The 144,179-nt window shown below is 42.3% G+C and overlaps 4 protein-coding genes across 5 annotated transcripts in view; 3 read left to right on the forward strand and 1 right to left on the reverse strand.

Annotated features, from left to right (window-relative positions):
* The first annotated feature begins 4,224 nt into the window (after positions 1 to 4,224).
* LOC123998901 (AP-1 complex subunit beta-1-like) lies at positions 4,225 to 72,709 on the forward strand. Its single transcript, XM_046304124.1, is given in 23 exon segments — positions 4,225 to 4,377; positions 4,944 to 4,995; positions 5,280 to 5,385; positions 5,888 to 6,023; positions 6,303 to 6,548; positions 8,310 to 8,384; positions 8,386 to 8,501; positions 18,066 to 18,287; positions 21,480 to 21,600; positions 22,727 to 22,822; positions 23,020 to 23,135; positions 23,312 to 23,477; positions 24,373 to 24,471; positions 24,625 to 24,884; positions 25,538 to 25,733; positions 43,443 to 43,484; positions 44,041 to 44,187; positions 44,954 to 45,099; positions 50,698 to 50,827; positions 57,036 to 57,120; positions 57,301 to 57,387; positions 66,321 to 66,475; positions 70,663 to 72,709. Coding segments are annotated over 22 exon segments (2,859 nt in total). The 5' UTR covers positions 4,225 to 4,377; positions 4,944 to 4,958; the 3' UTR covers positions 70,738 to 72,709.
* Positions 72,710 to 81,010: 8,301 nt separating this feature from the next.
* LOC123998638 (ras-like protein family member 10B) lies at positions 81,011 to 98,160 on the forward strand. The gene is made up of 4 exons (XM_046303694.1): positions 81,011 to 81,287; positions 82,650 to 83,044; positions 92,787 to 92,911; positions 97,710 to 98,160. The coding sequence occupies exons 2-4, from the start codon at positions 82,823 to 82,825 to the stop codon at positions 97,978 to 97,980; spliced, it is 618 nt and encodes a 205-aa protein (XP_046159650.1). The 5' UTR covers positions 81,011 to 81,287; positions 82,650 to 82,822; the 3' UTR covers positions 97,981 to 98,160.
* A 13,661-nt stretch (positions 98,161 to 111,821) lies between these two features.
* Positions 111,822 to 118,920, reverse strand: LOC124000515 (malate dehydrogenase, mitochondrial-like). Its single transcript, XM_046306925.1, has 9 exons — positions 118,760 to 118,920; positions 117,100 to 117,268; positions 116,896 to 116,979; positions 116,678 to 116,787; positions 116,192 to 116,317; positions 115,858 to 115,935; positions 113,734 to 113,833; positions 112,762 to 112,913; positions 111,822 to 112,242 (listed from the first exon to the last, which is right to left on the reverse strand). Exons 1-9 carry the CDS (start codon positions 118,823 to 118,825, stop codon positions 112,111 to 112,113), a joined length of 1,017 nt encoding a protein of 338 aa, XP_046162881.1. The 5' UTR covers positions 118,826 to 118,920; the 3' UTR covers positions 111,822 to 112,110.
* Positions 118,921 to 129,792: 10,872 nt separating this feature from the next.
* The window catches only part of LOC123999878 (spindle and kinetochore-associated protein 2), a 24,843-nt gene continuing 10,456 nt past the window's right edge, over positions 129,793 to 144,179 (forward strand). The window contains exon 1 of one of the 2 annotated variants that reach the window (XM_046305885.1): positions 129,793 to 129,876. In XM_046305885.1, coding sequence (XP_046161841.1) covers positions 129,844 to 129,876 — 33 coding nt within the window. In that variant the 5' untranslated portion in view covers positions 129,793 to 129,843. Of the gene's footprint in view, positions 129,877 to 131,719; positions 132,985 to 144,179 lie in introns of those variants that run through there. The other variant, XM_046305886.1, reaches the window with a different exon arrangement.

The following is a 144,179-nucleotide window of genomic DNA, read 5'->3' on the forward strand; positions in this document are numbered from 1 at the left end:
AAAAATAAAAACTGTTTTTGCTTTGCCATTATGGGGTATTGTGTGTAGATTGCTGATAATTAATGTTAATTTAATCAATTTTAGAATAAGGCTGTAAAGTAACAAAATGTGGAAAAAGTAAAGGGATATGAATACTTTCAAAAGGCACTGTATATTCCACTATTTTATCAAAAATAAAAACCTCAAAATATATTGTAACTCTTCTGCAGTAAAATCTCATACACAGAGGTACTTCTCTGCAGCTGCCTTCTACACTCGTTAAAGCACACTGCCCCACACAACACACCCTTTAACTCCTCTGAAGTCAAATTTCGTATACCCAAATACTTCTCTGCAGCTGCCACCACATTTATTTTCTGTGATTTACGTTCCATTTCTGCGGTACACTTTAACCATTGCTATGGACGCTAAGAAGCCAACCTTACTGAATATATCACTTGTGGCCTATCCCTCTGTGCTGGCACAAGTCTAAGGCTCATTGGGATCTTCTCAGGATCCCTCACCCTTGACCAATCCTCCTCTACTTTCTTCACTGCCTCAGCATACGACACCTGCGCCACGCTGGCCACTTCAACCTGCCTCTCTCGTTAATCACCCAACTTCTTGCAAATTATTTAAATAATAGTCCTGTACAAGGTATTTCCATAGCTGGTAAAGAAATTATTCTAAGCCAGCTGACTGATGATACTACACATTTCTGAAAGACGCTCACCAAATTCCCATATTGATCAATGTGATACAATCCTTTTCCAAAGCGTCTGGTCTATATCTTAACATTAATAAATGTGAACTCATAGCTGTCAAAGATTGTGTGACACCTTTCATATTATGGTATTCCAGTAAAAGAAGAACTTATATATTTATTTATATATTTTGGCATAACCATTACAAAGGATCAAAAGTCTAGAGGCTTAATAAATCTCAACCCTCTTATTAAAAACACCCAGAAGAAACTAAATCAATGGCTACAGAGGGACTTATCTTTAAAAGGTAGAGTCCTAATAACCAAGGCTGAAGGTATTTCTGGACTAACATATGGTGCTCTATCTTTATATCTAGACAGTAAAATACGCAAGGAGATAGACCAGATGCTTTTCAACTTTCTTTGGAGAAACCATACCCATTACATTAGGAAAACTGTTGTAATGAACACTTTTCTGGACTTTACTACTTTAAATAATACTTTTAAGATCAATTGGATAAAACAATTCCTAAGAAGACCCACTTCTATCTGGAATTTTATTCCTCATCATGTCTTCTCTACTTTTGGTGGCCTTAATTTCATGTTGTTTTGCAATTATAATATTGACAAAATTCCAGTGAAACTTTCTGCTTTTAATCGGCAGGTTTTCTTGTCATTTATAAACACAATTATTCTCCACACAGATATTATATATGGAATAATCAGATATGTTGTATAAAAATACGTCTTTGTTTTTAGAATATTGGTTCCAAAATAATATCCTATTGGTTAGCCAACTGGTAAATGCACAGGGTCTTTTACTCAGGTATAAGGAATTCTTATCACTTTACAAGGTCCCTGTAACACCTAAAGATTTTTGCAATTGTTTTAGATGCCATTCCCTCAGGTGTTGCTCTGTTATTCAGGAATTGACCCTGTTGACTCATCAGTAGGAAAGATTTGTTTCTCTTTTGGTCCATTCAACAACAGAGCGATACAAACCTTGTTTCAGCAGATACCTTATGTCATGCCTTATTGGAATGGATTTATTGATAATATCTGTTGGAAAAAAAGTTTGGATGTTGCCACACACATACCTACTTGTTAACAAAATTAAGTTTCCTTTAAAATGATTCATAAATATTATCCTGCCAACCACTATATGAAGAAGTTTAAGGAAAACTTCAACTCAAATTGCTCCTTTTGTAATGACCACCCAGAAACAGTGTTGCATCTTTTTGGCATTGTATTCATGTAGGAAAACTGTGGCAAGACATCAGTAGATTTATAATTGAACACATTTATGAAGATTTTACACTATTGTGGAGAGATGTACTGCTTGGATTCTTTACATACGATAGAAATAAGCTGAAACATTTTTATGTAATTAATTTCATTATTCTTTTGGCCAAATTTCATATACACAAATGTAAATTAACAAAAATAAACACATTTTCTTAGCCTACAAAAAGAAATTGAACTGTATTTTAAGACAGTTAAATACTCTAACAAAAAAGCTGTTACACTTACAATTCTATGTACAGTGCCTTGCGAAAGTATTCGGCCCCCTTGAACTTTGCGACCTTTTGCCACATTTCAGGCTTCAAGCATAAAGATATAAAACTGTATTTTTTTGTGAAGAATCAACAACCAGTGGGACACAATCATGAAGTGGAACGACATTTATTGGATATTTCAAACTTTTTTAACAAATCAAAAACTGATATTGGGCGTGCAAAATTATTCAGCCCCCTCAAGTTAATACTTTGTAGCGCCACCTTTTGCTGCGATTACAGCTGTAAGTCGCTTGGGATATGTCTCTATCAGTTTTGCACATCGAGAGACTGAATTTTTTTCCCCATTCCTCCTTGCAAAACAGCTCGAGCTCAGTGAGGTTGGATGGAGAGCATTTGTGAACAGCAGTTTTCAGTTCTTTCCACAGATTCTCGATTGGATTCAGGTCTGGACTTTGACTTGGCCATTCTAACACCTGGATATGTTTATTTTTGAACCATTCCATTGTAGATTTTGCTTTATGTTTTGGATCATTGTCTTGTTGGAAGACAAATCTCAGGTCTTTTGCAGACTCCATCAGGTTTTCTTCCAGAATGGTCCTGTATTTGGCTCCATCCATCTTCCCATCAATTTTAACCATCTTCCCTGTCCCTGCTGAAGAAAAGCAGGCCCAAACCATGATGCTGCCACCACCATGTTTGACAGTGGGGATGGTGTGTTCAGGGTGATGAGCTGTGTTGCTTTTACGCCAAACATAACGTTTTGCATTGTTGCCAAAAAGTTCCATTTTGGTTTCATCTGACCAGAGCACCTTCTTCCACATGTTTGGTGTGTCTCCCAGGTGGCTTGTGGCAAACTTTAAACGACACTTTTTATGCATATCTTTAAGAAATGTCTTTCTTCTTGACACGCTTCCATAAAGGCTAGATTTGTGCAATATATGACTGATTGTTGTCCTATGGACAGAGTCTCCCACCTCAGCTGTAGATCTCTGCAGTTCATCCAGGGTGATCATGGGCCTCTTGGCTGCATCTCTGATCAGTTTTCTCCTTGTATGAGCTGAAAGTTTAGAGGGATGGCCAGGTCTTGGTAGATTTGCAGTGGTCTGATACTCCTTCCATTTCAATATTATCGCTTGCACAGTGCTCCTTGGGATGTTTAAAGCTTGGGAAATATTTTTGTATCCAAATCCGGCTTTAAACTTCTTCACAACAGTATTTCGGACCTGCCTGGTGTGTTCCTTGTTCTTCATGATGCTCTCTGTGCTTTTAACGGACCTCTGAGACTATCACAGTGCAGGTGCATTTATACGGAGACTTGATGACACACAGGTGGATTGTATTTATCATCATTAGTCATTTAGGTCAACATTGGATCATTCAGAGATCCTCACTGAACTTCTGGAGAGAGTTTGCTGCACTGAAAGTAAAGGGGCTGAATAATTTTGCACGCCCAATTTTTCAGTTTTTGATTTGTTAAAGTTTGAAATATCCAATAAATGTCATTCCACTTCATGATTGTGTCCCACTTGTTGTTGATTCTTCACACAAAAAATATAGTTTTATATCTTTATGTTTGAAGCCTGAAATGTGGCAAAGTTCAAGGGGGCCGAATACTTTCGCAAGGCGCTGTATGTCCCTTAAGGTCCTTGTGTAATTGTAATGTGATATTGTACCCCCTAGCTCGATTGTCCATTGTATATAATCTAATATATACTTTTGTTCCCTCATGTACTTTCTGTATTGATTTGTTGTTAATAAAATAACATAATAAAAAATATTTAAACATTAAAAAAAACTTTAAAAACTGCCTCTTTCGCACTGGACAGTTCCGGTCCCCAGCAACGTGGGCATCCCTACAGTTGACACAACTTTATCCACCGAAACTACACAGGCATAGCTAGCTATCGCCAAGTATTTAATTAAACCGTCTTTGTGAACTACTCGTGTCCCTCTGTAAACATAGTCCGGCTATTTCCGGTCGAAATGAACTGTTTTCCGGTGTTACGCCTTTCTGGCTCCGATACCCTTCACTCATTTTGTTTTTCCGGGAGTGCTCCATCTTTCTACGGCTAGCTATCTCTCTGCGGCAATCAAGGAGCAAAAACATCTTTCCATATCTGGAATAGCTTCACTCACCCTAGCGACGCAGTTTCTTATTGAAATTACCTCTCAAAACAAGTTTGTACCTTTCAATTTGTAATGATGATTTGTTGTGGTTTTAACGTTAATGTTATCTAGCTAGCGCTAGAATGCTGGAAGTACAGAGGCCTTACAATCATCCCTAGCCAGCTAACGTTAGCTAGCTTAGTAGGACATATATTTTCCACTACTCCACGGGCCTGGTGTCACACCCAAGACAATAATTGCCCTGTGATTGGAAACATTTGACTCTGTTGTGAGCTTTTAGTAAGCTAACTACATTTATAATAATAACTAGTCTGTTTACAAACATGTTTTCCATATGTAATGTTATTATAAAGGGAAGTAAACTGCATTACAGACTAGCAAACTAGCTAACGTTAACTACCGACATTAGCCAGTGAAAGTGCTGCTGTTGTGACGTACAACTGATGTCTCGTAGTGGCATGGGATGCTGTTATAGTTCTGCTTTGCTTGTTCCCTTGCATTCAACTATATAAAGCATATTTAGAAGCCAAGAGTAAAGATATAGCTATAATTTTTTGTATCATAGGCCAATGATGTGTCCTTTCTATCCTCTAATGCTGGATGTTTCCCTGTAACAGATTTGAAGACCAACAATGACTGACTCAAAATATTTTACAACAAATAAAAAAGGTGAGTCTTAAAACGATTATTGGTATTGTCTTCTTCAATGACACATTGTCCCCTTGATCATGAGTACATGCCTACCATTAGGAAAGTGCAACATAACTCTTAATGGAAATAGATTGGCTCGTACTCTCCTCACAGAAACAGGATGCATGAAATTACCACTAAAGGCTGAACTGTTCATGCCAAAGCTGACAACTGAGCTGACTGTTCAACCACTGTTGCTGAATGAGAGCATCATTCTGTTGTCACACGACTCTTGCTAATGCTGCATCTGTATCCTGTTACAGGGGAGATATTTGAGCTGAAGGCAGAGCTTAACAATGAGAAGAAAGAGAAGAGGAAGGAGGCGGTGAAGAAGGTCATTGCGGCTATGACTGTGGGCAAGGATGTCAGGTACAGTACAGCTGATTGCTTCCTGTGACACTTCTGTGTGTTGACCATTCATCCCTCTGACATTATCTAATGACCTTGGAATTGTTAGATTACTTGTTAGATATTGCTGCACTGTTGGAACTAGAAGCACAAACATTCCGCTTCACTTGCAATAACATCTGCTAACCATCTGTATGTGACCAATACGATTTGATTTGACCTGCATGCAGCTTCTGCTCTCCACACTTCTCAGCAATAATTTTTACTTTAATGTAAAAGGGATTGCCTACTTGTCTATTATTAGCAAGTTATGTATAATCTCTATTATTAACGGTATACTCCCTGATATGGCCTTTAATGCACAACGTAAACAGCATTGTGAGTCAATTTCTGCAATAATTGAAGCATTGAAGCACGAAGCTAAACTTCTCCTCTGTTTTGGTCCCGTTGCTACCACATTGTAACAGCGTGAAGTGAACCTGTGCACATGCGCAGGTATGACCTAAAATTGTCTGTCCTTTAGCTCCCTCTTCCCAGACGTGGTGAACTGCATGCAGACAGACAACCTGGAGCTGAAAAAGCTGGTCTACCTGTACCTGATGAACTATGCTAAGAGCCAGCCTGACATGGCCATCATGGCTGTCAACAGCTTTGTCAAGGCAAGGCCTTTTCTTTTTTAAAATATGTTTTTAAAGGTATGAGAGAGAGAGATATCAAAGGGCAGTAGGTTGGACTCAAACCTACGCCGGCACTAGACATGTGTGCCAGAGGCTGCAGCATTACCTACATACCAGCCGGGAGGCATGGCCTTTTATTTGACATAAAAATACACATTTACATGGTTTTCCACTTACTTTGGCTGTTAACATATTACACAGGCTAGCCATCGCAATACTGCACTTCCCCATCCATAGATATCTCACCTCTCTCTCCCTCAGGACTGTGAGGACCCTAACCCCCTGATCCGGGCCCTGGCCGTGCGCACCATGGGCTGCATCCGTGTGGACAAGATCACAGAGTACCTGTGTGAGCCGCTGAGGAAGTGTCTAAAGGACGAGGACCCATACGTGAGGAAGACTGCAGCGGTGTGTGTGGCAAAGCTCCATGACATCAATGCCCAGATGGTGGAGGACCAGGGTTTCCTGGATTCCCTCAGGGACCTCATCGCTGACTCCAACCCCATGGTAGGATAGGCTGGCAGTAGGCCCCCAGGCACAGCCCAGACTATGTACACTACTGATCAAAAGTTTGAGAACACCTACTCATTCAAGGGTTTTTCTTTATTTTGACTATTTTCTTCTTTGTAGAATAATAGTGAAGATGTCAAAACTATGAAATCACACATGGAATCATGTAGTAACCAAAAAAGTGTTAAACAAATCAAAATATATTTTATATTTGAGATTCTTCAAATAGTCACCCTTTGCCTTGATGACAGCTTTGCACACTCTTGGCATTCTCTCAACCAGCTTCACCTAGAATGCTTTTCCAACAGTCTTGAAGTAGTTCCAACATATGCTGAGCACTTAGCTGCTTTTCCTTCACTCTGCAGTCGGACTCATCCCAAACTATCTCAATTTGGTTGAGGTCGGGGGATTGTGGAGGCCAGGTCATCTTATGCAGAACTCCATCACTCTCATTCTTGGTAAAATAGCCCTTACACAGCCTGGCGGGGGGTGTTTGGTCATTGTCCTGTTGAAAATCAAATGATAGTCCCACTAAGCCCAAACCAGATGGGATTGCGTATTGCTGCAGAAGGCTGTGGATGCTCTAAGTGTGCCTTGAATTCTAAATATCACACACAGTGTCACCAGCAAATACACCCCCACACCATGACACCACCACCTCCATGCTTTACGGTGGGAAATACAATTGCGGAGATCATCCGTTCACCCACACCGCATCTCACAAAGGGACGGCGGTTGGAACCAAACATCTCCGATTTGGATTTCAGACCAAAGGACAAATTTCCTCCGACCGGTCGGATGTCCATTGCTTGTGTTTCTTGGCCCAAGCAAGTCTTTTCTTATTAGTGTCTTTTTTAGTAGTGGTTTCTTTGCCGCAACTTGACCATGAAGGTCTGATTCACACAGTCTCTTCTCAACATCAACTGTTCAGCTGAATCTGTTACTTTAACTCTGAAGCATTTATTTGGGCTGCTATTTCTGAGGCTGGTAACTCCAATGATCTTAACTCTCTGCAGCAGAGGTAACTCTGGGTCTTCCATTCCTGTGGTGGTCCTCATGAGAGCCAGTTTCATCATAGCGCTTGATAGTTTTTGTGGCTGCACTTGAAGAAACGTTCAAAGTTCTTGAAATGTTCCGTATTGACCGACCATCATGTCTTAAAGTAATGACGGATTGTCGGTTCTCTTTGCTTATTTGAGCTGTTCTTGTCATAATATGGACTTGTCATAACTGGTCTTTTACCAAATAGGGCTATCTTCTGTATACTCCCCCTACCTTGTCACAGCACAACTGATTGGATGAAACACATTAAGAAAAAAAACATTTCCACAAATTAACTTTTGAAGGCACGCCTGTTAATTAAAATGCATTCCAGGTGACTACCTCACAAAGCTGGCTGAGAGAATGCCAAGAGTGTGCAAAGCTGTTTTCAAGGCAAATGGTGGCTATTTGAAGGATCTCAAATATAAAATATATATTGATTTGTTTAACACTTTGGAAAATAGTAAAACATAAGAAAAACCCTTGAATGAGTAGGTGTTCTATAACTTTTTACCGGTAGTGTAGATGTCAGGCGTCATTCTCAGACTTCGTTTACTTTTCTTGTCTACTTCGGGAGCCTGGGGTAATTTAAAAACAGCCTGTAAGGGTGTTGTTCCAGGACCTGTTTTAACAGTTTCTCTTGATTGACCCTATTTCACTGATGAAAGTCACTTGGCAGACAAGACAGACCACTGATCACTGTATCTGAACCTCCAGGTGGTGGCCAACGCCGTGGCAGCTCTGTCTGAGATCAGTGAGTCCCACCCCAACAGCAACCTGCTGGACCTCAACCCCCCAGAACATCAACAAGCTTCTGACGGCCCTCAATGAGTGCACTGAGTGGGGCCAGATCTTCATCTTGGACTGCCTGTCCAACTACAACCCCAAAGACGAGCGCGAGGCCCAGAGGTACGCACACATCTTTAGTTGTCACCTCAAAAAAAGTAGATTCATTGAGTTCTGTTATCATTCTGAACCCCCCCCCCCCCCCCCCCCAGGTTTATATAAAAACTGAACTAAAACCTGATTTAGTTGTCAGAGTAACATATAATAATTATTATTTTTATATATTTTTTAAATTATTTTTAAAAAGTTTTACCTTTATTTTACTAGGCAAGTCGGTTAAGAACAAATTCTTATTTTCAATGACGGCCTGGGTTAACTGCCTTGTTCAAGGGCAGAATACTCATCCAAGTTTTTTCTTGTGGGCCAGCTTTTGTATGTTAGTTTGCAAACTTCTAAATCCTGCTGTATGGTACTATGCTGCCCAAAAAGCTGTCTTGTGAAATTTATATTTTCTTCTACTTTATGCTTGCCAGCCAAGAAATGTCCCGTCTTGGACACACGAGTGACACATGCATACAAGGGAAACAAACAGACATTGCTCCACTGTTTGTTTACCCTCGCAGTGTATTTACATGTGGTTACATCAATCATTCCAAATAGGTAATAGAAATGCACCAAATTTCATATATTCATCCCGATATGTTTATATGCATACATACACTATATGACCAAATGTACAGTGGCTTGCGAAAGTATTCACCTCCTTGGCATTTTTCCTATTTTGTTGCCTTACAACCTGGGATTAAAATACATTTTTGGGGGGTTTGTATCGTTTGATTTACACAACATGCCTACCATTTTGAAGATGCTAAATATTTTTTATTGTGAAACAAACAAGAAATGAGACAAAAAAACAGAACTTGAGCGTGCATAACTATTCACCCCAACAATGTCAATATGTTGTAGAGACCCTTTTTGCACCAATTACAGCTGCACGTCTCTTGGGGTATGTCTCTATAAGCTTGGCACTTCTGGACATTTTTGCCCATTCTTCAAGGCAAAACTGCTCCAGCGCCTTCAAGTTGGATGGGTTCTGCTGGTGTACAGCAATCTTCAAGTCATACCACAGATTCTCAATTGGATTGAGGTCTGGGCATTGACAAGGCCATTCAAAGACATTTAAATGTTTCACCTTAAACCACTCAAGTGTTGCTTTAGCAGTATGCTTAGGGTCATTGTCCTGCTGGAAGGTGAACCTCCTTCCCAGTCTCAAATCTCTGGAAGACAAACAGGTTTCCCTCAAGAATGTCCCAGTATTTAGCGCCATCCATCATTCCTTATGTTCTGACCAGTTTCAAAGTCCCTGCCGATGGAAAAAATATCCCCACAGCATGATGGGGATGTGTTCTCGGGGTGATGAGAGGTGTTGGGTTTGCGCCAGACATAGCGTTTTCCTTGATGGCTTATTTTTTTCTTTAAGCAATGGATTTTTTCTGGCCACTCTTCTGTAAAGCCCAGCTCTGTGGAGTGAACGGCTTAAAGTGGTCCTATAGACAATGGAACTCACTTTGCGCACAGGTGTATTGTCATGCTGAAACAGGAAAGGGCCTTCCCCAAACTGTTGCCACAAATTTGAAAGCACAGAATCTTCTAGAATGTCACTGTATGCTGTAGCATTAAGATTTCCCTTCATTGGAACTAAGGGTCCTAACCTGAAACATGAAAAACAGACCCAGACCATTATTCCTCCTCCACCAAACTTTACAGTTGGCACTGCGCTCGGGCAGTTAGCGTTTTCTTGGCATCCGCCAAACCCAGATTTGTCCGTCGGACTGCCAGATGGTGAAGAGTGATTCATCACTCCAGAGAACGCATTTCCACTGCTCTAGAGTCCAATGCCATCGAGCTTGACACCACTCCAGCCGACACTTGGCATTGTGCACAGTGATCTTAGGCTTGTGTGGGGCTGCTCGGCCATGGAAACCCATTTCATGAACCTCCCGACAAACAATTATTGTGCTGACATTGCTTCCAGAGGCAGTTTGGAACTCGGTAGTAAGTGTTGCAACCACGGACAGATTTTTTTTTTTTTTACACGCTTCAGCACTTGACTGTCCCGTTCTGTGAGTTTATCAAATCAAATTTTATTGGTCACATACACATGGTTAGCAGATGTTAATGCGAGTGCAGCGAAATGCTTGTGCTTCTAGTTCCGATCATGCAGTAATATCTAACAAATAATCTCACAACAAATACCTTATACACACAAGTGTGAAGGAATGAATATCTACATATAAATATATGGATGAGCGATGGCCGAACGGCATAGGCAAGATGCAGAAGATGGTATAGTGTACAGTATATACATATTAGATGAGTAATGTAGGGTATGGAAACATTATATAAAGTGACATTGTTTTAAAGTGACTAGTGTTACATTTATTACATCCAATTTTCAATTATAAAAGTGGCTAGAGATTTGAGTCAATATGTTGCCAGCAGCCACTCAATGTTAATGATGGCTGTCTAACAGTCTGATGACCTTGAGATAGAAGCTGTTTTTCAGTCTCTCGTTCCCATCTTTGATGCACCTGTACTGACCTCGCCTTCTGTATGATAGTGGGGTGAACAGACAGTGGCTCGGGTGGTTGTTGTTCTTGATGATCTTTTTGGCCCTCCTGTGACATTGGGTGCTGTAGGTGTCCTGGAGGGAAGGTAGTTTGCCTCTCTGGAGAGCCTTACGGTTGTGGGCGGAGCAGTTGCTGTACCAGGTGGTGATACAGCCCGACAGGATGCTCTTGATTGCGCATCTGTAAAAGTTTGAGTGTTTTTGGTGACAAGCCAACTTTCTTCATCCTCCTGAGGTTGAAGAGGCGCTGTTGCGCCTTCTTCACCACGCTGTCTGTGTGAGTGGACCATTTGATTTTGTCTGTGATGTGTACGCCATGAAACTTAACTTCCCACCTTCTCCACTATTGTCCCGTCGATGTGGTTCGGGGGGTGCTCCCTGTGCTGTTTCCTGAAGTCCACTATCATCTCCTTTGTTTTGTTGACGTTGAGTGTGAGGTTATTTTCTGACATAACACTCCGAGGGCCCTCACCCCCCCCCTGTAGGCTGTCTCACAGTTGTTGGTAATCAAGCGTACCACTGTAGTGTCATCTGCAAACTTGATGATTGAGTTGGAGGCGTGCATGGCCACACAGACATGGGTGAACAGGGAGTACAGGAGAAGGCTGAGAACACACCCTTGAGGATCAGCAGGTGGAGATGTTTCCTACCCTCACCACCTGGGGTCATCCCATCAGAAAGTCCAGGACCCAGTTGCACAGGGCGGGGTCGAGACCCAGGGTCTCGAGCTTAATGACGAGTTTGGAGGGTACTATGGTGTTAAATGCTGAGCTGTAGTTGATTAACAGCATTCTTTTGTGGCCTACCACTTCGCAGCTGAGCTGTTGTTGCTACTAGACATTTCCACTTCATAATAACAGCACTTACAGTTGACCGGGGTAGCTCTAACAGGGCAGAAATTTGATGAACTGACTTGTTGGAAAGGTAATATCCTATGATGGGGCCGCATTAAAAGTCACTGAGCTGTTCAGTAAGGCCATTCTACTGCTAATGTTTGTCCATGGAGATTGCATGGCTGTGTGCTCGATTTTAATACACCTGTCAGCAACGGATGTGGCTGAAATAGTCAAATCCACTAATTTGAATGGGTGTCCACATACTTTTGTGTATATATAATGTACTACTACTGCAACAACACAATCCAAAACATATAACACAAACAAAAATCAAAGCTATGGTGTCGCAGATCTGGAGGACTTGAGAACAGAATTAGCAGAGGTCCTGCTTTTGTGAACAGTGTGGTCTTGAGTTGTGCCTTAAAGGAGGACAGAGACTTTGCAGCCCTAACAGTGTCTGGAAATGCATTCTGGAGCCGCGCAACTGAAAGCCCTGTCACGATAGATTTTAGTCTGAACCTGGAGGAGCGAAGGGTGCGTGTGGGGCAGGAGAGTAAAATGAGGTCAGACAGGTACTTGGATGGCTTGGTAGGATTGAACCAGGATTTTGTAGTCGATACGTGGGCATATTCAGAGCCAGTGGAGGTTGAACAGCACTGGAGTGAGGTGCTTGTCGGAGGTGGTGTGGGTGAGGACACGTGCATCACAGTTCTGGAAATATTGTCGCCTGATTAGGCACTTTGCATATGCACCAACAAAAAGGGCATTACAATAGTCCAGACGGGATGAAATAAAAGTGCTCCAGTTTGTGATGCCATACGTCACAACCTGCCAATGTTCTGTTGATGGAAAAATTTGACTTTGATCATACTGTTGATGTGGGCCTCAAACAAGAGGTGACTGTTAAATATCACACCCAGGTTGTAAACCTCACCGGAGGGGGTGACCTTGACACCAACAATATTGAGGCTGCTAACGTTGTTTTTATTGTGCCAGTGCCAATCAGGACGTCCTCTGTGTTTTTGCAGTTTAACTGAGGGAAACTTCACTGCATCCACGCTTTGTTGTCCTGCAGGCAGCTGACCAGGAGTGCAGTGGCATTGTCAGTGTTGAGACGTACAGCTGAGTGGCACCAGCATAAAAGTGAAACCCCATTCCGTGTTTCCTCAAGATGTTTCCCAGTGGCAGCATGTAGATACAAATCAGCAGTGGTCCCAGGACCGAGTCTTGAGGGGCCCCCTGTCTGACCTACTAGGACAGATGGCAAAATAAATTGTGGCGATCAATGAGAGTACCGGACAGTGTCTGACAGGCCCAGGAGCTTCTCCATGCGGTCCAGTAGGATGGCATGGCTGACTGTGTAATGCTGCACAGAGGTCCAGCAGAATGAGGATGCTGGCAGCCCCAGAGTCGTTATTGTTGACTCTTATCAGGGCAGTCTTGGCACTGTGTCTAGCTCTGAAACCCGGCTGGAAGTGCTCAAGTAGGTTGTGAGTGGCCGGATGGTTTTGGAGTTAGAAACAGTACGTTCGAGGACCTTGGAAATAGGCCTGTATTTCTTGAGGTTGTCAGGGTCAGATCCAGGCTTTTTAGGTACTGGTCTGACTGTGGCCAGTTTGAGCTGAGTAGGGACACATCCAGTGATGGGGTACTTGTTGATCATTTCGGTGAAGAAAGGCTACAGAGCATGCAAGCATGTCATAGGGAGGTGGGCCTCATTGTCCTAATTTGCTTGGTTACATCAGCTGCAGTGACTGTGGTGAAGGTGGAGAACCTTGACTCAGGGAGCATAGGACTGGGTAGCTCAACTACCGGAGCTGGAGAGGACGGGATGGTGTTATTGATGTTTTCAATTTTGCTTTGGAAGAAGCACAGGTATTGATTGCACCTTCGGGAGGCTGAGGTAACATAATTGATTATAGATTGGAGGAGCTTGTCCACCGTAGAGAACAGGGAGTTACCACTGCCGTTGCTGATCAGTTAGGACCAGTAGGATGTCCGAGGTGCATTTAAGGCTTGTTTGTATTCTTGCTGATGTTGCTCATACATCTGCGTATATACAGTTAGTCCAATTTTTCTTATAATGTTGTTCTAGACGACGGCCAGTTGCTTTCAGAGAGCGTTGCTCTGCTCCTCTGTGTACCAGGGAGAAGATTTGGAGAAAGACACCATTCGGGTTTCCGAAGGAGCAACTTTATCCAGTATGGAGGCAAATGCAGTGTTGTGTTGAGCCACGAGTCAGTAACTTGCAGGTAGGAGATGGATTCAGTAAGCTGGCCAGTGTTTGTTTTTAGACTCCTAAACTGAATGGAGTGTTTGTTTGGCCGAGTGGGTAGAGGAATAGCTAGGGTGAAGGTGATGAGTTTATGGTCGGACATCCCTGACACGTTTCCTTCCAATTTGGAGAATTCCACATCTGTAGTACAGACCAGGTCTAGTGTATGGCCTTTGTTGTGGCTGGCAAAGTCCACGTGCTGTTGGAGTCCAAAGATGTCCAGGATATCAGCCAGGCCGGTAGAGAGACTGCAGTCGACATGTATGTTGAAATAACCAAGCTCTGGCATAGCAGGGCACAAAGGGCTCAGGAGTGTTAGTAGCTCAGATAGTTGCGCAAGAAAGTCAGAGTTGAGCTTTCGGAGGTCGATAAATCAGCACAGGCAGTACTGATACAGAGCCAGTGCTCTTGAAAGCCATGCATTCAAAATATGAGATTGCTGGTACTGGAGTAGACTTCACAGTGCCGTCAGTCCTGCAGATTACATCCAATCCACCACCATGTCCAGATGTGTGAGAACAGTCCAGGTAGGTGTAACCAGATTGAGTGCATTGTTTGAGGGATATGTACTCGTTGGGCTGATGCCAAGTCTTACTGAGGCAGAGAAAGTCTAGACCTCTATCAGTGTTATTAAGTAGTAACCCTTTGTTGTTAATGGATCCTGCATTTAAAAGGCCCAGTTGAATAACTTTGGAAGTTGCCAAAGCGGCAGCCTGCAGAACAGGCCAGCACACAATAGACATGTGTTTTTTCTGCATTTTTTTCCTGAGGATTATCGTGGAATATTTCTGAGAGACTTTTGGATTTCTTCAAAACTCAAACTTTATCAAACTTTATGATTAATTATTGCAATAACGGAGTGGTCAACGACCACCCTTAAGTGATTCCTGAGAGCCCAACGAAAAATATTTGGGTTACAGATCTTTATAGCAAAGTACATCCTCCTGAATGTTCATGACAAACAACAGATGTGTTGAATTATACAAAGGTACATTGTGATATCAAGCAGCAGACAGCAAGATTTACATGGTGCCAAATGTCTGTCTCTAGATCTTTTACTACTTGTTTATACAGAAATACTAATGCAACATAGGACACTAGGTCCTTCCCTCAAATTATGAAGTCCAGTGTTAATCTGCAATGTGGGAGAAATAAACTGGAAGGAGGGTTTGCCTGGCATTGGCAGACAGGCCAGCATTTCACGGACACTAATCATGGAATGGAATGCAGTCTTTAGGTTTTATCACTAAGGCATTGTAAATCAACTGTCAGCGTTAAGCCTCAGAGGCTCCTCTCAGAAGAACAGACAAAGTGTGAAAGTACTAATACAAGAATACATTCTAATATAAAGTCATGTGAATAACATAATGTTATAATTTCCACCACAGGATTCTGTATTGCATAAGGCTGTTTTTCATCTCCCTGCACTTCTGAGGAATCTTTGGGTGTAGTGAGTGATAGTTGCTGCCATTTCTGTATCTTTTGGTCCAGCCTTTGATCCAATAAATGGGAGATAAGAGATGAGGATCGGAGCTGGTATTTGAATCCAAACAATTAGCTATTTGGTTGGAGAAGTAGTCAAATATGTTAACTAATTTAATGTTGTTGAGGGGGAAAAATACAATACTTGATTAGCTACAGTGTCTTGCGAAAGTATTCGGCCCCCTTGAACTTTGCGACCTTTTGCCACATTTCAGGCTTCAAACATAAAGATATAAAACTTTATTTTTTTTGTGAAGAATCAACAACTAGTGGGACACAATCATGAAGTGGAATGACATTTATTGGATATTTCAAACTTTTTTAACAAATCAAAAACTGAAAAATTGGGCGTGCAAAATTATTCAGCCCCTTTACTTTCAGTGCAGAAAACTCTCCAGAAGTTCAGTGAGGATCTCTGAATGATCCAATGTTGACCTAAATGACTAATGATGATAAATACAATCCACCTGTGTGTAATCAAGTCTCCGTATAAATGCACCTGCACTGTGATAGTCTCAGAGGTCCGTTAAAAGTGCAGAGAGCATCATGAAGAACAAGGAACACACCAGGCAGGTCCGAGATACTGTTGTGAAGAAGTTTAAAGCCGGATGTGGATACAAAAAGATTTCCCAAGCTTTAAACATCCCAAGGAGCACTGTGCAAGCGATAATATTGAAATGGAAGGAGTATCAGACCACTGCAAATCTACCAAGACCTGGCCGTCCCTCTAAACTTTCAGCTCATACAAGGAGAAGACTGATCAGAGATGCAGCCAAGAGGCCCATGATCACTCTGGATGAACTGCAGAGATCTACAGCTGAGGTGGGAGACTCTGTCCATAGGATAACAATCAGTCGTATATTGCACAAATCTGGCCTTTATGGAAGAGTGGCAAGAAGAAAGCCATTTCTTAAAGATATCCATAAAAAGTGTTGTTTAAAGTTTGCCACAAGCCACCTGGGAGACACACCAAACATGTGGAAGAAGGTGCTCTGGTCAGATGAAACTAAAATGGAACTTTTTTGGCAACAATGCAAAACGTTATGTTTGGCGTAAAAGCAACACAGCTCATCACCCTGAACACACCATCCCAACTGTCAAACATGGTGGTGGCAGCATCATGGTTTGGGCCTGCTTTTCTTCAGCAGGGACAGGGAAGTTGGTTAAAATTGATGGGAAGATGGATGGAGCCAAATACAGGACCATTCTGGAAGAACCTGATGGAGTCTGCAAAAGACCTGAGACTGGGACGGAGATTTGTCTTCCAACAAGACAATGATCCAAAACATAAAGCAAAATCTACAATGGAATGGTTCAAAAATAAACATATCCAGGTGTTAGAATGGCCAAGTCAAAGTCCAGACCTGAATCCAATCGAGAATCTGTGGAAAGAACTGAAAACTGCTGTTCACAAATGCTCTCCATCCAACCTCACTGAGCTCGAGCTGTTTTGCAAGGAGGAATGGGAAAAAAATTCAGTCTCTCGATGTACAAAACTGATAGAGACATATCCCAAGTGACTTACAGCTGTAATCGCAGCAAATGGTGGCGCTACAAAGTATTAACTTAAGGGGGCTGAATAATTTTGCACGCCCAATTTTTCAGTTTTTGATTTGTTAAAAAAGTTTGAAATATCCAATAAATGTCCTTCCACTTCATGATTGTGTCCCACTTGTTGTTCATTCTTCACAAAAAAATACAGTTTTATATCTTTATGTTTGAAGCCTGAAATGTGGCAAAAGGTCGCAAAGTTCAAGGGGGCCGAATACTTTCGCAAGGCACTGTATATAAAAAATAAGTTGAGAAAAACAATGCACATAAACACCTAAAACAAATAATTAAGGATACGTTTGCAGGAGTGAACTACCAAGGCAACCATGGAATTCAGTATAGCATTGAGATTGATACAGGTAACTGCCAAAATAAAGGAAACACCAACATAAAGTGTCTTTATAGGACATTGGGCCACCACAGCATCAATGTGCCTTGGCATAGATTCTACAAGTGCCTGGAACTCTATTGAAGGGTTGCGACACCATTCTTCCATGTGAAATTCCATAATTTGGTGTTTTGTTGATGGTGGTAGAAAACACTATCTCAGGCTCCGCTCCAGAATCTCCCATAAATGTTCAATTGGGTTGAGATCTGGTGACACGCACACGCGTTAAACCCCCCATTCTCCTTTGAGACCCCTCTTTCAAAGTCACTGAGATCTCTTCTAGCCATGCTAGCCAAAATAAAAAATATCTGAGCTACTTGTTATGTACCAATTAGTTATGTCCTGTAAAGGGAGTTGTGATTAATCTCCACAATAAGTCCTGTGTACTAAATCTCCACCAGACGGTTATTGCATCTAAAGTAACTGCTGAGTTTGTGCACTAAAATCACTTATGGTGTTGTCAACTTTTAAATCCTTTGTAATATAGATTGCACTAATAAACCCACCTGTCCTCTTTATTTTCCAGCATCTGCGAGCGTGTCACTCCCCGTCTCTCCCATGCCAACTCGGCGGTTGTGCTGTCAGCCGTTAAGGTGCTGATGAAGTTCCTGGAGCTTCTGCCCAAGGAGTCGGACTACTACAACACCCTGCTGAAGAAGCTGTCCCCACCGCTGGTCACCCTGCTCTCTGGGGAGCCAGAGGTCCAGTATGTGGCCCTCAGGAACATCAACCTCATCGTCCAGAAAAGGTCAGTGGGAAATTTACACTCAACATTAATGCTAAGTTATTGCTAGCCTCCAAGGGATCAGGGCTGGAACAGAGCAATCCATCAAAATGTGTTTAGTTTATTACTTTCTAAATGAATCCTCAGTGATGTGGAATGTTTGGTGTTGGATAAGGCCCAGTGAAGTAAAAAATTTGATTTTTCTGTGTTATATATACAGTGCAAGTATTCAGACCGCATGGACTTTTCCCACATTTTGTTAGGTTGCAGCCTTATTGTAAAATGAATTTACATTTTTTTTTCTCTCAATCTAATTTTTATTCCAACTTCATAGTGTGGAAATATTTGGATTTATTTATTTAACCTTTATTTAAGTAGGCAAGTCAGTTAAGAACAAATTGGCCCAGTGTTATCCGGGTTAGGTTTTGGCTGGGGTAGGCCGTCATTGTAAATAAGAATTTGTTCTTAACTGATTTGCATAGTTAAATAAAGGTTAAATAAATAATTACAAATATTTCCACACTATGAGGTTGGAATAATACTGTGAAAATGAAAAGACTGCCTGAAAGGTCATCCTGTTTTGTTTGCATGGCGTTTTGGCCTGCCTGGTGACATCACTAGGCGGTAAATCAGTTAATCAAATCAAGCTTTATTTATACAGGCCATTTCAGACATGCAATGCAATGTGCTTCACAGGAAAAAATGAAAATAAAAAAACAGTGAATTTATATTTCTGTTTTTATTTTCACTGTTTTTTTATTTTCATTTTTTGTATGTGTACATATATATATATACACACACACACACCAAACATGAGGGGAAGAAAATAAGCACAATAAAAATTGAAAGATTAAAAAGCACCCTAAAGAAAAGCAAAGCTTAAAAGGTGTGTTTAAGATCTCTTTTAAATACAGTACCAGTCAAATGTTTGTTTTGGTTACTACATGATTCCATATATGTTATTTCATAGTTTTCATGTCTTCACTATTATTCTACAATGTAGATAATAGTCAAAATTAAAGAAAACCCCAGGAATGAGTAGATGTGTCTAAACTTTTGACTGGTACTGTTTGTCCACAGTTTCTGGCCCCCCTCCGGTTCTCTGGTAGGCTGTTCCAGACGCTGGGGGCATAATAACTAAATGCTGCCTCTCCATGCTTCTTGGTCCTAGACATTGGGAAAGTTAAAAGGCCAGTGCCAGAGGACCTGAGAGACCTACTGGGTGCATAACTTAAAAGCACGTCTGACATGTATCGGGGTGCACAATCGTAGATTGATTTAAAAACCAATAAAATACTTTTTAAAATTAACTATAAAAGTCACAGGCAGCCAGTGCAGAGACCTTTAAAAACCGGTGTAAATGTATGCTTTCCGTCTGGTCTTGGACAGTACCCGTGCTGCAGCATTCTGTATGTTTTGCAGTTGACCAATGGCTTTTCTTGGGTAGACCAGCCAGGAGAGTATTACAGTATCAGCCTGTGATCAGAAATTGCTTTGGCAATGTTCCTCAGCTGTTAAAAAGCTATTTTGGTCACATTCCTAATGTATGATCCGAAGTTGAATTCAGATTCTAAAATGACACCCAGGTTTTTTACCTGGTGTTTTATCTTTATTGCCAGTGAATTAAAATGTGCGACCAGATCCTCTCTGTGCTTTGGCTCCAACAGTAAGTACCTTGGTCTTGTATTGATTCATCTGGAGAAAGTTGTGAGCCATCCAAGTATTTAAGTTAAGAATACAGTCTAATAATTTATCAGTGGAGTTAAAATCCTCTGGTGACACAGAAATGTAAAGTTCTGTATCGTCTGCCTAGCAGTGAAAATCAATACTGTGCTTTCTGAAAAATGCTGCTAAGGGGTAACATGCTGTATATAAACTGAACAGTTCCGGACCTAAAATCTAACCTTGTGGAACGCCACGTGATATGTATTTTCTCTTGAGTTAATTTTACCACGGGTGACAAACTCTCCACCAGTTAAATAGGTGTTAAACCAATTTTGAACTGGACCGGAGAGGCTAACCCACCTCTCCAGTCTGTCCAGAAGGACATCATGGTCACCAGTGTCAAATGCTGCACTTAAATCCAAGAGTACAAGGACAGAGAGTTGTTTGGCATCTGTGTTTGCACAAAGATTTTTTATTTTATTTACCACTTTAACTGAAGCGTTCTCTGTGCTGTGGTGGGCACGAAAACCAGATTGGAATTTTCCCAAAATACAGTTTGCACTTAAATAATAATTTAGCTGTTTGAAAACATATTTCTGCAGAATTTTGCTTAAGAATGGAAGGTTGGAGATTGGTTGAGCATTTCTAAGAGCTGAAGAAACTAGATTTATTTTCTTCACAAGGGGTTTCACCATAGCAGTTTTCAGTGCAGTGTGGAAAGTGCCTGTGAACAGGGAGTGATTAACAATAGCTTGCCCTTCTTCAGATATGCAATTAAAAACCGTTTTGAAGAAGGTGGTGGAGATGGGATCTAGAAGGCTTGTGTTATCACGTTCCTGAGGATGTCGGTGTTAACCATGGAAAATAAATCCATAGTGCCTTTGCGTGGTAGGCTAAGGCACATATCATCAAACTTCTCATCAGGTCGTGCTTGACTGATACCCAGCCTAGTGTTTGTTATCTTGTCTCTGAAATATACCGCAAACTCATCACGTTTGAAAAGTTCACAGGTTTGCGGGGGTAAGATTTAATCAGGCCATCAATGGTCGAGAAGAGCACTTTTGAATTAATCTGATTTATTAGTGATCAATTTAGAAAAATGAGCCTGTCTGGCATTTCTAATTAACTAGTTATATATGCTAAGTTGCTCTCTCAGAACATAATAATGGACCTGCAACTTTGACTTAATAGACCAATAACCAAGTTAGTTCCAAACCTCTCTGCCAATAACTGCTAGTTTTTGGTTTTCCCCTCTCACTCAGACCACTCCCAGACAGTTCTAGCAACATTTTATTTAAGTCAGTCACAGTAAGTTTATTTTTACAGAGAAATTATTTGATGTTGAGATTAAAACGGCTGCATTGGACCATTTTATGTCTTGGCACCATGTTTTCGTTTTGTGTCCTCCTCACTTCCTAGCCACTAGATGACAGCATTTCTCTCCCTATGTATCTTTCCCATCTCTCAGCTCTGTGGGTTCAGATCAGGACCACATAGATAGACACATAGAGTTTTTCTGTTCCCATTATAAATGTAATCTCTACTATTTAGGCCAGAGATTCTGAAGCAGGAGATCAAGGTGTTCTTTGTCAAGTACAACGACCCCATCTACGTCAAATTGGAGAAGCTGGATATCATGATTCGCCTGGCCTCCCAGGCCAACATAGCCCAGGTACTGCTCATGGAACCCCATACCTCACTGAATGAAAGTCTATATTAGGGTGTTCATTTCTCATGATTTGCTGTACATCATTTTATACTTAGTCACTCTATTGGGGATGATAGCTCCATACGGTATATGTTTTGTTTGTTTTTCATACGGTATCTGTTTGACTTAGAATAATGTTATTGGCCCACAAAAATATACACTTTTATTAACATAAGAACATGGCCCTTAAAAAACAACAGGAGCTAGCCCAGATTTGCATTAATCTGTTCAGCTACACCAAAACACTGAGTATACCAAACATTAGGTACACCTTCCTAATATTGAGTTCCCCCCCTGTTGGGGCATGGACTCTACAAGGTGTCGAAAGCACTCCATTGGGATGCTGGACCATGTTAACTACAATGCTTCCCACAGTTGTGTCAAGTTGGCTGGATGTCCTTTGGGTGGTGGACAATTCTTGATACACCCAGGAAACCGTTAAGCGTGTAAAACCCAGCAGAGCGGCAGTTGTTGACACAAACCGCTGCGCCTGGCACCTGCTACCATACCCGGTTTAAAGGCACTTACATTTTTTTGTCTTGCCCATTCACCCTCTGAATGGCACACAAATACAGTCCATGTCTCACTTGTCTCAAGGCTTAAAAATCCTTCTTTAACCTGTCTCCTCCATTTACACTGAAGTGGATTTAACAAGTGACATCAATAAGGGATCATAGCTTTCACCTCGATTCACCTGGTCAGTCTATGTCATGGATAGAGCAGGTGTTCTTAATGTTTTGTATACTTAGTTTATATTGAAGACTTATTTCGACAGACATGTTCACCTCCCAATGCGTCACTCCTAATCTGTTTCTAGCTGGTACCCTGACAGGCATGCTGTCAGATGATGCCTTAATGAACACATGTTTTGGCCAGTGGATGTGCTTGCTTCCTTTGCTGTTAAAAGACAAGCCGTGGCTTGGGTAGTTTAGCCTTGGATGCATACATAATTCACCAACCTTAACCATGTCTCCTCAAATCATTCTCTTACAATGTCAATACGCTTGCTTGTCCTCCCTACTACGACTGTGTGTGTAAATGCGTGTGTGTGTGTCATGTTTTTGACTCATATGCCCTGCTCTCTCCCCAGGTGTTGGCTGAGCTGAAGGAGTACGCCACCGAGGTGGATGTTGACTTTGTGCGTAAGGCAGTGAGAGCCATCGGACGCTGTGCCATCAAAGTAGAGGTAGGAATCTGAGACCCCATCATAGATGGACGCAGAGAGGGTCTCTGATCAGATTTTATAGCTCTTCCATAAAAGTGCCATCCAATCCTATGAAGTTGTTTGAAGGAGTTTAAATTAGGTACTTTGGCCACTGATTACCTTTTTAAAATAGTTTTAATCTGTCAGTGTTGACTTTGTTCCTATTGTCTCTCTGTTAGCAATCTGCTGAGCGCTGTGTGAGCACCCTGCTGGACCTCATCCAGACCAAAGTCAACTATGTGGTGCAGGAGGCCATCGTGGTCATCAGGGACATCTTCCGCAAATACCCCAACAAGTAGGTGTCCTTTTCCCTCCATCCCCGATAATTATCAATGAAGATGGAGATTTATTTTCCTCAGTAGGACCTATACCGCCCCTGTCTGTGTATATATAATACCTGTGTATATTCCAAGGCCCAGACAGACACTAGTATATACCCTGACCCTTTGTTCTCTCTCTCTATCTCTTCAGGTATGAGAGCATCATCGCCACGCTGTGTGAGAACCTGGACTCTCTGGACGAGCCGGATGCTCGCGCCGCCATGATCTGGATCGTGGGCGAGTACGCTGAGAGGATCGACAACGCTGACGAGTTGCTGGAGAGCTTCCTGGAGGGCTTCCACGACGAGAGCACCCAGGTCAGTTGTCCCAGAGCAGAGCGCCCAGGTCAGTTGTCCCAGAGCAGAGCGCCCAGGTCAGTTGTCCCAGAGCAGAGCGCCCAGGTCAGTTGTCCCAGAGCAGAGCGCCCAGGTCAGTTGTCCCAGAGCAGAGCGCCCAGGTCAGTTGTCCCAGAGCAGAGCGCCCAGGTCAGTTGTCCCAGAGCAGAGCGCCCAGGTCAGTTGTCCCAGAGCAGAGCGCCCAGGTCAGTTGTCCCAGAGCAGAGCGCCCAGGTCAGTTGTCCCAGAGCAGAGCGCCCAGGTCAGTTGTCCCAGAGCAGAGCGCCCAGGCAGAGCGCCCAGGTCAGTTGTCCCAGAGCAGAGCGCCCAGGTCAGTTGTCCCAGAGCAGAGCGCCCAGGTCAGTTGTCCCAGAGCAGAGCGCCCAGGTCAGTTGTCCCAGAGCAGAGCGCCCAGGTCAGTTGTCCCAGAGCAGAGCAGACAGGTCAGTTGGCCCAGAGCAGAGCAGACAGGTCAGTTGGCCCAGAGCAGAGCAGCCAGGTCATTTGAGGTCTGCAATTTATAATCTTAATTCTACCCCGCAAGACCATTAATATACATTTGAAAAGATTGGATCAATGTTTCACCTTGTTGGTTTCATTTTACTATCTTAATGCCAGATGGCCTCGTTGTTGCCTTTGGGACTATTATGCCCTGCTTGGAAATTAATTTAGGGCAAAGACTGGATTGAATATGGTAAGAGCACCACCTTGCCCTTGTCTTTAATTTCTGCTATATTGCTTTCATTAAAGCCATCCTTTCAGATCTACACGTACCTTGTGGATAGGAGTTGATTTGCCCCCGCCCTAACAATAATTACCTGTATTATCTGGGTTGTGGGGTCAGACCATTCAGTCTTGGGGGTGTGTTGTGTTTCAGGTCCAGCTCACTCTTCTGACGGCCATCGTCAAACTATTCCTCAAGAAACCCTCTGAGACTCAGGAGCTGGTGCAGCAGGTCCTTAGTCTGGCCACACAGGTAACATACACACACACACAAACACACAGAGAGAGAGAGACACACACAGAGACACACACCAATATATCTCCCTCTTTTGCTTCAAACTGTTTCAAACTTCAACTCAACACTGTCTATTCACCACTGTGATTCCTTCCCCTTGTGTCATCCTAGGACTCCGACAACCCTGACCTACGTGACAGGGGTTACATCTACTGGCGCCTGCTGTCCACCGACCCGGTGACTGCCAAGGAGGTGGTCTTGTCCGAGAAGCCCCTAATCTCGGAGGAGACGGACCTGATTGAGCCCACCCTGCTGGATGAACTCATCTGCCACATTGGCTCCCTGGCCTCCGTCTACCACAAGCCCCCAAACGCCTTTGTGGAGGGTAGCCATGGCATCCACCGCAAGCACCTGCCCATCCAGCATGGCAGGTAAGACACAGTTATGAGAAAGTTACTCAGTTACCTAAGTCCCAGGAAGACAGACACTCACGTAACCCCCCAAATAAAGTTTCCCTCCCCCTCTAGCACAACACAAAGGCTATCATTGCTTACACACAAATACCAACATCTGTTCTCCCATAGTGGGCGTGGCAATAGCGCTGTAAATTTAGAGGCCCTCTTCTTGGATGCAGATACAAAATGTTGCTGTTTTAAGCCAATTTCCTACAATTCTACACATTTTGCCATGGGACAGAGAAAATATTAGTTGTAAAGCTAGTTTCCTGCAGTTCTACACATTTCGATGTAGGGCTGAGAGAATGCCGTCTTATGCTATCTGAGTGACTCAAACATTATAACAAAATCAATGGGGGCCCCATGCCATGCCATTTTTTACATTTTAGATTCTCCCTAAAGGTCTGGTTTTTATTTTGGTGATTGTTAGTTTAAAAAAATCGTATTAAAGCATGTATATCTCCAGTATATTTTCTCCTATACTTTATGTCTGGTTTGAGTCGTTCCCCGGGTGGGGGGGTTTATCATATTTCTGGGAGTGGTGGCAACTATTTAGAAGTGTTGCTAAATGAATATAGGGGAAACACTGACATATTGGCATCTCTGTGTCCTCTCTTTCCACCTCTCAGCATTGATACAGGCGAGAGCCCGGTGAGCGCAGGGCCAGCGGCCCCCATTGAACAGGCCCAGTCAGTCATCCCCTCCCAGGGTGACCTGCTGGGAGACCTGCTCAACCTGGACCTGGGTCCCCCCGTCAACGTGCCCCAGCAGTCCTCCATGCAGATGGGTGCTGTCGACCTGCTCGGCGGAGGCCTCGACAGCCTGGTGAGTGACGGACACTCACACACAATTGCAAACAACTGAGTTTATTTATTTGGGTTGGAATGGTGGGGATTGTCAATGTAGTCCATGAGGGATCAGTAGGACCGCACTCTCCAGAGTGTTTCATTGTGCCATGAACAATAAAACGTAGTATGATGTCATGTGGAGATTGTGGTCTCATTGATGGTTTCCTAAGCAGGGTAGGCTTTTCTCGGTCTTTTCACCTGAGATGTTGTAGGGACGCAGAGGAATTCTAGAGGGCATTTTAATTGCATCTGCGTATTACTAGGATAACTGCAGCTTTTGGAATGCATCAGTGACAGTGGTACATGGTGTTCCTGTCAAATATTATGAAGTTGTAGGCCTAAGCTTTACTGTGGAGTGAAAATGCATAGTTTTTTTGCTGTGGCGGGGCAGTGTTGTCAGATGTCAATGCTCTAGTCAGGCTGTTGGATGTTTCCTTGGTGACATCAAACTCATCGATGTATAGTGCTGTGAAAAAGTGTTTCTCCAATTTTTGATTTTGATCTATTTTGCATATTTTTGATACTGAATGTTATCAGATCTTCAACCAAAACCTAAAATTAGATTAAGGGAACCTGAGTTGACTAATAACGAAAACATTTATACATATTTTATTTAATTAACAATATTATGCAACACATAATTCACCTGTGTGAAAAAGTATTTGCCCCCTTACGCTCAATAACTGGTTGTGCCACCTTTTAGCTGCAATGACTGCAACCAACACATCATCCTGTAGTTGTTGATCAGTCTCTCACATCACCGTGGAGTAATTTTGGCCCACTTTTGTATGCAGAACTGCTTCAACTCAGCGACATTTGTGGGTTTTCAAGCAGGAACTGCTCTTTTCACATCCTGCCACAACATCTCAATTTGGATTAGGTCTGGACTTTGACTAGGCCATTCCAAAACTTCAAATGTATATGTAAACTAGAGGTCGACCGATTATGATTTTTTCAACACCAATACCAATTATTGAAGGACCAAAAAAAGGCAATACCGATTAATCGGACGGTTTACATTTTTTTTTGTAATAATGACAATTACAACAATACTGAATGAACACTTATTTTAACTTAATATAATACATCAATAAAATCAATTTAGCATCAAATAAATAATGAAACGTTCAATTTGGTTTAAATAATGCAAAAACAAAGTGTTGGAGAAGAAAGTAAAAGTGTAATATGTGCCATGTAAGAAAGCTAACGTTTAAGTTCCTTGCTCAGAATAATAATAATAATAATATATGCCATTTAGCAGACGCTTTTATCCAAAGCGACTTACAGTCATGTGTGCATACATTCTACGTATGGGTGGTCCCGGGGATCGAACCCACTACACTGGCGTTACAAGCGCCATGCTCTATCAACTGAGCTACAGAAGGACATGAAAACATATGAAATCTGGTGGTTCCTTTTGACATGAGTCTTCAATATTCCCAGGTAAGAAGTTTTCGGTTGTAGTTATTATAGGAATTATAGGACTATTTCTCTCTATACGATTTGTATTTCATATACCTTTGAGTATTGGTTGTTCTTATAGGCACTTTAGTATTGCCAGTGTAACAGTATAGCTTCCGTCTCTCTCCTCGCTCCTACCTGGGATCGAACCAGGAACCCATTGACAACAGCCACCCTCGAAGCAGCGTTTGCTTGAAGCATTGCGAAGAGCTGCTGGCAAAATGCACGAAAGTGCTGTTTGAATGAATGCTTACGAGCCTGCTGGTGCCTACCATCGCTCAGTCAGATTGCTCTATCAAATCATAGACTTAATTATAACATAACACACAGAAATACGAGCCTTAGGTCATTAATATGGTCGAATCCGGAAACTATAATCTCGAAAACAAAACATTTATTCTTTCAGTGAAATATGGAACCGTTCCGTATTTTATCAAACGGGTGGCATTTTTAAGTTTAAATATTTCTGTTATATTGCACAACCTTAAATGTTATGTTATAATTATGTAAAATTCTAGCAAATTAGTTCGCAACGAGCCAGGCGGCCCAAACTGTTGCATATACCCTGACTCTGCGTGCAATGAACGCAAGAGAAGTGACACAATTTCACCTGGTTAATATTGCCTGCTAACCTAAATTAATTTTAGCTAAATATACAGGTTTAAAAATATCTACTTCTGTGTATTGATTTTAAGAAAGGCATTGATGTTTATGGTTAGGTACAGTCGTGCAACTATTGTGCTTTTTACGCAAATGCGCTTTTGTTTAATCATCCCCCGTTTGGCGAAGTTGGCTGTCTTTTTTAGGAAGAAATAGTCTTCACACAGTTCGCAACGAGGCAGGCGGCCCAAACGGCTGCATATACCCTGACTCTGTTGCAAGAGAAGTGACACATTTTCCCTAGTTAAAAGAAATTCATTTTAGCAGGTAATATTAACTAAATATGCAGGTTTAAAATATATACATGTGTATTGATTTTAAGAAAGGCATTGATGTTTAGGGTTAGGTACACGTTGGAGCAACAACATTCCTTTTTCGCGAATGCGCACCGCATCGATTATATGCAACGAAGGACACGCTAGATAAACTAGTAATATCATCAACCATGTGTAGTTATAATTAGTGATTATGATTGATTGTTTTTTATAAGATAAGTTTAATGCTAGCTAGCAACTTACCGTGGCTTCTTACTGCATTCGCGTAACAGGCGGGCTCCTCGTGGAGTGCAATGAGAAGCAGGTGGTTAGAACGTTGGACTAGTTAACCGTAAGGTTGCAAGATTTAATCCCCGAGCTGACAAGGTAAAAATCTGTTGTTCTGCCCCTTAACCCACCGTTCCTAGGCTGTCATTGAAAATAAGAATGTGTTCTTAACTGACTTGCCTAGTTAAATAAAGGTGTAAAACAATAAATAAATATAATCTGCCAAATCGTTGTCCAATAATACCGATTTCCGATTGTTATGAAAACTTGAAATCGGCCCTAATCAATCGGCCAATCCGATTATTCGGTCGACCTCTAATATAAACTTGATTGTGTGTTTTGGATCATTGTCTTGCTGCATGACCCAGCTGCGCTTCAGCTCACAGACGGATGGCCTGACATTCTCCTGTAGAATTCTACAGAAGTTTAAGGGGGTGGACCTTTACACACAGGGGCATTGGGTGTTGCATAACTTTGATTATGAAATAACTATGTAGTTGTTGTGTTACAGTTGAAGTCGGAAGTTTACATACACCTTAGCCAAATACATTCAAACTCAGTTTTTCAAAAATTCCCTGTCAGTTAGGATCACCACAGAATAATAGTGGAGAGAATGATTTATTTCAGCTTTTATTTATTTCATCACATTCCCAGTGGGTCAGAAGTTTACATACACTCAATTAATATTTGTTAGCATAGCCTTTAAATTGTTTAACTTGGGTCAAATGTTTCAGGTAGCCTTCCACAACCTTCCCACAATTAGTTGGGTGAATTTTGGCCCATTCCTCCTGACAGAGCTGGTGTAACTGTCGGGTTTTTAGGCCTCCTTTCTCGCACAAGCTTTTTCAGTTCTGCCCACACATTTTCCATAGGATTGAGGTCAGGGCTTTGTAATGACCACTTCAATACCTTAACTTTATTGTCCTTAAGCCATTTTGTTTGGGGTCATGTTCCATTTGCGACCAAGCTGTAACTTCCTGACTGATGTCTTGATGTTGCTTCAATATATCCACATAATTTTCCTTCTTCATGATGCAATCTCTTTTGTGAAGTTCACCAGTCCCGCCTACAGCAAAGCACCCCCACAACATGATGTTGCCACCCCCGTGCTTCATGGTTGGGATGATGTTCTTCAGCTTGCAAGCCTCCCCCTTTTCCCTCCAAACATATTGATGGTCATTATGGCCAAACGGTTCTATTTTTGTTTCTTCAGACCAGAGGACATTTTTCCAAAAAGTACGATCTTTGTCCCCATGTGCAGTTGCAAACCGTAGTCTGGCTTTTTTTTGGTGATTTTGGAGCAGTGTCTTCTTCCTTGTTGAGCGGCCTTTCAGGTTATATCGATATAGGACTCGTATTAATGTGGATTTAGATACTTTTGTACCTGTTTCCTCCAGAGTCTTCACAAGGTCCTTTGCTGTTGTTCTTGGATTGATTTGCACTTTTCGCGCCAAAGTATGTTCATCTCTAGGAGACAGAATGCGTCTCATTCATGAGCGGTATGACGGCTCTGTGGTCCCATGGTATTTATACTTGCGTAGTATTGTTTGTACAGATGAACGTGGTACCTTCAAGTATTTGGAAATTGCTCCCAAGGATGAACCAGACTTGTGGAGGTCTACAAATTATTTTCTGAGGTCTTGGCTGACTTCCTTTGATTTTCCTGTGATGTCGAGCAAAGAGGCACTGAGTTTGAAGGTAGGCCTTGAAATACATCCACAGGTACACCTCCAATTGACTCAAAGGATGTCAATTAGCCTATCAGAAGATTTAAGGAATTTTCTGGAATTTCCCAAGCTGTTTAAAGGCACAGTCAACTTAGTGTGTGTAATCTTCTGACCCACTGGAATTGTGATACAGTGAATTATAAGTGAAATAATCTGTCTGTAAACAATTGTTGGAAAAATGACTTGTCATGCCACAAAGTGGATGTCCTAACCGACCTGCCAAAACTATAGTTTGTTCACAAGAAATTTGTAGAGTGGTTGAAAAATGAGTGTAATGACTCCAACCTAAGTGTATGTAAACTTCCGACTTCAACTGTATGTTTACTCAGGTTCCCTTTATCTAATATTAGGTTTTAGTTGAAGATCTGATAACATTCAGTATAAAAAATATGCAAAAGTAGAAGAAATTAGAAAGAGGGTAAATATGTTTTCACAGCACTGTATGACTGATTTAGTATCTTCATGTATGGTGCAAGGGAACTCTGATTAGCCTTTTGACAAAGTATCTGCTAAATTTGGAAGTTGAGTTTATTACATTATCAGGATAGCTATGTTATCATCATATCCACATTAAACATACAGTGAGGGAAACAATTATTTGATCACTTGTTGATTTTGTACGTTTGCCAACTGACAAAGAAATGATCAGTCTTATCATTTTAATGGTAGGTTTATTTGAACAGTGAGAGACAGAATAACAACAAAAAAATACAGAAAAACACATGTCAAAATGTTATAAATTGATTTGCATTTCAATGAGGGAAATAAGTATTTGACCTCTCAATCAGAAAGATTTCTGGCTCGCAGGTGTCTTTTCATAAAGTTAATAGGCTTAAATTAGGAGCACACTTAAAGGTAGTGCTCCTAATCTCAGTTTGTTACCTGTATAAAAGACACCTGTCCACAGAAGCAATCAATCAATCAAATTCCAAACTCTCCACCATGGCCAAGACCAAAGAGTTCTCCAAGGATGTCAGGGACAAGATTGTAGAACTACACAAGGCTGGAATGGGCTACAACACCATCGCCAAGCAGCTTGGTGAGAAGGTGACAACAGTTTGTGCGATTATTCGCAAATGGAAGAAACACAAAAGAACTGTCAATCTCCCTCCGCCTGGGGCTCCAAGCGAGATCTCACCTCGTGGAGTTGCAATGATCATGAGAACGGTGAGGAATCAGCCCAGAACTACACGGTAGGATCTTGTCAATGATCTCAAGGCAGCTGGGACCATAGTCACCAAGAAAACAATTGGGAACATACTACGCCGTGAAGGACTGAAATCCTGCAGTGCCCGCAAGGTCCCCCTGCTCAAGAAAGCACATATACATGCCCGTCTGAAGTTTGCCAATGAACATCTGAATGATTCAGAGGACAACTGGGTGAAGTGTTGTGGTCAGATGAGACCAAAATGGAGCTCTTTGGCATCAACTCAACTCGCTATGTTTGGAGGAGGAGGAATGCTATAACCCCAAGAATCCCATCCCCACCGTCAAACAAGGTGGAAACATTTATGCTTTGGGTGTGTTTTTCTACTTAGGGGACAGGACAACTTCACCGCATCAAAGGGACGATGGACGGGGCCATATACTGTCAAATCTTGGGTGAGAACCTCCTTCCCTCAGCCAGGGCATTGAAAATGGTTCGTGGATGGGTATTCCAGCATGACAATGACCCAAAACACACGGCCAAGGCAACAAAGAAGTGGCTCAAGAAGAAGCACATTAAGGTCCTGGAGTGGCCTAGCCAATCTCCAGACCGTATTCCCATAGAAAATCTTTAGAGGGAGCTGAAGGTTCGAGTTGCCAAACGTCAGCCTCGAAACCTTAATGACTTGGAGAAGATATGCAAAGAGGAGTGGGACCAAATCCCTCCTGAGATGTGTGCAAACCTGGTGGCCAACTACAAGAAACGTCTGACCTCTGATTGCCAACAAGGGTTTTGCCACCAAGTACTAAGTCATGTTTTGCAGAGGGGTCAAATACTTATTTCCCTCATTAAAATGCAAATCAATTTATAACATTTTTGACATGTGTTTTTCTGGATTTTTTGTTGTTGTTAATTCAATCTCTCACTGTTCAAATGAACCTACCATTACAATTATAGACTGTTAATTTCTTTGTCAGTGGTCAAACGTAGAAAATCAGCAGGGGATGTAATACTTTCCCCCCCTGTATGCATCAACAGTTCAAATAGTGTACGCACATTCTGGCTGACACAACAAGGGCGATGTATGCTGGGCTGCAGCAACAGAGAGACACTCTGTCTGTCAGTGAGAAGCCTGCCTCGCTGTCCCTGATCTGCCAGACACTAGTACAGAGAGGCATGCAGGCCAGGGATGTCACGATGTGGCTTCACTCTGACATCTCAATACAGAAGAGACACGAGGCGGAGGCTTGGCACGCCATGGTGGCTCTGGCACACACACAGGACCCCGAAGTTTGGTCCTAATGGTGGACGGTGGATAGTGATAGCGTCTTATCAGGTTGTATGCTGCTAATATTATTGCACTGTCAAGATTGTTTTGGTCTTCATGCAGATGAGTTGTTTTGTTTGACAAGGCGGTGCATACTAATTAACATTTCAGTTTTGCATCTAAAACGTTCTAACTATCTAGCTATATACAAGCACATTTGAATCTCTATTGTAACAATGTGATAATGAAGGCTCATATGCTCATAGGTCATGTTGTTTTGAGGCTGCTCATCTGGATAACCATTATAGCCCGTGCTTAGCACGTGAAATGCGCAGCAGCTTTTTAGGAAGCTCTATTTATTGATCTTATGTTTTAGGGAGACTTTCTCCTCTTGACAGACAGTAATAACAACTTTTTAATGATACAGTGCATTTGGAAAGTATTCAGACCCCTTGACTTTTTCCACATTTTGTTACATTACAGCCCTATTCTAAAATGGATGAAATCATCCCCCCCCCTCAATCTGCACACAATACCCAGTAATAGCAAAGCAAAAACAGGTTTTTAGACATTTTTGCAAATTTCTTACAATGAAAAATGGAAACATCACATTTCCATAAGTATGCAGACCCTTTACTTAGTACTTTGTTGAAGTACCTTTGGCAGTGATTACATTCTTCTTGGGTATGACGCTATAAGCTTGGCACACCTGTATTTGGGAAGGTTCTCCCATTCTCTGCAGATCATTTTAAGCTCTGTCAGGTTGGATGGGGAGCGTGTCTGCACAGCTATTTTCAGGTCTTTCCAGAGATTGTCTATCAGGTTCAAGTCTGGGCCCTGGCTGGGCCACTCAAGGACATTCAGATACTTGTCCCGAAGCTGCTCCTGAGTTGTCTTTGCTGTGTGCTTAGGGTTGTTGTCCTGTTGGAAGGTGAATCTTCGCCCCAGTCTGATCGCTCTGGAGCAGGTTTTCATTCTCAATCCTGACTAGTCTCCCAGTCCCTGCTGTTGAAAAACATCCCCACAGCATGATGCTGCCACCACCGTGCTTCACCGTAGGGATGGTGCCATGTTTCCTCCAGACATGACACTTGGCATTCAGGCCAAAGTGTTCAATCTTGGTTTCATCACACCAGAGAATCTTGTTTCTCATGGTCTGAAATTCCTTTAAGAGCCTTTTGGCAAACTCCAAGCGGGCTGTCATGTGCCTTTTACTGAGGAGTGGCTTCCGTCTGGCCACTCTACCATAAAGGCCTGATTAGTGACATGTTGTAGAGATGGTTGTCTTGGAACGTTCTCAAATCTTCACAGAGGAACTCTGGAGCTCTGTCAGGGTGACCATTGGGTTCTTGGTCACCTCCCTGACCAAGGCCCTTCTCCCCCGATTGCTCAGTTTGGCCTGGCGGCCAGCACTAGGAAGTCTTGGTAGTTCCGAACTTCTTCCATTTAAGAATGATGGAGGCCACTGTGTTCTTGGGGACTTTCAATGCTGCAGACATTTTTTGGTATCCTTCCCAGATCTGTGCCTCAACACAATCCTGTCTTGGAGCTCTACGGACAATTCCTTAGACCTCATGGCTTGGTTTTTGCTCTGACATGCACTGTCAGCAGTTGGACCTTATATAGACAGGTGTGTGCCTTTCCAAGTCATGTCCAATCAATGGAATTTACCACAGGTGGACTTCCAATCAAGTTGTAGAAACATCTCAACGATGATCAATGGACACAGGATGCACCTGAGCTCAATTGAGTCTCATAGCAAAGGGTCTGAATACTTGTGTAAATAAGGTATTTCTGTTTTTTATTTTTAACGCATTTGCAAACATAAAACCCTATTTCCACTTTGTCATTATGGGTTATTTTGTGTAGATTGATGAGGAAAAAATGTAATTCAATCCATTTTAGAATAAGGCTGTACCGTAACAAAATGTGGAACAATGGAAGTGGTCTGAAGACTTTCCGAATGCGCTGTATTAGCTGGGGATTGTGTTCTGAACTCTAGCCTGAAGGGACAGCCACAGCTGTTGTTCTACTCTACTGAGAGTGTTGTAGCTTGTAGCGTTGTAACCACCATATGTGGTTAATAATATTAAGTCATAGAGTAAATGGACTACATCTTCAAGTCAATGGAGAGCTTGTATGGAAGCATTTCATCTATTAGTTCATCCAACCCACCTTAGCCTATAATTAAATGTTCTGCTCTGCTTTAGTGAAGTGAAGATTTGAGGGGCAGACTATCGTATAGTTATCAACCAATAATAATAATCATTGATTCTTACCACTATATCCTTTCTGCTTAGCCAGTGAGATGGGAGAGGAGGGCACCAGGGGCTAACTGGGTCCAGTACATGCCTGCTGCTGTTTACCGTTCCACTACCCTACTAGTCCAGACACTATGCCACAGGAGAGGGAGGGTTCAGAAAGGAGTGATTGGCACTGAGTTGGGAAGTCCCTGCCCCAGATGTTAATTTGATTGAATTTGTTAGGTGACATTTTCAAGAGACTACACCTTCGACTGAGTTCAAATTAAGTGTAGGCTCAACCATGAGAAATCATATTGCCCTAGATACACTACCTCATTCCATAGCTTTTTCCAATGAACAGCACATTTGTCAATTGGTTTTCTCCAGGCCAGGGCAACTGTAGTTGGGGCGGGAAGTTCAGCGTAGCGAATTAGGGGTCGTGTCTTGTCGGCCGTGTAGAGCGTGGCCTCGTTGTGATAAGTGTTATTACGATTATCTGGATGTGCTCCTCGTCCCTTTTGGTTGGCCCTTCCAGATTATAAAATGCTTTAATCAAATCTTAATTGGGCGGTCATTAAAACTACAGTGACTCCAATCCAAGTGGGAGAGTCCAATCGAGGACATCTTATCGTTGTGCTGCTACACAGAATGTTTAAACAGATCTGCTGAGTAATTACAGTGGGGAGTGAAAGCTACTTTCTTACCAATTATGATCAGCCATTCTGCAAGCCTACTTACTCTAAGCACATTCGACCAATTTAATGGAATCGATATGGGTTTTAATGAAAGGCAAAGAGCCGTGAGCTGAAACAGCCCTCAGTCGGAAGTTACAGTTTAGCACTGATAAATTCTAAGGGTACCCTTACCTTATCGCAGTCTGGGTTCAAATACTACTGATATTGTGGCTCCTCCAGATTGAACACAGAGAGCAATGCTTGTTTTATTTGCTATATATTAGTCAAATTAAAATTCAAAGCAGGCCTAAGCTTAATGTTGGGCAATCAAGATTTAACATTGTTATAGCCTTTGATGATAATTGAATATGTCATTTGAGTGCAGAGTCTGTTTACAGTCTGCACTGAATTTTCCTCGGGCTTGTTCCTCAAAATATACCATTTTTAAATCTACAGCAAGAGATTGTGTGAAAATACTCCTCCAGAAATTCTATTGCAATGTAAAATTAGTAGTCTTTCATTTCAACTCAGTTTCATCACACCAGAGAATCTTGTTTCTCATGGTCTGAAATTCCTTTAAGTGCCTTTTACTGAGGAGTGGCTTCCGTCTGGCAACTCTACCATAAAGGCTTGATGCGTGTTGTAGAGATGGTTGTCTTGGAACGTTCTCACATCTTCACAGAGGAACTCTAGAGCTCTGTTAGTGACCATCGGGTTCTTGGTCACCTCCCTGACCTCTCCCCCCGATTGTTCAGTTTGGCCGGGCGGCCAGCTCTATGAAGAGTCTTGGTAGTTCCAAACTTCTTCCATTTAAGAATGATGGAGGCCACTGTGTTCTTGGGGACCTTCAATGCTGCAGACATTTTTTGGTATCCTTCCCCAGATCTGTGCCTCGACACAATCCTGTCTTGGAGCTCTACGGACAATTCCTTAGCCCTCATGGCTTGGTTTCTGCTCTGACATGCACTGTCAGCAGTGGGATCTTATATAGACAGGTGTGTGCCTTTCCAAGTCATGTCCAATCAATGGAATTTACCACAGGTGGACTCCAATCAAGTTGTAGAAACATCTCAACGATGATCAATGGAAACAGGATGCACCTGAGCTCAATTGAGTCTCATAGCAAAGGGTCTGAATACTTGTGTAAATAAGGTATTTGTTTTTTATTTTTAACTAATTTGCGAACATAAAACCCTTTTTCCGCTTTGTCATTATGGATTGCTGAGGAAGCTACTTTTTAGTCTTTCATTTCGACTCTAATCATTTCCCCTGTGTATTTACTATCCGATTTTCATCCACCTTCAGAAACTGGGAGAGTGAATAAGATTCCGATATTCTGAAGTAATTGGATTTAGGATCCCACTGCTGGGCCCTTCTGGGGAATGGAAGGCTGCCCTCGTTGGGGAAGTAGAATGGTATCAGAGAACTGCCTCGGCTCCTGTTCACACCTGAACCCAGGAGGACTTCGTTAGTGAGAGACTCGAGAGTCATCATGGCTTTAGATATTTCTACTGTGTGTGACAAATTTGGTATTTATTTTGCGACCATGAGTTTTATGTTGGGAGCAGATAATTGTTCTAATGAAAAGGCTTCTGATTGCCCTAGAGCACATATGTCAGAGTCAAGGCCCGCGGGCCACATCCGGCCCGCGAGAAGGTTTTTTACGGCCCCTGGGATGATCTTGATTTGTTATTAGAACCGGCCCGCAGACCGCAGCAAGCCGGCAGCCCGCAGATCTTTTACACGCACCAATACTACATTTCCCACAATGCAACGGTGACGCACCGAGCAGTAGGCTGCTTCATTTCAATATTTATTGGCACAGCAGTTGTCAGCATCACAGTAAAATTAACTTTCAGATACCCATCAAAAATGGCAAAACGGAAGGTGGACACTGAGAACCGGGGGTTTCAAACAAGGTGGGAGTCGGAGTATTTGTTCACGGAGGTAGCTGGAAAACCTGTGTGTCTTCTGTGTGGAGAAAGTGTGGCGGTACTGAAAGAGTATAATCTGAGACGACATTATGAAACGAAACACGCGGACAAAAACAAGAATATGGACATGGAACAAAGGCTACAAAAGGCAGAGGAATTAAAACGAGGCCTCAAATCTCGACAGGCTCTGTTCAAAAAAGCCAAATCACAAGGCCAGGCTGCTGTCAAGGCCAGTTTTATTTTGGCAGAAGAGATCGCTAAATCAGCCCGGCCATTTACGGAGGGGGATTTCATCAAAAACTGCATGATTAAAGTTTGTGACGAAGTTTGCCCAGAAAAAGGCAACTCTTTTTAAATGTGAGTCTGAGCAGAAACACCATTGCCGAGAGAGTAGACCAGTTGTCCATCAATCTAAAAGAGCAGCTTGTGAAAAAGGGAAAAGATTTCATTGCATATTCCTTGGCTGTGGATGAGAGCACCGACATTTCTGACATTGCCCAGTTGTCAATTTTCATCCGCGGAGTGGACTCCAGCCTAAGCGTGACAGAGGAGTTTTTGGCTTTACGTCCTATGCATGGCACAACTACGGGGCATGATTTGTATGAAGAGGTGTCAAGATGTGTAAATGAGATGGAGCTGCCTTGGGAAAAACTCGTGGGTTTGACAACCGACGGAGCACCTGCGATGTGTGGACACAGGAGCGGACTGGTGGCAAAGATACGGGAAAAGATGCAAGAGGAAAACGCGACAGGTGAGCTGACAGCTTATCATTGTATCATACACCAGGAAGCGTTGTGCGGTAAAGCCTTGAAAATGGAGCATGTAATGAGCATCATCACGCGCACAGTTAACTTTATCAGAGCCAAAGGTTTGAATCACCGCCAGTTCAAGGCATTTCTGACGGAGTTAGAAACGGAGCATGGTGATTTGCCTTATCACACAGAGGTGCGATGGCTAAGCCAGGGAAAGGTGCTTCAAAGATGTTTCGAGCTTCGTGAGGAGATTTGTCTGTTCTTGGACAGCAAAGGGAAAGACACAACACAACTCCGAGACGAAATGTTTCTGTGTGAAATGGCTTTTCTGTGTGACATTACGAGTCATCTGAATGCAATGAACTTGCAGCTGCAGGGTCGGGATCGTGTCATCTCTGATATGTACAGTACAGTGAAGGCATTTAAAACCAAACTGACTCTGTGGGAGACGCAGATGCGGAAAGAAAATTTGAGCCACTTTCCCAGCTGCCAGACCATGAAAGAGAAGCTCTCTACCAGTGCGTTCCCGAGCGCACAGTTGGCTGATAAAATAGGTATGCTTGCCGCTGACTTTCGACGCCGATTTGCTGACTTTGAAGCACAAAAAAGCAGGTTGGAACTGCTCGGTAACCCATTTGCTGTTGACGTGGAAAGCTCACCACCAAACCTCCAAATGGAGTTGATTGACCTCCAATGCAATGATGCACTGAGGGCAAAATATGCGGCAGTGGGTGCTGCGGAGTTCGCCCGTTTCCTCCCCCGACACAATGCCCCAGCTGCGCATCCAGGCTGCTCAAACGTTGTCTATGTTTGGCAGCACATACCTGTGTGAACAACTGTTTTCTTTGATGAACTTGAACAAAACATCACACAGAAGTCGACTTACTGCTGAACACCTCCACTCAATTCTGAGGATTTCCTCAGCTCAGAGCCTTACACCGAACATTGATGAACTTGTGGAAAAGATGGGACACCACCAAGTATCACCCTCAACCTCAAACAAGTGAACATTACTGTGCAATCACATATTTAGAGTTTTTACTCAGTTCAAGTTTAAAAGTTAAAGTTTAATATTTGTTTTCACTGCATGTTACTTCTCCTTAAACAAAGTGTTGTTTTTGATTAATAGATTTTTGCACTTTATTTTATTGTATTTCAATCCAATTATATTTTAAAAATATTTCAGTTGAGTGGATGATAGAAAATTGCTATTATTGTTTTTTTCTTTGAAGTAAATTTAGCCCACTTTTGCTAAAATAGAAAATATAGGCTACTGATGGTGCCTTGAATACCGGTTTCTTTCATTTAATGTTCATGTTATGGGGATTTTTATATAAAGGAAATTTGTCTTTTGTGTCTGTTGAAAATTAAAGATTACTGACAGAGCCATAAGAAAATATTGCTTTATTTATCTGATCATATTGGAATATATTTGTTAGGTTTTCAGTAGGTTCAATTAGGTTCACTAGACTATATATGCGTCATTTAAAAAATTTTCAATGAACATTCGAACAGTCCGGCCCTCGGCTTGTAGCTAAATTTTTTATTTGGCCCTCCGTCCATTTGACTTTGACACCCCTGCCCTAGAGGAAAAGGTGAGTCAATAGCGGCTTGCTTCTAGCGCAACCAAGTCAACAGATCTGACCCATATTACCGGCGCAACATTTGTATCTTCCTATAGGGGATCACCGGACCACATTTTACATTCATAAATCATGTCGCGGGCAGTTTTAAAACTGCTCAGTGGTGTAAAGTACTTAAGTAAAAGTACTTGAAAGTACTACATAAGTTGTTTTTGGGTTATCTGTACCTTACTATTTTATATTTTTTACAACTTTTACTTATACTCCACTACATTCCTAAACAAAATAATGTACTTTTTACTCGCGTCATTAACCATTTGTTTACATTTGTTCGGTCATGTTACCTCATTGGCTAACAAGCTAACTTTACCAGTATATCCAAACATTTGAGGGCAGATAAAGGAAATAATAGCTTCTTCGGGAGATCAATGATCATAGCATAGCAATGAATGACAGCTCGCTTGCACGTCATCATCATAAACTTCACATTTTTAAAGAGATGGTGTACAATTTTCAATGTAATGCACCAGATAACTAGCATGCTCTGTATTACAGCTTTCTGGGCCACTGTAAAAGGAGCTCTGCCAGTTGATTTAACATATAAGCCACTTCACAGGACATTGCCTTTGTCCACTGTCTTAACAGTGTTAATGAAGTGTAAACCTCTCAATTCACACCATCAAAGCAAGGGTTGGGATTATGCCAGGTAAAGGACCCTGCCTTTTAAGTGTACTTGCCCAATGCCCATAGAAATAGAATCGCATAGAACTAGAATCAACGTCCCATACCTTGGAACATGCTCCCAGACACCCTGCAGAGAGACAGTGTTGCTAGAGGTTTGAGGCTGCATCGCCAGACCAGATAGACAATGACCTGCTGTCATCAGAAGGGCAAAATCTGGGAATGATTAATGCAATAGAAAGGGCTGAGTCAGCGCCCCAAAACTGAATATTAATGCTGACCTTCTAGATGAGGAGGCCGAGCCAAGTTAACCTGACAAGCTGTCAAAGCTCTGTGTGCTAGCCATTTTTCAATGCATATAGACTGGGTTCTTCTCTTAAACCTGCCAATAGCAGACTCCTCTAAAACTGAATGACATTGGGTCAGGCTTTTCATGGACTTCATTTCTCATTGGTCATAGTCATTCACTCATCTATATAGATGGACTTTTGAACACCAGCTGAAATGGCAAAGGACTCTACATCCGTCTCCCAATAAAAATATAATGTGACTGTTAACTGCCCCATTATGGTTTTATTATTGACGAGCCTGAAACTTCCCTCTCCAGCAGTATGTAAATGAGCTGTCCTGTTTATATTTTGCACTCCTAAAAGGCCCTTGTATCATCAGTATAAAACTTTGGCAGTATTTCTATTTCCACATTAAGACTTCTCCAACTTTGTGAATAGCATCTCTTGCCGCTGGTCAAAAGCTGGTACTTCAACCCTGTGTAAATATCAAGAATATTCATATGCTAGAAGAAGAAACAATTTAGTGTGAGGGTGAAGTGAGACAATATTGACTAGTCTGCCAGTTCCACTTCGCATGTGTGGAAGTAAGAGTTAATTCGGCATAGTTGGAAAAGACTCCCAGCTGTCTCTTAAGATAACACTGCCACAGCATTCAGCCATTTTGTTCTGAGTGGTTCACCTTCAAAATAAACCACTTCGTCATGGGAGGGCTGAACACAATGCACTTTTGTACAAGCTCGCAAAACTAGGTATATCTTGTGGTAAACACTATCAAACAGTTGTATCAAAGTTTGTCAAACATAAGCATTATCGACCTGTGGTACACAAGTGGCACAGTGGTCTAAGGCACTGCTTCTGCAAGAGGCGTCACTACAGTCCCTTGTTCGAATCCAGGCTGAATCACTTCCGGCCGTGATTGGGGGTCCCATAGGGCAGCGCACAATTGGCCCAGGGTCGTCCGGGTTTGGCCGGGGTAGGCCGTCATTGTAAATAAGAATTTGTTCTTAGATGACTTGCCTAGTTTTAAATAAAGGTAAAATAAAAAAATAAATGTTGGGTTCTAACATTAAAGACAGCTAATTGATTACACTTCATTACAATGATGGATATACAATGCCTTCAGAAAGTATTCAAACCTCTTGACTTTTTCCACATTTTGTTGTTTTACATCGTGAATAAAAATGTATTAAATTTATATATTTTTTGTCACCGTCCTACACGTAATAGCCCATAATGTCAAAGTGGTATTGTGTTTTTTAAAAAATGATTACAAATTCATTTCAAATGAAAGGCTTGAGTCAATAAGTATTCAACCCCTTTGTTATGACAAGGCTAAATAAGTTCAGGAGTAAAAATTTGTTTAACAAGTCACATAATAAGTTGCATGGACTCTTTGCAATAATACTGTATAATAATGTAACATTATTTTTGAATGAGTACCTTATCTCTCTACCCTGTGCGATACATTCACCTATGAGCAGGACCTTAACCTAAAACACAAGGCCTAGTTACAGTTTTGACTTAAATCATCTTGAAAATCTATGGCAAGATTTGAAAATGACGGTCCAACAACCAACTTGACAGAACTTGAAGAATTAAAAAAAGAATAATGGGCAAATATTGTACAATCCAAGAGTGCAAAGCTCTTAGAGACTTATCCAGAAAGACTCACAGCTGTAATCGCTGCCAAAGGTGATTCTAACACAATTGACTCAGGGGTGTGAATACTTACGTAAATTTGATATTTCTGTGTGAAATGTTCAATAGATTAGCAAAAAAAGTCTTAAAATGTTTTCACTTTGTTATTGTGGGGTATTGTGTGTAGATGGTTGAGAGAACACACTGTGGAATACGGGTATGAATACCTTCTGAAGGCACTCTGTTTGAAAGTAAAAGAATTTCATACATTTTAAATTCCCCAAGGTCAAATATCCTCAAGATGTCTTGAACATTGCTTCTAACGTTGCTTTTGCCAATGCTTTTCTATCTGCCTTTTAACAGCCAAATACGAACATGTGATTTGTGCCTTGCTGGGTCTTAGGCTATAAAATAGTTTTATGTTATTCCAGTCCCATTAAGTGTCTGTCAAGGTGACGTCACACTTCTCACCGTCACAATGCATTTAACTAAGAGTGCCAGGTCTCAAAGGAAGTTTTGTCCTGAATATCACAATGGTTTTCGTTACATACGTAATTACATTTTTTCATCCTGCCTCTAAGATGGATATTTTGCATCTCAAAGACGAAATGCTTTTAGAGATTCTAATGAGGACGCGTCTTTGAATATTTTGTGTAGACCTAGACTTGATTTCTTTAATTACTTTATCTTCCCCTTACACCCCTGTAAAAATTCAACTGGAGAGGTGAAAGGAGCCCAATACATATAAAGCTATTATAGTATAATTTTTTGTGAATTCTCAAATAGGTATATTGAATGAATTTCGCAATGAGCTATTCTTCCATCTTAATGTTCATGTTTTTGCAAGGTTTTCTGGTCTCCTGACTGACTGACGCTTCTTTCTGGTAACCATTTCACTGTGTCAAATTGACTATCTACATAATAACCATTGCCATTATCTAGGCAGTATATGGGTTGTATTGCTTTTGGGGGGGTTGGGGATGGGTTGCTTTTGCTAAGTACCTCTATCTCTCTAACTCTCTTTCTCTGTCTATCTGTTGTTTGGATGCGGGTGCTGGATATGGGTCCTCTCTTCTCTCACCTGTAGTTGGGGGGAGACCTGGGAGGAGGTGTTGGGGGAAGTCCAGCAGTAAGTGAGCCCTTCAGTTTCTCCATTTGCCTGCCCCCATCTGCATGTTGCATGCTCTTAGAGGTTCTAGCTGGGGTCAAAACTTAACTGCCACACAGTTCAAAGCTGAACAAGCTATTTTTTTCCCCGCACACTCACGCCTCACCTTTTGACCTTGCTTGCCACTGATGGGGGGAAAAAGATCACGTATTCCAGTGGACGATTGCTCAAATTGCGAAATCATAGGCCGAAATTCTGACTGAAGATATACAAACTAGTTTCGACCTCTGCAAATCAGAGCATTGGAGAATGTATTTCTCGTGTCAGGATTTCAGCTTTAGTGAATGTTCAAAATCACATTTGTCGATTATGGCATTGTCTTTAAAAATAAATCATTAGAAGATGCCACCATTGTTATTTGAAACCCACTCTGAGCACTTGACAACAAAAATGAGTTTGGAACCTGTCTCTTCATCGAAGGTTGCTAGAGAACCTGTCGAGGAGGTACATTCTGGATTCCTAGTTGTGCTGATGTCCTGTATGTCTTTTTTTGTGTGTGCATGTGTGTGTGACTCAGGTGGGACAGAACTTTATCCCCTCGTCAGTTCCCAACACATTCGCCCCATCGCCCACTCCTGCAGTGCTCAGCAGTGGCCTCAACGACCTGTTTGAGCTCTCCACAGGCATGGCCATCACCACAGGAGGCTATGTCACCCCAAAGTCTGTGAGTACCCACAGCTTGATGCTTATGTTGATGTTCAATGCTAATGCTATCCAGAGCTTAATGTTAATGTTAGCACTATGTTGGGATAAAGATTTTCATTGCTGAGTTAGCACACCAGCAAGGGCAGAGAATAAAGCTCATCAGAATGCTAATGCTAACTCATTAGGACCTAGCAAGCAGAGAAATGCATACAGAAAGGGGGATACCTAGTCAGTTGTACAACTGAATGCCTTCAACTGAAATGTGTCTTCCGTATTTAACCCAAACCCCTCTGAATCAGAACCTTGAGCCCTGCCTCAGTCGCTCTTCATGTAGGACAGTGTATAAATATAGTTATGACATTGTTTGGCAGGGGTGGAAGGAGGGGTGTGTTAGGTTCATGTTGGCATCAACAGGCTCCACCCTAGATTCCTGTTCAAAATGGTTCATTTGGATATATCATACAGTTGAGTCATGCGGAAGAGGCTCACAGAGTCCTCGCTGTGTTATGTGCGCTGTTGATTGGTACGTGTAGCAGCAGGACATAGCATCCTGTCCAAGGTATCCATCTTAATTTACAGGTTCCATTCTCCATCTCCCTTTGTGTCTGACTCAATACAATGAGTGGGCTACACAGCACAGACATGTAGTTCAGCACTTGTTGTGCAAATCCTGTATGACTCAGGTTGCCATTTTCAAATGACCGTGTGCTTTCTCTGCTCCCAGGTATTGGTGAAGCAGTTTGCATGTTCATATTTCTTTATTTATTGTCTATCTCTTCCCCTAGATATGGCTGCCTGCAGTGAAAGCTAAAGGGCTAGAGATCTCAGGCACATTCTCCCGCCGACAGGGCCAAATGTACATGGACATGACCTTCACCAACAAGGCCCTGCAGCACATGACCGACTTTGCTATCCAGTTCAACAAGAACAGGTGAGAGAGGGTGCGACTGGTATCAAATCCTATATGCCATCTCTTGCTATTGTGCCCTTAGTCACAGTGCGATCTAGGTTGACACGGTGTCTCAGGGTCTTCGGATAAAGACTCAAGACAATATCTCCTCTGTGGCCTCACTAAAAACTTCTCTCTGCCTTTTGTTCACACGAACCTTGTATTTAGTTGCTCATCACGACTCTCCATTCACTATAATCATGGCCATTCACTAAACACATTGTTCATAGATAATAGGTTAGTTCTCAGAAACTATCCACTTAGTGAAAGGGATATGGCTATTTATTGTCATGCACTTCACAAAAATAGTACAATGAGTGTAAATGTGAGTCTTAGTCCCAGGGCATACATGGAAAGGTATGTACAGTTGAAGCCTGAAGTTTACATACACTTAGGTTGGAGTCATTAAAACTTGTTTTTCAACCACTCCACAAATGTCTTGTTAACAAAATATAGTTTTGGCAAGTCGGTTAGGACATCTACTTTGTGCATGACACAAGTCATTTTTCCAACAATTGTTCACAAACAGAATATTTCACTTATAATTCACTGTATCACAATTCTAGTGGGTCAGAAGTTTACATACACTAAGTTGACTGTGCCTTTAAACAGCTTGGAACATTCCAGAAATGATGTCATGGCTTTAGAAGCTTCTGATAGGTTAATTGACATCATTTGAGTCAATTAGAGGTGTACCTGTGCCTACCTTCAGCCAAGACCTCAGAAAATGTTGTTGTAGACCTCCACAAGTCTTGTTCATCCTTGGGAGCAATTTCCAAACGCCTGAAGGTACCACGTTCATCTGTACAAACAATACTACGCAAGTATAAACACCATGGGACCACGCAGCCGTTTACCGTTCAGGAATGAGACGCGTTCTGTCTCCTAGAGATGAACGTACCTTGGTTCGAAAAGTGCAAATCAATCCCAGAACAACAGCAAAGGACCTTGTGAAGATGCTAGAGGAAACAGTTACAAAAGTATCTATATCCACAGTAAAGCGAGTCCTATATCAACATAACCTCAAAGGCCACTCAGCAAGGAACTTCATCCCAACCATTAAGCACGGGAGTGGCAGCATCATGTTGTGGGGGTGCTTTGCTGCAGAAGGGACTGGTGCACTTCACAAAATAGATTGCTCTTTGAGGAAGGAAAATTATGTGGATATATTGAAGCAACATCTCAAGACATCTGTCAGGAAGTTACAGCTTGGTCACAAATGGGTCTTCCAAATGGACAATGACCCCAAGCATACTTCCAACGTTGTGGAAAAATGGCTTAAGGACAACAAAGTCAAGGTATTGGAGTGGCCATCACAAAGCCCTGACCGCCATCCTATAGAAAATTTGTGGGCAGAACTGAAAAAGTGTGTGCGAGCAAGGAGTCCTACAAACCTGACTCAGTTACACCAGCTCTGTCAGGAGGAATGGGCCAGAATTCACCAAACTTATTGTGGGAAGCTTGTGGAAGGCTACCCAATACGTTTGACCCAAGTTAAAAAAATTAAAAGCAATGCTACCAAATACTAATTGAGTGTATGTAAACTTCTGACCCACTGGGAATGTGATGAAAGAAATAAAAGCTCAAATAAATCATTCTCTCTACTATTATTCTGACATTTCACATTCTTAAAATAAAGTGGTGACCTGAGTTTAAATGTATTTGGCTAAGGTGTATGTGAACTTCCCACTTCAATTGTATATTATGTGCACTCGGCTCCTTATGTTGGTACAGTATGGGAGCATACTGTATGATAACTAAACACGACCACTACTCTGGAATACAAGGAATTGTGAAGAGCAGACCTATACACTGTATATACAAAAGTATGTGGACACTCCTTTAAATTAGTCGATTCAGCTATTTCAGCCACACCCATTGTTGACCGGGCCATGCAATCTCCATAGACAAACATTGGCAGTAGAATGGCCTTACTGAAGAGCTCAAACATTCAACGTGGCACCGTCATAGAATGCTACCATTCCAACAAGTCAGTTCGTCAAATTTCTGCGGTCAAGTGCAAGTGCTGTTATTGTGAAATCGAAAACTGAAAGTTGGTAGGCCACACAAGCTCACAGAATGGGACCGCTGAAGCACTTAGCAAGTTGTAAATCGTCTGTCCTCTGTTGCAACACTCACTACCGAGTTTCAAACTTCCTCTGGAAGCAACATCAGCACAAGGAACTGTTAGTCGGGAGCAAGATGAAATGGGTTTCCATGGCCGAGCAGCCATGTATCACAATGCCAAGCGTTTGCTGGAGTTGTGTGTAAAGCTCGCCGCCTTTGGACTCTAGAGCAGTGGAAACGCGTTCTCTGGAGTGATGAATCACGCTTCACCATCTGGCAGTCCCATGGATGAATCTGGGTTTTGCTGATGCCAAGAGAATGCTACCTGCCCCAATGCATAGTGCCAACGGTAAAGTTTGGTGGAGGAGGAATAATGGTCTGGGGCTGTTTATCATGGTTTGGGCTAGGCCCCTTAGTTCCAGTGAAGGGAAATCTTAATTTTACTGCAAACAATGACATTCTAGACCACATATGTCAGAGTCAAGGCCCGCGGGCCACATCCGGCCCGCGAGAAGGTTTTTTACGGCCCCTGGGATGATCTTGATTTATTATTAGAACCGGCCCGCAGACCGCAGCAAGCCGGCAGCCCGCAGATCTTTTACACGCACCAATACTACATTTCCCACAATGCAACGGTGACGCACCGAGCAGTAGGCTGCTTCATTTCAATATTTATTGGCACAGCAGTTGTCAGCATCACAGTAAAATTAACTTTCAGATACCCATCAAAAATGGCAAAACGGAAGGTGGACACTGAGAACCGGGGGTTTCAAACAAGGTGGGAGTCGGAGTATTTGTTCACGGAGGTAGCTGGAAAACCTGTGTGTCTTCTGTGTGGAGAAAGTGTGGCGGTACTGAAAGAGTATAATCTGAGACGACATTATGAAACGAAACACGCGGACAAAAACAAGAATATGGACATGGAACAAAGGCTACAAAAGGCAGAGGAATTAAAACGAGGCCTCAAATCTCGACAAAAAAAGCCAAATCACAAGGCCAGGCTGCTGTCAAGGCCAGTTTTATTTTGGCAGAAGAGATCGCTAAATCAGCCCGGCCATTTACGGAGGGGGATTTCATCAAAAACTGCATGATTAAAGTTTGACGAAGTTTGCCCAGAAAAAAGGCAACTCTTTTTAAATGTGAGTCTGAGCAGAAACACCATTGCCGAGAGAGTAGACCAGTTGTCCATCAATCTAAAAGAGCAGCTTGTGAAAAAGGGAAAAGATTTCATTGCATATTCCTTGGCTGTGGATGAGAGCACCGACATTTCTGACATTGCCCAGTTGTCAATTTTCATCCGCGGCGTGGACTCCAGCCTAAGCGTGACAGAGGAGTTTTTGGCTTTACGTCCTATGCATGGCACAACTACGGGGCATGATTTGTATGAAGAGGTGTCAAGATGTGTAAATGAGATGGAGCTGCCTTGGGAAAAACTCGTGGGTTTGACAACCGACGGAGCACCTGCGATGTGTGGACACAGGAGCGGACTGGTGGCAAAGATACGGGAAAAGATGCAAGAGGAAAACGCGACAGGTGAGCTGACAGCTTATCATTGTATCATACACCAGGAAGCGTTGTGCGGTAAAGCCTTGAAAATGGAGCATGTAATGAGCATCATCACGCGCACAGTTAACTTTATCAGAGCCAAAGGTTTGAATCACCGCCAGTTCAAGGCATTTCTGACGGAGTTAGAAACGGAGCATGGTGATTTGCCTTATCACACAGAGGTGCGATGGCTAAGCCAGGGAAAGGTGCTTCAAAGATGTTTCGAGCTTCGTGAGGAGATTTGTCTGTTCTTGGACAGCAAAGGGAAAGACACAACACAACTCCGAGACGAAATGTTTCTGTGTGAAATGGCTTTTCTGTGTGACATTACGAGTCATCTGAATGCAATGAACTTGCAGCTGCAGGGTCGGGATCGTGTCATCTCTGATATGTACAGTACAGTGAAGGCATTTAAAACCAAACTGACTCTGTGGGAGACGCAGATGCGGAAAGAAAATTTGAGCCACTTTCCCAGCTGCCAGACCATGAAAGAGAAGCTCTCTACCAGTGCGTTCCCGAGCGCACAGTTGGCTGATAAAATAGGTATGCTTGCCGCTGACTTTCGACGCCGATTTGCTGACTTTGAAGCACAAAAAAGCAGGTTGGAACTGCTCGGTAACCCATTTGCTGTTGACGTGGAAAGCTCACCACCAAACCTCCAAATGGAGTTGATTGACCTCCAATGCAATGATGCACTGAGGGCAAAATATGCGGCAGTGGGTGCTGCGGAGTTCGCCCGTTTCCTCCCCGACACAATGCCCCAGCTGCGCATCCAGGCTGATCAAACGTTGTCTATGTTTGGCAGCACATACCTGTGTGAACAACTGTTTTCTTTGATGAACTTGAACAAAACATCACACAGAAGTTGACTTACTGCTGAACACTCAATTCTGAGGATTTCCTCAGCTCAGAGCCTTACACCGAACATTGATGAACTTGTGGAAAAGATGGGACACCACCAAGTATCACCCTCAACCTCAAACAAGTGAACATTACTGTGCAATCACATATTTAGAGTTTTTACTCAGTTCAAGTTTAAAAGTTAAAGTTTAATATTTGTTTTCACTGCATGTTACTTCTCCTTAAACAAAGTGTTGTTTTTGATTAATAGATTTTTGCACTTTATTTTATTGTATTTCAATCCAATTATATTTTAAAAATATTTCAGTTGAGTGGATGATAGAAAATTGCTATTATTGTTTTTTTCTTTGAAGTAAATTTAGCCCACTTTTGCTAAAATAGAAAATATAGGCTACTGATGGTGCCTTGAATACCGGTTTCTTTCATTTAATGTTCATGTTATGGGGATTTTTATATAAAGGAAATTTGTCTTTTGTGTCTGTTGAAAATTAAAGATTACTGACAGAGCCATAAGAAAATATTGCTTTATTTATCTGATCATATTGGAATATATTTGTTAGGTTTTCAGTAGGTTCAATTAGGTTCACTAGACTATATGCGTCATTTAAAAAAATTTCAATGAACATTCGAACAGTCCGGCCCTCGGCTTGTAGCTAAATTTTTTATTTGGCCCTCCGTCCATTTGACTTTGACACCCCTGTTCTAGACCATTCTGTGCTTCCAACTTTGTGGCAACCGTTTGGGGAAGGCCCTTTCCAGTTTCAACATGGCAATACTCTTGTGCACAAAGTGAGGTCCATACAGAAATGGTTTGTTAAGATCGGTGTGGAGGAACTTGACTGGCCTGCACAGTGCCCTGACCTCAACCCTATTTTGGCTGAAAGGAATCAAGTCCTTGCAGCATTATTATAACATCTTGTGGAAAGCATTCCCAGAAGAGTGGAGGCTGTTATAGCAGCAAACTCCATATACCAGCTCCATATTAATGCCCATGATTTTGGAATGAGATGTTCGACGAGCAGGTGTCTATACTTTTTCTCATGTAGTGTATTTAGCTCCAGTCACCTGAAGCACTTAAGACCCTGTTATGCAATTTATGTTGTCTAGTTTCGGAGTGATCCCCACCACCCCTCTGCCCATCCACACTCCACTGATGCCCAGCCAGAGTATTGAAGTTTCCCTGCCTCTCAACACCATTGGGCCAGTCATGAAGATGGACCCACTGAACAACCTACAGGTAAACTCCTACATGTATTTTCTGGTTATGTAAAGCATGCTCGGCAAGAGCAGCCTACCCCTCAGGGATTTTTCTGCCATTTTTGATCCTTGGACGGGCTGCCAAAACATTTTTTAAACAGTGTACATTTATTTTTTTTTAAATGTGGGATTGGAAAAACGCTTTCAGTGTCAACTTAAACCAGATGTAAAGTAAATAGAAAAGATAATGGGCCTACAGTGCCTTCAGAAAGTATTCATACCCTTTGACTTATTCCACATTTTGTTGTGTTACAGCCTGAATTCAAAATGGATTACATTTTTTTTCACCCATCTACACACAATACCCCATAATGACAAAGTGAAAACATGTTTCTAGATTTTTTAGCAAATGTATTTATATAAGGATTTACACCCGAGTCAATACTTTGTAGAAGTGCCCTTGGCAGCGATACCAGCTGTGAGTCTTTCTGTGTAAGTCTCTAAGAGATTTCCACACCTGGATTGTGCAACATTTGCCTATTATTCTTTTCAAAATGCTTCAAGCTCTGTCAATTTGTTTGTTGATAATTGCTAGACAACCATTTTCAATTATTTCCAAATATTTTAAAGTAGATTAAAGTTAACTGAAACTCAGGAACATTCACTGTTTTCTTGGTAACTCCAGTGTTTTAGGTTATTGTCCTGTTGAAAGGTGAATTCATCTCCCAGTGTCTGGTGGAAAGCAGACTGAACCAAATTTTCCTCTAGGATTTTGCCTGTGCTTAGCTCTATTCCATACATTTTTTTTATCCTGAAAAACTCCTTAACAATTACAGCCCTTAACGATTACAAGCATACCCAAAACATGATGCAGCTACCACTATGCCTGAAAATATAGAGAGTGGTACTACATAATGTGTTGTGTTGGATTTGCCCCAAAAAAAACACTTTGTACTCAGGACAAAAAGTGAATTACTTTGCCACATTTTCTTGCAATATTATATTAGTGCCTTGTTGCATGCAGGATGCATGTTTTTAAATATTATTTTCCTGTTTCCTTATTTCCTTATATAGCTGACTGAGTGAGGTCTTAGTGCCAGCATCTGTTTGTGGTGGTAAATAAACAGCCACGAAAAGTATAGCTGAGAACTCTCTAGGCAAGTAGTGTGGCCTGCAATTTATCACAATATACTCTACTTCAGGCAAGCAAAATCTAGAGACTTCAATAGATTTTGTGCACCAGCTGTTGTTTACAAATATGCACAGACCACCGCCCCTCGTCTTACCTGAGTGTGCTATTCTATCCTGCCGGTCCAGCGTCTATCCCGCTAGCTGAATATCCATGTCGTCATTCAGCCACGATTCCGTGAAACATAGGACATTACAGTTTTTTATGTCCCGTTGGTAGGATATTCGTGATCGTATCTCGTCTAATTTATTGTCCAATGATTGCACGTTGGCGAGTAATATTGACCATAACGGCAGATTTTCTACTCGCCAACTTCGGATCCTGGCGGCTCTTCCTCCTCTGAACCTGCGTCACTTCCTCTTGCGAATAACTGGGATGTTGGCCCTGCCGGGCGTTTGGAGAATATCATGTGAGTCTTGCTTGTTGTTGAAAAAATCTTTGTCTAATCCGAGGTGAGTGATCGCTGTCCTGATATCCAGAAGCCCTTTTGTGCTGTAAGATACGGTTGCAGAAACATTATGTACAAAATAAGTTACAATTGCAGCGAAAAACCACCACATAATAGCACAATTGGTTGGGCGCCCGTAAAACTACTGCCATTTCTTCCGACGCCTTCCGGGCCCGATTTCCCGATAACGATGGAGTTTAGGCTTATGAGTGTTTTTAATGATGCATCTTTCCTACCACGTTACTAACGAAGGTTCTGGGAAACACCTTGGCTTCTAAAGATAGATCGTAGAAAGGTTCTAATGATGATCTTAACGCTACGAAGGTTTTGGGAAACGAGGCCCATCATCTTCGGTCTTTCTCTTGTATTTTAATGTTCCTGTTGACTCTGTAATCAAAGCCTGCCAGGTTAAGCACCCTACTTTTTGCCTGAAGCTTGTTTAAAGAAGAAACTCCAGCAACGCCAGTGTGCCTGATTTTTATTTTCTTTCCAACTATACGTACCAGTCAAGTTTGGACACACCTACTCATTTTAGGGTTTTTCTTTATTTTACTATTTTCTACATTGTAGAATAGTAGTGAAGACATCAAAACTATGACATCACACACATGGAATCATGCAGTAACCAAAAAAGGGTTAAACAAATCAAAATATATTTTATATTTGAGATTCTTCAAAGTAGCCACCCTTTGTCTTGATGGCAGGTTTGGATACTCTTGGCATTCTCAACCAGCTTCATGAGGTAGTTGCCTGGAATACATGTAATTTAACAGGTGTGTTTTGTTAAAAGTTAATTTCTTTCCTTTGTGAGTTTGAGCCAATCAGTTGTGTTGTGACAAGGTAGGGGTGGTATACAGAAGATATCCCTTTTTGGTAAAATACCAATTCCATATTATGGCAAGAACAGCTCAAATAAGCAAAGGGAAACACAGTCCATCATTACTTTAAGTCATGAAGGTCAGTCAATTCGGAAAATTTCAACTGAAAGTTTCTTCAAGTGCAAAAACCATAAATCATTATGATGAAACTGGCTCTTGAGGACCGCGAGAGGAAAGGAAGACCCAGAGTTACTTCTGCTGCAGAGGATAAGTTCACTAGAGTTACCAGCCTCAGAAATTGCTACCCAAATAAATGCTTCACAGAGTTCAAGTAACAGACACATCTCAACATCAACTGTTCAGAGAAGACTGCGTGAATCAGGTCTTCATGTTCGAATTGCTGCGAAGAAACCACTACTAAAGGACACCAATAAAAATAAGAAACACGAGCAATGGACATTAGTCCGGTGGAAATCTGTCCTTTGGTCTGATGAGTCACATGTGTGGTTCCCACCATGAAAAATAGAGGAGGTGTGATGGTGTGGGTCTGCTTCTTTGGTGACACTGTCTGTGATTTATTTAGAATTCAAGGTACACCTAACCAGCATGGCTACCACAGCATTCTGCAGTGATATGCCATACCATCTGGTTTGCGCTTAGTGGGACTATCATTTGTTTTTCAACAGGACAACGACCCAACACACCTCCAGGCTGTGTAAGGGCTATTTGGCCAAGAAGGAGAATGATGGAGTGCTGCATCAGATGACCTGGCCTCTACAATCACCCGATGTCAACCCAATTGAGATGGTTTGGGATGAGTTGGACCGCAGAGTGAAGGAAAAGCAGCCAACAAGTGCTCAGCATATATGGGAACTCCGTCAAGACTGTTGGAAAAGCATTGCAGGTAAAGCAGGTTGAGAGAATGCCAAGAGTGTGCAAAGCTGTCAAGGCATATGGTGGCTACTTTGAAGAATCTAAAATATATTTTGATTTGTTTAACACTTTTTTGGTTACTACATGATTCCATATGTGTCTCTTTTATTTATAGTTTTGATATCTTCACTATTATTCTACAATGTAGAAAATGGTACAAATAAAGAGTCTTAAATGAGTGGTACTGTAGATTTTTTCCTCCTGGAACAACGTATAGTGTGCAAACTCCTCTTTCAAGCCCGATATCTATTACAATGGAAAACCAAAAAAACAAGCTATATGTATTTTATAATAAAAGTTCATTTCAAACTTCAAAATATCCTCAAATGTATGGCATTTGTTTATATGCTTTTGATCCTGTCTTTTTTACAGCCTCGTTGAAGCATATGTAAAACTAGGTATTAAGTCCCCAGAGAAAGCAGGATTCTAAATGCTGTTTATCAAACTATAATCTACAGAATTTGGTGCTTCTGTCTTGCGTCTGAGAGATGAGCTGGAGGGTTCAGTCTTCAGCCCACACACATGGCCGTCAAGCTGAGGACAGTAAAGCCTGTTAGTAGTTTGAGCCCACAGTGTTGGCTCTAATGTGCTCCACCACCACAGGACAGCCACCAACTGGACAATGGACTCCAGCTTTCAGTGCCCCCGCACAAACTTTCATTTCATAAGCTCACATTTTTATGGAGGTAAGGCAATTCACTGGAATAGCTTTCTGTAAATCCAGACTCAGAAATTGAATACATAGCCCTTTTTTAAAGCTCTGTAAATTCTTTGATAATATGCATAAGAGCACGAAGGCCTATATAAGGGCAATATATAACAGCTACTCAGCTATCCTGGGAAGCAGCCCATCCATCAGCACACTTTACTAGTTCCAGTCATCTCATTTTCACTGTTCAGTGGCTGTGAGAGATGGCACTGGAAACCATTCAGCCAAAATAACACTACTTTACAGGGCTCTCCAGCTGAGACAGCTACTTTATTTGTTCCTATATCCCAGGCTAGCCTCCATCCTATAATGAATCCTCCTTTTCTGTTCTTGCCTTCCCGGCATGGGTAGTGTGTGTGTGTGTGTGTGTGTGTGTGTGTGTGTGTGTGTGTGTGTGTGTGTGTGTGTGTGTGTGTGTGTGTGTGTGTGTGTGTGTGTGTGTGTGTGTGTGTGTGTGTGTGGAAAATATGTCTCTGTGGAAAATATGTCTCTCTGGAAAATATGTCTCTGTGGAAAATATGTCTCTCTGGAAAATATGTCTCTCTGGAAAATATGTCTCTCTGAAGGCCCGGTGGTAAGCAGACCACCTTTAGGGTGTTTGGGCTCACCACACCACAGCTTTTCATCTGGGTTGGATCCACATACTGCTGAAATGAACACTGCTCATATAGTATCTACTTACTCATAAATGCAGAATGACATTCAATAGTGAATATTCAACCGCTTGGTCCTTTTTTTCAGAAGACTTGCTCATGGGGCTCCCGAGTGGCGCAGCATCTCAGTGCTAGATGCGTCACTACAGACCCTGGTTCGCTTCCAGGCTGTATCACAACCGGCCGTGATTGGGAGTCCCGTAAGGCGGTGCAAAATTGGCACAGCGTCGTCCGGGTTAGGGTTTGGCCGGGAGGCCGTCATTGGAAATAAGAATTTGTTCTTAACTAACTTGCCTAGTTAAGTTTAAAAAATGTTTGGCGCCTGTAGTGACACATTTTGCCAATCACACTTGTCCTTATGCCATTCTACAAGAAAACAGCAGATTGAGTAATTGATAATAATGACTATAAATATCTACCAATCCCACCATTCAGCAGCTTCTATTCCTAGTTGCTGGAAGGGACACTAATGACCCTGATTCACCTCAGTGTTCATTCTAATAATTACCTCAGAGTCCCTAAGTTGTAATGAAGACTTCTAAGTACTAACAAAGATAATAGTTATTGTCAGCTTTGGTACTTAATCACAACACAGCCTAGGGATATTTACCATGTGATTCCGACACCTCCCACACTCCCCATTGTGATGCGTCTTGTGTTTTGATATACTTTATTAGTATGTCTGACTCTGATCATGTGACACTAAACAAATCAAAAGGCCTCTAATGAGCTTGGGTGTTTTATCATGGGGATTTTTTGAAGCCCAGACAGGACATCAGTTTGGTTCAGATGTGTAGGTGGAGATGATTGTCCTTTTGTGGATTAATTTGATTTTCTGTCGGAGCTCTAATTCCATGTTGTGTCACGATGCGAGTTGCATTGTGAGCTAATGGGGGAAGTTTTTCCACGGAATCGACAACGCCGTCATACTAGATGAGGTTTGTGTGTTTTGGATTTATGTCTCTCTCTCTTTGTGTGTGTGTCCTCTGTGCTTAGCAATGCGCAACTTTCACACACGGTTCCTGTCAAGTACAGGTGAGGCCGGCCAGGGTCTGGTCTTCTGATAATGTCTATTCGTGAACAGAGTAAGGACTGCCTGCCGGAGGGTCACTCCATGAAGCCAGAAATATGAATCAAGTTCAGAGAGAGCTCAGAGTGCCCATGAGGGCTGTATACTGCATTAGTGCAGAGTCCAACAGACCACACACTCAGCTTAAGCCCTCGCCACCCACACTCACAAATAGACACCTCTCTAGTCTCCCAGTCTCACTTCTGTCTAGCCATGACAGACACTGCATGGACATTTCAAGAGCACTTTTTCTTATTTGGAGCAATTCTATATTTACAGTTGTCTGCCTCATCTTTCTCATGCTCTTAAGTGCTCAGAAGTGTTTGAGGGCTTATTGGAATTCTATATGTCCAAATCAGCCACCTCTAGTGCATGGCACTAAGGCACTGACTGATGTCATATTAATTTTGTGTTGCCTTTTGTCCACAGGTGGCTGTGAAGAACAACATTGATGTTTTCTACTTCAGCGGGCTTATCCCACTCAACATTTTCTTTGTGGAGGACGGTAAAATGGGTACGTGTGTCTGGAAGCAACACTCTCAAACACTCAATATCCAGCTCATTACCATAGCAGTAGAGCCATTATCACCAAAGAGTTTGAGGAGTTTATTTTATACCAACACAAGGACCTTTTGTAGCTCCCCGCTCAGTTCAGGTGTCACTCTTGTTTCACCCCCATCTTCATCTGCCTCAGAGCGACAGGTGTTCCTGGCAACCTGGAAAGACATCCCCAATGAGAACGAGCTGCAGTACCAGATCAAGGAGTGCCACTTAAACGCAGGTAGGCTTCTTTACCTCTGTGGATGAAAGCTATATGTACCTTTGAACACTAACTTAAGTTTTATGCACCATGATATGTACTCTAAGGGCTGTCACTATTTTTATCTGTGGGGTTTTCCTCCCACTGCTCAATGGTATGAAAACACTAATACAGATCTAGAATGAAAATGTACACTGTGTTTGTGTTGGAGAGGGTCATCTTTCACCCTCCTAACCCTGACTGTACTGAAACCCAGCCTATCGAGAAACACAAGGCTTTCAAGCAGTACGGCTCAAATGTCCATCATCGGAGCTGTTCACGCTATGCTTTAAAAATGTAACCTTGCGTGATTCAGTCTTAAAGCGTGAGGACATGAGTTGATCCACAATGCTGCTAATATTTGTGGATGACATACACACCACATAGTCATCTACAGTAATCAGGCACAAACACAAATGATAAAAAGGCAATTGAGTCTCATCAACAATCTAGCTTCCTGTTTTCTTTTTTTTATGTCAAAGGACATTTGTTAGGTGATGTTGAAATTGCAGCTTAGTGTGGTTTTGAACACTCCATTGTGTTTAAGTTACCAAGAGTACAATGGGATAAGATCTTTTGTCCTTTTTTAACTGATTCGAGCACAAGTGAAGGACAGTGTCGAGTTGGTGTTGTTTCCTCTCGATTGAGTTCTGGTGATTCAGTGGAAGGAGATGTAATTTGATGAAGAGAAAGCATGCAGAGAAGGAGGAAATGCACGAAGAGCGCGCTCTATGCATCTGCCTAGCTGTCAAAAGTTCAACTTATTTCAACTTTTGACGCAAGTAAAATGGACAAATGACATCCATTAACCTATGAGGCCAATAGAAAAACCTTTTGCTCATGATATGCTCAGTCAGTTTTTGGAAGATATGACATCTCTGGGTGTGCTTGTGTTCGGTGACTTGTTGGTGTTTTTGTCATCCTAAAATATTATTTGGTAATATATCAGGCCTATTGTCCTCACGGAGCTCATGTCTGAATCACACTTACTACTACTATCCTCTCCTTTCACAGATCTAACACGTTGAGCCAATTACAGGGCAGATAAAGGGCCGTCCTTGTTTTGGGAAAGTTATATTGGAGGGAAGTAGCTTTAGTTATTGTTTAGTCTATATACAGGGTTTTATTTACCAACCTGGACAGGTGGTACTGCAGGTGACTTTTTGAAACCATCAAACCACAAAGTCATCAAATCCCAGTGGGTCAGACGTTTACATACACTTAATTAGTATTTGGTAGAATTGCTTTTTTTGTTTAACTTGGGTAAAATGTGTTGGGTAGCCATCAACAAGCTTCCCACAATAAGTTGGGTGAGTTTTGGCCCATTCCTCCTGACAGAGTTGGTGTAACTGAGTCAGGTTTGTAGGCCTCTCTTGCTCTCACACACTTTTTCAGTTCTGCCCACACATTTTCTATGGGATTGATGTCAGGGCGTTGTGCCACGCCAATAGCTTGACTTTGTTGTCCTTAAGACATTTTGCCACAACTTTGGAAGTATGCTTGGGGTCATTGTCCATTTGGAAGACCCATTTGTTTCATCAGATCAGAGGACACAAAAAGTACGATCTTTGTCCCCATGTGCAGTTGCAAACCGTAGTCAGGCTTTTTTATGGTGGTTTTGGAGCAGTGACTTCTTCCTAGCTGAGCGGCCTTTCAGGTTATGACGATATAGGACTCGTTTTACTGTGGCTATAGATACTTTTGTACCTGTTTCCTCCAGTCCCTTGCTGCTGTTCTGGGATTGATTTGCACTTTTTGCACAAGTACATTAATCTCTAGGAGACAGAACGCGTCTCCTTCCTGAGCGGTATGACAGCTGCGTGGTCCCATGGTGTATATACTTGCGTACTATTGTTTGTACAGATTAATGTGGTACCTTCAGGCATTTGGAAATTGCTCCCGGAGGATGAACCAGACTTGTGGAGGTCTACAATTATTTTTGAGGTCTTGGCTGATTTCTTTTGATTTTTCCATGATGTCAAGCAAAGAGGCACTGAGTTTGAAGGTCGGCCTTGAAATACATCCACAGGTACCCCTCCAATTGACTCAAATGATGTCAATTAGCCTATCAGAAGCTTCTAAAGTCATGACATCATTCTCTGGAATCTTCCAATCTGTTTAAAGGCACAATCAACTTAGTGCATGTAAACATCTGACCCACTGGAATTGTGATACAGTGAAATAAATAAAAATGTGTGTTTTTTTGTTTTATTTTTATTTAACCAGGTAGGCCAGTTGAGAACAAGTTTACAACTGCGACCTGGCCAAGATAAAGCAAAGAAAGCAGTGTGACATAAAACAGAGTTACACATGGATAAACAAAAGTACAGTCAATAACACTATAGAAAAGTCTATTTACAGTGTGTGCAAATGGAGTAAGGAGGTAAGGCAATAAATATGCCATAGTAGCGAAGTAATTACAGTTTAGCAAATTAACACTGGAGTGATAGATGTGAAATAAAATAAATAAATAATCTGTCTGTAAACATTTGTTGGAAAATTACTGCCATGCACAAAATAGAAGTCCTAACCAACTTTTCAAACCTATAGTTTGTGAACAAAAAAATGTGTGGAGTGGTTGAAAAACAAGTTTTAATGACTCCAAGGTGTATGTAAACTTCTGACTTCAACTGTACCTACTCATTCAAAGGTTTTTCTTTATTTTCACTATTTTCTAAATTGTAAAATAATAGTGATGACATTTAAAAATATGAAATAACTCATATGGAATCATAGTAACCAAAAAACTGTTAAACAAATCTAAATAAATTGTAGATTCTTCAAACTAGCCACCCTTTGCCTTGATGACAGCGCTGCACACTCTTGGGCTTCTCTCAACCAGCTTCTGCATTTCCAACAGTCTTGAAGGAGTTCCTACATATGCTGATCACATATGTTGGCTGCTTTTCCTTCACTCTGCAGTCCTACTTATCGCAAAACCATCTCAATTGGGTTGAGGTTGGGTGATTGTGGAGACCAGGTCATCTGACGCAGCACTCCATCACTCTTCTTGGTCAAATAGCCCTTACACAGCCTGGAGGTGTGTTTGGGTCATTGTCCTGTTGAAAAACAAATTATAGTCCCACTAAGCGCAAACCAGATGGGATGGCCTATCGCTGCAGAATGCTGTAATAACTATGCTGGTTAAGTGTGCCTTGAATTCTATATAAATCACAGACAGTGTCACCAAAAACGCACCATCACACCACCTCCTCCATGCTTCACGGTGGGAACCACACATGCAGAGAACCCGTTCACCTACTCTGCGTCTCACAAAGACACGGTGGTTGGAACCAAACATCTCAAATCTGGACTCAATCGACCAAAGAACAGATTTCCACTGATCTAATGTCCATTGCTCTTGTTTCTTGGCCCGAGCAAGTCTCTTATTATTGGTATCCTTTAGTAGTGGTTTCTTTGCAGCAATTCTACCATGAAGGGCTGATTTACGCAGTCTCCTCTGAACAGTTGATGTTGAAATGTGTCTTTCTTGAACTCGGTGAAGCATTTATTTGGGCTGCAATCTGAGGTGCAGTAAACTCTAATGAACTTATCCTCTGGAACAGAGTTCATTCTGGGTCTTCCTTTCCTGTGGCTGCCTCATGAGAGCCAGTTTGATCATAGTGCTTGATGGGTTTTGCGACTGCACTTGAAGAAACTTTCAAAGATCTTGAAGTAATGATGGACTGTTGTTTCTCTTTGCTTATTTGAGCTGTTCTTGCCATAATATGGACTTGGTCTTTTTCCAAATAGGGCTATCTGATCGGCTCAAACGCATTAAGAAGGAAATAAATTCCACAAATTAACTTTTTAAGAAGGAACACCTGTTAATTGAAATGCATTCCAGATGACTACCTCATGAAGCTGGTTGAGAGAATGCCAAGAGTGCAAAGCTGTTTTCAAGGCAAATGGTGGCTATTTTGAAGAATCTTAAATATTATTTGATTTGTTTAACACTTTTTTGCTTACTACATGATTCCATATGTGTGATTTTATAGTTTCGATGTCTTCACTATTATTCTACAATGTAGAAAATAGTATAAAATAAAATAAAACACCCCTGAATGAGTAGGTGTCCAAACCTTTAACTGGTACTCTATATATAGTGAGGGGAAAAAAGGATTTAATTCCTTGCTGATTTTGTACATTTGCCCACTGACAAAGAAATTATCCGTCTAATTTTAATTGTATGTTTATTCGAAAAAAATCCAGAAAAACACATGTCAAGAATGTTATAAATTGATTTGCATTTTAATGATGGAAATACATATTTGACCCCTCTGCAAAACATGACTTAGTACTTGGTGGCAAAACCCTTGTTGGCAATCAGAGGTCAGACGTTTCTTGTAGTTGGCCACCAGGTTTGCACACATCTCAGGAGGGATTTGGTCCCACTCCTCTTTGCATATCTTCTCCAAGTCATTAAGGTTTTGAGGCTGACGTTTGGCAACTCGAACATTCAGCTCCCTCTAAAGATTTTCTATGGGATTAGAGTCTGGAGACTGGCTAGGCCACTCCAGGACCTTAATGTGCTTCTTTTGAGCCACTTCTTTGTTGCCTTGGCCGTGTGTTTTGGGTCATTCTCATGCTGGAATACCCATCCACAAACCATTTTCAATGCCCTGGCTGAGGGAAGGAGGTTCTTACCCAAGATTTGACGGTACATGGCCCCGTCCATCGTCCCTTTGATGCGGTGAAGTTGTCCTGTCCCCTAAGCAGAAAAACACCCCCAAAGCATAATGTTTCCACCTCCATGTTTGACGGTGGGGATGGTGTTCTTGGTCGTAGGCACCATTCCCCCTCCTCCAAACATGGCGAGTTGAGTTGATGCCAAAGAGCTCCATTTTGGTCTCATCTGACCACAACACTTTCACCCAGTTGTCCTCTGAATCAATCAGATGTTCATTGGCAAACTTCAGACGGGCATGTTTATGTGCTTTCTTGAGCAGGGGGACCTTGCGGGCGCTGCAGGATTTCAGTCCTTCACGGCGTAGTGTGTTACCAATTGTTTTCTTGGTGACTATGATCCCAGCTGTCTTGAGATCATTGACAAGATCCTCCCGTGTAGTTCTGGGCTGATTCCTCACCGTTCTCATGATCATTGCAACTCCACGAGGTGAGATCTTGCATGGAGCCCCAGGCCGAGGGAGATTGACAGTTCTTTTGTGTTTTTCCATTTGCGAATAATCGCACAAACTGTTATCACCTCACCAAGCTGCTTGGCAATGGTGTTGTAGCCCATTCCAGCCTAGTGTAGGTCTACAATCTTGTCCCTGACATATTCGAAGAGATCTTTGGTTATGGCCATGGTGGAGAGCTTGGAATCTGATTGATTGATTGCTTCTGTGGACAGGTGTCTTTTATACAGGTAACAAGCTGAGATTAGGAGCACTACCTTTAAGAGTGTGCTCCTAATGTCAGCTCGTTACCTGTATAAAATATACCTGGGAGCCAGAAATCTTTCTGATTGAGAGAGGGTCAAATACTTATTTCCCTCATTAAAATGCAAATCAATTTATAACATTTTTGACATGCGTCTTTCTGTATTTTTTTGTTGTTATTCTGTCTCTCACTGTTCAAATAAACCTACCATTAAAATTATAGACTGATCATTTCTTTGTCAGTGGGCAAATGTACAAAATCAGCAGGAGATCAAATACTTTTTTCCCTCACTGTATATCTCTGGTTAAAGATTGACGTTTGACGTCTGTTCATGTACTCAATTACTCATGCCCATCCCTACGAAGCTCGCGGCCAAACTCCCACACTGTTTTGGGCTCTAGCAGCGCGAAGCAGATAATGCGTGGGAGTGAAGACTTGCATCTCGCACATCGCAATATCTGTAGTGCTGCTCAAGGCAACATAATTTCGCCGAGTCTACTTTTAATTGAAAATTATGACATTGTTGATTTTAGATGCTTTTTTCATTTATTAGACTATTTTCCTCTGTTCAGTGTCTGTTATTTTGTCCATCTTAATCTTTTCTTTTTATTGGCCAGTCTGAGATTTGTCTTTTTCTTTGCAACTCTGCCTAGAAGACCAGCATCCCGGAGTCGCCTATTCATTGTTAATGTTGAGACTGGTGTTTTGTGGGTACTATTTAATGAAGCTGCCAGTTGAGGACTTGAGGCGTCTGTTTCTCAAACTAGAGACACTAATGTACTTGTCCTCTTGCTCAGTTGTGCACCAGGGCCTCTCTCACTCCTCTTTCTTTTCAGGTTAGGGCCAGTTTGTGCTGTTATGTGAAGGGAGTAGTACACAGCGTTGTATGAGATCTTCAGTTTCTTAGCAATTTCACACATGGAATAGCCTTCATTTTTCAGAACAAGAATAGACTGATGAGTTTCAGAAGAAAGTTCTTTGTTTCTGGCCATTTTGAGCCTGTAATTGAACCCACAAATGCTGATGCTCCAGATAGTCAACTAGTCGAAAGAAGACTAGTTTTATTGCTTCTTTAATCAGCACTACTGTTTTCAGCTGTGCTAACATATTTGCAGGAGGGTTTTCTAATGATCAATTAGCCTTTTCAAATTAGAAACTTGAATAACTAACACAACGTGCCATTGGAACGCAGGAGTGATGGTTGCTGATAATGGTTCTCTGTACGCCTATATAGATATTCCATTAAAAATCAGCAGTTTCCAGCTACAATAGTCATTTACAACATTGACAACGTCTACACTGTATTTCTGATCAATTTGATGTTATTTTAATGGACAAAAAAATAAGCTTTTCTTTAAAAAACGAGGACATTTCTAAGTGACCTCAAACTTTTGAACGGTAGTGTACATTTTTGGAAGATGATATCTCTGGAAGATGATTATGAAAATGTATTTTATTTTGCTGCCTACATTTTTCCTCAGTCAAATATGGAGTCTTATGTTACCACCTCTGTTTTTAGATGCTTTCTTTGTAGCGTGACAAACAATTCTCCAGTAGCCTAATTTAAAACAAGGCTCTTTCCACAGCCACAGCAGACCCATGAGTCATGCAAGTGAGAATAATAGCATAGCAAATACAAAATGTTTGCCACCAAGTAGGCAACATACTAGCTAGCTAATTAAGGTAATCTTTCAACACATTAAATGGTCTTGAATCATACTTTTAATTTTAATGGATATAACATTTTCCCAGTAATCAATGTTTGTTTCCCTTGTTCATCTGAGGACATAGAATGTCATTGTGATAGTGGTTGGATGGTTTCAAAGGCTGTTATTAAAACACAACTGACATCCTTTCTGCCCTGAAAAAGACAAAAAGACATTTCACTTTTTTTTTTGCCCTGAAAATTACAAGGCACTAATTGGCCACACAAAAATACAAACACCACTTAAGTTGCATCTCACATTCAAACAAAGTAGGGTAACAAAAAGCAGCCATTTACCATCTATGACTGACAAGTGTTGCTCAAAGGTAAATGGTTAGAGCAGTATGGAGTTGGGAGCCTTGACCACTAGAAGCTTCCCTGCAGACTGTAACATAATAGAGACTAGTCATACAGGAAGCTTTTCCACTGCGCTGTAGGAGAGATGAAATTCATTCCCCCACTGTCACTTGTCCTGCTTCTTTCTTTTTTGACACTTGTCTTTCTCCTTCTCTCCATCCACCACCTACCTCTCAGGACTCCTTTCAAGGCATTTCACCTCACCCCTCCCCCTCTTTCCCTGAAGGAGACTTCACACAAGCTCTTTAATGATAGCCCACACCATGCCTGGTTGCCCCAGACAACAGAGTGACTGAGGGCTGAGAGCAGTGGCACTGACGATTGCTCAGGACAGGACCTACAATGGGACATGGGCCTCAGGGTCAGACTTTATGGTAGTGGTAGTTTGTCCATTGACCTATGGTTTTAAGCCCATTAGACATAGTGTCTATAGTGATATCCCCACCTCTAGATGTGAGATCTGGAAGTTGTAGTAGCTACTCCCTATATTGACAGTCCACATAAGAGTACAGCTTACAGGCTAGGTTACATCCATGACGTTCAATGTATTGCTTCAATGTTCACAGCACTGTTAGAAGTTACCCTAGCTCTGTTCCTCTTCCTCAAAGTCTGACTTGGATCAGGACACTTTATTTTTCACTTAGAGGCACAAATGAGGGACTAAGCTCCAGCAGTTGTTTCAAGAAGCTAATGTAGATATAATACTGAGCTGCTCCCCACTGCCAGTAGTTAGCCAGGCTCACAGAAACCATTAGAGTTGCCTTCAGGGTACAGATTGACTGGGACAGAGGAATAGGCAGCTGATGTAAGTCATGGCAATGTGTGTAGTCTAATATGACTCAGAAAGCAGCTAATGGCCTAGTTGTTGGTTTTTCACATACTGTTGTTATTATTACATTATTACATTATTGTCTTACATTAAATCAATCTGCTTCTCTCTTGTTGTATTGAGTCCCTCAGTCCTTTTTTTAGATGACGCTGCAAACCAACAATGGAAACTGTAGAAACCACTGCATGTATAGCCCAATACCTATAGTAATAAAGCAATAACCTCATGTTCCTAGACTAGAGAATGCAGTTCCCAAAAATGAAGCTACTACTGTACAACACAATGCCTTAGTCTATAGATCACTCTCCTCTCAGATGTGTATGTCTGAATGAGTACTGTCAGTAAAAAATATATTCATTACAACTGCTGAACTGCACTACAATGGAGAATGCACTTATCCAATGTGCACTTATCAGTAGTTGACCGTAGAATAGCCTACAGCCCATGAGGCTAAGCTTTGCCTGTGTGGCGCTGATCTCCACATAAAGTAGGGTTGGAAAATTCCTGAAATCTTCCCAAAATTCCCATTTTAAGTATTCCCCCGCAGCTTATTCCCCCATTACTCCAGAAATCCTGAAAAAACGGAGAATTTACATCCACACGTCTAGTATATACCTGATCATATGTAATGTGACCTTGCAGACACTGTGTCGGGGAAGCTGCAGAATGACAACATTTACACCATCGCCAAGAGGAACGTGGAGGGCCAGGACATGCTCTACCAGTCACTCAAGCTCACCAATGGCATCTGGATCCTGGCTGAGCTCCGCATCCAACCCGGCAACCCCAACTACACGGTAAAACACCCGCCTAACCTCAACTCTCCAAATTCTGAACTCAGAAGTCACTTACTGTTTTTGTCAGTAGAAGTCTGAAGTGCCAAGCAGAAGGCTCTTTATATTTCCACCCTTCCCTCACTAGAGTACCAGGCAAATAAACACTTTTGTGTTTTGTAAACGCTGTAGTCATTGCGTGACCTTCATGAGTAGACTTAGTCTTTAATGGAATGTTTGAACCCAGGAAATATTTGATAGCCCTTCTCACTGAGACAGCACCTTCGCTACACTCCCCTGTAATGAAGTGCTTGTTACATCCAGGAAGTGGTACCTAGAGATGGTTTATGGAAGTAATACAAGTTATCAACCTTTGTTTTACACACACCCAGCTCTTTCCTGTTCCCTTACCATATGTTTGAAGGAACCTGTTCATCATTGAGGACTCATTGGGAATGACATGTCCTCTGGCAGAGTAATGGGTGACCTCGGCAGCAGACGTGCTGCTTGGTTAACTTTTGCTCCTCTAAATTGGCTATGAACAAGGTCAAAAGACCCATATAACACTGCAAAATAGCTCCTAAATACAGGCATGGTCAGGTCTAGGGCTGTTGCGTTGACCGTATTACTGCCACACTGGCGGTCACGAGTCATGAAGGCAGTAAAATTCCAGGTCACCATTTAGTCACGGTAAATGGTGACGGTGATGACCTCTAATAAAAATAGGAGAACCAGCTTTCTATTGCCTAGGCCTACTATATTTATTTCTCAACTTTCCTAATATTAAGCACATTGTTTATATTTACAACAAGAGTATATAGCCTACCTGGCTGGCATGAAAATAAATTGGGAAAAGCATCCTCCATTCGCTATTTAAGTGCATAGATGACATGTGTTTTTTCCCGCTGACCCTGTTTCAATACAGGTGCATAATAATGGTCCATTCAAAATCAAAACAAATTTCACCCATGCTATTTAGGATATTTAAAGACAAGATTAAAGCAAGAATAGTCTGATGGTTGACAATATTAGCCTATATCTTGTGAATTATATATTATCACTTGTGAATTTTTTTTTTTTTTTTTCACATTTATTTAACCAGGTAGGCTAGTTGAGAACAAATTCTCATTTACAACTGCGACCTGGCCAAGATAAAGCATAGCAGTGTGAACAGACAACACAGAGTTACACATGGAGTAAACGATAAACAAGTCATTAACACGGTAGAATGAAAATAATAGTCTATATACATTGTGTGCAAAAGGCATGGTAGGTAGGCGGATAATTACAATTTTGCAGATTAACACTGGAGTGATAAATGATCAGATGAGGCTCTAAAAATTGCCAAAGACTCCAGCCACCCTAGTCACAGATTGTTCTCTCTGCTACTGCACGGCAAGCGGTACCGGCACGCCAAGTCTAGGTCAAAAAGACTTCTTAACAGCTTCTACCCCCAAGCCGTAAGACTCCTGAACAGCTGATCAAATGGCTACCCAGACTATCTGCATTGCCCCCACCCCCATTTTTAAGCTGCTGCTACTCTGTTTATTATCCATGCCTAATCACTTTACCTCTACCTACATGTACATATTACCTTAATTACCTCGACTAACCGGTGCCCCCTCATATTGACTCTGTACCAGTAACCCCTGTATATAGTATATCACTACTGTTATTTTATTGTTGCTCCTTAAATATTTGTTATTTTTGTTATTTGTTTTTATTTATTTATTAGTTGTCTTTTTTATTTATGTATTTTTTTTAAACTTCTGTTTATTTTATATGTTCCAGACGTTTGGTATATTTATTTCTCGCATAAAATAGAATAGGTCGACCTTTGTTCTATGGGGGATAGTAGATTGACATAGGCTAATGCTTTTGCTGTTTGTTAGGTCTACTCATCTTGTTGGCTGACGAAAAGCAAATGTGAACATTTCTTCCAATATCTTTAATATACACCTTGGAGTTGGGTAAGGATGCACGAAGTTGCGTCCCCAATGTGTCTATCTTCACTTGTAGCCTGTGAGAAAGACCCGATCATGTGATGGAGTGAGCGGCGCTCAGGGAGAAGGGCACAACGGCCACGCAAAAGGCTTTTTTTAAAATAGTGCATTACGGCCACACAAAGGGATGCCGGTGTGAAATTCTTGGCATGATTAAGTGCTTGTCAAATTGTGAATGAGTGACTGATGTAGCGTGTACAGCCTGAGCCAAAAATAAAAAATTCAAATCGGCATCATGCAGCCTTATAATGTATTAAAAATCAAAACATATATCCCAACGTTTGTAGAACTAAAGTTATATTATTAACTCTAAATTAAGCATATAGGACTACCTATTTCTTTGTTAACCGCTCAACACAGAATAGCCGCATGTGCGCACTCACTCGAATCGTTTAGAGAAAGTATAATTTCAATTTTATTTAACTTTGTTCATTTGTATTCATCAAATCCAGGTTTATTTGTCACGTGCGCTGAATACAACAGGTGTAGACCTTACAGTGAAATGCTTACTTACAGGCTCTAATCAATAGTGCAAAAAAGGTATTAGGAGAACAATGGGTAAGTAAAGAAATAAAAACAACAGTAAAAAGACAGTGGAAAATCACAGTAGCGAGGCTATATACAGTAGCAAGGCTATAAAAGTAGAGAGGCTACACGTTAGTCAGGCTTATTGAGGTAGTATGTACATGTAGATATGGTTAAAGTGGCTATGCCTATATGATGGACAGAGAGTAGCAGTAGCGTAAAAGAGGGGTTGGCGGGTGGCGAGAAACAATGCAGATAGCCCGGTTAGCCAATGTGCGGGAGCACTGGTTGGCCAGGCCAATTGAGGCAGTATGTACATGAATGTATAGTTAAAGTGACTATGCATATATGATAAACAGAGAGTGGCAGCAGCGTAAAAGAGGGGTTAGAGGGGGCACACAATGCAAATAGTCTGGGTAGCCATTTGATTACCTGTTCAGCAATCTTATGGCTTGGGGGTAAAAACTGTTGAGAGGCCTTTTTGTCCTAGACTAGGCACTCCGGTACCGCTTGCCTTGCGGTAGTAGAGAGAACAGTCTATGACTGGGTGGCTGGAGTCTTTTACAATTTTTAGGGCCTTCCTCTGACACCGCCTGGTGTCGAGGTCCTGGATGGCAGGCAGCTTTGCCCCAGTGATGTACTGGGCCGTACGCACTACCCTCTGAAGTGCCTTGCGGTCGGAGGCTGAGCAAATGTCCTACCAGGCAGTGATGCAACCGGTCAGGATGCTCTCGATGTTGCAGATGTAGAACCTTTTGAGGATCTCAGGACCCATGCCAATTCTTTTTAGTTTCCTGATGGGGAATAGGCTTTGTCATGCTCTCTTCACAACCGTCTTGGTGTGTTTAGACCATTCTAATTTGCAACCAAGGAACTTGAAACTCTCAACCTGCTCCACTAAAGCCCCATCGATGAGAATGGGGGCGTGCTCGGTCCTCCTTTTCCTGTATTCCACAATCATCTCCTTACTCTTGGTTACGTTGAGGGATGGGTTGTTATTCTGGCACCACCCGGCCAGGTCTTTGACCTCCCTATAGGCTGTCTCGTCGTTGTTGGTGATCAGGCCTACCATTGTTGTGTCGTCTGCAAACTTAATGATGGTGTTTTGAGTCGTGCCTGGCCATACAGTCATGGGTGAACAGGGAGTACAGGAGGGGACTGAGCATGCACCCATGGGGAGCTCCAGTGTTGAGGATCAGCGTGGCAGATGTGTTGCTACCTAACCTTACCACCTGAGGGCGGTCCGTCAGGAAGTCCAGGATCCAGTTGCAGAGGGAGGTGTTTAGTCCCAGGGTTCTTAGCTTAGTGATGGGCTTTGAGGGTACTATGGTGGTGAACACTAAGCTGTAGTCAATGAATAGATAAGTGTTCCTTTTGTCCAGGTGGAAAAGGGCAGTGTGGAGTGCAATAGAGATTGCATCATCTGTGGATCTGTTTGGGTGGTATGCAAATTGGAGTGGGTCTAGGGTTTCTGGTATTATGGTGTTGTTGTGAGCCATTCCATACCAGCCTTTCAAACCACTTCATAGCTATGGACGTGAGTGCTACGGGTCTGTAGTCATATAACTTCTCTGGGATAATTGCCGAAAAGCAATTAAACTGTTGTGCAGTAGAGAAGGTGAAATGTACTCAGACTTATTGAGCTGAAATGTAACCTATAGTTTTTCCTATCCTCTCTTCCAGCTGTCCTTGAAGTGCCGGGCTCCTGAGGTGACCCAGTATGTCTACCAGGTGTACGACTCAGTCCTGAAGAACTGAACCTTCCGTCCGTCCACTCACCACCCTCCACTCCACACCTCGCCCCATGAACAAACAGCAGCTGTTAGCGTTTTAGTCATGTATTATTCCTTTCCCTCATTCCTCTCCACCATCTTTACCTCCATGGGAGAATGTGACATCCCCACTCCATCCTAAACTAAATGTCTTAATGTCGTAAAACGTGGTTGATGGTGAAGCTCTCCAAAAAGAAGAAGAAATCTTTCATATTCACTAAGCCATCGGTCCCACCTTTGTACTGTATTGCCAATATTTGAAAGTGTAATATCATATATGTTTTGTGTCTATTTTTTATGCTTGTTCTGCTTCCATGGTACTTTTCCTACTTTCCCAACCGTTCCACAAGAGATACTTGATTTGGTGCCATCTTCCAGGCCATACTGGGGCGGAGGTTTCCAGTTGAACCAGTTGCTACAGTATGTCTCCATGATGCAACAAGTACCATTCTGGGCCAAGATAGTGAGTAGTAGTGAGAGGACGAGCAGGAACAGGGAACATGAAATTGTCAGGCAGCCATAATTTTAATGCATTAGTGGATGTCATTCTCTACTCATTTTAGTAACCACTATGCTGACCACTATTTATGATGGCTATTATTACTTGTTTGCTCCAGTCTGTGCCATTGTTCTTTTACATTTACATTACATTTAAGTCATTTAGCAGACGCTCTTATCCAGAGCGACTTACTTTTTTATTGATACTTGCAGGTAGCTGATAATTTCAAGCTTCTCAACGCTTTTCTGATTGCTCGACCTGCAGCAGCCATCAAACACAGTTATAGTCATTCCTAGATTTCCAATAATCCATGTCCCTTTGCTGATTTTGTGTTGCAGTATTAATTATTATGCCAATTGTGAGTGTGGCATGAGTTGTCCATTCTGTTATACTGTAATCATTTTATGTTGATTCCAATGAGATTATTTGTTATTCTTTATATGTAAGATAGTTATTGATATTCCATTTGCAGCTGTTCCTCCAAACAAAACTAAACCCTAAACCTTGGGTCAAACCCAAAGCCAGGGTCAATATCAGTTGCTATTTTCATAGTAGATAACAACCCCATACTGTCATCAATTACATACCTACTGTACGTGTTTGTGGTGTTCTGCAGTTAAAATCACCTCCCTGGCATTGCTTTATCCTAAACATGGAGGCTATGTAGTGCTTGCAGGCCACCTAATGACCAGGCTCCCCCTTCTATGATTATACTGTGCAGTGACGTGGTGTAGTTTGTAGACCTAAAGTTCTGTACGACTAATGAAAGATGATTATTATATTACTACCTTGTAACCCAGAATTAGTGTGCTTGTATTCCATAACAGAAAAACGTTGGCGCTATATTCCAGTTATGTACCAAGTCCTTGTGGAAGTTGTATTAATAAATGTATACAAACTGATGTGATTTTAATATGCCATATCTCTATGACTAACCATGCTTGCTAGACCTCTGGTAGTTGAGCTCAAACATTGTTTATCATTTTATTAATTATTTTTATTGAAGTCAATGTAAAGTGCAGTCTGAAGGGTACCAATTGTGTTTGTGACTTCAGCTTTCTAATTTTATTGTTGCCACATGCTGATGTGCCTGTAAACCTGCATGGAAGCGGTGTCCATTGCTCCCCAAAAAATCTTTGCTGTCTGTTTTCCTCATTCTCAAAACAACACTAGGCTACAGGGGATGGTCTTATCTTTGCCCAGAATTTGACTGCATGTATCCCAAGCAAGATATTATAAAGGTGTATTTGGGTGTAGCTTCCCATCCAGAACTTGTTTGAGAAAAAAATATTTAATGTACTTATAAGCCCAGCAACCAGGAATAAGCCTAAAGAACGGCTGTAGTAAGAAGTAATATGATTCTTCTCCTCAAGCTAACCTATTGATACTGCATCACTCCTCGTCGTCAAGGTGGCACTGTATCCTCTATTATTTCAATAAAATGTCCGGTATAAACGTATGCAATGCCTGATGTTTCACTCATTTGTTCACAATCCATAATCACACCAGAGGTAATATGACCAGTGCACGACACACAGCCAAAGGCCAGCCATAGCAGTGTGTAGTCCACAGATGCTCAGAATACAGTGAGACTCATTCAGAATCAAAGCTTATTTCCCTTGAGATGCTACTGATGTTTTAGGTGGATTTTTTTTCCTTTGGAGGGTAGGCATTTTCACACTGACAATCTTTACATCATCTGCATTGTGGGGATTGGGAAGAAGTCTGGCTTGAACTAAAGTAATTAGCAGAGCTATAGGCATAGAGAATGTCTCTGGTAATTAGTTGCTCTAATTATCTTCAAAATAGACATAACTCAGTCAATAAGACCCCCCCCCCCCCCCCCCTAGTTCTCTCTGTTGACACGGCAAGCGGTCCTGCTGCATCAAGTCTGGAACCAACAAGAGCCTGAACAGCTTCTACCCCCAAGCCTCTATGTAGTACTTTGGGCCTCTCATAGTCTGTTCTGGACTTGGGGACTGTGAATAGACCTCTGGTGGCATGTCTTGTGGGGTATGCGTGCAATGGTGTCCGAGCTGTGTGCTAGTAGTTTAAACAGACAGCTAGGTGCAGTCAACATGTCAATACATGCCTGCTGCTGCTTTTTACCATGTCACTTTATTCCTAGCTATATGTACATATCTACCTCAATTATCTCGTACCCCTGCACATTGACTCAGTATTGGTACCCCCTGTATATAGCCAAGTTATCGTTACGCATTGTGTATTTATTACTTTTATTACGTGTTTTACTTTTAAATGATTTATCTTTTCTTTCACTGCATTGTTGGGTAGGGCAGGTACATAAGCATTTCACTGTTAGTCTACTGTTGTTTATAAAGCATGTGACATAACATTTGATTTTATTAGAGGAAGAGACGAAGCGAAATGATTAACTTCTTATGGCTGAGGGGCAGTATTGAGTAGCTTGGATGAATAAGGTGCCCAGAGTAATTCCACTAGATGTCAACAGTCTTTACAACCTTGTTTCAGGCTTTTAATGTGAAGGGGGAGTGAATAAGAGCTGTTTGACTAAGGGGTCTGGCAGAAGCCATGAGCTCAGTCATGCGCACGGCCGTGAGAGCGAGCTGCGTTCCTTTTCATTTCTAAAGATAGGAATTGTCCGGTTGAAACATTATTGAAGATTTATGTTAAAAACATCCTAAAGATTGATTCTATACATCAATTGACATGTTTCTACGAACTGTAATATAACGTTTTTGACTGTTCGTCTGAACGCGCACTGCATTTGGATTACTGGGCTAAATGCGCAAACAAAAAGGAGGTATTTGGACATAATCGAACAAAACAAACATTTATTTATTGTGGAACTGGGATTCATTTCGAGGAAGATCATCAAAGGTAAGTGAATATTTATAAAGCTATTTCTGACTTATGTTGACTCCACAACATGGCGGGTATCTGTATTGCTTGTTTTTGTGCCTGAGCGCTGTATTCAGATTATTGCATGGTGTGCTTTTTCGGTAACGCTTTTTTGAAATCTGACACAGCGGTTGCATTAAGAAGAAGTATATCTTTAATTCCATGTATAACACTTGTATTTTCATCAACATTTATGATGAGCATTTCTGTAAATTGATGTGGCTCTCTGCAAAATCACTGGATGTTTTGGAAGCAAAACATTACTGAACAAAACACACCAATGTAAACTGAGATTTTTGGATATAAATATGAACTTTACTGAAAAAAACATGCATATATTGTGAAGTCCTATGAGTGTCATCTGATGAAGATCATAAAAGGTTAGTGATTAATTTTATCTCTATTTCTTCTTTTTGTGACTCCTCTCTTTGGCTGGAAAAAAATAGCTGGGTTTTCTGTGTCTAGACACTGACCTAACATAATCGCATGATATGCTTTCGTGGTAAAGCCTTTTTGAAATCGGACACTGTAGTGGGATTAACAACAAGTTTATCTTTCAAATGGTGTATAATACTTGTATGTTTGAGGAATTTTTATTATGAGATTTCTGTTTGAATTTGGAGGCCCTGCACTTTCACTGGCTGTTGTCAAATCGATCCGTTAACGGGATTTCACACGTAAGAAGTTAACTCCGCCCAAAATCTGTCCAGGAAAATAAGCACACGAAGTGAGGAATTTTTGTATGGAGGTCAGTTGCTAGGTTTCTATCCAATTGGCGAAGGATTTTAATGGGAATATTCTAAAATATTCATAACAACAATATGCACACTTTCCCACCAGAGATTTGTTTCCATCAAATGTACTTGTTGCGGATAAATGGCTGTGTGTGATGAGGTAGTGCACACATACAAACAAATTGCTGTAAATACCCATGTACAGGATAAAACAATACAAGTTAAATGGGTTTCCATCGCATTTTCAACTGGTTTTGTCACAAAAAAGATATAATTATATAGCGAATCTGCGCACTCTGGTACTGGCATATGCGCCTTAGCCAACAGCTTACAGATACAGTGCGAGTATAGGCATAACCGCGGAAAGTAAGTGTGCTAGCACCCACAGAAAATTTTGGAAAAGTATTCATATACAGTACTAGTCAAAGGTTTGGACACACCTCTCATTCAAAGGTTTTTTCTTTATTTTAACTATTTTCTACATTGTAGAATAATGTGAAGACATCAAACAAAATATATAACACATACAGAATCATGTAGTAACCAAAAAAGTGTTAAACAAATCAAGTTGAGTCACAAAAACCATCAAGCGCTATGATGAAACTGGCTCTCACGAGGACCGCCACAGAAAAGGAAGACCCAAAGTTACCTCTGCTGCAGAGATTACTGCACCTCAGATTGCATCCCAAATAAATGCTTCACAGAGTTCAAGTAACAGACACATCTCAACATCAACTGTTCAGAGGAGACTGCATGAATCAGGCTTTCATGGTCAAATTGCTGCAAAGAAACCATAACTAAAGGACACCAATAAGAAGAAGAGACTTGCTTGTGCCAAAAAACACAAGCAATGGACATTAGACATGTGGAAGTCTGTCCTTTGGTCTGATGAGTCCAAATTTGAGATTTGAGATCGTGTTATTGTGAGACTCAGAGTAGGTGAACGGATGTTCTCCGTATGTGTGGTTCCCAACATGAAGCATGGAGGAGGAGGTGTGATGGTGCTTTGCTGGTGACACTGTCTGTGCTTTATTTAGAATTTAAGGCACACTTAACCAGCATGGCTACCACAGCATTCTGCAGTGATATGCCATCCCATCTGGTTTGCGCTTACTGGGACTAAAATTTGTTTTTCAACAGGACAACGACCCAAAACACACCTACAGGCTGTGTAAGGGCTATTTGACCAAGAAGGAGAGTGATGAAGTGCTGCATCAGATGACCTGGCCTCCACAATCACCCAACCTCAACCCAATTGAGATGGTTTGGGATGAGTTGGACAGCAGAGTGAAGGAAAAGCAGCCAACAAGTGCTCAGCATATGTGGGAACTCCAAGACTGCCGGAAAAACATTCCTCATGAAGCTGGTTGAGAGAATGCCAAGAGTGTGCAAAGCTGTCATCAAGGCAAAGGGTGGCTACTTTGAAGTATCTAAAATCTAAAATATCTGTCAATTTGTTTAAACTTTTTTTGATTACTACATGATGCCATATGTGTTATTTCATAACTTTGATGTTTTCACTATTATTCTACAATGTAGAAAATATTTAAAAAATAAAGAAAACCCTTGAATGAGTAGATGTGTCCAAACTTTTAACTGGTACTGTATATATTTATATATATATATATATTTAAATACATTTTTTAAACAAAAGTAGTGCACTGGGCCTTTAATGCTATTAAAGGCCCAGGCCCAGTGCACTACTTTTGTTTAAAGAATGAATTTAAAATATATATATATAAATAAATATTTGTAAATGCCTAAATGTGCATTTACAAAGTATTGCCTATAGCATATTTAATGGGTGGCTGTTGATGTCCTAGGTCAGAACTCTCTTACCCTGTTCCTAGAGAGCTACCTTCCTGTAGGTTCTCTCTCCAACCCCAGTTGTAACTAACCTGATTCAGTTTATCAACCAGCTAATTGTTGAATCAGATACACTAGATCAGGGTTGGAGTGAAAACCTACATGATGGTTGATTTCTGCGAACAGGGTTGGAGAGACCAACCCCTTTTTGGAAATGGCAAATTCACTTTCTCATCCATAAACACAGTCAAGTTCAGCAGGATGAGGGGCATTGTTATTAGGAATGACATCTAACATGGATGGATTGCTAAAATAATGGTTAAGATCACTCTTCATCCATTTAACTATTATGGGGAGACCTAAGCTTTTGGCAGCCAAGCACAAGTTATCAGTGTAGCCTATTATTCTGTATACCTCTGGCCCTTCTTTGGACACTGTGTTAACTAACCTCCAGATGAGCTTCAATGCCATACAACTCTCCTTTTGTGGCCTCCAACTGCTCTAAAATGCAAGTAAAACTAAATACATGTTCTTCAACCGATCGCTGCCCACACCTGCCCGCCCGTCCATCACTACTCTGGACGGTTCTGACTTAGAATATGTGGACAACTACAAATACCTAGGGGTCTGGTTAGACTGTAAACTATCCTTCCAGACTCACATTAAGCATCTCCAATCCAAAATTAAATCTAGAATCGGCTTCCTATTTCGCAGCAAAGCATCCTTCACTCATGCTGCCAAACATACCCTCGTAAAACTGACCATCCTACCGAACCTTGACTTCGGCTATGTCATTTACAAAATAGCCTCCAACACTCTACTCAACAAATTGGATGCAGTCTATCACAGTGCCATCTGTTTTGTCACCAAAGCCCCATATACTACCCACCACTGCGACCTGTATGCTCTCGTTGGCTGGCCCTCGCTTCATATTCGTCGCTAAACCCACTGACTCCAGGTCATCTATAAGTCTTTGCTAGGTAAAGCCCCACCTTATCTCAGCTCACTGGTCACCATAGCAGCACCCACCCGTAGCACGCGCTCCAGCAGGTATATTTCACTGGTCACCCCCAATGCCAATTCTTCCTTTGGCCGCCTCTGCTGCCAATGACTGGAACAAACTGAAAAAATCTCTGAAGCTGGAGACTCTTACCGCCCTCACTAGCTTTAAGCACCAGCTGTTAGAGCAGCTCACATATCACTGCACCTGTACATAGCTCATCTGTAAATAGCCTATCCAATCTACCTCATCTCCATGCTGTATTTATTTATATTGCTTCTTTGCACCCCAGTATCACTTTGCATATTCATCTTCTGCACATCCTACCATTCCAGTGTGTAATTGCTATATTGTAATTACTTCAACACCATGGCCTATTTATTGCCTTACCTCTCTTATCCTACCTCATTTGCACATGCTGTATTTAGATTTTTCTACTGTATTATTGATTGTATGTTTGTTTATTCCGTGTGTAACTCTGTGATGTTGTATGTGTCGAACTGCTTTGCTTTATCTTGGCCAGGTAGCAGTTGCAAATGAGAACTTGTTCTCAACTATCCTACCTGGTTAAATAAAGGGGAAATAAAAAATATACACTGCTCAAAAAAATAAAGGGAACACTTAAACAACACAATGTAACTCCAAGTCAATCACACTTCTGTGAAATCAAACTGTCCACTTAGGAAGCAACACTGATTGACAATACATTTCACATGCTGTTGTGCAAATGGAATATACAACAGGTGGAAATTATAGGCAGTTAGCAAGACACCCCCAATAAAGGAGTGGTTCTGTAGGTGGGGACCACAGACCACTTCTCAGTTCCTATGCTTCCTGGCTGATGTTTGTTTTAGTCACTTTTGAATGCTGGCGGTGCTTTCACTCTAGTGGTAGCATGAGACGGAGTCTACAACCCACACAAGTGGCTCAGGTAGTGCAGCTCATCTAGGATGGCACATCAATGCGAGATGTGGCAATAAGGTTTGCTGTGTCTGTCAGCGTAGTGTCCAGAGCATGGAGGCGCTACCAGGAGACAGGCCAGTACGTCAGGAGACATGGAGGAGGCCGTAAGAGGGCAACAACCCAGCAGCAGGACCGCTACCTCCGCCTTTGTGCAAGGAGGAGCACTGCCAGAGCCCTGCAAAATGACCTCCAGCAGGCCACAAATGTGCATGTGTCTGCTCAAACGGTCAGAAACAGACTCCATGAGGGTGGTATGAGGGCCCGACGTCCACAGGTGGAGGTTGTGCTTACAGCCCAACACCGTGCAGGACGTTTGGCATTTGCCAGAGAACACCAAGATTGGCAAATTCGCCTGTGCCCTGTGCTCTTCACAGATGAAAGCAGGTTCACACTGAGCACGTGACAGACGTGACAGAGTCTGGAGACGCCGTGGAGAACGTTCTGCTGCCTGCAACATCCTCCAGCATGACCGGTTTGGCGGTGGGTCAGTCATGGTGTTGGGTGGCATTTCTTTGGGGGGCCGCACAGCCCTCCATGTGCTCGCCAGAGGTAGCCAGACTGCCATTAGGTACCGAGATGAGATCCTCAGACCCCTTGTGAGACCATATGCTGGTGTGGTTGGCCCTGAGTTCCTCCTAATGCAAGACAATGCTAGACCTCATGTGGCTGGAGTGTGTCAGCAGTTCCTGCAATAGGAAGGCATTGATGCTATGGACTGGCCCGCCCGTTCCCCAGACCTGAATCCAATTGAGCACATCTGGGACATCATGTCTCGCTCTATCGTTGCACCACAGACTGTCCAGGAGTTGGCGGATGCTTTAGTACAGGTCTGAGAGGAGATCCCTCAGGAGACCATCCACCACCTCATCAGGAGCATGCCCAGGCGTTGTAGGGAGGTCATACAGGCACGTGGAGGCCACACACACTACTGAGCCTAATTTTGACTTGTTTTAAGGACATTACATCAAAGTTGGATCAGTCTGTAGTGTGGTTTTCCACTTTAATTTTGAGTGTGACTCCAAATCCAGACCTCCATGGGTTGATAAATTTGATTTCCATTGATATTTCTTGTGTGATTTTGTTGTCAGCACATTCAACTATGTAAAGAAAAAAAGTATTTAAGAAGAATATTTCATTCATTCAGATCTAGGATGTGTTATTTTAGTGTTCCCTTTATTTTTTTGAGCAGTGTATAATCTAGACTTCACGTTGAAATATCTTCAGGCCTACAAAAACCTCCAGGCTTCCGTAATAAGAGTACATCTAATAAAACATTTTAAAAAATAATTACAGGGGGCAGTTTGGAAAAACTAATCCTGTTTGAATCGTCCTCAGGAATAATGAACATGCTTGATAATAGTTAGGCTACAAGACCCTAATACCCGTCCGAATAGGGCTAAAACATGGAAAATAATAGGGTTATCAGCGTAGAGTGCTCGGCATCATCCCATGGAATCTGTCAAGACTGCACACAGCAGAAATATCACTGAAATATTATAGTACCTACACATCACCTTCTATATTCAAACAAAGTAGACATTTTATAGACAAATGGGCAGCATCATGCGTCGACTCATATGACTCCAACCACAGGAGTCTGAGTCGAGCAAGAGTCGACTTTTTTTCGACTCCAAAATCCAGGAGTAAAAGATTGTGAAAGGTGACTTGGGCCAGACAGGTATGTGGCACGTGGTTACTTAGCAACAGTGTCAAAATATACTGTTGCTAAGAAACAGCCTCCTTACTTCCCATCGGTTTCACATGTTTCTCAACACATTTGAGTTAATACTAAAGTAGCCTAGTGGTTAGAGCGTTGGGCCAGTAACCGAAAAGGTTGCTTGATCGAATCCCCGAGCTGACAAGGTAAAAATCTGTCGTTCTGCCCCTGAACAAGGCAGTTAACCCACTGTTCCAAGGCGGTCATTGTAAATAAGAATTTGTTCTTAACTGACTTGCCTAGTTAAATAAATAAAATTACTTTAGAAGAAAGTCAACGACCTAGGCTATTCAGATGGAAAATCAATGCATGTCGGCTACATCTGATGTAAGAACCCCAGGTACTGTGTAGAAACCACATGGATATTTTCTGTATTATTTTTAATAGTCAAAAAGCAAAGCACGCTGGTTTATGTGTGTTGCACACACAGGGTCACTAAAAGTTCCTCAAAACTACCAAGTGTTCTGGAAATGTTAACAAGAGATAGGACTATAACTCAAATTTCAGTTAACCTACCTTTATCTGACACATCTCTGACAGTGGCAACCCTTTTTATTCTCGTGCAGACCGACGTTTCCCCAAAAGGCTAGATTATTCACAACATATCGGCTGTCGGTTGTTAACATCTCATCTGACAATGAATCTACAGCAGACGTGATGTGATAGCCCTACATTAGCCTACATACTTTAAGGTCTCACCCCTTTTTGCTGCCTGTAATATCTGACAGGCGTTTAGACCGCGTGCCGCCTCTCCACTATCGAGAGAGGATGTTTTATCTTTAGGACTCTTCACTGTATCCACCTGAGCCACTTATCTTTCAGTGGGAAGCCAACGGATGAGGTTATACACACATCAGCATCACCGCAGGTGTATCCACAGCAGCACTTTGGAATCTACACATTTCACCGCATCGACACCATACTTGTGCGCACGGTAAGATTGTAGTAGCCTATTATTTCTAATCATGTTTACTGATATGGAGTTGTTTAGAAATGCAGCTAAGGTGGTCTATTTAGATTAATTTTATCCTTAATTCTTTACAGATCTACCTGCTTTTATTCTCACAAAGTTGAGATGTAATTCTGATGCCTAAGTTTATTTTTGCATTTCATGAAAACCCATTAGCTAACCATAAAACCTATCAAAAGATGGTGTCAACATTTTTTGTTTTTTAAATATGTGATTGTGCTATTTTGCTTGATCAAATAGCATACTGGGCTACTGGAATTCTTTCACCCAATATTGATTCATTTTGTGCATTTAGTTTCTACGTTGGTGAGTATGTCTTTGCGCAGTTACTCATGTCGGTTCCGTGTAGTTTTTGGATGATATTAGATATTAGTCTACTAATTCGGGTAGGCCTATATATTTGGGTTCTGATGGTGTAAGACAGTTGAACTAAGCTCGTGAGGCATACAGTATACTAAGTGTTATTCTTCAAGAATCAATGGTTATATATCATTCATTTAAAAAAAATCTAAGAATGGATGTAGCAACTGCAGATTTTCCATTTCATTTGTTGGAATGACAACTTGTTTGGATGGTGATTGTTGTCTTATAAAAAAATAAGTTAGTGATGATTATGCAGCTTCAGTTATAGTATTGGTGGGAATTTATGAAACATAGAGAGATAGTTGTAGTTGTGCTCATTTCGTAGATTAATCACTCAACATTTTTTCAAGTCATTAATGGGATCAGTGCATGTAGCTGTTCAAAAATAAATCTTAGTCTAGTCTCTTAATGCTCTACTGGCTCCAAAACGGCAAGGGAGAATTGTAGCATCTCCAATAAACCATCTGGAAGACAATACACTGATTTAAGTGACTACATAAATATTTTGTCACATTTCATTCCAGCTTACAATTTTGTCAATCTCATTGAGTGCACAGTGACGTCTTTGGTTTTCACAGAATATCTTATTTAATCTTCTCAGTGTCCTTGTGTATAGGATTTCTATTTTTAGTTGGTTGCTTAGCAGCATAGTGCTTTTGTTTCCCTTTTGTAGATGAATGAAAGGCATGCAGTGGTGAAAATAATGCACTTTCCAAAAGAACCTCTACTTTCAAGTACAGAGTGATCCAGGAAATGGTGGAGCGATTTCTGCATAGTGCATCTTTAAGCTCCAAATGAACTAAATAACCCATACCTGTTTGGTGTGTTCCCCTTTTCTTGTCCTACTCTCTTTCTCAAATCTCGCTCTTCCAATCTCTTCAATCCCGCTACCTCCCCCTCGCTCTCTTTACCTCTCACTCCCCAATTCCCTTTCCTACCCTCTCTCCTCCCCCAATCCTCTAGTATGATAGGGGGTGTTGGTGGCCTATGAATGGGGCTGAGCGTGCACCCCACCACCACACCTGCCTCTGCATCCGTGGGGACTATGCGTTGCACAACCCTGAATGCACTAGCCGGTGGTTTGCGAGAACAGGGAAGGGTGCGGAACGTCGGCAGGGGGTCAAGAGGGGCTCAGCATGCCCCCTCCCTTCCGCATCGCTGTGCTGGGGGCGCAGGGTGTGGGCAAGACTGCCATCGTGCAGCGCTTCCTCCACGATGACTACAGCGAGGCGCCTGTCCCGGCAACCAGCCGTGCCCGCCAGGTCCACCTGTCGGCTGCCGTGCTCAATGGCCACGTGCACAACTTGCAGATCACCGACTATCCTGCAATCACCAGCTTCCCCTGCAGCTCACTGCAGGTACTGTCCCACTGCAGCACAATAGTGATGGGAACTGATGTGTGTGGCAGGTTAGACATTGTAGCAAGGTGAAAGGTCCAGTTTAATGCCAGGAAGCCACTGTCAGTGGGTTCATCTTAATAGAGTGGTTTCCTTCTGCTTTGATGCTATCTGTTCCCTGCTATCTAAATGTATCTACATTTGCATAACATACACACACACACAGATCTGACAGGAGTAGATAAGAGGACAACCTTCTCTCTGTATTCACCTGGAATGTAATTTCTCCTCAAATTCAAATACACTGTATATATTTCAGCCACATCCGTTGCTGACATGTGTATAAAATCAACCACACAGCCATGCAATCTCCATAGACAAACATTGACAGTAGAATGGCCTTACTGAAGAGCTCATTGACTTTCAACGTGGCACTGTCATAGGATGCCACCTTTCCAACTAGTCAGTTCGTCAAATTTCTGCCCTGCTAGAGCTGCCCCGGTGAACTGTAAGTGCTGTTATTGGGAAGTGGAAATGTCTAGAAGCAACAACAGCTCAGCCACAAAGTGGTAGGCCACACAAGCTTACAGAACGGGACTGCTGTAGCGCATAAAAATCGTCTGTCCTTGGTTGCAACACTCACTACCGAGTTCCAAACTGCCTCTGGATGCAACTTCAGCACAATAACTGTTTGTTGGGAGCTTCATAAAATTAGTTTCCATGGCAAAACAGCCTTACATAAGCCTAAAATCACCACGCACAATGCCAAGTGTCGGCTGGAGTGGTATAAAGGACATTGGACTTTGGAGCAGTGGAAACGCGTTCCCTGGAGTGATGAATCACGCTTCACCATCTGGCAGTCCCACGGATGAATCTGGTAGTTTGGTGACACCCTGTACACAGAGGTTGGGCTAAAACCCGGCCCTGGAAGTTTATCATCCTCAGTAGGCCAAGAGGTACTGCTGAGATAGTGGATGCCATCAACCCCAGCACTCGGAGGCATGTCTTGAACGTGACCGAGCGCCTCCTGTTGAACAAGGAGAGGCACTATCAAAACGGCATGATGCAGTCCTCCGAGGGTGTCCGAGAGAGAATCCAGCATTACGCCTTGACACTATCTGAGTTGGCACCAAATAGATCCTTTTCTGATTGATCTTGAACCATATGCGTTGTGTTTGGTACCACTTGCCTATCAGGTAATAATCTGTATAGGACACCTCAGCCCCTCAGTGGTGTGAATGTTTCCTCTACACACTTTCTGAACGTTCAGGGAACTAGCGCAATCCCAAATGGTATTCATAGACTGTGCCTTCAAAAGAAAACCTTAAAAACCTCCTGTCCTGCAGGTCGACTGAGGTGAACCAGTCACCTCGATGAAAAGACAGAGGCAGCATGTTGCATGTAAGCATATGCAACTTTGTCAGATAGCTGTTTAGCACCCATCGCCCCAGAACTGGGGAGAACTACTCCCATTTTTTTGTGAACAAGGAAGTACCGGGTGTAGAAGCCAAGGTGGCTCTCTGCCGCATGTATAGCCCGATCGTTTCTTTGCATAATCAAGAGGAGATTTTCTGCTTTAGTATGTGTGCCGAGTCGCCAGTCGCTGCTGAGTCCAAAATTCTGCTTGAACTTGAGCCGGGGGGAGAGCCGTGGCATAACGGGCACTCGGGGGTAGAGTAGATTCCCTCCATCTTCCTTGAGAGTGAACACATTAGAATGGGTCGCAGCACAAAGGGAAGGGTTCTACCCAAGAGTCTGTGCTCCACTGGAGAGGTGGCAGGCCAGAACTTGGAGTGAACTGTTGGCTGCCCTTCTCTGCACCAGGGAGCGTACCCCTAGGTCAGGCACCCAAATCAAATCAAATTTATTTATATAGCCCTTCGTACATCAGCTGATATCTCAAAGTGCTGTACAGAAACCCAGCCTAAAACCCCAAACAGCAAGCCATGCAGGTGTAGAAGCACGGTGGATAGGGAAAAATCCCTCGAAGGGCCAAAACCTAGGAAGAAACCTAGAGAGGAACCAGGCTATGTAGGGTGGCCAGTCCTCTTCTGGCTGTGCCAGGTGGAGATTATAACAGAACATGGCCAAGATGTTCAAATGTTCATAAATTACCAGCATGGTCGAATAATAATAAGGCAGAACAGTTGAAACTGGAGCAGCAGCACAGTCAGGTGGACTGGGGACAGCATGGAGTCATCATGTCAGGTAGTCCTGGGGCACAGTCCTAGGGCTTAGGTCCTCTGAGAGAGAGAAAGAAAGAGAGAATTAGAGAGAGCATATGTGGGGTGGCCAGTCCTCTTCTGGCTGTGCCGGGTGGAGATTATAACAGAACATGGCCAAGATGTTCAAATGTTCATAAATGACCAGCATGGTCGAATAATAATAATAATAAGGCAGAACAGTTGAAACTGGAGCAGCAGCACGGCCAGGTGGACTGGGGACAGCAAGGAGTCATCATGTCAGGTAGTCCTGGGGCATGGTCCTAGGGCTCAGGTCCTCCGAGAGAGAGAAAGAAAGAGAGAAGGGGAGAATTAGAGAATGCACACTTAGATTCACACAGGACACCGAATAGGACAGGAGAAGTACTCCAGATATAACAAACTGACCCTAGCCCCCGACACATAAACTACTGCAGCATAAATACTGGAGGCTGAGACAGGAGGGGTCAGGAGACACTGTGGCCCCATCTGAGGATACCCCCGGACAGGGCCAAACAGGAAGGATATAACCCCACCCACTTTGCCAAAGCACAGCCCCCACATCACTAGAGGGATATCTTCAACCACCAACTTACCATCCTGAGACAAGGCTGAGTATAGCCCACAAAGATCTCCGCCACAGCACAACCCATGGAGGGGGGGGGGGGGGGGCGCCAACCCAGACAGGATGACCACAGGGGAATCAAATGGGCGGGACCTCGATGCGGCTGCAGAAAATGACAGGTTTCCCTATTGGCGGTGCCTGTTTGGGAATCCGAACTGTGGGGTCGGTGCATGCTGTGTCACTGGAAGCCTCCTGAGGAAAGCCCTGGTGCCAGCGAATTGGTTTGGGTTAGGCTTTTTGATAGCGAGGAGATTATGCATCTCTAGCATCAAATCGGTCTGATAAACCAGCAGTATGGTTGTAACATTCAACTACCATATAGGACGTGCGGTAGACATGTAAACCTTCTGGTAGATGGACATGAAGAAGTGTTCCCTCTTACCAGGGAGAGAAGTGCCTGTTAGTGACGAGGAACTGTGTTTGAGGTGGTTGGCCAGTGATGGCTCGACCACCGATGGCTTGCCGAGGCCCAGCTTCTCCATGTCCTTGAAATTCATGCTGGCAAAAAAGTCTGGTTTGGACCTTGTCGGTTGAGGGTTTGTCCCAATTGCGTTTGGCTTCCACTATGCAAGCTGGGATAGCTGGGAGGTGTTGCTTGCTTGGGGCAGTGCGAGAGGGGAGTTTCCGTCCATCGTACCAGTCCATCTCTGCGCTGCTACTCCCCATGAGTTTGGGGCACTCAATATTGAGTCTGGTCGCTGCCTGTTTGCGCTGAGGTCTGTTCAACGCTGGTCCGACCAATCTGATTCCACACTCCAAGACTGCTTCCATCACGTGGACTGGGATATATTTCGTATTGCGTCAGACAACAACATTGACGAATACTCTGATTCGGTGTGCGAGTTCATTAGAACGTGCGTTGAATATGTCGTTCCCATAGCAACGATTAAAACATTCCCAAACCAGAAACCATGGATTGATGGCAGCATTCGCGTGAAACTGAAAGCGCGAACCACTGCTTTTAATCAGGGCAAGGTGACCAGAAACATGACCGAATACAAACAGTGTAACTATTCCCTCCGCAAGGCAATCAAACAAGCTAAGCGTCAGTATAGAGACAAAGTAGAATCTCAATTAAACGGCTCAGACACAAGAGGTATGTGGCAGGGTCTACAGTCAATCACGGATTACAAAAAGAAAACCAACCCCGTCACGGACCAGGATGTCTTGCTCCCAGGCAGACTAAATAACTTTTTTGCCCACTTTGAGGACAATACAGTGCCACTGACACGGCCCGCAACTAAAACATGTGGACTCTTCTTCACTGCAGCCGACGTAAGGAAAACATTTAAACGTGTCAACCCTCGCAAGACTGCAGGCCCAGACGGCATCCCCAGCTGCGCCCTCAGATCATGCGCAGACCAGCTGGCTGGTGTGTTTACGGACATATTCAATCAATCTCTATCCCAGTCTGTTGTTCCCACATGCTTCAAGAGGGCCACCATTGTTCCTGTTCCCAAGAAAGCTAAGGTAACTGAGCTAAACGACTACCGCCCCGTAGCACTCATGAAGTGCTTTGAGAGACTAGTCAAGGACCATATCACCTCCACCCTACCTGACACCCTAGACCCACTCCAATTTGCTTACCCAAATAGGTCCACAGACGATGCAATCTCAACCACACTGCACACTGCCCTAACCCATCTGGACAAGAGGAATACCTATGTGAGAATGCTGTTCATCGACTACAGCTCGGCATTTAACACCATAGTGCCCTCCAAGCGCGTCATCAAGCTCGAGACCCTGGGTCTCGACCCCGCCCTGTGCAACTGGGTACTGGACTTCCTGACGGGCCGCCCCCAGGTGGTGAGTGTAGGCAACAACATCTCCACCCCGCTGATCCTCAACACTGGGGCCCCACAGGGTGCGTTCTGAGCCCTCTCCTGTACTCCCTGTTCACCCACAACTGCGTGGCCACGCACGCCTCCAACTCAATCATCAAGTTTGCGGACGACACAACAGTGGTAGGCTTGATTACCAACAACGACGAGACGGCCTACAGGGAGGAGGTGAGGGCCCTCGGAGTGTGGTGTCAGGAAAATAACCTCACACTCAACGTCAACAAAACTAAGGAGATGATTGTGGACTTCAGGAAACAGCAGAGGGAACACCCCCCTATCCACATCGATGGAACAGTAGTGGAGAGGGTAGTAAGTTTTAAGTTCCTCGGCGTACACATCACAGACAAACTGAATTGGTCCACCCACACAGACAGCATCGTGAAGAAGGCGCAGCAGCGCCTCTTCAACCTCAGGAGGCTGAAGAAATTCGGCTTGTCACCAAAAGCACTCACAAACTTCTACAGATGCTCAATCGAGAGCATCCTGTCGGGCTGTATCACCGCCTGATACGGCAAATGCTCCGCTCCCAACCGTAAGGCTCTCCAGAGGGTAGTGAGGTCTGCACAACGCATCACAGGGGGCAAACTACCTGCCCTCCAGGACACCTACACCACCCGATGTCACAGGAAGGCCATAAAGATCATCAAGGACAACAACCACCCAAACCACTGCCTGTTCACCCCGCTATCATCCAGAAGGCGAGGTCAGTACAGGCGCATCAAAGCTGGGACCGAGAGACTGAAAAACAGCTTCTATCTCAAGGCCATCAGACTGTTAAACAGCCACCACTAACATTGAGTGGCTGCTGCCAACACACTGACTCAACTCCAGCCACTTTAATAATGGGAATTGATGGGAAATTATGTAAAATATATCACTAGCCACTTTAAACAATGCTACCTAATATAATGTTTACATACCCTACATTATTCATCTCTTATGTATACGTATATACTGTACACAATATCATCTACTGCATCTTTATGTAATACATGTATCACTAGCCACTTTAACTATGCCACTTTGTTTACATACTCATCTCATATGTATATACTGTACTCGATACCATCTACTGTATCTTGCTTATGCCGCTCTGTACCATCACTCATTCATATATCTTTATGTACATATTCTTTTTCCCCTTACACTGTGCCTATAAAGTAGTAGTTTTGGAATTGTTAGCTAGATTACTTGTTGGTTACTACTGCATTGTCGGAACTAGAAGCACAAGCATTTCGCTACACTCGCATTAACATCTGCTAACCATGTGTATGTGACAAATGCAATTTGATTTGATTTGACATCAAGGAGCGAATATCTATCATCCGCCATCGATGCTCCGCTAAGAGTGAAATAGGGACTAGAGGTAACAGCTTGCACCTCTTCATGCTCTTCTTCCTCTGCTGTTTGGAGGAGGTTGGTCATGCCCTCGCCATCGCCATTGGGTCTGTGAAGTAGTCTCCCTACCCGAAGGCAGTGTGTGAGATGAGCCACATAGGGCCGCTCAGCACACTCTCTGGCAGCAAAAAAACTGCCGGAGAGTGTTAGCGGTAAAAAAAACACAATGGATGCATGACTGGGGATTATTGAACACTGCTTCTGCGTGTTCGAGACCTAGGCAGACTTCCTTGTCAGCTATGGTTGCTCCGTATGGGCACGGTTGTGCTGGGACAGGGGCCGGGGTCTTGCTCGGTACCCATTGGGCTGAGCTAGCAGGCTCCATGGCTCCAAAAAACGGCTATTAAAGGGAAATGTAGAACAAAGGGAAACGTAACTCACGTTCGCCACTTGGGCTAGTAGCATAGCTAATTACCATAGTGCTAACCAGATAACCTAATTATTTAAAGGGATACTTCAGGATTTTGTCACTAAAGCCCTTGATCTACTTCCCCAGACAGATGAACTCGTGGATTCCATGTTTATGTCTCTGCATCCAGTATAAAGGAAGTTAGCGATAGTTTCACATGCCAATGCCAAGTAGCGTTAGCGTAATGATTGGAAGTCTACAGGAACAGCTAGCATTCCCACAAGCTTCCAGTTATTGCGCTAATGATAGTTAGCAACTTGCTCTAAACTGCACACAGACATACATTTTTTGATCCATGAGTTCATCTGACTCTGTGGAAGTAGATAAGATCATTGCCAAAATCACAAAGTATTCCTTTTACAATGTGAATGTAGCTAGCTTTTGCCTCGTGTTAGCGAAAGAAAGCTAGCTCTATGTTGATCTTGAGATGAACAAAAGTGTGGCTCTCATTCGGTAAGCAGAGAGCGAGCTAGTAATCCTACCCTTCCAGGTAAAAAAGCTAGTCGGTAGACTAGCTATCCAGGTTAGCTAAGCCCTGCAGCTAAGTTAGCTAAGTCTCAGCAACTAGCTGTGTGATGCTACAGTAGCTACCTAAGGAGACAAAGGAATAAAAATCAACGAAGCTAATTGTTACACGAAGTGAAAACTTTCCTTTATGTAAAGTCACCCAACACAGAAGAGGAGAGCTAGCTAGAGTATAACTCTTTTGTGAGAAGAGAATGATCAGAGGGCGGCCGAGTGGCGCTTTAGTATTAAGGGAGTAGCTACCTCATTTGCCACTCGACCTGTCTGGGTCAGACAGAGGTGTATGATTGGTTCTTCGAACTACTTAGAGTTTCTGGTGAATCCCACTGTGAGATATTGAAACAAATAATTCAAAGAGAACCCCTGTTTGGGGTAAAACTTCAATCACTTCACATTTCACACTCTACTGATAATTTATACAACCTGGTCTCAAAGCATTTTGCATGATTCTGTACGTAAATCTGATACACTCCATTTACAGTGAACAAAAATATAAACGTAGTACATCCAACAAGCCTCACAAGCGCAGACCACGTGTAACTACGCCAGCCAGGTCCTCCACGTCCGGCTTCTTCACTTACGGGAACGTCTGAGACAAGCCACCCAGACAGATGATGAAACTGTGGATTTGCACAACCAAAGAATCTCTGCACAAACTGACTGCAGTTTGGCATCGTAACCGACTTCAGTGGGCAAATACTCACCTTCGATGGCCACTGATATGCTGGCGAAGTGTGCTCTTCACCGATGAATCCCGGTTTCAACTGTAACCGGGCAGATGGCAGACAGCGTTTATGGAGTTGTGTGGGCGAGCAAACAGAGTGCCCCTTGTTGGCGGTGGGGTTATGGTATGGGCAGACATAAGCTAGAACACAATTGCATTTTTATCAATGGCAATTTGAATGCCCAGATATACCGTGATGAGATCCTGATGCCCACTGTCATGCCATTCATCCACCACCACCACCTTTCAGCATGATAATGCACGGCCCCATGAAAATAAAAGAGAGCCGTACACTCTAGGAGCTCAGATGCAAAAATGTAATACCAACGTTTCGACAGCCAAGCTGTCTTCATCAGGGTATAAACACTGCGGGATAACTCGTTTATATAGTGTCAAAAGACACAGGTGTCTGTAATCATGGCCAAGAGTGGCCTAATATCATTGGTTAATAATCAAATATTAAAATGTCATACAAAGAACAGCATACAAACAAATGGATAGCATACTATCATAGATTAATTTAACTACACAAGTTTACAAACAATTACAATGGCAAAATCACAATAATCACAAGAATGGCTTCAGATCAAAGTCTACGTTGAGACCGAAGGGCGCAAGGGTCTTTAAATTAAAGATCCAGGCAGCCTCTCTTTTAACAATAAATTATCAAGGTCACCCCCTCTCCTAGGGAGGGTGACATGTTCGATGCCAATATAACGCAGATACGAAATCGAGTGGCCTGCCTCCAAGAAGTGGGCCGCAACTGGATAAGTAAAGTTTTTACACCTAATGGTGCTACGATGCTCTGAGATACGTACTTTTAATTCACGCTTTGTTTTACCTACATAATTTTTACCACAAGGACAAGGACAATGCACGGCCCCATGTCACAACGGCCCCAATACACAATTCCTGAAAGTGGAAAATGTCTCAGTTCTTCCATGGCCTGCATACTCAGTAGACTTGTCACCCATTGTGCATGTTTGGGATGCTCTGGATTGACATGTATGATGGCGTGTTCCAGTTCCTGCCAATATCCAGCAATTTTGCACAGCCATTGATGAGGTGTGGGACAACATTCCACAGGCCACAATCAACAGCCTGATCAACACGCACATACAGTTAACATTAGCAAACTAGCTAACATTAGTCACATAGCTATAATTTGTAACATATCATACATTTAGCGCATTTGTTACAGATTGTATGTTTCGCAAATTCATCAAATTCGTAACTTATAACACATTTTGAAAATGTGTAACTTATTGTATGTTTTGCAATTTCGTATCATATAATATGAATTGTAATTCGTAAACATATCATATGAAATGGAGTATCTCGGATTTGCGTACAGAATAATTATACGAAATGCTCTGAGACCAGGTTGATTTATAAAGTAATCAGTGTTTCATTTGCCCTGTGGAGGTGCTTGAGGTGTTTTTGAAAAGCTATCCAAGGCAAGGCCTAGCTTGCAAACAATATTTCTCACAGTGAGGAGCCAATTATAAAGCAGAAATTAAATTACAAAAAGTTTGAATTCAATAAGAGAGCAGATTGTGTTCTGGTCATATTGATCAGACAGTAAGCTATGTTGCAAGTCATTTAAACAAATTAACTAGACTAAAATCATTCTCAAAAGCTGTGTGTGTGTGTGTGTGTGTGTGTGTGTGTGTGTGTGTGTGTGTGTGTGTGTGTGTGTGTGTGTGTGTGTGTGTGTGTGTGTGTGTGTGTGTGTGTGTGTGTGTGTGTGTGTGTGTGTGTGTGTGTGTGTGTACAGAATATGTGAAAACTATTGGTCTCCATGCATCTATTTAAAATAACATTCCCAGACAAATTAAACATTTTTAAAACAGTGCCGTCAGATTTTACTAGACAAAGGGAAGGTTAATGTGTTGCTTCGTAATGAGAGATCTCCCTATGTCTTCTCTCCTCCCTCCTGACTCATTTCCTCCCCTTTGTATTATTGCTAAAATGTTATTCCAGCCATTTTTATTCTCCTTTCTTCACTTTTCTATCTTCTTCCCCCCCTCCCTCCTCCAGGAGTGGACAGACACCTGCTGCAGAGGAATCCGCAGCGCTCACGTCTACATCCTGGTCTATGACATCTGCTGCTTCGACAGCTTCGAATACGTCAAGACTATGCGCCAGCAGATCCTAGAGACCAGGTGAGGACACGGCCTGCATGACAAATAGGGACCAGCTCCAGCTGGCACCGGTTCTTTGAACAGATGTAATTACGGCTCGCTATGCAATCAGGAGCCTCCACCGCCACACACACAGAGAACATTTGTTTAACATTTGGACTGAAATCAACATGAGTGGCTCAAACTGCCATGGTCAAATGTCTTCATAATCACTTTGGCTTTTCTTCACAATTCCTCTATTGTATTTTTTTGTCTATTGTACAAAAGCTCTTTTGAATTCGGTATCCAATGGATGTTGCTGGAAGCTAAAGGCAGTGTGGAGTGGTGTGATGAAAACAGTTTTAACAACACCCACTCTACAGAAACTCACTATACACTAGACACTCAGCAGACATTCACTCAATTGTTACAACAATAGTCTTTCACAGTGGTTATCTTACCATAATAAAATAAGTTGAGTCACAGTCTGAAAGAACCATTTTATTTCACCTTTATTTAACCAGGTAGGCTAGTTGAGAACAAGTTCTCATTTACAACTGTGACCTAAAGCAAATTACAATATAGCAATTAAACACTGGAGTGATAGATGTGCAGAAGATGAGTGTGCAAGTAGAGATACTGAGGTGCAAAGGAGAAAAGTAAATCAAATAAATAACAATATGGGGATGAGGTAGATGGATGGACAATTTACAGATGGGTTATGTACAGGTGCAGTGATCTGTGAGCTGCCCTGACAGCTGGTGCTTAAATCTAGTGAGGGAGATTTTTGCCGTTCGTTTCAGTCATTGGCAGCAGCGAACTGGAAGGAAAGGTGGCCAAAGTAGGAATTGGCTTTGGGGGTGACCAGTGAAATATACCTGCTGGAGCGCTTGCTGCGGGTGGGTGCTGCTATGGTGACCAGTGAGCTGAGATAAGGCGGGGCTTTAACTAGCAAAGACTTATAGATGACCTGGAGCCAGTGGGTTTGGCGACGAATATGAAGCGAGGGCCAGCCAACGAAAGCATACAGCTCGCAGTGGTGGGTAGTATATGGGGCTTTGGTGACAAAACGGATGGCACTGTGATAGACTGCATCCAATTTGTTGAGTAGGGTGTTGGAGGCTATTTTGTAAACGACATCGCCGAAGTCAAGGATCAGTAGGATAGTCAGTTTTACGAGGGTATGTTTGGCAGCATGAGTGAAGGACGCTTTGTTGCAAAATAAGAAGCCAATTCTAGATTTAATTTTGGATTGGAGATGCTTAATGTGAGTCTGGAAGGGGAGTTTACAGTCTAACCAGACCCCTAGGTATTTGTAGATGTTCTGGATAGCGTCGAACAACAACATGCAAGTGCATCGGTGATGTTGTACCCACGGCAACAATTAAAGCTGGGAGGAGCTAATCTTATTCTCCATGGACTTTACAGTGTCCCAGAACTTTTGGAGTTTGTGCTGCGGGATGCAAATTTCTGTTTGAAAAAGCTAGCCTTTGCTTTCCTAACTGCCAGTGTACATTGGTTCCTAACTTCCCTGAAATGTTGCATATCGTGGGGGCTATTCGATGCTAATGCAGTAATGTTTTGTGCTGGTCAAGGGCAGTCAGATCTGGAGTGAACCAAGGGCAATATCTATTCCTATTTTTTGAACAGGACATGCTTATTTAAGATTGTGAGGAAAGCACTTTTAAAGAATAACCAGGCATCTTCTTCTGAAGGAATGAGGTAAATATCCTTCCAGGTTACCCGGGCCAGGTCGATTAGAAACGCCTGCTCGCTGAAGTGTTTTAGGGAGCGTTTGACAGTGATGATGGGTGGTTGTTTGACCGCAGACCGATTACGGACGCAAGCAATTAGGCAGTGATCACTGGGATCCTGTTTGAAGACAGAGGTGTATTTGGAGGGCAGGTTGGATAGGATGATATCTATGAGGTTGCCTGTGTTTACGGATTTGGGGTTGTACCTGGTAGGTTCATTGATCATTTGTGTGAGATCGAGGGCATCAAGCTTAGATTGTAGGATGGCCGGGCTATTAAGCATGTCCCAGTTTAGGTCACCTAACAGCACAAACTTTGAAGGTAGATGGGCGGCAATCAAGTCACATATGGTGTTGAGGGCACAGCTGGGGGCAGAAGGTGGTCTATAGCAAGCGGCAACGGTGAGAGACTTGTTTCTGGAAAGGTGGATTTTTAAAAGTAGAAGCTCAAATTGTTTGGGCACAGACCTGGATAATAAGACAGAACTCTGCAGGCTCGCTCTGCAGTAGATTGCAACTCCACCCACTTTGGCAGTTCTATCTTGTCGGAAAATGTTATAGTTAGGAATGGAAACTTCAGGGGTTTTGATGGCCTTCCTAATCCAGGATTCAGACACGGCTAGGACACCAGGGTTGGCAGAGTGTGCTAAAGCAGTGAATAAAACAAACTTAGGGAGGAGGCTTGAAATGTTAACATGCATGAAACCAAAGATTTTACAATTACAGGAGTCAACAAATGAGAGCGCTCACCAAAACAGCAATGGACAAGGCATATTGACATTAGGGAGAGGCAAAGGTTGCCGATTGATCATAGGGTCCAGTGAGTAGCTGGGCGGGCTGGAGACATGGCGATTCAGACAGCTAGCGGACCGGGGCTAGCAGATGGGAATTCAGGGGAAGTCGCAACGGCCTGTTGGAAAAAAAAACCTCGGGCGGATTACGTCGGTAGTCCAGTCGTGATGGATCGGCGGGGCTCCGTATCGGCAATAAAAGGGTCCTGGCCAATTGGCAAAATAGGTATTGTAGCCCAAGGAGTGGCTGATGGACCTCTTCAGCTAGCCAGGAGATGGGCCTAGCATAGGCTAGCTCCAAGCTAATTGGTGCTTGCTTCAGGACAGAGATGTTAGCCAGGAGAAGCCAATCGGATAGCAGCTAGCTAGCTGTGATCATCCAGGTGAAGAGGTTCAGAGCTTGCGGTAGAAATCCAGAGATATGGAGAAAAAGAAGTCCGATAAGCTCTGGGTTGAATTATGCTGTGCAGACTGGCAGGAGTTGGCCGGGCTAAAGGTTAGCTGATGATTGCTAGCAGTGGCTAGCTGACTACTAGCTAGTAGCTAGTTAGCTGCTGTTGGGGGTTCTGGTTCTAAAGTAAAGAAAATAGCAGAACCATACCACATTGGGTGAGGCGGGTTGCAGGAGAGTATGTTGAAGTTGGGGTTAAGAAAAACATAAAAAATGTATGCAAAGAAAAAAGATATATAAAGATGTATACACGGGACACGACAAGACGAAAACAAAGACGCCTGACTGCTACGCCATCTTGGATTTCAAACTGCTATTATAATAAAGACCTTGTAATAACTAACGTAGTATAAATTAGTTGTAATTCTTCATAACACACCATGGTGAAAATGTATCAAGGCATATGAGTTATTGTAGATTTGGCCTAAACAATCCTCTCGGCCTCAGTTATTGGAAAGTCAATAACGCTTCCTTTTGAATTTGCAAATCATATCACCTTCGTGGCACTGGGATGTCAAAGTGGACGTCACAGCTGTTCCAGAGGTGACCGTAGGGTCAGGGTGACGGTTACCTGTCATTGGCAGCAGTGATGGACGTGAGGTGTAGTTGTCACATCAGCCTTGTTGGCTGCCGTCACATGGTGTGTGAGCATGAGGCCTTCAGTTAGCGCCCACTCTGACAGCGCCATGTGGCCAAGGCTACCCAGAGGCTAATGGTGTCAGTGACAGCTCTTTTCACAGCCATTCATCTCCCAGTCATCCATCTATGGCGTGGGCTCACCCAGTTATTATTATTATTATTATTATTATTACGCACAAATTATTTACTTTGTTCGATTTCCATGCTAAAGGTTTTAGCAGTAAATTCTTGTAAAATTAACGTTTGGAGCAGTGGTCTACATTTAAAAAAAATCAATACGAGAAGCAGAGTGGACAATCTCCCTCCATTGTCCTTTGCACATATTGTTGTCCCACACCATCATGTTGTTTATACTGTTCAAATTCAGCCTTTTGCTTTTAAGGAACTGACAGCTTAGGAAAAGGTATTTATTTCCTAGAAAAGAGGGAACTATCATCATATGGAAGAGACAAAAGCTGAATGCAGAGGCTTGGGGATGTGGAGAGGAGAGTGACACCCTGGGTTTTAGTCACGTTTATCTGACGAGGAGTCCCGGGATAGCAGGGGGAGCCCGGTGACAGCTTGTCAGTAAGATTCCAGACAAAGCCAGGCGCTGTAGACAGAACAAATGCATTAACCAAGCCTAGTGGAGCAGTGAAGGAGAGACGGGGAATTACAGTCAGCCACAACAGAGAATAGAGAAAAACACACAATGAACACTCACCTCAGAAACCCAAGGTTTCAAACTTCCTCTGTAGGAGCTACCAGCATATTACTTTGACAAGATGGGGATCTGTGGGATTTTAAACCTTCCCTCGACAATAACTCAAGGTTTCTGTCAAGGTGTCCTTTCGTTAGTAAATTTGTTGTCTGGGTTTTTGGTCATGAATATGTCCAGAAACAGCCCTTTATTCTCTCCTTACGAAGAGTCAATTTTGGCCAGGGTTAACAGGGCAGGGGTTGTGATAACTCTGCTTTAATAGCATCAACTATAACATCATAAAAACCCCTCAGGATATCTTTTTCAGATTTCTCTTGACTGGGTGTGAAGGTTAAAATCTTGGGGTACAAACCTGTCAGTCATAGCTAAGCCTTGCTTTTATGTTATGCTGTGTTTCTGTTTAAATGACTACAGAAAAGGAACCACTGTGTGTGCCTGGCTTTAGCTGACCACAGGTGTTAAACCTCTCATTCTCACTGTTTTTGTCTCTCTTTTCCTTTTTCCAGGGTGGTGGGCACAGGCGATACGACCATCCTGATTGTGGGAAACAAACGGGACCTGCAGTGGGGGCGTGTCTTCCCCCGTCATAACGTGTCCGACCTGGTTAGGAAGAACTGGAAGTGCGGCTACGTGGAGTGTTCAGCTAAGTACAACTGGCACGTGCTGCTGCTGTTCGGGGAGGCTATGCGCAGTGTGGTCTGTGCCCGCTGCAAACACGTGCATGCCACCATTCGCTTTCAACGGGCACTGAGGAACGAACGCTGCGCCCTCATGTGATTTACTCAGTGACGAGGGACGGGTGCCGGAGTGGCATTGAGGGCCATTGGTGCAGAAAACCTCATTAGGAACAGCTGAGAATTATTGATGATCACTGTGACTGACTACCATGAGTGAACACGTTTCTGCGCAATGTGAAACTACAGAATTAAACACCCCTCTGTTTTGCTGCTGATACATGACGATATACAGTGGGGCAAAAAAGTATTTAGTCAGCCACCAATTGTGCAAGTTCTCCCACTTAAAAATATGAGAGAGGCCTGTAATTTTCATCATAGGTACACTTCAACTATGACAGACAAAATGAGAATAAAAATCCAGAAAATCACATTGTAGGATTTTTAATGAATTTATTTGCAAATTATGGTGGAAAATAAGTATTTGGTCAATAACAAAAGTTTTTCTTAATACTTTGTATTATACCCTTTGTTGGCAATAACAGAGGTCAAACGTTTTCTGTAAGTCTTCACAAGGTTTTCACACACTGTTGCTGGTATTTTGGCCCATTCCTCCATGCAGATCTCCTCTAGAGCAGTGATGTTTTGGGGCTGTTGCTGGGCAACACAAACTTTCAACTCCCTCCAAAGATTTTCTATGGGGTTGAGATCTGGAGACTGGCTAGGCCACTCCAGGACCTTGAAATGCTTCTTACGAAGCCACTCCTTCGTTGCCCGGGCGATGTGTTTGGGATCATTGTCATGCTGAAAGACCCAGCCATGTTTCATCTTCAATGCCCTTGCTGATGGTAGGCTTTGTTACTTTGGTCCCAGCTCTCTGCAGGTCATTCACTAGGTCCCCCCGTGTGGTTCTGGGATTTTTGCTCACCGTTCTTGTGATCATTTTGACCCCACGGGGTGAGATCTTGCGTGGAGCCCCAGATTGAGGGAGATTATCAGTGGTCTTGTATGTCTTCCATTTCCTAATAATTGCTCCCACAGTTGATTTCTTCAAACCAAGCTGCTTACCTATTGCAGATTCAGTCTTCCCAGCTTGGTGCAGGTCTACAATTTTGTTTCTGGTGTCCTTTGACAGCTCTTTGGTCTTGGCCATAGTGGAGTTTGACTGTTTGAGGTTGTGGACAGGTGTCTTTTGTACTGATAACAAATTCAAACAGGTGCCATTAATACAGGTAATGAGTGGAGGACAGAGGAGCCTCTTAAAGAATAAGTTACAGGTCTGTGAGAGCCAGAAATCTTGCTTGTTTGTAGGTGACCAAATACTTATTTTCCACCATAATTTGCAAATAAATTCATTAAAAATCCTACAATGTGATTTTCTGGATTTTTATTCTCATTTTGTCTGTCATAGTTGAAGTGTACCTATGATGAAAATTACAGGCCTCTCATATTTTTAAGTGGGAGAACTTGCACAATTGGTGGCTGACTAAATACTTTTTTGCCCCACTGTACTTGATCAGATGGAGAGTACTACCCTATCCATCTTTGTAAAGTGTCTTTGATCTTTTCTTGACTTGGAGGCAGTTAAACCAACCAAAATCTGTGGCTGTACAATTTTGAACTCATCCAAGTGCACTAAATAAACTTTCCAGCATCTGTTGTTTGATTAACACGGGCGTTGATCAATGTATGACATTGCTAATGTCAAAGCCCCCTTTGGAGTGGGACTGAGGCTGGCATCTGCTGATGCGGGGACAGGCAGACGGATCCTTCCCCTCCTGGGGCTCAGTGCATTCTCTTTCTCTGCACTGATATGTCTTGAAGGTGCACACTTGAGTGTAAAATCCTTAAAGGCAGCATTACGAATTTCATACCCAACCACTCAAACACTACAAGCACAAACAAAGAACCCAACTGTCATTCAATGTAAGCCAATCGCAAAGGACCCTCTCCTTCACGCCTTCAGAAACCAAAACAAACAACCGTAGGGACACAGTGTCCCACACAGTGTTTAATCTTCTAATAGCTTACAAAACACTGACCGTCCTTACCAGAGAACTGTCTCTTTCATTTACTGAGGACACATCACTTTTTACATCAGGGTTTCTAGTCCTTGGCGGAGGTTTAAACAAGCGTAGTGAACTTCAAAGAGGATGGTGATATGTTATTTGGAGTAATATCACCAAATCCAATGCAACTTTTACACTCCAACTGCAAACACAACCTTGTACATCATAAATATACAATTGTAGATGCACATGAAAAGGGTTTTTAACACAATATAATGCGACAAAATACTTTTGCAAGGCACTGGATGTATTGTATATACAGTTTTGTTATTTGTTTTGTCAATCTACACAACATGCTCTATTGTCAAAGTGGAAGAAGATGAAGATAAATACAAATTTAGAACAAAAATATAGTCATTGCATAAGTATTCAGCCCCTTTGTTTAGGCAAGCCTAAATTAGTAACATTTGGCTTAACAAATCACATAAGAAGTTACATGGACTCACTCTGTGTGAAATAATAGGGGTTGATGTGATTTCTTTAATGACTAACCCTTCATCTGTCCTCCATATATACAACATCTGTAAGGTCCCTCAGTCAAATGGGTAACAATAACAAATCAGACATTGAATATCTCTTTAAGCATGGTCAAGTTAATAATTATACTGTGGATTATGTATTAAACCACCCAGACTCAAAGACACAGTTATCCTTCTGAACTGAGCCACAGGACAGGAATGAAACTGCTCAGGGATGTCACCATGAGGCCATTGGGGATTTTAAAACAGCTACAGAGTTCAATGGCTGTCATGGGAGAATGCTGAGGATGGATCAACAACAATATGACAGTGAAATGACAGTGAAAAGAAGAATTCAAGTGTACAGAATAAAATACTAGGGAGTTTTTCAGGATAAAAAGAAACAGGATGGAGTGTGTTTGCACAGGCAAAATCCTAGACAAAAACCTGCTTCGGGGCCTCACGAGTGGCGCAGCGGTCGGTCTAAGGCACTGCATTGCAGTGTTGCGGCATCACTACAGCCTGGGGTTCGATCCCAGGCTGTGTCACAACCGGCCGCGACCGGGAGTCCCATAGGGCGGCGCACAATTGGACTAGCGTCGTCCGGGTTAGGGGAGGGTTTGGCTAGGAGGGCTTTACTTGGCTCATCGTGCTCTAGCGACTCCTTGTTGGCGGGCCCGGGCAGCTGCAGACTAGACTTCGGTCGTCAGTTGAACAGTATTTCCTCCGACACATTGGTGCAGCTGGCTTCCGGGTTAAGTGAGCGGGTGCTAAGTGCGGCTTGGCAGATCATGTTCCGGAGGACGCATGACTTGACCTTCGCCTCTCTTGACAAGATCGCAATCACGAAATTGGGGAGAAAAAGGTAGTAAAAATGAAAACAACAAGAAAAAAAAAAATTGACCTGCTTCAGTTTGCTTTACACCAGACATTAGGAGAGGAATTCCCCTTCCAGTGGGACGATAACCTACAACATGGCCAAATCTACACTGGAGTTGCTTACCAAGAAGACAGTGAATATTCCTGAGTGGCCAAGTTCCAGTGAACTTAGGGCCTAGATTCAATCAGATCAAGCGTTAACCGGTGATAGCAGACACCTGCATAGCGGATGTTTTGGCAATGTCAGAGGTGGAACTACTTTGGATCATTCAAATCTGAGTAGCTGCTCTTGCAATCATTGTCACTGAAGTCACATCCTCCGAGAAAGTGTAGGCTATATAGACATTGTTATGCTCAAATTGAAAAATGATTAAACAAAATAATGAGGATTTCTATTATCCTAATTGAGGTGGTGTAGATTACATCTCACATACCAGTGTTCCAACTTGTAAAAAAGGCTGCATGGGATTTCTGTTAATGCCACTCCATGCAGCCAATGACATTGTCCGCTTTAGGTACAATGCAGAGAGCCACTTGTGGATCTGACATCTCTAACGCAGTTCCACCACCAACACCGTCAAAACAACCGCTATGTGGATGTCGGCTAAAGCGGATCTGATTGAATAGAGCCTTAAATAAGCTTGAAAATCCATGGCAAAACTTGAAAATTGCTGTCTAGACAGAATTTAAAAAAAAATAATGTGCAAATATTGCACAATCCAGGTGTGCAAAGCTTCACAGCTGTAATCGATGCCAAAGGTGTTTTTAACATGTAATGCATTAGGGAGTTGAATACTTATGCAACAATTATATTTTAGTTATTACATTTTTATAAATACATTTTAATGCCACTTTGTAACACAATAAAATGTGAAGGATTCCAGTCTGAAACTTTTGAAAGGCACTTTGTACCTACAAACACAAGTCAAACCAAACCCCTGATACCTGCCTGTTAATAATGAGATATTATAAAAAGAGGTCTTGTCACGGCCGTTGGAAAAAGAGCACCAAGGTGCAGCGTGGTGAGCTTACATACTTTTAATAGTAGATGTTGCCGACAAAACAATAAACAATACAGACACAAACCGTGATGCTTAAGGCTATGTGCCATCAAACAAAGTCAACTTCCCACAAACACAGGTGGGAACAAAGGGTACCTAAGTATGGTTCCCAATCAGAGAGAACGATAGACAGCTGTCCCTGATTGAGAACCATACCCGGCCAAAACCTAGAAATAGAAAATCATAGAAACACAAAACATGGAATGCCCACCCCAACTCACACCCTGATCAAACCAAAATAGAGACATAAAAAGGATCTCTAAGGTCAGGGTGTGACAGGTCTAAATGTAATTAAATACTTTAGACAGTTGTTGCCAACATATCGGCCTGTTCAGGTTCTCTAAACTGCTAAATACAGCAATAAATACACATTCCCTGCTTGAATCCTGGCAACCTTTGATAAAACAGTAAGCTAGAATTTGTTTTGGAATGAGGGGGAAATATAGGATACACTTGTTCCTAGAAAGTTGCATTCAATGAAAGGACAATACTATTATGCAGAATACAATGCAGATACTAGCCTACCTGACTAGAACCACTTGTATATAAGACAGAGAGTGTTTGAGTGGAACAAGATTTGTGTAATACTATAAGAAGATTGCTTCATGATATTGACAAACTGCCAAACTGCCAGGTGGCATAAGTATTTGATCTGTTGTCTGGGCAATCACATTGCTTAAGGAGAGCCTCAAATGTTTGTAACAGCCCTCGAAATCAGAACAGCACTGCATTACTGTCATGTCCTGTGATTTTAACGATCCTCTTCCTAAATATAAAATTACTTTATATACTGTATGCTGATGAGCACCTGACTGTGTATGATTACAAAGATGAATGAGAAATAGCACTGTGTTGATGTGAAGCTATAATTACGAAGGGCACAGACATCCTATTCGCTGCTCTGTTTCATGATTATGTCATAATAATTTGATACTCCACAGGTAGGTCTGTCTGGTTTATAATACATGCTAGAGAAACTCAACCGACTCTATAAATCTCATAAAGACCACTACCTTGAATTTACCCCACAGGTCATATTGACTTAGAGACTTTTCCCTCCTCCACTGCCTGTATCATATCTTACCATTCCAATAAAATAATTTATTTTCAGGATACCTGTTGAATTTCCCAAGGTCTGAATGATTGCCCCTTCCCATGAGAACCATTATGCTGGTATTGTGAGGTGGTGTCTAAAATATCAGTATTTTTATTTAATTAACTAGGTCAGTAAATTCTTATTTAGAATGACGGCCTATGGGACTCCTAATCATGGCCGGTTGTGATACAACCTGGAATCGAACCAGGGTCTGTAGTGACGCCTCTAAAACTGAGATGCAGTGTCTTAGAACGCTGTGCCACTAGGAAGCCCTGGAGTATTGTGATCTACTGGAGGGGTATATTGAACCTGGGGGCGTCACAAGGAAATAGCCATCAGTTGTGAATTAGAAGATGTTTAAATGCTGTATTCAAACCAATGAATTGTTCAACAAACTCAACACATGCCTGTTTTGAGAAATTAAGTTGCTGAAAAAAACGACTGAATTTGAGTTCAAGGCTACTGGATGCTGATCCCTGGTATGTCCCAGTATGTATTGTTCTTCCTTAGTACAGTTCACAGTGTGTGTGTGTGTCTCGCTGGCCGGCCCCACAGACAGTGGCGGTAATTGAAGGAGTATTCCTAGTCAACTCAGAGGCGAGAGCGAGCGGATGAGGAACAAGCACAGCTGCTTTAGTGCTACGGGCTGCAGCTTTGACAGGGATATTAATAGCCCCAGACTTGATCTTCCAAGCAGCATTTCGCCAGAGGGTTATTTCTAAGTCTGTAGCCACAAAACTCAATACACACAAGGTGACGAGGACAGCATCTGAAGTGAAGTGGAGCAATCAGAGGATGCTAAAGTAGCGACCCGCAGAACTGTTTAATGAGAGGGTCACTCCTGGGAGGCAGAGGTCAAAGAATGCCTTGCACAATTACATTTTCAAAAATCTATTCAAAGTTAATGATCTGTGATTCAGCTCTTAAGACACACATACATCATGAATCTAAAACTTTCAAATCTTACGTAAAAAATACATTAGCAAAAGAGTGTGTGGCTTCAGCCACCAAAGGTGTCCGATCTCATGCTGCGTGACTGTGTGCGAGGGTGTTAATGTCTATCTGTGTCTTTGAGAATGTGTGTGGATGTGTGTTTTCAGCCTTGTATCAATACTGGGTCTGTGGGTCTTGGTGAGATTCTCTGCTAATCTTCTGTGCTCTGATAGAACGGATCCTGGTGTAATGTGGGCAGCAGCTGTGAGACGTCCGACTGTGTCTGCCCGCTGCCTCTGTTTGTGTTCCTTTGTGAGTGGAGAGCTACTGGGAGTCAACATTGAAGTGGAAATCTGACCTCCAAATTTCCCTTACATATAAAATCACAGGGAACGTAATATATTCAGCTTTCAGAGAATAGAGGAGAATGGTGGGGGAAAATTGCTATTTTCTTTTGGAATAAAGGCAAATATGATTACCAGAGCATTGAAATAGTGTTGTGTTTTGGGTTCAAATATTTTTATCTGTGCAGTGCACACAGGATAAGTGAAACATTTTTAACTGGAACTGAGCATTATAATTGAAAAAAGTATATTTGTTGTGTCACACCCTGACCATAGTTTGCTTTGTATGTTTCTATGTTTTGGTTGGTCAGGGTGTGATCTGAGTGGGCATTTTATGTTGGATGTCTTGTTTGTCTATTTCTATGTCTGGCCTGATATGGTTCTCAATCAAAGGCAGGTGTTAATCATTGTCTCTGATTGGGAACCATATTTAGGTAGCCTGGTTTGCACTGTGTGTTTGTGGGTGATTGTTCCTGTCTCTGTGTTTTGCACCAGATAGGGATGTTTTTGGTTTTCCAAGTTTATTGTTTTTGTAGTGTTTATCTTTTGTTATTAAACATGAATCAAAGAAACCACGTTGCATTTTGGTCCGCCTCTACTTCACCACAAGAGAACCGTTACATGTTGAGGTAAATGATCCACTGAATGCTGATATTCTTTCACCACCACTGTGTGGTCTGATGCATCAAAAATGATGTAGTATACTATAGTACCTGTACAGTTGTGGCCAAAAGTTGAGAATGACACAAATATTAATTTTCACAAAGTGTGCTGCTTCAGTGACTTTAGATATTTTTGTCAGATGTTACTATGGAATACCTAAGTATAACTGCAAGCATTTCATAAGTGTCAAAAGGCTTTAATTGACAATTACATGAAGTTGATGCAAAGAATCAATATTTGCAGTGATATGACCCTTTTTCTAGACCCCTGAAATCCACCCTGGCATGCTGTCACTTAACTTCTGGGCCACATCCTGACTGATGGCAGCCCATTCTTGCATAATAAATGCTTGGGGTTTGTCAGAATTTGTGGGGTTTTGTTTGTCCACCCGCCTCTTGAGGATTGACGACAAGTTCTCAATGGAATTAAGGTCTGGGGAGTTTCCTGGCCATGGACCCAAAATATAAATGTTTTGTTCCCCGAGCCACATAGTTATCACTTTTGCCTTATGGAAAGGTGCTCCATCATGCTGGAAAAGGCATTGTTCGTCACCAAACTGTTCCTGGATGGTTGGCCCAGGTGACACACAACAAATACTGCAGATTTTCCTAGGAGCTAGAAGCACGTCTGCCCTATCTTTTTTTCCTGATAAAAAACAGTCCATTTTCAGGTCCCCAAGAAAGTAGACCTCGCTGTTTATCACATGCACTATCAAGCATTTCACACATATTATTTAGCACTTGTTGGCCTATAGCAACACACCAAAAGAATAGGGTTTAGGTGAACATGCAACCACAACACTTCAATAACACTTGACATACAATATTCTTTAAGCATTACAGGGATATGGCTCTGAATATATATATACAGCAACACCTTCCCCATAAGCATTCCTGTACTTTTGATAGATGTAATATCCTTATATTGCTACTGCTGTATCATCAAATTAATTAGAAATGGCTAATATATGAATGTTACCTGATGTTAACAAGTTATTGATTTCATTAACCTTATTTCTAAGGCTACATATATTAATATGGGCAATTCTTTTTACCTTTCCTGGGTAGTTTATCAGAGACATAATATGGAAAAGAGCAAACAAAGCAAGAAAAAATATATATACATTCAGCAGTCCATTATTCAGTTTGTTTGTGAAACTGTGTGATGTGGGGTTGAAGCTACAAACCCATAGGCTTGACTCTCTCCTCTCATCTGGACTCTCTCGGGCTTTTGGGAGGGAGGGTGGACAAAGAGCCTGTCATAGCGGATGTCCCCACACGCTCTGGCAGCTTTCATGGCTGGGATAAGTTCTTTACTTTCTGGTGCACAGCTTCAGGATAGTCTTCGTTGAGGAAGATGGAAGTTCCTCTCAAGTTCTTGGCTCTTTCCATAACAGCTACCTTGTCCTTGAACCTCAGGTTGACTACTATTAACCTGGGCCTGTCACCTGGGCCTGTCACCTGGGCCTGTCACCTGGGCCAGTGGTGGGTTCTCCAGTCCTGTGGGCCATTTTCAGTTTCTCCAAGATCATTTCCCTCACTTTGTCCTCAGACTCTGTCCAGGTCTCATGTGGAGATTCTGCAATTCTGTCCACAACCATGTTGTTCCACGGACCTTGGACCTCCCGGTCACGGATTTCCCGGTCATGGCTGGCTGCGACAGAGCCTGGGCGCGAATCCAGAGTCTCTGGTGGCACAGCTAGTAGGTTCATCATCAATATTACTAAACTCTTCATCAATACCATCACCATCATTCTCTTACCTGTTGGGAGAAGGAGTCTGATACTGCGTTTGAGGGAGAAAAAAGCTCAGAGTCCTTGGGTCTAGTGATAGGGAAACCCTGGTCCTGGCTGACTTTAGGCCCCTGGGGGAGGAAGTGGAGGTGGTTGCGGACAGGGTCCAGAGGACGGGCTGGAGGGTGGTCTGGGCGTGACGACTCAGGAGCAGTGTGGTGGTCATGGTTGTACCCTGGCCATCTGGGCGCCCCGGCAACCTGCCTTTGATCTTGTGGACTGGCGTGCCCAGGCACTGGGCCAGCTTATGGGCTGAGAATGGCTGGATGGATGGGAGAGGGATTAAAAACGTGAGAAGAAAACAATGTCATCATCTGTCACCAGTGCTACAGCAAAGCTGTTAATATCCCAGTATCTGACCGAGGTGAAAATAAAATGTAAGGTACAGTTGACAGGATTCAGCAGCAGTCATTTAAATGTTAATCATTACATAAAGCACTTAATTCCAGTATGGGGATCTTTTTAGGAATGAAGCACAATGTATACATCCTGAAAAACATAAACGCAACATGTAAAGTTTTACTCCCATGTTTCATGAGCTGAAATAAAAGATCCCAGAAATGTTCCATATGCACAAAAAGCTAATTACTCTCACATTTTGTGCACAAATTTGTTTACATCCCTGTTATTGAGCATTTCTCCTTTGCCAAAATAATCCATCCCCCTGACAGGTGTGGCATATCAGGAAGCTGATTAAACAGCATGATCATTACACAGGTGCACCTTGTGCTGGGGACAATAATAGGTCACTCTAAGATGTGTAGCTCTTCACCTGCGTGATTGTCTGTGACCAGCCACCCGGACAGCTGATGAAACTGTGGGTTTGCACAACCAAAGAATTTCTGCACAAACTGTCAGAAACTGTCTAATGGAAGCTCATCTGCATGTTCATCGTCCTCACCAGGGTCTTAACCTGGCTGCAATTCGGCGTCGTAACCGACTTGTGGGAAAATGCTCACCTTCGTGAACAGAGTACCCCATGGTTGCAGTCGGTTTATGTTATTGGCCGGCATAAACTACAGACAACGAACACACTTGCATTTTATAGATTGCAATTTGAATGCAGAGAGATACCGTGACGAGATCCTCATGTTGCATGGCCCCATGTTGCAAGAATCTATGCACAATTCCAGTTGTGTTCCAGTTCTTGCCAATGTCCAGCAACTTCACACAACCATTGAAAATATTGGGACAACATTCCACAGGCCACAATCAACAGCCTGATCAACTCTATCTGAAGGAGATGTGTCGTGCAGCATGAGGCAAATCGTGTTCACACCAGATACTGACAGGTTTTCTGGTACACCCCTCCCCATACTTAAAAAAAAGGTTTCTGTGTTTCATTTTTAGCTGAAGTATTTAACATCTATGATAGATCTTATGAATAAATACCAATTAGGTTTATGCTTGCCATGTTATTGCCTGTCACAATTCATATTCTTAGTCAACTTAATAAAATAACAAACATTGGGAAATGAATGATCATCTCTCATCAGCAGAGAGGATAGAGGTTACACTAGTAGGGGTTGCTCCCAATATAAAGATGTGTCTCTATTCTATGACAAAACGACAACCGCAGTCCACCGTTCTTCCTGTCCTTCCACTCTGTCCCTTTGGGACTTTATTGTATAAACCTGGTGATTCAGGAGAGTGAGATGTTACATGCCTTTGGTTAGAAGCCATCCTTGGAGAGGACAGGCCAGCAATGATTCAGTTACATAAGTCATTTATTACACCAGCATCTAGTGTGGAGTGGTGACGTAGGTGACAGAAGCTGTGTCACAGTGTGACTCAGCAGAGCAACGGGGACAAGCATGATCTATCCATGCTTCCTTTTCTTGACACCTTTAATGCATCTACTTTGTCAATGCACTGTAATACACAATGAGCAGCTCATTTGTCCAAACATAACAAGTGTGCACTGCTGCCTAGTGTGCAGCATGCCCTATGCTGTATGGCAATATTGAGAATAGCTTTGAGTAATATTCCAGGTATTCCATTTCTTCTCCATCCTACTGAAATAAAATAACACATATATTAAATATGTATGTACTCTATTGGATTCCTTCTAATCTAAATAGCCTCTGTGGGGGGTGGAACTCAATATTTGGAAGGTGTTCCTAATGTTTGGTATACTCAGTGTTTATCTGCTTTCATCAACTGATTAAATTTGAAATGTCGTCCCGGGCAAGGAAAGTGGCAGGTTGGGCCGAAATTTACAAACGTAACGAAAACCAGGTGGCACCAGTTGTTGTCAGCTGGACCCGTCACACCATCCCGTAATTCTCTGAATTATCTCTCCCACCCCTCGCTGTGAAATTATTGGCGTGGGAACAGAGAACTGTGCCAGTCTCGAGCGCATCCATATTGTTCAAGTCTCTCAACCATTCTGCGAAATCCTCCATCACACACAGATAGAAACCAATGCTGTACATAAACCCTGGATTGCTGATGCTTTGTATTGGCCATAGAAAGGCTTTGAAGCCGCAGGTCTTCATTATTGGCATTCCCCAGTAGGAGCAGTCCTCCATAGGAATGAATGGAATTCTACATTAAATTGACGTGAAATGTTTAAAAATTACATGAATTATTTTTTTCATAAGAGTGGGGATAGTAACATTAGTGATCTAAAAAAATATACTCTAAGGAAAATGTTTGTATATATGTTTTCTTTGTTTAGCTCACATTATAAAGTAATCATTAAGGTATCTAATATAATAAACGTGGCAAAAACTAATGTAGACATTAATAAGTGCATTTCTGTAGCTTCCACTTTGTTCAGGCACACAGGATTCCATTTCTGTTAGTCACATGTCTGTGGAACTTCTTCAGTTTATGTCTCAGTTGTTGAATCTTATGTTCATACAAATATTTACACGTTAAGTTTGCTGAAAATAAACGCAGTTGACAGTACGAGGATGTTTCTTTTTTTGCTGAGTTTATAAATCATTGACAGGTACTTGTCTTCGATAGACTTGAAGGGCTTGATGCTTTGATTCTTGGCATGATGAATCCAGGTAGACATTATTTTGATCAATAACAATGGACACTTCAAGCAGAGAAGTCATGATGAGGTAAAAGATTCATTTGAAGGTATTACAGCAAATATCATATTTTGCCTCAGCCTGCACCTGGTTCCACTTATTTCATGTTGTTTAAGTAACATCATGACAATGAACACATACAGTTGGAAGTAGGAAGTTTACATACATTTATGTTGGAGTCATTAAAACTTGTTTTTCAACCACTCCACAAATTTCTTGTTAACAAACTATAGTTTTGGCAAGTCGGTTGACACATACTTTGTGTATGACACAAGTAATTTTTCCAACAAATTGTTTACAGATTATTTCATTTATAATTCACTGTATCACAATTCCAGTGGGTCAGAAGTTTACATACACTAAGTTGACTATGCCTTTAAACAGCTTGGAAAATTCCAGAGAATGATGTCATGGCTTTAGAAACTTCTGACAGGCTAATTGACCACATTTGAGTCAATTGGAGGTGTACCTGTGGATGTATTTCAAGGCCTACCTTGAACTCAGTGCCTCTTTGCCTGACATCATGGGGAAATCAGCCAAGACCTCAGAAAAAAAGGATTGTAGACCTCCACAAGTCTGGTTCATCCTTGGGAGCAATTTACAAACGCCTGAAGGTACCACGTTCATCTGTACAAACAGTAGTACGCAAGTATAAACACCATGGGACCACACAGCCGTCATACTGCTCAGGAAGGAGACGCGTGCTGTCAATCCTAAAGAGAATTTGTGGGCAGAACTGAAAAAGCGCGTGCGAGCAAGGAGGCCTACAAACCTGACTGTTACACCAGCTCCGTCAGTAGGAATGGGCCAAAATTTACCCAACTTATTGTGGGAAGCTACACGAAACATTTGACCAATGTTAAACAATTTAAAGGCAGTGCTACCAAATACACTCAATTAGTATGTAAACTTCTGACCCACTGGGAATGTGATTAAAGGAATTAAATTAAAGAAATAGAAGCTGAAATAAATCGCTACTGTTATTCTGACATTTCACATTCTTAAAATAAAGTAGTGATACTAACTAATCTAAGACAGGGAATTTTTTTAATAGGATTAAAATGTCAGGAATTGTGAAAAACAGTTTAAATGTATTTGGCTAAGGTGTATGTAAACTTCCGACTTCAACTGTAGTTAGCTAGTTTAATTTAGTGTAAAATACTTGAAAGGAAAAGGTATTGATCTCAGATGGTAATCAGCTACCGCCACCAACCATAGATATGCAGAGGTTAGTCAAAATTAACCTGAAATATGTCTGCATATTTTATCTCTAGCTAGCAAGAATCTGTTTTGTAGTGTGATTTAGCTGTGGGTACTCCTGGTTACAAGGTAATAATGAGCTCATTCCAAATATTCCATTTCACGACCACACTTTCCCCATTGCTCAACAGATCCAAATTAATTCTAAAACATGTTCAATGTCCTTCGGCGTTTGAAACATTTTTTTTTGCAGCTGGATGCCACTTGTTACACATTTTGATGTCCAAATTCAAATGTATAACTGAATATCATTGACAGACTCAAGGTAATACATTTGGAATACTGATTGACATTTCCATGGACCCCTTCCCCTAAAATATTAAAATACAAATCGCAAAATGTAAATGGGGTTGAGATTTCTTTATACATTTGAAAGAAGCCACAATAGTTGAGTTGATGGGCAAAGACAAAAATACTACTCAAATAATTCCATGCATAGTTGATTCTCTCAGAGATCCCTCTCAAACCTACATTGATCCAGCTCAAGATGGTGTCAACTGTTTGAGTAAATATTTCTGATCAGTAACAAACTATTGCTTTGTCAGGCATGATGAAACTTTGATTTGAGAGGCCTGGCACCATTTATGTGACTGGACAATATAAATAACCACAGGTTGAGAGTTTCAAATCCTGTTCACTTCATATTAGCAACAAAATCCTCGCCCTTCTTGATGGAGCCCTTCAGCTCACCAATGGCATCAGCCACCAGATTCTCCTCAAAGGCTGACAGCTTGCCCAGTCCAAGGTTCTTCTCAATTCCGTGTTTCTAAAAGAACAAAAATATTCCTACTGGTTACAACTTCAGCTTATGAACTGTATTCAAGAAAAAAGTGTCCATCATTCAAATAGTAACTTGAAAGGGGCAGTGCAGTTACAAATGTGATTTTCCAATAACAAATATATTTATTTCCACACTACGATGTCAAAATAACACAGAAATTGTGAAAATGGCAGGAATTTCTGCTGGTTCAGGTAGGATGGAACTTTTGACCCAAATCTAGACCCAGACCATCCTAACAGCCAATCAGCGTGGTGTATGTAAATATTTTCAAATTGGTTTCCTAATGCCCACACGATCAGACTGCGCATTAAGGGCCAAAAGAGGTTCAGGGATATAAACCATTCAAAATATATTTAAAAATTATTTTCACCAAATAACAGTGATTAGGCATTGATTTAAAATAAAATTACATAGTATGGGGCTTTAAGTACAACATTAATAAGCAAAAGGTGAAATTTCTGTCTCCAAATTATAAATATATTAATAAGGTGGTGCAGGACTTACCCCAAGGAGGAGAGGTGTGGAGAAGTATTTGCATTCGGTCTCTTCTGACCTTACATACGCGCACTCTACGACTCCCTCCTTTCCGTTCATGGCATCCAGGACAGAGAAGGTGAACCTAGCCCCAGCGTAGGCCATGGACAACGTAGCAGAGCCTGAACACAAATAGGTTAGCCAGTTAGAGCTCAATCAGTGGTTAAAACACAGGATCCACCCCATTATAGTGAATGAAAAAAACGAAGTGTGCGCAATCTTCGTAAAATTAAAAAATAATGGTACCAATAGCTGCTTTTAATGTCCCTGAACAGATTTTTTACATAAAAAAAAATAATAATCACACACAGAAGTTAATTTAGATAATTTAGTTGCCAATGGCAGCCTGCAGTAGCCCGGTCAGCCTTCAACTTGAGTTAAAGGCTCTGCATGGTCAATCCATTATCTGCAGTGGCTGTACACCATTTACTGTGATGCGGCCTCTGCAGAAGTCAGGGAATTCATACTTCTTGCGCTTCGCAGAGCAGATCTGTTGTGAAGATAGTTGTCAAGGAAGTGACTGTGTTTATACAGGACCTCCCACCCCCACCTACCGTCAACCAATCATGTCAATGCGGAGCTATACTGAGCCCTCCGCATCGTTACAAAATTTGGGAGGCGCACGGCGCTGTGGTACATTGCTCATTTTGCCCTCCGGAGGCTCCGCAATGGTGTGAAACCCTCTGTACGGAGCCTCCGGATCACATTTCCGGAGCAAGAATAAGTTGGCATTTAATCAATGAGGCAGCAGCACTCAGCTAACCTGCAACGTCACTTCCTGGAGTAGCTCAAACTGCGCATGTTGTTTCCATGAGATGCCATCTTAACCGATTTCAATGCACTATAGTCTTCAAATAGGAATGAATGGTGTCACATGATCGATGGCTTTGTTCATATATAGACAGTCATTGGTCAGTTCTCAGGGTAACAAACACTGCCTACCTGCTCCAGCCTTGGCCTTCACAACCTCAGTGCCAGCATCCTGGATCCTAGCAGTCAGAGCAGACAACTGGTCGGCTGGGAACTCCACTTTGGGTGTTGCCTACAAAGAGGTGTGGATATTATAATAACTCTACCCACATGTACATATTACCTCAATTACCTTACCTAACCGGTGCCCCCATACACTGACTCTGTACTGGTAACCCCTGTATATAGCCTCGCTAGTTATTTTACTGCTGCTCTTTAATTGTTACTTATATTTCATATTTTTGGGGTTATTTTTCTTAACTGCATTGTTGGTTAAGGGCTTGTAAGTAAGTATTTCACTGTAAGTTCTACACTTGTTGTATTCGGCACGTGACAAATCAAATCAATACAGAGTTCAGTGTATCAAATCAGAGGGCCTGTTGTCCGGACCTCTGGGAGTCTCTATGGGGGTGCCACAGGGTTCAATCCTTGGGCCAACTCTTTTCTCTGTATACATCAATGATGTAGCTCTTGCTGCTGGTGATTCTCTGATCCACCTCTATGCAGACGACACCATTCTGTATAGTTCTGACCCTTCTTTGGACACTGTGTTAACTAACCTCCAGACGAGCTTCAATGCCATACAACTCTCCTTCCGTAGCCTCCAACTGCTCTTAAATGCAAGCAAAACTAAATGCATGTTCTTCAACCGATCGCTGCCCACACCTACCCGCCCATTCAGCATCACTACTCTGGACGATTCTGACTTAGAATATGTGAACAACTACAAATGCCTAGGTGTCTGGTTAGACTCTCCTTCCAGACTCACATTAAGCATCTCCAATCCAAAATTAAATCTAGAATCTGCTTCCTATTTCGCAGCAAAGCATCCTTCACTCATGCTGCCAAACATACCCTAGTAAAACTGACCATCCTACCGATCCTGGACTTCGGCGATGTCATTTACAAAATAGCCTCCAACACTATACTCAGCAAATTGGATGCAGTCTATCACAGTGCCATCTGTTTTATCACCAAAGCCCCATATACTGCCCACCACTGCGACCTGTATGCTCTCATTGGCTGGCCCTTGCTTCATATCCGTCGCCAAACCCACTGGCTCCAGGTCATCTATAAGTCGTTGCTAGGTACAGCCATCGCCTTATCTCAGCTCACTGGTCACCATAGCAACACCCACCCGCAGCACGCTCTCCAGCAGGTATATTTCACTGGTCACCCTCAAAGCCAATTCCTCCTTCGGCCGTCATTCCTTACAGTTCTCTGCTGCCAATGACTGGAACGAACTGCAAAAATCACTGAAGCTGGGAACTCATATCTCTCTCACTAGCTTTAAGCACCAGCAGTCAGAGCAGCTCACAGATCACTGTACCTGTACATAGCCAATCTGTAAATAGACCATCCAACTACCTTAACACCATATTATTTATTTTGCTCCTTTGCACCCCAGTATTGCTACTTGCACACTCATCTTCTGCACATCTATCACCCCAGTGTTTAATTTGCCATACTGTAATAATTGCCACTATGGCCTATTTATTGCCTCACCCCCCTTTATCCTACCTCATTTGCACACATCTCTATTGTATCATTGACTGTATGTTTGTTTATTCCATGTGTAACTCTGTTGTTGTTTGTGTCACACTGCTTTGCTTTATCTTGGCCAGGTCGCAGTTGTAAATGAGAACTTGTTCTCAACTGGCCTACCTGGTTAAATAAAATAATAAAAATTGTGATGTGTATAGTTATTCACAGGGAAAGCATTGTTCAGTGAGAACCTTACACGTTTTCTTTTCCAACTTCATTTTTAAATGACCATGAATGAGGAATTTCTTAAAGCCCCTGACTAATGAAAAATACCTAATCAAGGCCTCCTACTGTAGAACAACCCTCATTCGCTTTGATCCACACCATAAAATGTTACACTAGAGGGAGCCATAAACACATTTGTCTCCAATAGGGGGATGGGATATCTAATAGCTCAAATACCAACAGAATGAAATGACATGAAACAGTAGAGAATTGCAAAAGTGTGTTATCTTTGTAATTCGATTAAGATGTAGGCCTACTGATGGCATTGCAAGACAATCATTCAGGTATTGGATTTTTTATTTTTGTGAAAAAGCCCTTAATTCTTACCTGTGAGATGAGAGGAATAATAGTCTTTCCTGCATGACCTCCAATCACTGGTACATTGACACGTGCTGGGTCAAGGCCCTGTAATACAAAACACCAAATAGTCAGCCATCTAGCATTGCCAATCATTATACAATGAGTGGATACTAGCTGACTAGCATTTGCTGCTGAACAAAAAAAACATCTGTAAGATACAAACAAAACAAGCGTTTTTCCATTCAGGGTGATATCTCTGTGAACTTTGAGATCACTCCTGATGTGTCAAAGGTATAGAGGGTGTGTATAGGGAGCATGAGGAGTGAGGTTCTCAATCCTCTGCAGCTTGAAGATGGATTACTTTCAGCTCTGCAACGAAAGCGTTGGCTCTGACGATGTCCAAAGTTGTGACTCCAAACACTCTATTGGGGTTGTAGACGCCATACTTCTTCATGACCTCTGATGTGATGGGAATAGTAGAGTTGACCTATGGATTGGAAACAAAACTGTTCCTATGTACACAACCAATTTTATATTTAAGAATTTACCATTTAACATGCATTCAAACAAGATATTGTATCATTAAAGGGCATATTGACTGAAGTATCGAAACACAGTCAGTGAACTAAACAGAGCTGGCATGGGAAATTAATTCCCTTCCAAATTAAAGCTTTGACCTCTTCCTGAAAGTCAGTAGTACCTTCTCTTTGGCAACAACACAAAATGGCTTTTGTCCAACACTAAGGCCTCTAACTCTAGACATCTGAGCTGCTCTAGAGTAATGTGAGTCGTCAGGAGGGTGAGTTAATCTGTGAGGTGTCTGCAGAGGAGGTAGTGGTGTATTTACAGGGTTGGCGATGATGCAGATCATGGCCTCGGGGCAGTTGCGGGCGACGGCGTCGGCCAGTGTGGCCACGATGGTGGCATTGGTGTTGAACAGATCATCACGGGTCATGCCTGGAAGAAGTTCACTTTAAAATGTAATGTGTGCACTTCTCAATTGAAAGAAAAGCATAACATGATGTTCTTCATTATGAATCACATTGTCAACTTGGGTGAACTCACCAGGTTTTCTTGGGACACCAGCGGGGATGACAACGACATCACAGCCTTTCAGTGCAGCGTTCAACTGGTCTGGACCCATGTAACCTAGTGAAGGAATCATGATAGTTAAATGACATCAACCAATCAGACATTTTCACACTCATTTCACTATACAGCATCAAGACACTAGTAGCTTAGCTGATGTCCAGCAGGAAGGTGTCTTACCAGTGACGTGGGCCCTGGTCTCGATGTGGCTGAGGTCAGCTGCCACTCCGGGTGTGTGGGCAATGTCAAAGAGAGACAGTTCGCCCACCAGAGGACTGTTCTTTAGGAGCAGTGAGAGAGGCTGGCCAATACCGCCGGACGCACCCAGCACTGCCACCTTCGCATTGTTCTGAGGGGAGAGGAGACAATTTCACTGACTGTCTATCTATCTATGTTAATGATACTGTTCTGCACATTTTAGAAATCCTGGCTACTAACTGTATTTCCGACATAAAATATCACACAGAACCAACATATCTTCTGTGTTTTTGAAGATTTCCAGCACAAACTGTATTTTAGAATACAGATGTGCATCTATTACCAGCAATAAGATTAAATGAGCGACAGACTCATTGTTGGTTTTGTAGGAAGGGTTCCATTAGATCAAGGGTTATAGTCCAAATACAATGTAGAACTTTGCAATGTATCTTTGCACAATAACTCCTTGTCATTTGCTGATATCAAAGACGGGACAGACGAACCATTCACCAGAAAATGGCATCTGTATTTTGTAGGCCATAAACCACTTAGACCCACTTCCTGAGAAGCCAGTATTTCAGAGTGGACGATTCAAGGCTCATTAAGCTGTAGAAAGAATGTAAGCCACCCTTACATTAAGCTCAAAGATAATGGTAACAGATTATATTCAAGAGGTAACTTCTTGATCAATGTAAAAGGCTCTGGAATTATAACATTGTGTAATTTTCAATGTCAACCTAAAGTAACATATTTAACACTGAGATTGTGTCAAGGATAAAATAAACACAGGATTGATGAAACACCTTGCAGTTTTGCTCAAACGGGTGTAGAAAGGAAACATGGCAATATTTTTTATGCTATTGTATATTATCAGTAGTTTTAGTTTATAATCACCTGGGCTAACCATGACTTAAATACAAGGCTACTGTTGTGCCTCATGTGTGTTACATTTGGATACATTAGCTGAAACCTGAATTTGAAACTAATCCTAATATCTAATCCTAATAACTAAACTAATCCTAATCCTAAACAAACTAATCCTAATATCATTAATAAAAACTTGAAATGGGCCATCAGAGGTGGTTCACTACCATCATGTCATGGAGGACAAACTAGAGATGACAACTGACAAAACACATGCCTTGCGGACCTTAAAAGTGAAGGAAACGTTTATTGACCTTATACAGTGCACGCAGCTTTCAACCGTGCACACATCCTTGCCAGCAAGCTATAGCTAACTTATACGACATGGTCGGCAACTATCACTCGTTTTAAACAATCTAGACCATTCTGCGGTGGCTCAACGCGTACGAAGTGTATCTATTACATTGCAAGTTATAGCTAGTTAACTGGCTGTCTAATTATTCTGACAAGCTAGATGGCAGAATAATGTGGTCCTAGCTCAGTTGGTAGAGCATGGCGCTTGTAACGCCAGGGTAGTGGGTTCGATCCCCGGGACCACCCATACGTAGAATGTATGCACACATACTTTGGATAAAAGCGTCTGCTAAATGGCATATATTATTATATTATATATAACCATGCTAGCTAACTAATGATAACGTTAGTTCGCTTAACGTGACTATCTCTCTGGCTGACAAAATTATGTCTTTTTAAAATATATATTAATCGTATTATTTACCTGTGAGGAGGTGGTTAAGCTTCTGTTGGCAATGCAAAGTGTGGGTCTTGCAATGCGGGAAAACATGTTCTCTGATTTTATACCAAAAATAAAATTTGCTGATCCTCTCAGTGACTCAAACGTCCTCTACCTCGGTGCCCGGTCGAGACAGAAAGCGTTCAAAAGCGAGCTACCTACCGTAACTATCGGGGACAGCCTACTTCCTGCTCCATGTGCAGTTTGATTGGTTAACATATGTAAATGTCAATTTGTGATTGGGCGAAAATAATATCAATCATGTATCATAACGTGAAGGTCAAAAGTGGTCCTTTCACTTTAGTGCTGTATTTGTAGGAGTGTATATTCAACCCTTTGCAAACATACTTTAGAGTATGTTGCCTGTAAAAAAAAAATATTCTGCCAATGTTTTTTAGAACCCAATTCATACGGTCCCACCTTTACCACATTCTTTACCACATTCTTGTCGAGATAAGTCTTTTATATCTCCCATGCCAGAAAGGTTAGGAGTGGTAGATGTGAACCGTTGCTATTTATTTTTTTAAATCACAAAGAAATCCATTATTAATTTGTTTTAGGCATGTCATAAACACAAGACTAATCAAATGTATTTTCAAAAGAATATAATGATATATTTTGAGTTTAATTATGTTACTGGTCTGTGCTGGCTATAGGCTGGATGGCTGCCATGCACATGAAATCAACAGTTAGTTTGTTCATTAAAACAGAAAAAACACTTAGGCTATCACAGTCAAAACACATATTTTATAGTAGGCTATGAATATAATGAAATATAACCCACACAACTTGCGTCACGGCAACTTGTGGATCTGCAATCATAAAAAAGTTACATTTTGAAACAGAGCCCATGCTTTTTTGAGCAACGTTTCACCTCTTTCCTACCCTTGCTCCGCATTGTTAGGGAGCAGGCGCAGAGTCTCAGATATTCATCATGATACAGATAGAAAATAAAATACATCTATATTTTATATTTTCAAAAGCATGTAAGTCTCATGTTAATTTTTCACAACTTCCGCAGGCTTTTGGAGTTACCTGTACGCGATCGAGCAAAATAATAGGTCTACACTTGATTTAGGCTACATTATTGTATGCTACATTTTCTGATCAGTTATAGATGATTGCAAACGAATATATAAGCTATACCACCTCCACTTATTTGCCCAGCCAGAGAATTAACCAAATATACAGATGGAGATTCAGTGATACAAAATCACATTGATTGATTAAGACAAGTCACAGGCTTTTGGTCAGGAGTAGGCCTAGGCTACTAATCAACTGTGAGTGAAGAGCTAAATAAACCACATGTTAAGCTACATAACATGCTGTCAAATGTTTTGATCAGTGCTAATAAATGAGCCAACGAGACAAGATGATCATTAGCAGCCCTCACCTGAGCTTAGCTAACATTTCCACACCCTAATTGTAGCCTAACCATTATCCAAATGGAGATTCAGTGAAAAATCTGAAATTGATTGATGTATCAAGACAAGTCCCCACACTTGTCTCAAAGCAGCACAAAATGGTGCTGAAATGGTTGACTGTGTAGCTATTCCTTCCGCAAGGCAATCAAACAAGTGTGGTGAAGAAGGCGGAACAGCACCTCAGGAGGTTGAAGAAATGTGGCTTGCCACCAAAACCCTGACAAACTTTTACAGATGCACAATCGATAGCATCCTGTCGGGCTGTATCACCGTCTGGTACGGCAACTGCTCCTCCCACAACCGCAAGGCTTTTCAGAGGGTAGTGAGGTCTGCACAACGCATCACCGGGGGCAAACTACCTGCCCTCCAGGACACCTACAGCACCCAATGTCATAGGAAGGGCAAAAAGATCATCAAGGACATCAACCACCCAAGACACTGACTGTTCACACCACTACCATCTAGAAGGCGAGGTCTGTACAGGTGCATCAGAGCTGGGACAGAGAGATAGAAAAACAGCTTCTATCTCAAGGCCATCAGACTGCTAAACAGCCATCACTAACTCAGAGAGGCTGCTGCCTACATTGAGACCCAATCACTGGCCACTTTAAAAAATGGATCACTAGTCACTTTATACAATGCACTTTAAATAATGCCACTTTAATCATGTTTACATATCTTACATTACTCATATCATATGTATATTCTGTATTTTATACCATCTATTGCACCTTGCCTATGCGCTTGGCCATCGCTCATCCATATACTTACGTGTATATATTCTCATTCGCCCCCTTTAGATTTGTGTGTATTATGTAGTTGTTGGGGAATTGTTAGATATTACTGCACTGTCGGAACTAGAAGCACAAGCATTTTGCTACACTCGCATGAACATCTGCTAATCATGTGTATGCGACAAACAAAATTTGATTTGATGAGGTTGAAGCAATTGCCCATAGCACTCAGAGACAGGATTATGTAGAGTAACAGCTCTAGGGAAGGGTATCAAAAAAATGTCTGCAGCATTGAAGGTTCCCTCGAGCAAAGTGGCCTCCATAATTCTTAAATGGAAGAAGTTTGGAACCACCAAGACTCTTCCAAGAGCTGGCCGCCCGGTCAAACTGAGCAATCGAGGGAGAAGGGCCATGGTCAGGGAGGTGACCATGAACCCAATGTTCCCCAATGGTTCCTCTGTGACTAGTCAGGACCGAGGGAGAGATGAATGGAGTGAAGTACAGAGAGATACTTGATGAAAACCTGCTCCAGAGCGCTCAGGACCTCAGACTGGGGCCAAGGTTCACCTTCCAACAGGACAACGATCCTAAGCACACAGCCAAGACAATCCAGGAATGGCTTTGGGACAAGTCTCTGAATGTCCTTGAGTGGCCCAGCCAGAGCCCGGATTTGAACCCGGTCGAATATCTCTGGAGAGACCTGAAAATAGCTGTGCAGCGAAACTCCCAATCCAACCTGACAGAGCTTGAGAGGATCTGCAGAGAAAAATGGTAGAAACTCCCCAAATACAGGTTTTCAAAGCTTGTCGCGTCATACCCAAGAAGATTTGAGGCTGCCAAATGTGCTTCAAGAAAGTACTGAGTAAAGGGTCCGAATACTTTTGTAAATGTGATATTTCAGTTTTTTTTAAAGTGTCATTACGGGATATTGTGTGTAGATTGATGAGGGGGAAAAAACTATAATACATTTTTAGAATAAAGCTGTAACATAACAAAATGTGTAAAGTCAAGGGGTCTGAATACGTTCCGAATGCACTGTATATGTTACATTATTATTAAAACTTACCCTAGGTCCTTGTTCTGTGGTTTCTCTGACAGCAATATAGCTAACTAGAACTGCCAAGATTAACTAACTAGATTAATTCTAGCAAAAATATTATCATATTTTTCCTTGCAGTGGATCCTTCTAGTTTGGAGCCTCAACTTCCTATGGATAGACGTTTGTATTTTGTATCATTTAGCTAGCTAGTTCCTAATTAAATTAAAATATGTTCATGAACATCAACCCTTAGTTCTTCACCTTGTGTGGAATTTGTTCCCAGACTCTCTGTCTCTGCATTATCCATAGGGTAACTGTCAACTTAGTCTGAAATTGGACAAGGAGAACAAATCTGCATTGCAAGTATCAATTTGATGTTTAAATACCTTATTTTTAAATACAGATACAGTTGAAGGTTTACATACACCTTAGCCAAATACATTTAAACTCAGTTTTTCACAATTCCTGACATTTAATTATAGTAAAAATGACCATTCTTATATCAGTTAGGATCACCACTTTATTTTAAGAAAGTGAAATGTCAGAATAATAGTAGAGAGAATGATTAACTTCAGCTTTTTGTTCTTATAATCACATTCCCAGTGGGTCAGAAGTTTACATACACTCAATTAGTATTTGGTAGCATTGCCTTTAAATGGTTTAACTTGTTTCAAACGTTTCAGGTAGCCTTCCACAAGCTTCCCACAATAAGTTGGGGGGAATTGTGGCCCATTCCTCCTGACAGAGCTGATGTAACTGAGTCAGGCTTGTAGGCCTCCTTGCTCGCACATGCTTTTTCAGTTCTGCCCACAAATGTTCTATAGGATTGAGGTCAGGGCTTTGTGATGGCCACTCCAATACCTTGACTTTGTTGTCCTTAAGCATTTTTGCCACAACTTTGGAAGTATGCTTGGAGTCATTATCCACATAATTTTCCTGCTTCATGATGCAATCTATTTTGTGAAGTGCACCAGTCCCTCCTGCAGCAAAGCACCCCCACAACATGATACTGCCACCCTGCTTCACAGTTGGGATGGTGTTCTTTGGCTTGCAAGCCTCCCCTTTTTCCTCCAAACATAACGATGGTCATTATGGCCAAACAGTTCTATTTTTGTTTCATCAGACCAGAGGACATTTCTCCAAAAAGTGCGATCTTTGTCCCCATGTGCAGTTGCAAACCGTAGTCTGGCTTTTTTATGGCGGATTTGGAGTAGTGGCTTCTTCCTTGCTGAGAGTCCTTTTAGGTTATTTCAAAATTGGACTCGTTTTACTGTGGATATAAATACCTTTTTCCTCCAGCATCTTCACAAGGTTCTTTGCTGTTGTTCTGGGATTGATTTGCACTTTTCGCGCCAAAGTACGTTCATATCTAGGAGACAGAACGCGTCTCCTTCCTGAGCGGTATGATGGCTACGTGGTCCCATGGTGTTTATACTTGCGTACTATTGTCTGTGCAGATGAACGTGGTACCTTCAGGCGTTTGGAAATTGCTCCCAAGGATGAACCTGTCACGGCCTGGCACAGGGAGAGTGTGGCAGAGTCAGGAGTCAGACCTGAGCCAACTCCCCCTGTTTATCGTAAGGAGCCAAGGAGGAAACCAGGACCAGAGCCGGTGTTGGAGGTGAGCGAAGCAGAGACCGTGAAGGAGTTAATGGGGAAATTGGAGGAGAGAGTTATGAGGGAGTTGCTGTGTTGGTGCTTGAGGCATGGCATTCGTCCGACGGAGCGTGTTGGGGATTTGATGGCACCTGGGTCAGCTCTCCATACTTGTCCTGAGGTGCGTGCTTAGATCGGACACCGAATCTGGTGAAGATTGTGCCAGCCTCACGCACCAGGCCTTCTGTGCACCTCCCTAGCCTTGCACGTCCTGTACCAGCTCAGCGCTACAGTGCTCCTAGCAGTGCTAACCGTGGCGGGTGTGGTACTGGTCAGGCACCGTGTTATGCTGTGGAACGCACGGTGTCCCCAGTACATGTGCCCGGTACGCTACATCCCAGCTCCCCACATCTGCCGGGCTAGGGTGAAGATCCAGCCAGGGCGGTTGGTACCAGCCCTGCTCTCAAGATCTTCAGTACGCCTTCATGGTCCGGTCCATCCAGTGCCACCTCCACACACCAGCCCTCCAGTGGCAGCTCCCCGCACCAGGCTTCCTGTGCGTGTCCAGAGCCCAGTACTCCCTGTTCCTCCCGCACTCGCCCTGAGGTGCGTGTCCTCGGCCCTGTACCACCAGCGCCGGCACCACGCACCAGGCCTACAGTGCGCCTCGCCTGTCCAGAGCCGCTAGAGTCTCCCGTCTGTTCAGAGCCGCTAGAGTCTCCCGTGTGTCCAGAGCCGCTAGAGTCTCCCGTCTGTCCAGAGCCGCTAGAGTCTCCCATCTGTCCAGGGCCGCTAGAGTCTCCCGTCTGTCCAGAGCCACTAGAGTCGACTGTCTGTCCAGAGCCGCTAGAGTCGACCGTCTGTCCAGAGCCGCTAGAGTCTCCCGTCTGTCCAGAGCCGCCAGAGTCTCCCTTCTGTCCAGAGCCGCCAGAGCTGCCAGTCAGCCAGGATCCTCCAGAGCCGACAGTCAGCCAGGATCCTCCAGAGCCGCCAGTCAGCCAGGATCGTCCAGAGCCGCCAGTCAGTCAGGATCCTCCAGAGCCGCCAGTCAACCAGGATCTTTCAGAGCCGCCAGTCAGCCAGGATCCGCCAGAGCCGCCAGGATCCGCCAGAGCCGCCAGTCAGCCAGGATCTGCCAGAATCGCCAGTCAGCCAGGATCCGCCAGAGCCGCCAGTCAGCTAGGATCCGCCAGAGCCGCCAGTCAGCCAGCCAGGAGTCAACCAGGATCTTTCAGAGCCGCCAGTCAGCCAGGATCCGCCAGAGCCAGGATCCGCCAGAGCCGCCAGTCAGCCAGGATCTGCAGCCAGCCAGATCCGCCAGAGCCGCCATTCAGCCAGGATCCGCCAGAGCCGCCATTCAGCCAGGATCCGCCAGAGCCCATCAGCCAGGATCCTGAGCCGCCTTCAGCCAGGATCCGCCAGAGCTTCAGCCAGGATCCACCAGAGCCATATCTGAACTCTCTTAGTCCTGAGCTATCTCTCAGTCCTGAGCTACCTCTCAGTCCTGAGCTACCTCTCAGGCCTGAGCTACCTCTCGGTCCTGAGCTTCCTCAGTAATGAGGCAACCCTCAGTCCAGGTGGGCCCTTTGTTAGGGTTACTAGGCCAAGGTCGGCTGCAAGGTTCGCCACTCAAAGGACGCTAAGAAAGCGGACTAAGACTATGTTGGAGTGTGGTCCAAGTCCCGCGCCAGAGCCACCGCCGTGGACAGACGACCATCCAGACCCTCCCCTATGGGTTTAGTTGTGCAGCCGGGAGTCCGCACCTCTGGGGGGGGGGGGGGGTACTGTCACGCCCTGGCCTTAGTATTCTGTGTTTTCTTTATTATTTTGGTTAGGCCAGAGTGTGACATGGGTGATTTATGTGTTTTGTCTTATCTAGGAGTTTTGTAGATTAATGGGGTTGTGTTCAGTTTAGTGGTCTAGGTAAGTCTATGGTTGCCTGGAGTGGTTCTCAATTAGAGGCAGGTGTTTATCGTTGTCTCTGATTGGGAACCATATTTAGGCAGCCATATTCCTTGGGTATTTTGTGGGTGATTGTTTCCTGTCTTTGTGTTTTATGCACCAGTTAGGACTGTTACGGTTTTCATGTTTATTGTTTTGTAGTTTGTTCATGTTTTGAGTTTTCTTATTAAAGAACCATGAACTTCAATCACGCTGCGTTTTGGTCCGCCTCTCCTTCCCAGGAAGAAAGCCGTGACAGAACCAGACTTGTGGAGGTCAATAATTATTTTCTGAGGTCTTGGCTGATTTCTTTTGATTTTCCCATGATGTCAAACAAAGAGGCACTGAGTTTGAAGGTAAGCCTTGAAATACATCCACAGGTACACCTCCAATTGACTCAAATGATGTCAATTAGGCTATCAGAAGCTTCTAAAGCCATGACATCATTTTCTGGAATTTTCCAAGCTGTTTAAAGGCACAGTCAACTTAGTGTATGTAATCTTCTGACCCACTGGAATTGTGATACAGTGAACTATAAGTGAAATAATCTGTCTAAACACGGGTTGGTAAAATTATTTGTGTCGTGCACAAAGTAGATGTCCTAACCGACTTGCCAAAACTAGAGTTTGTTAACAAGACATTTGTGGAGTGGTTGAAAAACTAGTTTTAATTACTCCAACCTAAGTGTATGTAATTTTCCGACTTCAACTGTAAGTGCACAGAGTTAATTTGTGCACTGTTTTGTTTTCAGATGTATCCTATGCCACAATTCAACAATGCACCAAGTTATTTGAGCAGAATTCAATATTATTAAAAGCACTCCTTTAATTGTCAAAGTCATGACTTTTCAAAGTATACTACAGCATGCTATTGTGTAATAGTGCTTCACTTTGATGTTTTATACATTGCATGTGAATGTAGCCTAGCTACTGTATGTTAGGTAAATATAGCTAAATCTTTCATTCATTAAAATAAATGTCAACATGTATTTATGAAATATATTTTGGAACATACACTCAGTAACCAGGTTATTAGGCACACCCATCTAGTACCGGGTCGGAACCCCCTTTGCCTCCAGAAGAGCCATTGCTCAGTTGGTATCAAGGGACCTATCGTGTGCCATAAAAACATTCCCCACAGCATTACACCACCGCCACCAGCCTGTACCGTTGACACCAGACAGGAAGGGGCCATGGACTCATGCTGCTTACACCAAATTCTGACTCAAAAACTGGGATTTGTTGGACCAGGTAATGCTTTTCCACTCCTAAATTGTCCAATATTGGTGATCGTGTGCCCACTGGAGCCACTTCTTCTTGATTTTAGCTGATAGGAGCGGAACCCGGTGTGGTCATCTGCTGCAATAGTCCATCTGTGACAAGGACCGTCGTTCCAAGATGCCATTCTGCACACCACTGTTGTACTGCGGTGTTATTTGCCTGTTAGCGTGAACAATTATTACCATTCTCTTTCGACCTCTCATTAACGAGCCCACAAGACTGCTGCTGACTGGATGTTTTTTGTTTGTTGCACCATTTTCGGTAAACCCTAGACACTGTCGTGCTTAAAAAGCCTAGGAGACTGGCCGCTTCTATGATACTAGAACCGGCGCGCCTGTCACTGACAATGATACCACGCTCAAAGTCACTTAGGTCACTCGTTTTGCCCATTTTAACGTTCAATCAAACAGTAACTAAATGCTTTGACAGAAACCCAGCCTAAAACCCCAAACAGAAATCAATGCAGATGTGAATGCACAGTGGCTAGAAAAAACTCCCTAGAAAGGCCGGAACCTAGGAAGAAACCTAGAGAGGATCCAGGCTCTGAGGGCTGGCCAGTTCTCTTCTGACTGTGTCGGGTTGATATTTTAACAGTGCATGTTCATAGATGACCAGCAGGGTCCAATAATAATAATAATAATAATAATCACAATAGTTGTAGAGAGTGCAACAGGTCAGCACCTCAGGAGTAAATGTCAGTTGGCTTTTCATAGCCGAGCATTCAGAGCCAGAGACAGCAACTGCGATGGGGTTAGCTAGAGATGGTTGGAAACTGGAACACGTCGATCAAGAGCATCTCAATAATGCTGACGTGTGTGACATGTCTGGTGAGTATGCAGACCATGGAAAAACTGATGCTGAAACATGAGGTGATGGCGGCGGATGAATGGCATGACAATAGGCCTCAGGATCTCGTCATGATATCTCAGTGCATTCAAATTGCCATCGATAAAATGCAATTGTGTTCATTGTCTGTAGCTTATGCCTGCCCATACCATAACCCCACTGCAACCATGGGGCGCTCTGTTCATAACATTGTTGACATCAGCAAACTGCACGCCTACATGATGCCATACACGTGGTATGCATTTGTGAGGCCAGTTGGATATACTGATAAATTCTCAAAATTATGTTGGAGGAGGGGAATCTCATTGCTAGCTGTGCCACCAGAGACCCTGGCTTCGAGCCCAGGCTCTGTCGCAGCCGGCCGCGACCCGGGATGTCCATGGGGCAACGCACAATTGGCCTAGCGTCGTCCAGGTTAGAGAGGGTTTGGCCGGTAGGGATATCCTTGTCTCATCGTGCACTAGCGACTCCTGTGGCGGGCTGGACGCAGTGCACGCTGATCAGATCGCTAGGTGTGTGGAGTTTCCTCTGACACATTGGTGTGGCTGGCTTCTGGGTTGGATGCGCACTGTGTTAAGAAGCTGTGTGGCTTGGTTGGGTTGTGTTTCGGAGGATGCATGGCTCTCGACCTTTGTTTCTCCCGAGCCCGTACAGGAGTTGTAGTGATGAGACAAGACAGTAACTACTAATAATTGGATACCACGTAATTGGGGAGAAAAAGGGGGTAAAAAAATAATAAATATGTTGGAGGCGGCTTAAGATAGAGGAATGAACATTCAAAACTTGAGACACCTGAAGCATTGTGACAAAACCGCACATTATAGAGTGGCCTATCTTTTTCATGACTGTAGCCCACTCATTCTCACTCTCTGTACTAGTGATTAGAGCATTGGGCCAGTAACCGAAAGGTTGCTGGATCGAATGCCTGAGCTGACAAGGTAAAAATCTGTCGTTCTTCCCCTAATAAGGAAATTAACACACTGTTCCCCGGGTGCCGAATACATGGATGTCGTGGTCCTTCTGTAGCTCAGTTGGTAGAGCATGGCGCTTGTAATGCCAGGGTAGTGGGTTCGATTCCCGAGACCACCCATACGTAGAATGTATGCACACATGACTGTAAGTCGCTTTGGATAAAAGCGTCTGCTAAATGGCATATATTATTATTATTATTATGGCAGCCCCCTGCACCTCTCTGATTCAGAGGGGTTGGGTTAAATCTCATCCAAACTGACCCACCAAACCCTCCCCTTGACTGAATTTGAAAATGACCCTCCACCATTTTCCTCCAGGTACCCAATCTGTACATTTCTATCCATCCCTAAGAGCTTTTGTGGACAAGCTACTCCAGTGTTATAAATGCTAAAGATTTGTGCATGTCTCAAGTGTATGCAGACGGGAAGAATATCCTATGCCAGCTGAGGTTGTACGCAGCAACTGTGGTGGCGAACATACGCCTGAGTCCCTGGATTTCCCTGTTAGGTTGAAGGAGACAGAGGTGGAGAGAATAAGGGCTGTCCAACATGTCTCCTATCTGGAGGAGGTGAGAAGTGTGGAAGGAGTAAGTGGCGTTGAAGACACAATGGTAATTGAGACTGCACCAGTGAATGTTTCTCGGCAATCAAGGGATCCTGATTTGCTTGGAAACCCAACATTGAATTGCATTGAATTCTATGCAGGCAAAAATTAGTGTTTGAATCAGGACATTTTCCTCTCAGGACCTCTACAAGCCAGAACGTTGGATAAAATTATATTTTAACATACTTTACTGGTTGTCTGTGCGGTTGGTTCTTTTGGCCTGTAGAAATGTGCGATCCTGATATATTACAGTTGTAGCATTTATTACAATGGTCATAAACTGCACAGCACAAAGAAAGAAGAAATAAGAGAACATTTGAATTATTGTGAGTGCAGCAGAACGCTTTTTGTGATTCTGAGTTTACAGCCGTGCCATTGCAAGAAATCCTGTCAAAATATGTTTTGCCCTCGCAGGCCCCTGAGTTTGTAGGGATGTTACTTGAATTGGAATGTGACTGAAGGAGTGGTATGTTTTATGTGTCTGGTTTTTATTTTGTATGATGTCGGTTTTTCCTACATTGGATATTTTTGCTATAGTTTACCAAGCGTACGGTAGGTGGCGGCATGCACTTCTATAGCTAGTTTGCAGACCGCCATACTACCATAGAAGAAGACGGAACGTAAACTACACAACATGGAGACAGCAGTTGATAAACTGGAGGCGATGGTAAGCTTTTACAACCACTTTAATTTCTAAACCAGCGAAAGTAAACCTATGCACCCAGTCTTTAGATAGGCTTTTCTGTAGTCAATTAGCTATTTGAGGAAATGCGTCAAAAATAGGAATGCAACGTTAGCAAAGTGAGAGGAGCTAAAATAAAAAAAATCTGCCATTTTCGTAGGAAAAAAATATTTCCAGGAAAAGAACCACGAAAACATACCATTGTAGCTAAGTGTTTTCTGCAATGAACCAAAATTCAAAAAAATGTTCGCTTGTGTCACATTGCTCATGTTCACTGTTTATTTAGGTAGTTAGCTATCTCGATGGCTTGTTTGCCACACGTTTCACAATGAGTACGACAGACTGCGCCTGCAAAGAGGACATAAATTAGACGATGTCCCCGCGCTTACGTGGTCGTTCATGTTGTACGTGGTCGTTCATGTTTAAAAGCGAAATTTCACGCAATCAATTGAAAGTTGTACAAATTCGTTGTTAGCCAATCGAAAGATAAAGGAGAGAGTTTGCAACGATAACATTTGTGGGTGTTCCAATCACGGCCCTTATCAAACGTACAGTATGCAACTGTTACAAACTAGCCAGATTGGGCACCACACGTTATTTCAACGTGGACATTTGGGTAGTATTTGGTTGAGACATTGAACAATGAGATTTCAATCTTTTATTCACCCACTCAAAGTCAGCCAGAAGTTTGTTAAATCTCAATGTGGTATCACTTAGTCTGATTTAATCAGGCTGTTATACACAATACATTGGTATATAGGTCCTGAGACATTTATGTAGAATATTAGGTAAATGTTCCATACAAGCCAGAATGTTTTAATACAATTACATTTAAACTTGCGCTACCGGTTGTCTGTGCAGTTTGTCCTTCTGCTGCTAGAAAATTGAGACAATATCGACAGAGTAATGTTATTTGTGCTGAGCTATTTATCCAAAATATTTTATTTTTGGTTCAATTATTGCTTTTTTTCTGTGAGCTTAATGCACACATTGAACAGTTTCTCTATAGATAAATACGATCCAGCCTGAACTGTGCAATGTAGTAGAAAGTTGTATTTTCCAACAGGCCAATATTCTACATAGTTTAGTGCAACAAAATGTGGTAATTAACTATAATAGCTAGGTTTCCTTCCAATTGGCTACAGATCTTCATGCAAGTATTCTTAAGTATGCATGAAGAAAATATGCATGTTTTCCCTCCAGTGTTGTGTTTCCACCAAACTGACTTATTGCAGAGAACTCAGTGCATGACACGACTTACATTTTGTGTGCACTTTCATGTACCGAATAAAAATTGGTTTCTGTTGCATTTTCAACTCTACCAGTAGTTTTGTCAGAAACTGTTGAATAGCAAAGGTGCCTACTCTGGTCTTGGCACATGTGCTCTAGTCAACAGCTCACAGATACAGAGCGAGAACATCAATTATGTATTTATTATCGATCCCCAATTGCCAACAGCTACTCTTCCTGGGGACTGGCAAAATGAAGGCAGTTATACAATTTTAAAAACATTACAGAATTCACAACACACTTTGTGCCCTCAGGCCCATACTCCACTACCACATATCTACAATGCCAAATCCATATGTACATGTGTGTATAGTGTGTATATTATCATGTGTGTGTTTATGCATGTGTCTGTGCCTATGTTTGTGTTACTTCACAGTCCACGCCATTCCATAAGGTGTATACTTTTACCTGCTTTTTGAATCTGATTCTACTGCTTGCATCAGTTACCTGATGTGGAATAGAGTTCCATGTAGTCATGGCTCTAGTACTTTGTGCCTCCCATAGTCTGTTCCGTATTTGGGGACTGTGAAGAGACCTCTGGTGGCATGTCTTGTGGGGTATGCATGGGTGTTCTGTCACCAGAATAAGACCTTTGATAATTATTGGAAAGGAGCATCAACTTCATAGTGTGCACTTTCAACACCCTGTGAAGTTCATCAAAACTTACTTCATCTGTAGCCTAATAAACTGCATAGTTTCCTGAGTTGTAGTGGAGGACCAGACACTATATCATCACATGTCTCCACGTTTGCGTCAATATTATGGTTATTATATCAGTATTTGCATATAAAGGCAACCGCCATTTCTCGCATAATATATTTTACCGAAACAAAGATCCCACCATGTCCAATGAACAAATTATCTGTTCGCATCTATAAAATTGTACCGAAACTTCCGGTTTCCATCACATCTGTTGTGATAATAAAATATAAAAAATACGTTATGACTTTACTGTCGATGGAAACATGGTTACTGACTAAAATCCCTTGCACATCTACTTGTCTGGTCTGTTTATTTTATGCCTGCTATGGAAGAGAAGAATGTGTGATCATGAGGGAATATAGAGAGCACCTATTGCTTCGCCAGGTATCTACCTGAAAATACACAATCAAAGTGAATGATAGTTAGTATTCAGAAGTCGTAAAAGTTTGCCTGATTTACTTTGAAGAACTACAAAATAGAGATGAGAAGGTGAAATGAAATAATAAAGCCATCAAGTAAAACAAATGTAGTATAAATAACTTAAATATTTTATTAAAGTATTGTGAATAAAATATGGTTATTAAGTGATAAGCATTCATGGGCAGTCACTACCATCATGGTAATTATTAATTGCTTTATTCTGTTACAGCATTCAACCAAAAGAATGGAAACCGAAATCGAAAACCGTGATAATTTTTTAAAGACTCAAACCAAACCTACTTCAAAAATAACTAATCGCTCAGCACTAAGTGTTATTAACCTGACTTTCAGTACACTGGTCTGTATATCGGTTTGTACATCCAGGTTTTTATTTTCAATACTGATGCAATTCGCACAGTGTCAAACACTTGCACAGTATGGCCTGGCCTAAATGAACCACAGACCAAACGGCAAACACTTCCAGCTGATTGTGAGGAAATGTGCTTCTGGAGACTACTTTTGGTTACATTCGACTATGTTTACATATTGTGCATCACGTGCAAAGAGTCGAGATTGGTAATAAACGTCAGAACCCACGGTGCCTCAGAAAGTGGGTGAACAACACTTTCCTGTGACCCTATCTACACCTACCACCAAAAGGACCAACAGCATGTACAACAGGTAAAGTAACCTCAAATGTTATTTTATTCAACATTCTGGCTTATAGAGATTATTAGTGGTGTCAAGATTCGACTCCGAAGATTCAGTATTTTTGGAACGAATGATACTGATTGTATACGTAGGCTACTTCCGAGAACACAATCTCGTGGGTTAGCAAGAGAGAGGGGAGGGGCACAGCCCCTAGGTAGGTAGGTAGGTAGGTAGGTAGGTAGGTAGGTAGGTAGGTAGGTAGGTAATGCAAGGCAGCCACCATGCACACAGTCAGAACTGTGCATCGGTAATCAAAAGCTGTATTTTGCAATTTCTTGGCTTGCAATGTCTTGCAAGTTCACAAAAGTAAGTAGGGGCTATCTATGATTAGGTTACCGTAAACTATTTTACATGCAACAGACTGAAGACTGAACACACACACATCTTTTATAGCGAAGAGATAGATCAGCCGACCCAGCGAGGAAGAGAGGGGCAAGGCAGACAGTTGGAACTGTGCACATAGGCTAGGCCTATATATTTGATGATTTGTATCTCGCAATGCCTTGTAAATTCACCACAAGTATATTAAAGTATAGATTAGGCTATCAATGAGTATGGCTAAACTACTCTACACTGTGCCAGTGAATTGAAAATGAACAAACATGTCAATTTAATTAGGCCTAAATATGCAATAAAAATAATTGTACTTATAGCTTATTTAGTGAAACCCTGGCTGTTTTTTGTCCTAGGCAATAGATAGCAACGCAGGGCATCCCCAATTTCCCCACTGAGCCCTATCTTATTTACATAAGTATTCAGAACCTTTGCTATGACTGAAATTGACTCCATCCTGAACAGATCAAATCAAATCAAATCAAATTTATTTATATAGCTTTTCAGCTGATATCTCAAAGTGCTGTACAGAAACCCAGCCTAAAACCCCAAACAGCAAACAATGCAGGTGTAAAAGCACGGTGGCTAGGAAAAACTCCCTAGAAAGGCCAAAACCTAGGAAGAAACCTAGAGAGGAACCGGGCTATGTGGGGTGGCCAGTCCTCTTCTGGCTGTGCGTAGAGATTATAACAGAACATGACCAAGATGTTCAAATGTTCATAAATGACCAGCATGGTCAAATAATAATAAGGCAGAACAGTTGAAACTGGAGCAGCAGCACAGTCAGGTGGACTGGGGACAGCAAGGAGCCATCATGTCAGGTAGTCCTGGGGCACGGTCCTATCAGGTCCTCCGAGATTTGAGAGAGCATATGATTTGTCCTATCTTATAACAGAACGTGGCCAAGATGTTCAAATGTTCATAAATGACCAGCATGGTTGAAATTAAGGCAGAACAGTTGAAACAAGGAGCATGGCCATGGACTGGGGACAATGTCAGGTAGTACATTAGGCCAGTCAATGGAGCAGCAGCATGGCCAGGTGGACTGGGGACAGCAAGGAGTCAATGTCAGGTAGTCCTGGGGCATGGTTCTAGGGCTCAGGTCCTCCGAGAGAGAGAAAGAAAGATTTTAGATTTACACAGGACACCGAATAGGACAGGAGAAGTACTCCAGATAAACAAACTGACCCTAGCCCCCCGACACATAAACTACTGCAGCCTAGGCTGAATAGATGCAATAAAAAACAGGAAGGATATAACCCCACCCACTTTGCCAAATACAGCCCCCACACCACTAGAGGAAATCTTCAACCACCAACTTACTCCTGAGACAAGGCCGAGTTCTCCGACACTGTCCTAGGGGGGGGGGGGGGGGGGGGGGGGAACCCATAGTGAATCAACCCACCCAGGTGACGCACCCCCCCAGGGACGGCACGAGAGAGCCCCAGCAAGCCAGTGACCCCAGCCCCGTCTTAGAGGCAGAGAATCCCAGTGGAAAAAGGGGAACCGGCCAGGCAGAGACATTCGTTGAAGCCTTTCCGCTTCCCACTGGGCCAGACTACTTCAATGACCCACTGAAGAGATGAGCTCAAAAGTCCATCCTGTTTCCATTGAGACCGTTCCATCTCTAGATGCATCTACAACTTAATATAATAATAATATATGCCATTTAGCAGACGCTTTTATCCAAAGCGACTTACAGTCATGTGTGCATACATTCTACGTATGGGTGGTCCCGGGGATCGAACCCACTACCCTGGCGTTACAAGCGCCATGCTCTACCAACTGAGCTACAGAAGGACCACAACTTGTTTGGAGTCCACTTATGGTAAATTCAATTGATTGGACATGATTTGGAAAGGTACAACCCTGTCTATACAAGGTCTCACAGTTGACAGTGCATGTCAGAGCAAAACCCAAGCCATATGAGGTCAAAGGAATTGTCCGGAGAGCTCCGAGACAGGATTGTGTCGAGGTACAGATCTGGGGAAGGGTACCATTCTGGTCCCGAAGAACACAGTGGCCTCCATCATTCTTACATGGAAAAGTCTGGAATCACCAAGACTCTTCCTAGATCTGGCCACCCAGCCAAACAGTAATTGGGGGAGAATGTGACCAAGAACCCAATGGTCACTCTGAGAGGGCTCCTTTCTGAGAGTTCCTTTGTGGAGATGGTTGTTCTTCTGGAATGTTCTCCCATGTCTGCAGTGCTCCACAAATCAGGCCTTTGTGGCCAGACAGAAGCCACTCCACTGTAAAAGCACATGACAGCCCGCCAAAAGGCACCTAAAGACTCTCAAACCATGAGAAATAAGATTCTCTGGTCTGATGAAACCAAGATTGAACTCTTTTGCCTGAATGCCAAGCGTCACGTCTGGATGAAACTTGGCACTATCCCTACGGTGAAGCATGGTGGTGGCAGCATCATGCTGTGGGGATGTTCTTCAGAGGCAGGGACTGGGAGACTAGTCCGGATCAAGGGAAAGATGAACGGAGCAGAGTACAGAGAAACACTTGATGAAAACCTGGTCAGGACCTCAGACTGGGGCGAAGGTTCACCTTCTAACAGGACAATGACCCTACGCACACAGCCAAGACAATGCAGGAGTGGTTTTGGGATCGAACATCTCTGGAGAGTACTGAAAATAGCTGTGCAACAACGCTCCCATCCAACCTAACAGTGCTTGAGAGGATCTACAGAGAAGAATGAGAGAAATTCCCCAAATGCAGGTGTGCCAAGCTTGCGGCGTCATACCCAAAAAGACTCAAATCACTGCCTCACTCTGGTCCAAAATATGGTAAAAGAAAACCGCTTGAATTGTCTTAAAAAGATTATGATGCTTATATGGTATTTCCAAAGATATTTATATAGGTCTACTGATCTAAACATTTTGACAATTGAGTAGTGAACTGCTGCTTTCAGTGTAGCAAAGCCCATGATTAACACCTGCTTCATTGGTCAATCATACCTCTATTGGATAGTGGAGAGAACCTCTTAAAAGGAAGCTTGAAATCTGTGGGTCAGTTGTTAAACAAGTATTTTTAGAGGGTCATTATCAGCAACCATCACTCCTGTGTTCCAGTTAGCTAATCCAAGTTTATAATTTTTAAAAGGCTAATTGATCATTAGAGAACCCTTTTGCAATTATGTTAGCTGAACACTGTTGTTCTGATTAGAGAAGCAATAAAACTGTCTTTAGACTTGTTGAGTATCTGGAGCATCAGCATTTGTGGGTTCGACTACAGGCTCAAACTCGTCAGGCTTAAACTCGTCAGTCTATTCTTGTTCTGGGAAATTAAGGCTTTTCCATGCGATAATTTGCCAAGAAACTGAAGATCTTGTACAACGCTGTGTACTACTCCCTTCACAGAACAGCGCAAACTGGCCCTAACCAGAATAGAAAGAGTGGGAGGCCCCGGTGCACAATAGTCTACCAACTATAACTTTCCTGTGTATTTCAGATTGAATCAAGGCATTAGAATGTACCAGATGCCACCAAAATAGAGCTTGTTCAGCAAAACATTCTTAACCTGGGTGGGATCTGGCTACTTTTTCTATGTGGCTGGCTACTCAATGTGCTTGTGGAAAACACTGTTCTTTATCTTTATTTTTGGTTCAGATGAAGATGTGAATCCAACATATTAATGAGTAACTAGATGATTACATTTGAAATCAGCCAATGTTTGAAACCCAAGGCCTACAGTGGATTCAGAAAGTATTCAGACCCCTTGACTTTTTCCACATGTTATGTTACAGCATTATTCTAAAATGGATTAATCTACACACATAATTAAAAAGCAAAACAGGTCTTTCATGCTAATATTCTAAAATATGCATCAAAGAAAATGTATTTTTTTCCCACCAGTGGTTTTTCTGCTAAACTGACTTGTAGCAGATAGAAATGAGTGTGTGAAGTAGTGCACATGGACATTTTTCGCTTAAGTTTTCATGTACAGAATAAAAATCTAAAGTTCAATGTATTTGCCTCACATATTCAAATGTACCGATACGTTTCGTCACAAACATTTGTGTTAAGTAGCAAATGTGCCTGCTTTGGTCTTGGCAGTTGCGCTATAGCCAATAGCTCTCAAATTCAGTGCGGGTAGGCTGTAGAGGTTGATCGATTATGATTTTTCAACGCCGATACCGATTTTATTGGAGGACCAAAAAAAAGTTTCGGCCGATTAAAAAAAAAATATATATATATATATATATATTTTTTTTTTTTAATTTTTTACTTTTTTAAAATGTATTTGTAATAATGACAATTACAATAATACTGAATGAACACTTATTTTAAAATCAATTTAGCCTCAAATAATGAAACATGTTCAATTTGGTTTAAATAATGCAAAAACAAAGTCTTGGAGAAGAGATTAAAAGTGCAATATGTGCCATGTAAGAAAGCTAACATTTAAGTTCCTTGCTCAGAACATGGGAACATATGAAAGCTGGTGGTTCCTTTTAACATGAGTCTTCAATATTCCCAGGTAAGAAGTTTTAGGTTGTAGGAATTATAGGACTATTTCTCTCTATACGATTTGTATTTCATATACCTTTGACTATTGGATGTTCTTATTGGCACTTTAGTATTGCCAGTGTAACAGTATAGCTTCCGTACCTCTCCTCGCTCCTACCTGGGCTCGAACCAGGAACACAATGACAACAGCCACCCTCGAAGCAGCGTTACCCATGCAGAGCAAGGGGAACAACTACTCCAATTCTCAGAGCGAGTGATGTTTGAAACGCTATTAGCGCGCACAACGCTAACTAGCTAGCCATTTCACATCACATCGTTACACCAGCCTAATCTCGGGAGTTGATAGGCTTGAAGGTTTGAAGGAATGCTTATGAGCCTGCTGGTGCCTACCATCACTCATTTTATAACATTAATTATAACATAATAACACACAGAAATGTCGGCCGTATGTCATTAATCTGGTCTAATCCGGAAACTATCCTCTCGAAAACAAGATGTTTATTCTTTCAGTGAAATACGGAACCGTTCCATATTTTATCTAATGGGTGGCATCCATCAGTCTAAATGTTCCTGTTACATTGCACAACCTTCAATGTTATGTCATAATTACGTAAAAGTCTGGCAAATTAGTTCTCAATGAGCCAGGCTGCCCAAACTGTTGCATATACCCTGACTCTGCGTACAATGAACGCAAGAGAAGTGACACAATTTCACCTGGTTAATATTGCCTGCTAACCTGGATTTCTATTAGCTAAATATGCAGGTTTAAAAATATATACTTCTGTGTATTGATTTTTAAAAGGCATTGGTGTTTATGGTTAGGTACACGTTGGAGCAACGACGGTCCTTTTTCGCGAATGCGCACTGCATCGTTTATATAACGCAGGACACGCTAGATAAACTAGTAATATCATCAACCATGTGTAGTTATAACTAGTGATTATGATTGATTAAGTTTAATGCTAGCTAGCAACTTACCCTGCTTTTTACTGCATTCGCGTAACAGGCGGGCTCCTCGTGAGGTAGTTGGTTAGAGCGTTGGACTAGTCAACTGTAAGGTTGCAAGATTGAATCCCTGAGCTGACAAGGTGAAGAAATCTGTCGTTCTGCCCCTGAACAAGGCAGTTAACCCACCGTTCCTAGGCCGTCATTGAAAATAAGAATGTGTTCTTAACTGATTTGCCTAGTTAAATAAAGATTAAATAAAGGTGTAAAAATATATTTTTTTAAATGGCCAAATCGGCAACCAAATTTGTTATGAAAACTTGAAATCGGCCCTAATTAATAGGTTGACATGACTATGGATCGAGCAAAAACATTTTATTTTTCAAACTGCTGTCAACCATTGAACATTACGTCACCAGAATAAGACCCTCGATATTTATTGGAAAGGAGCATCAAGCTCATCACCGTGCCATTTCACTACCCTGTGAAGTTCATAATTGATTTCATCTGTAACCTAATAAACTGCAAGTTGTAGTGGGAGGATGACACTATCGTTGCGTGATTCCAAGTTTATTTCGATATGATTGTTATTATATCAGTAGTTGCACTTAAAGGCTTTTCTACCGCCATTCCTCCTACATTCCATTCCTCAAACAAATGATCTGTCCGCATTTATAAAATTCTACCGACACTTCCTATTTCCATCACACCTATCGTGAATTATTTTTATACACGGTATAACTTGGCTTCCATAACAATGTGGATATTGTCACTCGATGTTGATAATTTGTTACAATGATGACCTAATCCTGTGGTTGAAATTCAACTCTTAAAACAACAGTTGATTTACTTTTTTCTAAACCAAATGTATTTCCGTGTAGATTCCACGTCACAATATATTGACAACCAGTTTGTGCCCAGTGGGTAGTAACTAGACTATTCAAATATGATGCATTCACTATCTATTCAGCAGCTTCATGTAGCTTCACTTGCTTGTTTCTCTCTGCTGTCGATCACTGCATTTCAAAACTGGTTTTACTTGAGGTTTAGATAATTTGATTCACCCATTAATATTTTTTCTTGATCTGGCTCCGCCAATCCAATTAAAGTTTCTGTCATGTAGTTAATTATTTCTCTAGTTTGACAGGAGGTTGGATGTCTCCAATTTTATTTCAGGACTGATAACACAGGATAAGAGGAATCCATTATGTTGTGTCTGTCTGTCCAGTGCCCCTTTTTATATTGTCCTACTGGTGACCCTGTAATGAAAGCAGTGCAATGTTAAAAGGGCATTGGCCAGGGATTATTCCCAAGGAGGTTTTGTAAGGTGTAGGTGTGAACCTTTGCTCAACAAAGCTGTTTGCAGGTGCTCTGACTTCATTGCACTACTGTATTGGACAGCTAGCAGTGCAATAGTATTGTCAAAGCATCTGAAAGCAGCAAAGACCACTTTTGGAAGCCGCAAAAACTGTAGGACAAAGTGGTGAAAGCTGCCACTTTCCTCACCAAAGGGGGGGGATTCAGACCGGAGTTACTCGCTTAAATGGAACTTTATTCCCTTTTCTCTGTGCAAGTATTCTGACCTTGAACTTAAGCATGGGACAACTCATGTGTCAGCCAGTTATTCATTCATGAGACCTAGGTAATCTGTTTACAAAAAAAATTGGCACAGGAGGGTAGTGCGTTTTTAACCCCCCCCCTGATTTACATTTGCCATTTTGCAGGTTTTACTATTATGTCTTCCATATAGCCAAGTCTTTTCATCCACTTGTATGTGCCTCCATTATCGAGGTGGTTTGGTACTTCCCTTGTGCACTACGCTTTTCTGAGCGCTTACTATACCACGGGTCAATGTAGTCAACCAGTCGACTGTCTAGCCTGCCCTCTATCCATAGTGGTAGGTGGATCGTTTGTCCAGATCTGCAATAGGTTAACTAGCGGTCATACCACAAACAAAATCATACAAATCTGCAAAAGTTTTCAATATACAGTGCATTTGGAAAGTATTCAGACCCCTTGACATTTTCCACATTTTGTTACTTTACTGTTGCAGTTCTAAAATCTATTACATAGGTTACCCCCCCCCCTCCCCTCCCCTCAATCTACATACAATACCCCATAATGACAAAGCAAAAACTGTTTTTTAGATTTTTTTGGTGAAAAACATAAACTGAAATATAACATTTACATAAGTATTCAGACCCGTAACTCAGTACTATAAAGCACCTTTAGCAGCGATTACAGCCTTGAGTGTTCTTGGGTATGAAGCTACAAGCACACCTGTATTTGGGGAGTTTCTCCCATTCTTCTCTGCAGATCCTCTCAATCTCTGTCTGGTTATATGGGGAGCATCGCTGCATAGCTAATTTCAGTTTTTCAGATGTGTTCAAGTCCGGGCTCTGGCTGGGTCTCTCGAGGTCATTCAGAGACTTGTCCCGAAGCCACTCCTGCATTGTCTTGGCTGTGTGCTTAGAGCGGTTATCATGCTGGAAGGTGAACTTTCGCCCCAGTCTGAGGTGCTGAGCGCACTGGAGCAGGTTTTCATCAAGGATCTCTCTGTACTTTGCTCCATTCATCTTTCGTCTCCCTGTCCCTGCCGCTGCTACTACCCTGCTTCACCGTAGGGATGGTGCCAGGTTTCCTCCAGACATGATGCTTGTTATTCAGGCGAAAGAGTTCAGTCTTGGTTTCATTAGACCAGCGAATCTTGTTTCTCATGGTCTGAGAGTCCTTTAGGTGCCTTTTTGCAAACTCAATGGAAACAGGATGCACTTGAGCTCAATTTCGAGTCTCATAGCAAAGGGTCTGAATACTTATGTAAATGCGTTATTTCTGTTTTTATACATTTGCAAACATTTAGAAACTTGTTTTTGCGTTGCCATTATTGGGTATTGTATGTCAATTGTGGAGGATTTTTATTTAACAAATTTTAGAATAATGCTGTAATGTAACAAAATGTGAAAAAGGGGAAGGGTTCTGAATACCTTCCGAATGCACTGTATATCCATGCACTGTATATCCATGCACTGTATATCCATCCACAAGATTGAGGAGCAGCGGAGAGGCCAGGTGCGTCATTGCACATGAAAGAACAGTGAAGACAGGTCGTTTAAAAAGCTCCCCTATTGCTCTTTCGGGACAATACAATTATACTAATTAGACTAGCCTACAACACCAAAATCCAATGACAAATTGCATTATTGTTTTCAAGTGAGTACAATTCTCTAGCCTGTAAACTGCAGTGAAAGTGTCATTTGAATAATTACCAAAAGCCCTGTTATTTGAATGTTTCATTCCATTTGGATCAGTTGTGAGTCTACTCTCAACAGATTATAGAAAGTTACAGTTGCAGGACAGTCTGGCTGTATTTTTACTTGTGATACTGATACGCTGTCTGTTATGATCATCCTTCTCCAAAGTCGTCCTGTGGCCTATGCTCCCAGCAAGCCCAGTTATTCAGGAAAGCTTAATACTCGTTCTTCCTCCTTTCCGATCCGAGAGGCTATTCCTTGACCTAGAACCGAATGCTTCAATATAGCCTACATATTTGTCATTTAACTTTTAGAAGGTATTACCTTTTTTGTGTGAGGCATAAACACAACTAGTCATAATGTTTTAATATGATTAGCCTACAGGATACTTTGGAAGCAGCCTATCTGCTCACGCTCATCCATTCCACTCGATTATAATTCCAGCATCCAAACTGAGCAACGGCCGTCCTATTAATGAAAAGAGACATCTGTTACTAAACATAAAGGTTTAATGACATTCTGAGATTGTCAAATCAAGCCTTTAATACTGAGTAGGGAGTATTTTCTGTTTGTCGAGATTTGACATATTCTACTTGATTGTGGTGTTGAAAATGCAAACCATGATGATAAGTCAGTAATCAGTATGCAGTTATGCGTTGCTTATTGGGTGTGTGTGGTGCGTTGGAACAGAAACCTGTTAGTGGAGAATTTGTTGCATATATTTTACATAATTATATGGGAGACCAGATGCTGCTGGAAAGGCATTCTTCCCTCTGGTCTAAGTAGATCCCAGGGCAGTGAAGGGGACCATTGCTCTGCAAAGGGTGCTGTTTTTCTGATGAGATGTTAAATGGGTGTCCTCACTAAATATCACATAGGGGTGTTAACCCCGGTGTCACGGCTAAATTCCCAACCTGGCCTATTCCATCATGGCCACCTAATCATCCCCCTCATTCCTAATTGGCATATATCACTCCTCTCCACTTTGTGTGGTGAGCATTCTGCCACAAAATAGGATGCTGTGCATAACCCAGGTGGTGGTGGATGAGGTGAGTTTCCCCCTTACCGCCCAGACTTTTTAAATATATATATATATATATCTCTTTAAATGATTTCTATCATATTGTATTAAATATTAGCCACTATCTGTAGCCACTGTCAGTAATAACCACATACAGTACTTAATAACTGGCACTTTAGTGCAGTGATTTTTAGTTTCCTTAAATTTATAGCCTAAATGTATCATTCCATTACATCGTTAGTTTACCTTTCTTTCCTCTATCACATTTGTGTGGTTGTTTTTGAAGGTTGCGAGTAATAGTGGATCATATAAGCCTAAAGTATTACATGTAGCCTATTTGAATCATTTTTATTTTGTATTAGGATTCCCAATTAACTGCAGCCGAGGCAGCAGCTACTCTTCTTGGGGTCCAAACAGGAAACAACATAACAAATCAAATACATAATATGCATAAATTATACATAGCACTACAGACGTGGCCAACATTTTTGAGAATGACACAAATATGAATTTTCACAAAGTCTGCTGCCTCAGTTTGTGTGATGGCAATTTGCATATACTCCAGAATGTTATGAAGAGTGATCAGATGAATTCCAATTAATTGCAAAGTCCCTCTTTGCCATGCAAATGAACTGAATCCCCCAAAAAAACATTTCCACTGCATTTCAGCTCTGTCACAGAAGGACCAGCTGGCATCATGTCAGTGATTGAGTTTGAATAACAGACTGGAAGCTTCAAAAGGAGGCTGGTGCTTGGAATCATTGTTCTCCCTCTGTCAACCATGGTTACCTGCAAGGAAACATGCTTCATTGCTTTGCACAAAAAGGGCTTTACAGGAAAGGATATTCCTGCCAGTAAGATTGCACCTAAATCAACCATTTATCGGATCATCAAGAACTTCAAGGAGAGCAGTTACCAGTACAGAGCTTGCTCAGGAATGGCAGCAGGCAGGTGTTTGTGCATCTGTGAGGTGAGGCAAAGACTTCTGGAGGATGGCCTGGTGTCAAGAAGGGCAGCAAAGAAGCCACATCTCTCCAGGAAAAACATCAGGGACAGACTGATATTCTGCAAAAGGTACAGGGAATGGACTGCTGAGGACTGGGGTGAAGTCATTTTCTCTGATGAATCCTCTTT

This window comes from Oncorhynchus gorbuscha, linkage group LG16 (assembly GCF_021184085.1).
Source record: "Oncorhynchus gorbuscha isolate QuinsamMale2020 ecotype Even-year linkage group LG16, OgorEven_v1.0, whole genome shotgun sequence".
Lineage (NCBI taxonomy): Eukaryota > Metazoa > Chordata > Actinopteri > Salmoniformes > Salmonidae > Oncorhynchus > Oncorhynchus gorbuscha.

Excerpts from the sequence above, each read along its gene's own strand:
- LOC123998638 (XM_046303694.1), top strand. The coding sequence starts at position 82,823 with ATGCCCCCTCCCTTCCGCATCGCTGTGCTGGGGGCGCAGGGTGTGGGC. Across the intron at positions 83,045-92,786 it reads TCCCCTGCAGCTCACTGCAG|GAGTGGACAGACACCTGCTG; the intron begins GTACTGTCCCAC and ends TCCCTCCTCCAG. Across the intron at positions 92,912-97,709 it reads CAGCAGATCCTAGAGACCAG|GGTGGTGGGCACAGGCGATA; the intron begins GTGAGGACACGG and ends TCCTTTTTCCAG.
- LOC124000515 (XM_046306925.1), bottom strand. The coding sequence starts at position 118,825 with ATGTTTTCCCGCATTGCAAGACCCACACTTTGCATTGCCAACAGAAGC. Across the intron at positions 115,936-116,191 it reads CTTTCGTTGCAGAGCTGAAA|GGCCTTGACCCAGCACGTGT; the intron begins GTAATCCATCTT and ends TTTGTATTACAG. Across the intron at positions 113,834-115,857 it reads TTATTCCTCTCATCTCACAG|GCAACACCCAAAGTGGAGTT; the intron begins GTAAGAATTAAG and ends ACCTCTTTGTAG.